This window comes from Trachurus trachurus, assembly GCF_905171665.1.
Source record: "Trachurus trachurus genome assembly, chromosome: 21".
In the NCBI taxonomy this organism is placed as follows: Eukaryota; Metazoa; Chordata; class Actinopteri; order Carangiformes; family Carangidae; genus Trachurus; species Trachurus trachurus.
The window spans coordinates 31615092-31759270 of record NC_139899.1 but is presented as its reverse complement, the minus strand read 5'-3'; the positions used below and the strand labels follow the sequence as shown (position 1 = coordinate 31759270).

At 44.2% G+C, this 144179-nt stretch overlaps 5 protein-coding genes across 5 annotated transcripts in view; all 5 read left to right on the top strand.

The window, feature by feature from the left end:
* Window positions 1–9145, top strand: part of LOC311004858 (NLR family CARD domain-containing protein 3-like) — a gene marked incomplete at its 3' end in the record, with an annotated part of 170770 nt that extends 161625 nt beyond the window's left edge. The window contains exons 4-9 of the mRNA XM_083997041.1: window positions 1–175; window positions 329–2147; window positions 2261–2434; window positions 2526–2699; window positions 7416–7462; window positions 8589–9145. The exon at window positions 1–175 is cut by the window's left edge and continues 54 nt beyond it. Of these exons, the coding sequence (XP_083853167.1) occupies window positions 1–175; window positions 329–2147; window positions 2261–2434; window positions 2526–2699; window positions 7416–7462; window positions 8589–9145 (2946 nt within the window). The remainder of the gene's footprint in view (window positions 176–328; window positions 2148–2260; window positions 2435–2525; window positions 2700–7415; window positions 7463–8588) is intronic.
* An 11833-nt stretch (window positions 9146–20978) lies between these two features.
* On the top strand, window positions 20979–23742 carry LOC311004118 (ras-related protein Rab-5B-like; the record flags this gene model as incomplete). Its single annotated transcript, XM_083996066.1, has 3 exons — window positions 20979–21144; window positions 22656–22807; window positions 23611–23742. 3 exons carry the CDS (start codon window positions 20979–20981, stop codon window positions 23740–23742), a joined length of 450 nt encoding a protein of 149 aa, XP_083852192.1.
* A 1365-nt stretch (window positions 23743–25107) lies between these two features.
* LOC311004117 (protein NLRC3-like) lies at window positions 25108–129844 on the top strand (the record flags this gene model as incomplete). Its single annotated transcript, XM_083996065.1, has 9 exons — window positions 25108–25184; window positions 37894–37972; window positions 39028–39256; window positions 39410–41234; window positions 41347–41520; window positions 41612–41785; window positions 103035–103208; window positions 103300–103473; window positions 129667–129844. 9 exons carry the CDS (start codon window positions 25108–25110, stop codon window positions 129842–129844), a joined length of 3084 nt encoding a protein of 1027 aa, XP_083852191.1.
* Window positions 43946–47860, top strand: LOC311004710 (neoverrucotoxin subunit alpha-like; the record flags this gene model as incomplete). Its single annotated transcript, XM_083996882.1, has 2 exons — window positions 43946–43961; window positions 47319–47860. The coding sequence occupies 2 exons, from the start codon at window positions 43946–43948 to the stop codon at window positions 47858–47860; spliced, it is 558 nt and encodes a 185-aa protein (XP_083853008.1).
* Window positions 129845–143451: 13607 nt separating the features above from the next.
* The window catches only part of LOC311004116 (60 kDa heat shock protein, mitochondrial-like), a gene marked incomplete at its 5' end in the record, with an annotated part of 7864 nt that continues 7136 nt past the window's right edge, over window positions 143452–144179 (top strand). Inside the window, one exon of the mRNA XM_083996064.1 lies at window positions 143452–143617. Coding sequence (XP_083852190.1) covers window positions 143452–143617 — 166 coding nt within the window. The remainder of the gene's footprint in view (window positions 143618–144179) is intronic.

Genomic DNA, 144179 nt, shown 5'->3' with positions numbered 1-144179 from the left:
AAGGCTCTGAGTCCAGATTACCCAGAATGCTCAGGGAGCCAGAGGGAGGATGAGGAGGTGTTGGACGGTGAGGATGAAGAGCAGAGGTGGAGCAGCAGAGAGGCATTAGTGAAGATCACAGTGAACTTCCTGAGGAGCATGAAGCAGGAGAAGCTGGCTGAGCATCTGCAGAGCAGTAAGAGGATTTCTTTAAAGATTCAACATGATGGACAAATGAGACGTTCACTGACATCAACGCATGGAGGGAAACATGTTCACATAGTCGTTATTTAGAGGAATTAAAATGTTATGTTTTCTTATTGATCTAATTTCTTGTGTTTTCATTCAGAATATTTTGCTCCTGGTGCAGTTTGTGGACGTAAACTCAAATCTGTCCTGAAGAAGAAGTTCCAGTGTGTGTTTGAGGGGATCTCTAAAGCAGGAAACCAAACCCTTCTGAACCAGATCTACACAGAGCTCTACATCACAGAGGGAGGGGCTGGAGGGGTCAATGAGGAACATGAGGTCAGACAGATTGAAACAGCGTCCAGGAAACCAGACAGACCAGAAACAACCATCAGACAAGAAGACATCTTTAAAGCCCCACCTGGAAGAGACCGACCAATCAGGAGAGTGATGACAAAGGGAGTGGCTGGCATTGGGAAAACAGTCTTAACACAGAAGTTCACTCTGGACTGGGCTGAAGACAAAGACAACCAGGACATACAGTTCACATTTCCATTCACCTTCAGAGAGCTGAATGTGCTGAAAGAGAAAAAGTTCAGCTTGGTGGAACTTGTTCATCACTTCTTCTCTGAAACCAAAGAAGCAGGAATCTGCAGCTTTGATCAGTTCCAGGTCGTCTTCATCTTTGACGGTCTGGACGAGTGTCGACTTCCTCTGGACTTCCACAACACTGAGATCCTGACTGATGTGACAGAGTCCACCTCAGTCAACGTGCTGCTGACCAACCTCATCAGGGGGAACCTGCTTCCCTCTGCTCGCCTCTGGATAACCACACGACCTGCAGCAGCCAATCAGATCCCTCCTCAGTGTGTTGACATGGTGACAGAGGTCAGAGGGTTCACTGACCCACAGAAGGAGGAGTACTTCAGGAAGAGGTTCAGAGATGAGCAGCAGGCCAGAGATATCATCTCCCACATCAAGACATCACGAAGCCTCCACATCATGTGCCACATCCCAGTCTTCTGCTGGATCACTGCTACAGTTCTGGATGAGCTGTTGAAGACCAGAGAGGGAGGAGAGCTGCCCAAGACCCTGACTGAGATGTACATCCACTTCCTGGTGGTTCATCTAAAACTGAAGAAGGTCAAGTATGATGGAGGAGCTGAGACAGATCAACACTGGAGTCCAGAGAGCAGAGAGATGATTAAGTCTCTGGGAAAACTGGCTTTTGAGCAGCTGCAGAAAGGAAACCTGATCTTCTATGAATCAGACCTGACAGAGTGTGGCATCGATATCAGAGCAGCCTCAGTGTACTCAGGAGTGTTCACACAGATCTTTAAAGAGGAGAGCGGCCTGTACCAGGACAAGGTGTTCTGCTTCGTCCATCTGAGTGTTCAGGAGTTTCTGGCTGCTCTTCATGTCCATCTGACCTTCATCAACTCTGGACTCAACCTGATGTCACAACAACAAACAACCTCCAAGAAGAGGAAGAGGAGGAAGACAACAGGAGTCAAATCTGCAGGGACAAACTTCTACCAGAGCGCTGTGGACGAGGCCTTACAGAGTCCAAATGGACACCTGGACTTGTTCCTCCGCTTCCTCCTGGGTCTTTCACTGGAGACCAATCAGAATCTCCTACGAGGTCTGATGACTCAGACAGGAAGTGACTCACGGTCCAATCAGGAAACAGTCCAGTACATCAAGAAGAAGATTGAAGAGACTCCCTCTGCAGAGAAAAGCATCAACCTGTTTCACTGTCTGAATGAACTGAATGATCGTTCTCTAGTGGAGGAGATCCAATGGTCCCTGAGCTCAGGAAGTCTCTCCACAGATAAACTGTCTCCTGCTCAATGGTCGGCTCTGGTCTTCATCCTACTGTCATCAGAAGAAGATCTGGACGAGTTTGACCTGAAGAAATACTCTGCTTCAGAGACGGCTCTTCTGAGGCTGCTGCCAGTGGTCAAAGCCTCCAACAAAACTCTGTAAGTGTAGAGATAGTTGGATTTATTCATCATTATATAAAAACCCTTCTGTCTTTCAACAGAACAGAAAATAAACTCCTTTCTTCTTTAATTCCTCATGATCATCTCTTCAGACTGAGCGGCTGTAACCTCTCAGAGAGAAGCTGTGAAGCTCTGTCCTCAGTCCTCAGCTCCCAGTCCTCTAGTCTGAGACACCTGGACCTGAGTAACAACGACCTGCAGGACTCAGGAGTGAAGCTGCTGTCTGGTGGACTGGAGAGTCCACACTGTAGACTGGAGACTCTCAGGTGAGGATCCATCCAGCTGTTTATCTGATGCCACTTGAACACGGCAGCAGGTGTTGACAGAGGGTTCCTGTGTGTTGTTGTGTGTGTTCAGTCTGTCAGGATGTCTGGTCACAGAGGAAGGCTGTGCTTCTCTGGCCTCAGCTCTGAGCTCCAACCCCTCCCATCTGAGAGAGCTGGACCTGAGCTACAACCATCCAGGAGCCTCAGGAGTGAAGCTGTTGTCTGCTGGACTGGAGGATCCAGACTGGAGACTGGACTCTCTCAGGTATGGAGAGGCTGCTGCAGACACACACACTGTCTGATAGAGGAGGAGGAGCTGGAACATTTTCTATGGTCCCGTTCACACCTGGTCACACCTGGTATTAACATCAGTCTCAGGTGGTCAATGCATTGATGACACCAGATCCCATCACTCAGACCATATCCAGAGGTGGTGTAGGCCACAGTGAAGCTCCGCCCACTCCACTGACGGCCTCTGTCTCAGTCTGACTCGTCCCAACACAGTTTATACTGAAGCCAAAGGCTACGTTCACACCGCAGGTCTTAATGCTCAATTCCGATTTATTGCTCAAATCTGATTTTTTGTTTGGCTGTTCACATTACTTCTTTAAATGTGGCCTGTCTACGGATTGCTGTGTGAACAGCTCAAGCTCCTGAAGTGACCCGCATGCGCAGTTGATCATTGATGACATCACGCCACAACGGTGTTTACGGAAGCAACCATGGCAACGGCAACCGGTATTGTAGGACTTTATGGCTTAATGCTAAAAAAATAATAATAATCACGTCGGACTCGAACCCGCCACCCCTCCCGCACTCCATCAGCCTCCCTATACCCACAGCATTACGCTTAAAAAAAAAAAAAAGAGTCTGAATTTAAACTCACCGACATTTGATGTGATATGCAGTCTGCCTGCCTGGCTCATCATCTGACAGCTCAGTGTGACGCTACGGCCGACCCGATGGCCTTTATTTCTAAATCCCTCAGTTTATTTTTACACATTAGCGACCAAGGTCATTGTTCATTAGTTCATCTTCCTCTTCCTCACGTAGGCCTACTGTCCTCGCTGCGCTGTCGGACCTACATGGGTCTCTGTCACCGTTGCGCTGTAGCGCTTCACCCCCCCCCCCCCACCCCCCCCTCTCTGCTCCGTGTCCGGAGCCCGTTCACCCTAACCCTCTCTGAAGCAGAGGATGAGGTCAGCTTTACTCCACTCAGTCTTCACATGCAGACAGTCCACAAAGTTGAAAGAGTTTCTGATCATATCGTTGTCAGTTTTTTCCAGGCGACAGTTTTTTTTTTTTTGGACCCGGCTTGTATTTAGGGCCGGCCTTTATTTGTTTGTGTAAACAAATGAATACCGGCTATTATTTGAGGAAATCCCGTATCAAATCGGTCATTGATAAGTGTGCGTCTCATCCCCTGACTCTCCCAACAAAAATCCCGCCCCCCCCTCTCAGAAATATGTGCCTGTGGCACATTTTTTGGTTTTTCAATCAACTTTATTTGTCATTAATTTACAAAACAGTGCAGCGCGGGTCAGAATGACGTCAAAGTCGCATTAAATGCGACCTGGCTGTTCAGATTGCGGTCGCATTCAAAAAAATCAGATACGTATCCGATTCAGTACCACATTTAAAAGTGGCCTGAATCTGATTTGAAAAAGTCAGATTCAATGCGACTTGTGCTGTTCACACGGTCAAAAGCAAATCAGATATGGGTCACATATGAGCGAAAAAATCAGATTCAGGTCACTTGTAACTGCGGTGTGAACGTAGCAGAAATCTCAGAGTGTTTCAAACATGAGCTGTGCAGCTTTCATCAGACACAGTGATGAACTACTGGGATCAGGAGTTTCTCCTCATGATGACTTCAGTGTCTCATCATGACTCACTGTGTCATATTCAGGAGAAGAGATGTCAGGGATGAAAGCAGCTGTTGGCAGCTGTGCTCTGAGTCTCTCCAGATGTTTGGATCAGACTTTATTTCAGAGTGTATCAGGAAACATTTCAGCTGCAGCTGGTTGAACTGCTCCTGAACCAACAGAGTGTTTGACCTGAACAGTCCCAGAGACTGTAGACACCTGTTGAGTGTGGACACACTAATAACAACACAGCAACAAGAATCAAAGCATGTCCACTGCTCAGAGACATTCGTCTCCCAGCGTCTCCAACCAAGGAGGAAATAAGAAACAGAAACCAGGCGGCACCATCAGGTCTCTGTCTGGTCAGATATTGATGATCAATAATCAGCTCAGTCTCTCTGAGATCCTGGTCTTGTCCTGATGAGATGTGTTGTTGTGTTGAGGAGACAGTAAATCACAGTGTGACATCCAGATGTCCTCACTGTCCAGAGGCCTGGAGCTGTCAATCAGAAGACAGTGAGTGTAGTGAACAGTGTAATAATCAGTGTTTGTGGCTGAATGTGTGTGTGATCAAACAGCTGTTTTCAGACTGTGTGTGTGCTGACTCCAGATCAGATGACCTTAAAGCCCCAGTATGTAGGATTTACCCCCATCTAGCGGTGTGGTTGCATATCGGAACGTATTCTTGATGTTGCGTTTACGTAAACTCGGGCAGAAGTCAGACAGACAACAGACGCTGCATTTAACAGGATAAACAAGTAGGGCTGTCCAGATTAATCGACCTAATCGATTACGTTGATGACGTAAATACGTCGACACGTTCAACATACCGTCGAGTTGTTTTTCCGATTACGTCGATGACGTAAATACGGCGACAGGTAGACAACACACCGCCGGGTTGTGAACCATAGACTGTAACACATGCAGCAGAAAAACACATGCTGTACCACAGCAGCACAGCGATGAACGAGCACCTGAAGCTGCAATATCGTTCCGTTCATTCATCTCTGCATAGCGCTCTTTGGCCGTTATTGACGCGCACTCTCTCTCTCTCCCTCTCTCTCTCCGTCTCTCTCACACACACAGAGAGAGAGCGAAGGCAGATGCATGACATCAGTGCGCGGTAAAAGCGAAACTCATACAGTCCGATCACGGACCCCCCGCGCCCCCCTCCCTTGTCGGACAATCGGACCACCCGCCACAGTCTCCTTGCTTTATGTATCCATAGATGTAAACACGTCCTCGTGTTGTCTTTTTTTTAAAAATACACTCACGTGTTGTCTTTTTTTTTTTTTTTTAAATCCACTCCGCTGCTGCTCTCTGTGCACCCGGATGCAGCACAGCATGCAGATCGTAAGTGAGGATCCTAGAGGAAACACTGGTCTACTCCACGACTATACTAAATAAATGTGCCTATTTAAAAAACACCGTGCTAATATTTCAGTGTGCACGCTGCTTTATCTGTCTATTTTCCAGGTTAAAGCAAACTGATGTGGCACAGTTTTTCCCCTCCAAAAGAAAAAGATTATTTAGAGCATTGGTTCCCAACCTTGGGTCCGGGCCCCCTCAGGGGGGCGTCAGAGATGTCAGGGGGTCCACAGAGCTTTGTTTGTTCTGAGGTTGTGAGGTTATCAAAATTAGATTTGTGCATATTGAAATTTTAAAATTCCAATAACACATCCAATTGGATAATCAAAATCATCAAAATCAATAGGAACAAAAACCTACATACAACCTACCTGCTTATAGGGACTTGATAACAATTGTGACACAACAAAGGACAATTGACATAAAGACAAAATAAAAAATAGAACGAAATATAATAAAACAAAATAAGGATGGCACAAAATAGAATAAAAAGGCTTGTCTTTGACAAAAGCAAGGGGGGTCTTTGAGGACAAAAGGTTGGGAACCACTGATTTAGAGGAATGCACACCAGAAAGAGTATCTTAAGAATTTAAATAAGAGAAGTGTTCAGAAGTGTTTTTTTGTAAATGACTAATCGTCAACCAAAAAATAATCGTTAGATTAGTCAAAAGATTAATCGTTTGACTAATCAACTAAACGAAAAAATAGTCGATAGATTAATCAGGAGAAAAGGTATGAGAAAGCTTTCGTTTGTATGCGGGTGTGATTCCACTTCAGTGAAATACGTATTTATGAAAGCAATATTAGATTTTTGCTAATAAAAAGCCAAATAAATCGCATACTGGGGCTTTAATGAAAGTCTCCAGCAGCTGGAGCTTCACTTCCTGTCTGAGTCCATGTGCTCTGATCTGAGCCTGCTTCTCTCTGCTCTACAGTTTCTCTGCTTCCTCTGGACTCTGACTTCAAGTCCAGTCAAAATGTGTGGACAGGTTTGATGGAGCTCAGGACTGGTCCTGAGGACGGCTGCTTTATTCCACATGATGTGACTGATCTCAGTGAGTCAGTGTGTTGCAGCTGATCTGTGTGAAGAGCAGAGAAGAACAGAGTCATTGATCATGAGATCCTGATCCGTCCTGTCACTGTGATCAGATGGTTTCTATTAGAGCTCCTTCATCCACTCACTGCTGCTGTGGCTCCTGTGGAAACCTGCTCACAGCCTCATTCTTCAGCTTCCTGGGGAGTTTTCTTCAAACAAACACAAGTTGTGTTCACACTCAGTGTTTCTCACTAAACTCACTGTTTCACTGAGCTCTAACAAACATGTTGAGTGTGTTTCCTTCCTCATCAAACACTGAAACCATCCACTGTTCACAGCTGCACTCTTCTTCTTTCCTGGTGCATTGTGGGATATCTGGGCTGGTCAGCTCCACCTGTTGTGTCTTCATCTTCTTTGCTGTGACGTGTGTTTGTGCAGCTTGAGAGTCAGAGAGTGAAAGTGTGTGTCTCACACTGCAGTGACATCACATGAAGAAAAGACATGATGAAGTGTTTCCTCCTGGTCTCCTCCTGCTCTGTATCATCACTAGATAAAGACTCCAGCTCCTTCTTCTCTGTGCTCAGTGTTCATCCATACATACCAGCCTCCATGTGAACACAGTGATAAAACAGTGTGTGTGTGAGAGCCATGTAATGTCCATGTGTGCATGCTGACAGAGAAGGTGCTGCTCTGACCCCCCTCCTCCTTTCAGGGTGGAGCCTGCTGGAGTCCCATGGTTGACACCAGGTCTGAGGAAGTGTAAGTCTGTTTTTACTTTGATTCATGGAAACGAGGGATGCACATGTTGAACCGTTTAACCGTTAACCATTAACAAGAACTTTGACCGATTAATACTATCAGTTATTTATTTTATTAGCTCCTTGTCGTCAACTCATGGGGGGGTGTCGACACGTGCAGATTTCCACGTGCCTTCAGTCATATTTCGCGGTAAAAAGTTCGACAGGAGGACTGACAGTATGTGCAGCAGCCCCCGTGAAGGAAGGTCAGACCATAAATGTAGCTACACAGACATAGATGTGCATCATCTGTAACAACGGCGCTGAAAAAAACTGTTCCTTCAGTCTGGTGTTTGGCTGCACTTTGTAACTAAAACAGTTCTACACTGGACGATCTAACCTCCATATGAGCGATCAGCTGAGACAGAGCAGAGTGGATGTGGCACTGATCAGCTGTCACAGCGCACGTGTGTATGTAAAGGGATAGTTCAACATTTTGGCAAATTGGCCCATTGCCATAATCCCTATAGTCATAGCAGTAGGTTCATTACCTTTAATTGTCGGTGCAAGCTGTTTTTAGAACGGCGGAGCAGAGCCGTGAGCTGCTCAGAGCTACGCTACGGAGGCTCATGGGATTTCTTGGTTTCCCTCATCAAACTCATCAAATACAAAATCCCAAAACTCCAAAACGCTCTGGTGGACAAGTTGTGACCTGCACGATCACTACGCTATGAGATAATAACACAACGTTACCAGACAGAGATGTTTTAGAACCCTGAGCAGCTCACGGCTCTGCTCCGCCGTTCTAAAAACAGCTTGCACCAACAATTAAAGGTAACGAACCTACTGCTATGACTATAGGGATTATGGCAATGGGCCAATTTGCCAAAATGTTGAACTGCCCCTTTAATGGCAAAAAAAAAAAAAATGGAGCGTCGTAATCTTATCGGTTAACGGTTAATAATCGGTTAACGAGCGTCGGTTACCGGTCAGAAAAAAAATTCAAAATGTGCATCCCTACTGGAAACAAAGCAGCACATTCAACCATCTTCACACTGTCACATCACTGACCTCATGAGTCTTCATCAAACTGTCAATAACTGATCACATGATCAATAACTGCAGCTGTGTCTTGTTCTCTCCATCAGATTCCTGTCCACTCACAATCGACACAAACACAGTGAACACAGAGATCAAACTGTCTGACAACAACAGGAAGGCGACACGTGTGAAGGAGCATCAGTCATATCCTGATCATCCAGACAGATTTGACCGGTGGCCTCAGCTGCTGTGTTCAACTGGTCTGACTGGTCGCTGCTACTGGGAGGTCGAGTGGAGAGGAAACGTTGATATATCAGTGAGTTACAGAGGAATCAGCAGGAAAGGAAACAGTAGAGACTGTTGGTTTGGATGGAACGATCAGTCCTGGAGTCTGAGCTGCTCTGATGATGGTTACTACGTCTGGCACAATAACAGACATACACGTATCACCTCCTCCTCCTCCTCCTCCTCCTCCTCCTCCTCCTCCTCCTCTGTCTCTAACAGAGTAGCAGTGTATGTGGACTGTCCTGCTGGCTCTCTGTCCTTCTACAGAGTCTCCTCTGACTCACTGATCCACCTCTACACCTTCAACACCATCTTCACTCAACCTCTCTATCCTGGGTTTAGACTCATCAGGTCTGATTCCTCAGTGAGTCTGTGTTGAGTGAAGCAGAGTCTCCTCCTGTCACAGAAACCTTCTCTCTGTTGAACAGACAGTTCAGTCTCTACACGTCTGTCACGTTGTCACAGGACAGAGATGAACACAGTTTAATAATGAACTCATCAGCGTCATGGCAACAGAAAAATCACTTATTATTGTTCTGCTGCTGCTGACTGTTATTGTTTCTCTGAATGATTTCGATGTTATGATAAAAGGTATCAGGCTACTTTCAGGACGAAGGTGGTTTCACTGCAGACTCTTATTTTGAAAAGTCGGCCTGAGCTACATGAAGAGCACCGTGTCGTTCTGACTGTTAAAATAAATAAATAAATAAAGGTTTCAACTGAAACAAAGTGGAAAAGTTCATTTATGTCAGTTAGTTTAGTTCAATTCAAACAGTGAAACACATCATGTATTATATAGATTCAAAACACACAGACTGAAATGTTTCATGTCTTTATTTCTTTTAATTGTAATGAAAACCTAAAATTCAGTAAATCAAGAAACTATAATAGAGTGGGGAGAGTTCACGACTGTAACCTAATGAACTCCAAACAGCTGCAGAAGTTTCCTGAGCCTTGTCTCTCAGTCTGGTTCATGACCTCCATCATATTCTACTTTATTGAGATGTATCTATGATCTTTGCAACTCTGAGGGTGTTTATTTGTTATTTGTTGATTATTTGTATATGTATGAACTATGAAAGATAAATAGAGGAAATTTCATGCAGGTTGGAATCAAACCCACGGCTGCTGCATCAAAGTCTGAGCCTGTAGCTACAGTGGCATCATCATCATCAACGATCTCCAGAAGACATAAAGTTAAACATGAAACACTCTTTTCCAATATTTTAATCAATATCAGTGTATTATTTTAGTTTTCTACGGTTTTAAAGTGAAAAAATATAAATGAACTTCAGTTAATCAGAATGAATAACTAAACTGTCAACAAAAAGTGAACATTATAGAAACTATACACTGTAAAACCATGGACTTATTCAGTCCTATAGGATAATAGGTCTGTTTGTCTTATTTTAATTTTTTTTCTTAAAGAAATTTTGAAAGACTTTACGTATCTTTAATTTCTCTATAGCCTATAGCTTTTATGGCACAATCAGAGATGCACTCAACCGCTGCTCGCGGACGTTCATGAACGGAGCCTTGCAGCACCCTATAATGTAATAATTTCCTGAAAATGTAATAACGCCTGAAAATGTAATGAAATTTGCACTTCACTCAATCGAAAATGTAATAAAACCCAATAATGTAATAACTCCACCAATAATGTAATAAAATGTCCTGACTGATATTGTAATAACATTTTTACTGATAATGTAAATACATTATTACATTATTGGGAATTTATTACATTTTCAGGAACCCTCCTGAAAATGTAATACATTCCCAGTGGGTTAAATTGCAGACCTTGAGTACCGTACAGCCATATGCACACGTGCAGATACTCAGGGACATGCAACTACATCCTGGTCTGTGGACTTACCTCCAACTTTCTCCAACTTCCCATTTCTATATTTTTGCATCCATTAGTCCAACCTCCCATTTCTCCGATTTAAGTAACCCTAGCCCTAACCATAACCATAACCGCCTCCCGCCGCCAGGAGGACGAAACTAATAATGTTTAAGATGCACAATATAAAGTCCTACCTTTAGATATACATTCAGTTTAACAGCAGCAACACTTTACAGAATGATTCATTCATGTATGATCATGAATAAAGCTGTGAAAATACAGTAAGGATCAGATTCTGCGTCACCTCTCTGTGTGTAATAAGTGACATTTTACCATTATATAATAAGATAAGATAGGATGTTACTTTATTCATCCCATGATGGGGACGTTTCCCAATATTGCAGCAGCAGACACCAATGAAAGGAAGAAAAAACACAAGAAAAATGCAATATTATAAATAAATTAAAAAAGTAATGAGGTCAGATGTAGTTAGATACTGATGATCAGATTGTTCACCTCTGTCCAATATATTGGCTATAATTTTGTGGACATTTTGCATCATTGTGTTGTAGCCTACTTTTTGTGTGTCTACATATAAAACAAAATATGAGAACTGCCCTGACCTTACAACACTCGAGATGTTTCTGGGTCCATAAACCTGCTCAGGAGTCACAGGAGGCTTCTGTTGTCCAAGTAAAACTCAACAGAATGATTTGAAGGGTTGTACAGATATTTTTCATTTACAAAGAAAAAACAAATTAGAAAATATACGTCGGACATTTGACTGGATGTTAAAGTTTCGAGTTGTTTTGGTCTTGTAAGTTAATTAATTTATATGGGTTGTTTTGTTTTTTGTTGAGATAATCAAGGGTGTAGGCGTTGGGCTCTCGAAAGCAAGACCCTTTTATATATATATATATAGACACTGCCAATTTGTTGTTGTATATAGGCTACTTTTGTACATCACATTTTATTTTATTGCTATTTTATTATGTATAGTTTGTTCTTTATATTTTAATATTTTATTATCTATCTATCTATCTATCTATCTATCTATCTATCTATCTATCTATCTATCTATCTATCTATCTATCTACATATATAAAAGAAGAATTATAAGGCTACGAAAACCAAACAGATTTTATTTTATAGCGATTATACACTTGTACAAATATATTACTGTTAGATTTTAACAATAAACCTTGACAATTATTACACACTGGGCCTTTAAGTTAGGGTCAGACATAAATAAGAGTTATATTCTTCTTCCTGCTCCTTTCCAATCATAAAATATATTTATTATTTATCATATTGTATTGTTCTCTACACTTTCATGAAAGGAACAATGAGTGAACTTCCAGGTGTAACCCTAAACACAGCTAGTATGCTCTTTTTTATTTTTTATTTTTTTTATCCCTCTGTGATAGGCTTTTTTTTTTTATTGAAGAATTATTAGTTGGGACGTACAATGTGAAATGAAGGATGAGGGGGTTACAAATAAAAAAGGAATAATGTCAACAGGTTCAGTTACATAGTATCATGAAAGGCAGGAGAAGACAAAGGATAAGTACATATGATGTTTGGCAAACAGAGGTCTATTCAAAAACGTGGAAACGGAGAGAATAGTGCTATGGTCTTTATGGCTTTCTTATTTTCAGATTGACTAATTAGGTTGATGTATTGTTTGATTTCGTTTCTGAAACGGTGAGTGCAAAGTAGGCTATTTGATTTGTAAATTTGCGGTTGTGAATATGAGCTTTGGCTAAAAATAATATCAAATTGATTATATAATATTGGTTTAATTAATTGAGAAGCCGTGACTGAAAAGAAACCAAACAATACATTTTGATAGTCCAAAGCAAAGTTTTGGTCGAAATGTTGACGGATAAAAGTAGCTAGTTACATTTTCCCAGAAGGACTGCAGATGAGGACATGACCAGAAAAGATGTTGAAAAGAGTTCATTAATGTCTTTTTTATATCTTTGCATAAATAAATTGGAGGGATAGATACGATGGATGAGTTTAAGGGATACTTCTTTGATTTTATTTGTGATAACATATTTGTGACAGCCTGTCTGCTCTCAGGTCGGTCCATCGGTCAGCAGCTCTGACGTCACTCTGCGGCTGTGACGCTGCGGCAGCTTCTGCGCATGCGGGGTCCGCGACAAGATGGCGGTCTGGTCAGACGCGTTCGTTTGAGCTCCTCACCACTTCGGAGTACCGAACTTTAAAATGGACTTTTGAGACTCGCCTATCCATTGTTTGAGAAGTGGGAAACGTTTCTTGTGTTTTATATTTTAACGGTAGGCTCACTCAAACTACCTACTTAATTTCAAAACTTTTCATGGAGCGTAACGTTGTGCCGCTAGCTAGCTTAACTAACGTTTGCAACGGACGCTAAAATGGCAAACAAACGAGACGCAAGAAACCAGAAAAAAGGAACATTAATGGACATTATTCCCGACCATGCTTACGATGGGTTATGCACTCCTTTACTAGCCTCTCCTCTCCACAGCCCCAACCCTAAAAAACTCTGCCCAGAGATGGAAGAAGAACCGGTCTCCAACTCGGACATACTAAAAGCCATCAACAGTCTGAATGACCGCTTCTCTAACTTCGAAAAAATGGTGTTAAAAAACACTGCGGAGATAGCGACGGTGAAAGAAAACATGAAAAGCCTGGAAATGCAGAACAAAGAAACAGGTGACTCTGTGCTGTCACTCAAAGAACAACTTTCCACCATGCAGGAGAAGCAAGACGATGCGGAGAGGTACAGCAGGAGGTGGAATCTCCGTCTTCTCAATCTACCTGAAAAACCAAACGAGGATGTAAGAAAAGAGGTGCTGGAGATCATCAACCAGATAATCCCGGAGGAAAGAAGCAAGATTGGATTCATGGTGGATACAGTGCACAGGATCGGACGACCACGTGAGAATCAAAGCATGCGTCCTGTCATCATACAGTTCACTATGCGCACCTTCAGATACAAGGTTTGGAGAGCATCCCTCGCGGCAAATGTGATGAAAGAAAAAAAGCTTCGGATGGCGGAGGATCTCACCTATCAAGAAAAGCAAAGCAGAAACAAGCTTTGGCCTCTCGTCCAAAAAGCACGCACCGAGGGAAAAAAGACTAAATGGCAGGGTCCTGTTGCCATTATTGATGGTGTGAGATTCACTGCGTAAGTCAGGACAATGTTGATTTATATGTTCCACTGACTATTAAGATGTAGCCCATGTTTTAAATGTTCCTTTTTACATGTTTATACCAACAGGGCTTCATACTCACTTCTGTTGCATATACTATATGATACGATATTTTTTCAAGGTACTCAACACTCAGCGGTTAATACTCGTTCAGTAGGCTACTTTTACATAAAAGTATAATTCTCTGACAGTCTCAGCTCAGAGCTTTGTTATTTCATAGTTTTATTCACAGACATCCAATTCATTTCTTTGTTTTCCTTTTTTCTTTCCATGGCAGACTATTTTGATTCTTTGAAAATAATATCTCTTAATGTTAATGGCATTCGTGATATGACCAAAAGGAAATCTATTTTTATTTTTTGTAAACGAAAAAATGCTGATTTAATATTCTTACAAGAGACTCATTCAGTTGACAGTGATGTTAAATTCTGGAAATCTCAGTGGGGTGATCAAAGCTACTTTTGCCACTTTTCCCAACAGTCTGCAGGTGTTGCCATCCTCCTTAACAAATTCAATGGTGACATAATTGAATCTTTTAAGTCAGATGAGGGCAGATGGTTAATCTTGATACTCAAACTAAATAACTCCTACTTCCTAGTATGTAATTTATATAGCCACAACTATCCAGCTCAAGCAAAAATTATGTTTACACAACTTTGTGATAAACTGATTGACCTTAAAAACAAATACAAGGAAGCACACATTATAATCGGTGGTGATTTTAATGATGCACCAAATGATCTCATAGATAGAATACCTGCAAGAACAACTCAAAACTCAAGATTTAAATGTACAACCTTTATTTCTGAAAGACTCTCTGTAGTTGATATCTGGCGTTTCTTAAATCCTGACAAAAGAGAATTTACCTGGAGCAATGTTAGCAGATCTTTGCAATCAAGAATTGATTTATGGTTTATATCTCCTTCTACTACCCATTTTGTCTCAGAAACCTCTCATGAATACGCCCCCCTGTCAGATCACAATTTAATTACTATCCATCTAAATGGAACTAAACAAAAAAACAATAATTTACGGGGTTACTGGAAATTCAATACTAATCTGCTCAAAGATGATTTATTCTGCAATTTAGTGAACTTAACTGCAAAACAGATCTTTGGTAACAATGATTCTAATCCCTCTCAAAAGTGGGAATATTTTAAATTTAAAGTTAGGGAGTTAGCAATAAGTCGTGCCAAAGATATCAAGAAAAATAATCTGGCTAAAGAAATTAGTATTATGAATGAACTACAATACTTACTACAAAAAACTTCCTTATCAGAGGAAGAACAAATTAAAATGAAAAGATTAAGAGAAGACATAGACAACTTATATATTGATATGGCTAAGGGCGCATTTATAAGATCTAGAGCAAAATGGCTGGAGCAGGGAGAGAAAAATTCTAGTTATTTTTTTGCTTTAGAGAAACGTAACCGCAAAAGAAATAATATAGTATCCCTTAAGATCAATGATAACATAACTAACAATCCTTCAGACATCTCAAAATATGTCTGCTCCTTTTATAGTAATATTTACAAATCTAATTTTCAAATCGATGATTGTGAGAAATTCTGTAGCTTAATTCAACCGTTCACTCCTTCTATCTCAGAGCAATTTCAAAAAGACTGTGAGGAACCCATTACAAAACTCGAAATTTTAGAGGCTATTAAATCAATGAGTAAAGGGAAGTCGCCTGGCATAGATGGGATTCCTATTGAATTTTATCTTCATTTTTGGAACTTAATTGAAAACCCTTTAATAGAATTATTTTGTGAATGTCTAGATAAGAAAGAAATGTCAACAACTATGAAACAGGGCTTAATAACTCTGATCCCAAAACCAGAGAAAGATCACTTATTAATCGAAAACTGGAGACCCATCACGCTTTTGAACTGTGATTATAAGATTTTCTCTCTAATTTTTGCCAAACGCTTAAAAAGAGGTCTCAATGAAATTATAGGTGAAACTCAGACTGGTTTTATGGCCAACCGTCATATAAGCTCTAACATTAGACTTGTTCTTGACCTTCTGGATTATTCTAACTATATTGAATCTGAAGCCCTTGTAGTTTTTCTCGATTTCTATAAGGCATTCGATACTGTAGAACACAACTTCTTGTATAAAGCGCTCCAACTTTTTGGTTTTGGACCAAATTTTGTTTCAACAGTCGAAATGTTATATAAGAACATTGACAGCGGTGTTTTGTTATACCCATATACAACACAGAGATTTCCTGTTATGAGATCTGTTCGCCAAGGTTGTCCCATTTCTCCTTTTTTATTTTTAATTGTTGTGGAATTACTGTCATTACACATTCTCCATGATCCTGCTCTTAAAGGTCTATCTATTTTTGGAAAAGAGATAAAAATAACTCAATTGGCGGATGACACAGCTTTATTTTTAAGGGATAAACAACAGATTGAACATGCTATTTCTCTTGTTGACTTGTTCTCTGCTGCATCGGGCCTAAAACTAAACAAATCTAAATGTGAAATTCTGTGCCTTTCTCAGACTAAGGACAAAAGCCTGCATAACATCCCTGTTAAAAACTGTGTTAAATATCTTGGAATTCATGTTTGTAAGGACCCGATGGAAAGACAGCTTCTCAACTTTTCTTCCAAAATACAGAAATCTAAATCTATCTTAAACATGTGGCTACAAAGAGACCTTTCCATCATAGGAAGGATTTTATTAACCAAAGCGGAAGGAGTTTCACGTTTTGTCTATCCTGCTCTCTCCCTCACTGTCCTGGACTCAACCTGCAAAGACATAAACAACATTTTCATTAACTTTGTATGGAAGAATAAACATCATCGCCTGAGGAAGGAAATCTTGTCTGGATCCAAAGAAGAGGGTGGCTTTGAACTTTTGGACTTCAAAGACTTAAATTATACATTTAAACTGAAATGGGTGAAAGAGTGTTTGAGAGCTCCTGACTCAATATGGCATTTTATCCCTCACAACATATTTAAAGAAGTAGGAGGTCTTCATTTTCTGTTAACATGTAATTATAATGTATCCAAACTTCCCCTCAATCTATCAAAATTCTATCAGCAGGCTTTATTAGCATGGAAACTATGTTACTCACATAATTTCTCTCCACACAAAACAATAATTTGGAATAATGAATATATAACTAAAGGAAATAAGTCACTCTATTGTCAAAACTGGATTGAAAAAAATGTGATACTTTTGAAAGATCTTTTTACAAACGAGGGTCACATAATGTCATACGAAATGTTTCTCCAACAAAAAGGTGTTCCCATCAAACCTAAGGAATATAGATTTGTAGTTAGTTCTATTTCCAATGGTTTAAAAGAACTAATGAAAGGATGTAATAATCCACATGAGGTTGTTAACTCTCAACAGACACTTTACTTAGATGGAATCCAATTCATCAGTCACAAATGTACCAATAAACATATGAGAAGATGCTTTTATAGCAAAAAAAAAATAAATCCACATGGAAGGTCTTATTGGAATTCTCTTTTCACTGATATTAACTGGAATAGAGCGTGGCTTGTTCCATTTAAATTTTTAATTTCTAATAAAGTTAGAGAATTACATCTCAAAATTTTACATAATATTTATCCTACTAATGTATACGTATCCAGGTTTTCCGACATTGATGACTGTTGTACCTTTTGCGGAGGGGATAGAGAGAGTATTGTTCATTTGTTTTACAAGTGCCCACTTTGTATTACTTTTTGGGAAGATGTAAAAAATTTTCTTTTGGTTAAAACTTCTGTTACTTATCACCTTAATGAAAAAAACGTTATTTTTGGTTACTCTTCTCCCAATAATAAATTTAACATTATTAATCTCTTCATATTATTAGGTAAATTCCATATTCACAAAGCAAAATGGTCCAAATCTACCCCATCATTTCCTTTTTTTTCAATTGAATTAAAAAAATATTTTGAATCTTTGCTACATGTCGATTATAACAAAAAATGTATATCAGCTACTGAATTTTTTTTAAATCATATGAAATAACTTGTCTGCCTTAATTTATTTCTTCTCTCATGTATTTAATTTGATTTTGTTAATTTAATTTAATCTACCTCATCTGCTGTTTTTTATTTATTTAAATGATTAGCCTACTTGTCTTTAATTTCCAATACTATGTCTTGGAATGTCTGTCGCTTTGTTTTGTTGTTGTTGTAGTTCGTTTTTGTCCATTGTTCAATTGTTGTAATGATTTGAAGAATAAATTGAAGAAAAAAGAAAAAAAAAAAAAAAAAAAAAAAAAAAGCTTCTGCGCATGCGCCTCAGGAACAGGAAGTGTGTTAACGTTTTTCCTCCACAGCTGATGGTCGTCAGATTGTCAACACTCACACAGTTTCAGAGGCTGCTGCGACCCCCGGAGCCGCCGACCGACACACACACACACACGGTAAATACTAGGGTGTGTGTTTCCTCCCGGTAACGGCACGAGACCGACCGGGCAGGAGGGGCGTTTAGGTGTTGGACCGGAGCGTCGAAATTTAGAGCTTTAGCAAAAAAAAAAAGAGAGAGAGAGAAAGATCCAGTGTCGTCGATCGGTGTGTGTGTGTGTGTGTGTGTGTGTGTGTGTGTGTGTCAGTGTGTTAACGACGACGAGGGCTGCTGATCTGATAACGGTGCGTTAACGGGAGAGAGAGATCAGCTGATCCGAGTCCGAGTCCGCACCTTGCTGCACGGTGTGTGTGTGTGTGTGTGTGTGTGTGTGTGCGTGTGTGTGTGTGTGGTGTTTTGGTGCAGTGATGATCCTCAGACAGACACACACACATCAGTCCGAGCCGCAGCATCACACACTGCTCACCATGCAGACTGCACACACACACACACACACACACACACACACACACACACACACACACACACACACACACACACACACACACACACACACACACACATGTATGTATGCATGTAGCCTATTAATTAATTCAACCATTGTTAGGAGGGGTCCGTGAACTCACCACCAAACCACCACCATCATCATCATCATCATTCTGCTGTTATAGATCCACTGACACTGGATCTATGTGTGTGTGTGTGTGTGAGTGAGAGAGCTGATGAGACATTCAGGGACAAACCGTCATTGTCAGTGTTGTTGTCCAATATGGAGGCTTGACATAGTTTCAGATTGAGACGTAGCCTATAAATACTAAACACAAATGTTGTATTATAATGAGCCGCTCCTCCTCCTTATAGTTGTTATGGTTATATGGACGTTGTGTTGTTTTTCTGGCTGTAACTAAACTAACAAGTCTAACCAGTAGGCCTCATTAATCAGTTAATTTCTTAGTAGTAATTAGTTTTAGAGATGTAGAGAAGCAGCTCTGTCGGTGAGTTTATCAAAATACTAAACACAAATCTTGTTTTGTAATGATCCGCTCCTCAATGTATCTATCTATCGCTTTTATAGTTAAATGTTAAAAGTTGTGTTGTTTTTCAGGCTGTAACTAACAAGTCTAATCACTATTGATTCATTTTGATTGATTATTTCACTGATTAATGAATCAATTTCTTATGTCTGTGAGATATTCTGCTTTATTTAGATGTTTTATTCTACCCACCGCCAGGCCCTAGAGTCAAACGTGTTGAGTTCACTGACACAAACTGTGCGTTTTCTGTTTATTTTTCTGTGATTCACTCCATCAGTTCATTGTTGTTGTAGTTGTTGCCATAGATTTCCACTGTGTGACGTCAGATGAGTGTTTTGATTTGATCTCTGTTAGCCCCGGTCCACAGGTCACTACTGTTGTATCCAGATAAAAACCTGCAGGACTGATCTTCAGACTGGAGGAGAAGGAGAGGGGGGGTTGTTGTCTGCTGTGAATGATGTCATCTCTCACTTCCTCCTTGTGCAGATAAAACCACGGCGAGAAGAAGAAGACGAAGGTAAAGAAGGTGAAGACGTGGTCAGCGAGGCCCGACTGCGTTGGAGGTAGGGAATCGGGATGTCACCATTACTTGGTATTTACTCGGTATTAAACGCCACAGTTAATGAATCGTAAAGATTCCTAAATACCGCCGCTTTCCAATGAACTGGTCCAACTATCTGGTGTGGAGACCAGTCTCAGCCTGGTCAGATGCGAAAATGAACTGATGAAGCCTCTTGGATGAGAAGTGAAACGTCTTCCTAGACAAATAACCAAGTCCAGCTGCTTTCGATTTAGAATTCCTTTGAGATACTATGACGTGGACAAATGAGAATATGCACCGGCTTATGTTGTGAAATTAATTAAAGCAGAAGTAAGCAGAATATTTATGTTAATATAAGTCTGAAATAGTTATATCTTCCGATGACAATCACTTCTATAGAGTGTTTGGTCTGAAACACGGGTCTGTCAGTCACTCTGCTCTGCTCTGAGCCGAAGAGAAAACTTTCCTTGTATCCTACAAGTTTTATCCAATGAGGAGAGAGAACGGCATGAAGGGGCAGTCCTCTCTGTGTGTGCAGCCAAGGGATGCGCGTGAATGTGGTGACGTAGGGACGAGGACCAATAGATCCATGACGAGGGCGGGGGCTGCTAACTCCATTGACTGACAAGACGTTATGGTGCGTTCAAGGCAACCCGTAACTCGTGTTTTTCCGACCTGTGAAGTCGTACCAGTTCGATCTGGTACGAGTTCACGGGTCAGAAGTTACGAGTGGCCGTTATAGTGAGGTAAAACAGGTCGGAAAAACACGAGTGGGTTGCCTGGAACGCTACAAAGTCGTAAGTCGTGACATGAAGCTGTAATTTACGGTTTCAAAAGCCGGCCTGGAACGCAGCATTAGCCAAAACGACCGGATCGCTTACTTCTGCTTTAAAATATTTGTGTAAAAATTAGTAATGTAATTATATTTTGACTGTATTTGATTTTACACATTCATATGTTGTGAAATTAATTAATGCATAATAATCGTGATAATCGTAATACCGTGATTATTTCTCTTACAATAATCGTACCAAGAAAATCTATTAACGTGACGTCGCTGTGAATGATGTCGTCTCTCACTTCCTCCCTGTGCAGATAAAACCACGGAGAAGGTGAAGACGTGGTCAGCGAGGCCCGACTGCGTTGGACGACTCTGTGACTGACTGACTGACTTCCCCCCCCCGCCCCCCGGAGGAGGAGGAGGAGGAGGCCCAGCCCCCCCCCAGCCCCCTCACCCCCCCACAGCCGCCGGTATGAGCTCCAGAGGGAGCGGCGGCCGCACCAACGGCACGCTGCCCCAGACCAAGATCTGCCAGTTCAAACTGGTTCTGCTGGGCGACATGGCCGTGGGCAAGTCCAGCCTGGTGCTGCGCTTCGTCAAGGGACAGTTCGACGAGTTCCAGGAGACGACTATCGGAGGTGAGAGGAGAGATGAGGGAGGATGGATGGTTGGTTGCTATAGGAAACCATAAGCCAACATTTTTTTTTTTCGTGTCTTGCCTCACTCCCGAGTCCATGACCAGCAGATAGACACCATCCTTTCGACTGTGCGTGCAGTAACCATGGAGATAGAGCCGTATCGCCGTAATTAGCTTAGCTCAAACACTGGAAGTGTATGGGTAGTGTTAGCCTGCCTCCTACCTGAGCTGAAACCAGCAGTCAGAAGCTGATTTCATTTTAGCTCTAAACTCTGTAAATATTTCACTTCATCCACATTTCAAACATGTTTAGGTGAGAAAGTAGCCGTTTAGATCAGCAGTGTGTCGTTAATTTGTCTAAATACCAGCTGTTTACAGTTTTGTTGGGACGAATTCGGCGCTACTCAAGCTAACCGTTGTGACCAACGCACTTCCGGTTACTTTCACAAAATAAAACGGCCGTTGCCCTTTACATACAGAAAACCATGACGATAGAATTTGTGCTTTTACTTTGAAATAGGAAGCTAACCTACCCTCGATGTAGCTAGCTTGAACCAAAATAAACCGTCTTTGCTTGAACCCTCTGTTTTGACCGATCTCGTCCCGTTAGCGGCATTTGACCGCTCAAGATGCCTTACCGGAGAGTTTTGTCAGCTCTGAGACGAAGATCGGCCCGCCGGTTTCCCTTTAGAGTTGCTGAAGAGTTTCTCTGATGACTTTAGGTGGAGGCAGGCTAACACTACCCATACACTTCCAGTGTTTGAGCTAAGCTAATTAGCGACTTTAGGTGGAGGCAGGCTAACACTACCCATACACTTCCAGTGTTTGAGCTAAGCTAATTAGTGACTTTAGGTGGAGGCAGGCTAACACTACCCATACACTTCCAGTGTTTGAGCTAAGCTAATTACGGGCGATACGGTTCTATCTCCCTTGTTACTGCACGCACAGTCGAAAGGATGGTGTCTATCTGCTGGTCATGGACTCGGGAGTGAGGCAAGACATGTAAAAAAAAATAAATGTTGGCGTATCCCTTTAAAAGCCAGACTGGATGTGTATTGCAGGTATCTGTAATTCAGTTTTGCCTTGTCAAAAAGAAAATTTCTGATATCTGCAACTACGTTCTTCCTATTGGACAAATGACGTCACTTTTGCAATTCATGTGTTTGGGGTTTGTCATCACAGATATCTACAGTTCAGTTGCAGATATCCGCTATGTGAATAATTACGATGGTTTCAGCTGCTTAGTCAGGATAGTTTTGTCCCACAGACAGTGAAGTGAACGTTGTTTATTATTATGAACTAATTGATTAATAGAGGAGGGAGCTGACAGATTCATCAATACTGAGTGATAATTAGTTGAAGATTAATGAGTTAATGTTGCAGCTGGTGAAGGAGCCAATTCATCTGAATCTATAAAACATGATTATTATAAATGTATTACCGGCATAGTCGATTGTGTTCAGTGTTGATAACGCTGTGTGTGTGTGTGTGTGTGTGTGTGTGTGTGTGCAGCTGCCTTCCTGGCCCAGTCCGTGTGTCTGGACGACACCACGGTGAAGTTTGAGATCTGGGACACGGCGGGTCAGGAGCGCTACCACAGTCTGGCGCCCATGTACTACAGAGGAGCTCAGGCCGCCATCGTGGTCTTCGACATCACCAAGCCGGTACGAGACCAAACACACAATGTTTCTTCAACATTTTGTCAAATTGGCCCATTGCCATAATCCCTATAGTCATAGCAGTAGGTTTGTTACCTTTAATTGTCGGTGCAAGCTGTTTTTTAGAACGGCGGAGCAGAGCCGTGAGCTGCTCAGAGCTACACTACGGAGGCTCATGGGATTTCTTGGTTTCCCTCATCAAACTCATGAAATACACAATCCAACAACTCCACAACGCTCTGGTGGACAAGTTGTGACCTGCACATTCACCACGCTATGAGATAATAACACAACGTTACCACACAGAGTTGTTTTAGAGGGAAATACAGAGACTGTTGATGAAAAACTGTCCCTGAAGGCAACGCGCATCAGTGGTTTTGCATGAATTTCCCTCTAAAACAACTCTGTGTGGTAACGTTGTGTTATTATCTCATAGCGTGGTGAATGTGCAGGTCACAACTTGTCCACCAGAGTGTGATACTTTGGCAGCTGACTATAATTAAAGTAACTTATACTGTGTATGTGTGTGTGTGTGTGTGTGTATATATATATATATATATATATATATATATATAAATAATACCTAAATAAAACATAAATAAAAGATTAGTGATCATTTCACACAACTAATAATCTGACATTAATATGAATATCAGCTTGTGCGGCTGCTGTGTATTGTTCATTCACAGCAGCCGTGACCTCTGTCGCCTCCGCCTGGTGTTAACGTGTGTATGTGTGTGTGTGTGTGTGTGTGTGTGTGTGTGTGTGTGTTAATGTGTGTGTGTTTGTGCGTGTGTGTGTGTGTGCAGGAGACCTTCGAGCGGGCCAAGGCCTGGGTGAAGGAGCTGCAGCGACAGGCCAGTCCCAACATCGTCATCGCTCTGGCGGGGAACAAGGCCGACCTGGCCGAGAAGAGACTAGTGGAGTATGAGGTAACGTGATGACGTCATCATTAACTCACCTCTGCAGGGAGGCAACAGAGCATCTTTTAAAGAGATGATGCAGTTAGAGCTAAGTTATTAACCTGTTAGATCCTTAAAATCCGACTGTCTGTATCTTAGTTAAAGCAGAAGTAAGTGGTCCGGTCGTTTTCGCTAATGCTGCGGTCCAGGCAGGCTTTTGAAATCGTAAATTACAGCTTCAAGTCACAACTTACGACTTTGTAGTGTTCCAGGCAACCCACTCGTGTTTTTCCGACCTGTTTTACCGGTGAAAGTCACTATAACGGCCACTCGTAACTTCTGACCGGTGAACTCGTACCAGATCGAACTGGTAGTTTCCTTGAACGCACCATAACAGTCCTCGTCCCTACGTCGCCACATTCACGGCGTCCCTTGGCAGCACACACAGCCCTGCATGCCGTTCTCTCTCCTCATTGGATAAAAACTGTAGGATACGATAAATGTTTTCTCCTGGGCTCAGAGCAGAGCAGAGTGACTGACAGACCCGTGTTTCAGACCAAACACTCTATGTAAGTGATTGCTGTTGGAAGATATAACTATTTAAGACTTATATTAACACAAATATATCACTTACTTCTGCTTTAATCCATGAATGTAAATAATCTGATGTGAAATAAACAAAAACGTGATTTAATAAAGAATCAGTAAATAAATGAATTAATAAACAAACATATACATGTCGACACACACATCAGTATTGTGGGTGTTATGCTGACACAGGTTTTTATCAGAGAATCTAATGTGTGTGTTTATGATTATTGCTGATAATCGATCACCTTCAGATCAACAGAGCTGAAACTTTGACTGTGTGTGTTAGCATGTGTTAGCACAGCTGAGCTAACCCTAACCCTAATTGATTTTCTAATTAGCTGAGGAGCTGATCCAGGCTCCTCCCCCTCTCATCACTGCTGGTGTAACAGAGTTAAAGGCATAGTTCACCCAAAATTCAAACTTCGCTCATTATCTACTCACCCTCGTGTCGACTCAGGGCTGGAAGAATTTTCAGAGTCCTCCGTGGCTTCTCTGAGTTACGGGGGGCACCGCGCAGCAGTATTTGTCCATATAATGGTTGTGAATGGATACCACTTTTCTTCGTCCAAAAAGACACACCAAAAAACATCCAAATACCTCCACACTGCTCGTCTGTAATGTCCCTCTTGTATTGAAGCCCCGACATGAGAAATTGTTCCGAAAAAAATTAAATAAGTCTATATTTTAAGCTTGTTTGTAGCGGAAGCTCCCAGTGTCTCAGTTCACTGCTCTTCCTCATGCGAGATTTGCACTTGACACAGGAACAATTTCTCATGTCGGGCGGCTACCCAAAGCACCAGAAAAGAGACCAAGATGGATCACTGCAATCCGGAGAAACAGCTGGGCTCCTGGCAACGACACCTGGATTTGCAGTTCACATTTCGTGTCAGGTAACTTTAAATGATGTTGTATTTTTGGGCAAAATCATTTCATTACATGTATTGGCCAACGTTTCCCCAATAAAACTCTGAACGCTAGCGTCTTTCATTTAACTACATCATAAAAAAATGTTGCGGAAAACCGCAACATTGTAGCCTATATCAGGGGTTCCCAAACTTTAACATGCCAAGGCCCCCCAACCAGCATTAGCTTCTGGCCGGGGACCCCCCAGCCCCCCAGTGTGTGTGTGTGTGTGTGTGTGCGCGCGCCTGGGAGTGACAGACAGGCTATATAAATGCTACACATGAGGAAAACTACAGTGTTTTCTCTTGTTACTTTTTAGTCAGGGATCCACGCACTGTAGCAATCACACAAGCCTAAATAGAGAATGCAATATTCCACATCATAAGCTGACAAACCCAAGCTCAGAGCAAATGAGAGAACAGCAACAACTTTACCTCACTTGTCACCAAGTCCGATCCAGCGCAACAATAGCGGATTGCTACTATAATTAATTAGGCTACAAACGTGAATTATCCTCCTGCTGTTTTAAATCAATAACATATTGTTCCGTATATAGACACAGTAAGCACAGACCAGCACCACAAACGCAGCATGATGATGGATATGCTGTCACTCACCAATAGCCTACTGTGGACTGCTGGATCTGTCGAACCGGACCTGGACGGACTGCCTGGACTAACCAACTCACTCAGTATTCTGTGTGGAGGAATACTGGCTGAGCTGGTTAGTTCCATAAACGGGAGGTTAGGGTTATGGTTATAGGGTGTTAGGGCGAGTTGAAGTAATAAGACGTATTTGAGCATTTTATTTTTTCAAAAAGTAACGCAATAATTAGGCTACCTCTCCTGGTAATTAGTTATAGTAGTTAGTAGTTATAAGTTTACTTACCTAACTGGCGGTCAACTTGGCTGTGGCATCATTCCCAGGTCAGCTCGAGGTAAACTGAACTCTTCAATCGCTCTGTTCGTAGCTAGCAGAGAGGTGAGTCATTGTTGCTAAGCTAACTGCTAAGCTAAAGAAGTTATACTCAACCTAACTGAGTAAAAATTAAAAACAACCAGGAACCGGAAATGAGACGATACGGACCCAAAAACTCTGGTACCGATCCAGGAGTCTCTGAGGACAACGTCTACAAGTCTGAACCGAGAAAAGACGATCGTTCTGATGGAGGATTTACTTTGCTAGCTAGCTATGCTATCTACCGTTCCTTCGTAAAGCGGGAGTCCCGTCCTGTCGCCTAGCAACCATTTCAACCGTCACTGTTCAAAAAAAAAAAAAACTACTCCAGTAGGTTTTTTCAGTCTGTTGTGGTTTGAACTGTACAGTTGTTAAAATGAAATGAGCTCAAACATTAGACATTTCAAAGTATCTTCGGGAACTGCCCATTGGTTCGACCTCTCGTTACTCCAACAAAATCAACCACAAGTCAGACCAATAGGAGGTTGAACCAATGGGTGGTCCCGTTAGTTCAAACTGTCATCGCTACTTTCTGACAAGCTCTTCCATTGATAGGAGCATGTAGCTTTCTCTCTCTCTCTCTCTCTCTCTCTCTCTCTCTGTGTGTGTGAGAGAGAGCAAAATAACGAGAATTACTGAAAGAGAGAGAGCTCTCAGAAACACACAGAAACGCACATCACACAACGCCAGATCATGTCAGATCGCGCACAACCATCATAAATGCTGATCAAGATGTGTAAACTGATAATCAAAGCCCCCCCTCCCAGAGTACAGAGTAAAAGAAATACACTTTTTTTTCTCTCCCCCCCTCCGCTCGATCGTGGCTGAACCAGGCTTGAGCTCACTTCACGGGCGCGAGGCTGCTGCAGCCGCCGCTCCTGCTGACAGCAGACTGAGAGAAAAAAAAAAAAGTAAATTTGGCTTTGGTTGGGTTCAGGCAATGAAGAAAGGAGTTGGTTAAGTTTAGTAAAAACACCAGGTAGAGGCTAGACAGGCTGGAAGCATAATGAGCCTTATATGTTATTAATATGAAGTGCTTGTTTTGCACATGATCCGTTTGATCCCAGAAAGGAAAAAAGGATCAATGCGCAGCCTCCGTTTCCTTTCTGATTGCGTCCGTCTGTCTGTTCGGAGTGGGAGAGAGAGAGAGAACCCAATCCACTGTCTGTATACCTGTCTGTAATGTAAGTTTGATTTGATATGAGTGTCAAGGTTTAATTATGGACACTAATGAGCGCGCAGCAGTGCTAATGAGGACCTCCCATTAGTTCGAACTCTCATTACTCCGACTGTCGGACCAATGGGAGTTCGAACCAATGGGAGGTCGAACTAATGGGAGGTCTGACCAGTGCCATGGACCCGTTTATATACCTACATTATTAGTATTATTTACATGTTTAATATGATTTACATTCAGTAAAGCTCATGTTTAGAGTGTGGTAATAATTGTCTGTGTGTTTATGGTGAGAAAAGAGTGGTTTATTGTTTGAAAAATGTAATGTTATCTAGCAGTATGCAGTGTCTAACTCCAACCAGCAGAGGGCGCGTTCGCTACACGGTGTGTTCAGGAACAAGGAAGTCGTGCGTGAATACGTTCAGTGACTGAGAACACACACTTGAGTCTGAAGTTTCCGTGTGTGTGTGTGATGATAAAATACATAGTTTTGCTCTTTGCAGGTAAGAATGGAGAGTTAGAATTGTGTAACGAGTGGGTGAATGTGTTATGTGCTGGTTTATTATCCCGTTCGGACGTGATGTGCTATTGTTTATGGACGTTACTCAGCCAATGTACCGTACGGAAAACGGCTAGCCTGTAGTTAGCACTGGTTGCGTAGTTACCGCGAGCAACAGGAAAACTATGAGCCGGTCTAAAGAGCCCGGACTGCTCGCGGAGTTCATAGATAAATAAAAATTAAAGTTAAAATAGATATACATGATTGAGTTGATTAATTTGACAATGTTTAGACATGATTGATACTGTGTGTTTGCTAAATAAGTTGATATATTGAATGTACATGATAAGACTGGTCTGGAATAGTGATACAACAGTCACATGATCTATTGTTTTGATGTTGCTACAGATGTTCATGATTTTTCTGTGTTAGAATATCGAATATGTTCAGTGAATGAGAACACACACTTGATTCTGAAGTTTCCGTATGTGTGTGTGGCGAACTGTGATGATAAAATACATATTTTTGCTCTTTGCAGAACAAAATAAAAGACATTCAAATGAAATGTGTAGTGGAGGGCAGCTTCACTCTGCACCACGCTACATCTCTGACCTTTGTGTAGAGTCCGTGTGAACGCTGCCTGAATCCCTGTAGATCAGCTGTGACACATGGGAAGATGAGCTGGCTGATGAATCCAGGTGGACAGCATGTGATGTAGCAGCAGCAGCTGTGATGAGCCTCTGTCATGAGCCTTCATGGAGCTCACAGGTCGTCAGCATCGATGAAGGAGAAGCTGTTACTGAAGAAAACTCCAGTCAGACCATGGTGAAGCACACTGATGTTTCCACAAGATGACCTCCTGCTTTTAACAGCAATTTAATTGACTTTTCTTTAAACACTGTAAAAGCTACAGGACAGATAAGTTCATGCCCTGACCCCTTGGGGTTGTTAGGTGGCACTGTGTTGCATTGATGATAATATGAACAGGTGAGTGTTAAATGTTCACTGTTTCAGGTATGAGTCTCATCAGATAATCCATCATTTATTATAATTTAAAAACACAAGCGGGTGATTTATTTTAAAACTACAAGAAAATATGACACCATTGATGTCACAATCAAGAAATTAATAAACTATTAAAAATTGTGCCTTTTTGGTTTTTGGAAATTCCTGTTATTGTTATTTTATTTTGAAATCAGAAACCAAATTCATGTAGATGTATCTGGTTTTTAATTCTAAACCAAAGACTAGAGACAAAATTATGTGATCAATGTGTTTTTTGTTCTAAAAGAGTTTGAAGTTTTGCTGATTAAACCTCTTGTTTTTGATTTGGCAGAGACAGGAAGAACTCCAGCAGAACCACGGCTCCACAGCAAAGTGGTTTTCAACAATGAAGCAAAACGTTATCTATTAAACACTGATCTGCTAAATCCCAATAAGCACAGAATGACTGATGAGTTTATCAATACAATGAGCCTAATACCACTGGACCCAGCAGAATCACAGCCCATTGTGCCGCCTTAAAGGTATAGTTCACCCAAAATTCAAATTTCACTCATTATCTATTCACCCTCATGTGGACTAAGGGCTGGAAGAAGTTTCAGAGTCCTCCGTGGCTTCTCTGAGTTACAGCGGGGCTCCGTGCAGCACTGCATGTCCATATGACGGTTGCGAACAGAGCTCACTTTTCTTCCTCCAAAAAGACACACCAAAAAAACATCCAAATACCTCCATACTGCTCGTCTGTAATGTCCCTCTTGTATTGAAGCCCCGACATGAGAAATTGTTCCGAAAAAAGTTAAATAAGTCTATGTTGCAAATCACGCGAGATTTGGACGGACAAAGGAAGAGCAGTGCTGGGAGCTTCCGCTACAAACAAGCTTAAAACATTGACTTATTTAATTTTTTTTCAGAACAATTTCTCATGTCGGAGCTTCAATACAAGAGGGACATTACAGACGAGCAGCATGGAGGTATTTGGATGTTTTTTTGGTGTGTCTTTTTGGAGGAAGAAAAGTGAGCTCTGTTCGCAACCGTCATATGGACATGCAGTGCTGCACGGAGCCCCGCTGTAACTCAGAGAAGCCACGGAGGACTCTGAAACTTCTCCCAGCCCTTAGTCCACATGAGGGTGAGTAGATAATGAGTGAAATTTGAATTTTGGGTGACCTATCCCTTTAACGGACCACATATTCACCAATGAGACAGAAAACAAGCCAGTGAGTGGACTATGAATCTCTGAGCTCAGTGAGCACCTACCAGTTATTACAGTTGATGGCAGCGTAGCGGTTCAGTGCTTTCTCATGCGTCGTCGTGTAGTTTCACAGAGGACAAGGACCGTCACTGTCAGACTCCCATCAGACTTTATTTACATCTGGTAATGAAAAGAGGAGAAATAATCTCTGCATCAGGCTTCACAGTCACAGCTCAGGATAACACACACACACAAAATAAACTTCACCACACACTCTGCCTGTTCAACAGTCACGCTGCTAGGATTAGCCACAAGCTAACATGAAGCTATCAAAGTGAGTGAAAAGCTTTTCCGTATCAATGAACTTGTCATGTATCTCACTCAGCATCATCACAGAACATCAGCAGTTGTTGTCTGGAGCAGATCTCCACATGTATGATCAATAAAGTCACCTTTAACCCTCAAATAGAAAGTTATATTAACGGAGCTCAGTACAAGTCAACCTACCACGACACTCCGACAGCAGACTGTTGCCTAGAAACGGGTCAACCCGCGAATTCTGCAGGGGCTCGTTAGTGTGACGTTTCAAAATAAGAGCTTCTAGCTCATAGATCATAATTAACATAATTAATAAATAGATAAAAAATAAAGGAGTGAATGACTTCATATTGTAACAGGCAGATAAATAATAATAATAAACTAAGTGTAGTGCAGCTTCCATAATAACAGAATTACAGTTAGTGGAATTACTAACTCCTTAACTCTGTTACAGCAGCAAGTAGCCTACAAGACAGCAGCCAGATAAATAAATAAATAAAACACATTACAGCAGAGTGAGGACAGAGAAAAGCATCAATGTGTTTAAGAATGACTTGTAAACAGTTTATAATGAAAACGATATTGACAATGTATATGGAACATTTTAAGAATATTCACATCATTATTAAACAACAAGTGTCCAGTGAAACAACAAAGCAGCAAACTAAAGTAGCCTATATAGATGGACCATGGATCATGAAGGGATTAGGAAACGCCTGTCAAAAGACAAATACACTCTACAGAGAATTTATTAAACAAAGAACTAAAGAGGCAGAAAATAAATGTAAGTATCAGAATAAGTGAACCAATACTATAAAGCTCTGTAGAAAAGAAAACTATAGGACAATATTTAATAACACCAAAAACAACACTAAAGAAATATGGGATATATAAAATGTTATTATCAAAAATGTCTCAACACAATGAAGTTCCCCTCAGTATTTCATTCAGAGTGTCACAGGATATGAAGCTATATGGACCAGGAAAGACTGGGCTCGTAATAGGAGGGTTAGGTGAGTGATAAACACAATGAGGAAATGAAGTCACAAGCTACTATGGAGTTAACATATGCTTTATGAAAAATAAAGATAAAATGAAAATTCAGCACAATAACTGACTTCATGTTCCACAGTTTCTTTCTTTTTGTTCTTCACAAATGACAAATCAAATTGTTCTCTATCACATATGGGAAATGTCCACATGAGAAAAATAATAATAACAAGAATGAGTTTTAATTAATGTTGTTTTAAAGTCTTTGTGGAACAGAAACAGGACTGTTACTACATAGTCATAACACTATTCTCTTTATGGCCATACTCACATCACATAATCACACAATTAAACACACTAGTGCTGTAATACAATAGTGACTAAAGGAAAACATTTTATTAACTGTACAGGTTTTAGTTCTATAGCCTATCAAATGGAATATTTATTTTTACACATCTTAAAACAACCATAAATTATTTTAGCTTCTTTTTTGCCATGAAATGTGAGGATTTTAGCTGTTGTGCATAAATTACAATACTTTTTGTTTGACTTTTAACCATGAAATATGATTCATTTTGTTTAATCTCTTTTCAACCATTAAACAAATCCTTTAAGTTATCAACTGTGAAACAGTAAAAACACAAATCAAACACTTTGCTTTTGCTCGTAATGAACATATTTAGCAGGTTCTGCGTCTATAATGCACATTATCAGTGCAAGCAATACACACACACCAACAAAATACAGTTCAGCATCCACACAATATATCATAGCTCATAACAGGTTATCAATGCCTTAAATCTTCCTTTAATGCACAAACAATAGTAACTGTAGGTCATGTTCATGTTTCTGTGGGGACGATAAGAGCTTTCTACTGCCTAAAATAAATGAATGTTGAGGTAAACAAACAATATTATTATATCATATATTCATATAATTAGAGCCAATCATCTACTGGGTTACAGTAACATTAAAAAGGACAACATGGATGATGTGGTTCACAGCTTTAATCAATGTTTTGTAAGAAAACGTGGCAGAAAAACTCCCTGATCCATTTCCATGTGAGGACTGCAATGATGTGACCATTACCCAGAATCCTGTGCCTTTCCTCCTTTGCTCTGTGATGCAGGTGCAGGTTTATGACAGTAGGGGGCGCTGACGTCACATGAGGCAGAATCTCACCTGAACCTGTTGAACTACACCACACAAAGCTCTGACGTCAGGACGTCGCTCTGCAGCAGGTCAGAAACGGTCAAAATGGCCGCCAGCTGTTTGTCACTGTGAACTGTTGATTATCACAGTTACACAACAAACACATGAGTGTCACATTAAGATTATATTAAACCACTGTGTGTGTGTTTGTCAGATACTTCAGGTGAGGTCAGCAACACCTTCTCACTCACCTGTGACCTCACCTGGTCATTCATAGTGAGTGTTAGCGTCATTAAAATAGGAGCAAGGCAAGGCAAGGCATCTTTATTTATATAGCGCATTTCATACCAAGGCAACTCAATGTGCTTTACATAAAGACAAAACATTTAGAAAAAAAAGAGAAGCATGAACACAGAATAAAAACAAACAAACACTAAAAACAGAGTTAAAAGCAACAGTAAAACTGTGAAAGAAAAGAAAATAGATAAAGTTTTAAGTTCTCAGCTATAAGCATGTGAAAAGAGGAATGTTTTTAACCTGCTTCTGCTGGTAGTTTGTTCCAGTTGTGAGCAGCATAACAGCTAAATGCTGCTTCACCATGTCTGGTCTGAACTCTGAGCTCCACTATCTGACCTGAGTCAGTAGATCTCAGAGCTCTACTGGGTTTATACTCTACTAACATGTCATTCATGAGCAGTCAAACCTCAAACGGTGGAAAACGAGAAAATAGTGATGGAAGTATGACAGACAGGTAGCAAGATGGCGTCAGTGACTCACTGCAAAAACTCAACATCTCAGCAAGAAGATGTATCTTGTTTCTAGTCAAAACTAATCTCATCATACTTAAAATAAGACTCATCATATTAAAAAGTAGCTTGTTTTTAAACACTGTTTACATCTTTCAAGCAGATTTTCACTTGAAATAAGTAGAACAATCTGAAAGTGGCACAAAAAACTTGCTTTCACTGGCAGATTTTTCTACTTATTTCAAGTGACAAATTGTTTGAAACAAATGAAAATGATCTAAAAACAAGTTAATTTTTTAGATGATGAGTCTTATTTAAAGTGGAAAGAGATTAGTTTTGACTAGAAATGAGACATTTTGACAAGAAATAAGACAAATATTCTTGGAAAGATTTTGAGTTTTTGCACTGACAACTGAGCTCTCCCCCTGTGACTTGAAAAACAAACAAAATACAAACGCTTTTTTACTCTGTTTTATAGTTGCTTACCTCCTCTAGTTGTTTTTAACCGCTCATAGGATTTCTAGTCACTGAATCCTGTTTTTAAGCTGCACTTTGTCCCACACATTGATCCAACTGCGTCTGACAGCGTGGGAAAATCCCTGACAGCTGACAACCAGCTAGCTTACCGGACATGGGACCTCAATTCGGAAAAAATCTCCATGTAGGCGAACGGGAGTCAAAATTTTATTTCATGATTGTGTCATGAAAAAAAATATATGACCTTTTTATGACCATTTTATTTTACAATAGTTTTACAACAAACTGCTGATTTCTCTGCATGAAACAATGATGTTTTAAACAGGTTGAGGTCGTATTTCTTTCTCATGGCACAATTCAATCAGATTAGTAATAACATTTTGACTCCCGTTCACTTACATGGAGGTTTTTTCCGAATTGAGTTCCCTTGGCAACGTTGCTTCCTGCTTCCGCTGAGGCTCTCTATTTCACTCCAGTGGTTTCCTCCTGATGGATCTACTTGTATTAAACCCCCTGCTGGACAATAAGTGACATCACAGCACTATTCTAGCTGTTAGACTACCAATAACTGTTTATAATAATAATTATCACCTGATACATTCAAAGTTCTCCACTGAGTGTTTCATGTCAGTGACAGATAATTGTCATAGTATCTGGTTCAGTTCACCTTTATGTTAATGTTGTGTGTGTGATAAATGTTCTTTGTTCACTTTGGATTTCATTTCTTGGAGCAAAGTCCAGCGAAGCAGGTTAATTATTCCAGGAAAGATAACAGCGTCACGTCCAACAGGTGAGTCACAGTTCAAAGTGTTAAAGTTGACCTTTGACCCAGCGGTTGTGTCGCAGTTTATTTCGTCGTGTGAAGGTAAGGTGAACAGTCTGAATGTTTTCCTCGTTAACACCTGTCGTTACCTGAGTTCTCTGCCCTTCAACTTGTCGTTGTGTTGTTGTTGTGTTGTTATAATGTGACTGTAGCTGAGTCAGAGCTGTAACTGTAAAGTCTGGACCGACAGAACCGTGTCCTCCATGTTGTGTGGATGTTGTGGGTAGAACCGTGTCCTCCATGTTGTGTGGATGTTGTGGGTAGAAGCGCTGGAATAAGAGCAGAAGCTGTTACTGCCTATCACTGATCAATACTGACAGTTTTCTTTATTGATGATTGGTTTTCCAGAGTTGATCAATGTTCAGCATCAGGTTCTTCACAGTAACTGAGTACATTTAGTGCAGTACAGTTTGTGAGGTACTTGTACTCTCCTTGAGTATTTCCTTGTTGTGCTACTTCCTGCTTGTACTGCAGCTCGTGTACCTGACAGGTGAAGCTACTGGTCACTTTGCAGCTGCAGGTTGTAGATTAAAAACACCTGATGAGCTCAGAAACACAGGATTAAAGATGAAACCACAGCATGTTTGTCCTGTGACTCTGTAGGTTACATCAGCTCACTGACTCATTTAAATCTATTAGAAGAGGAGCAGCTGGACACTGTCTCTGTGTCCTCACCATTCATGTCTGTGGTTACACACAGCAAACACTCTGGGTTATGGATTATTGGACACAAACCATTAATATTGTTGTGGAGAATGTTTTAGAGCTGCAACAGTTGTTCAATCAACATTTTTCAAGCAGAAACTTTCCATTTTCAGCCTCAAAAACTGAAGATTTCCTTGTTTTCTCTGTTTGATTTGACTGTAAACTGAATATTTTTGTCTCTTTGATTGTTGCTGTGACAAAATGAGACGTTTGAAGACGTGGCCTCAGACTGAGAGGAACTTGAACGCATCATTTGTCTGTATTTTGTGACATTTGATGGAGCAGACGATGAATGGATGGACAGAGACAATAAGTGGCAGTGGCAGCTGGAGAGTGTTTTTATCTCTTTGAATTTCCAGTGTGAGTGAAATGACTGAATGTTGTGATAGTGGAGCTGTGAGGTGAAATAAGTGGAGGCCCAGTTGTTGTGTGTGTAGCTTGTTTGATCCAGTGGTTTTCTACAGGGACGCTGTCCACACAGAGACTGTGTCACATCAACTCAGTGGATCTCAGTCCTTGTGTGTGTCAGTGGATGGAAACATTGGTCCATGGATCATGTTGCTGGGCTGCTCTTCACTTCACTGCAGCTTCATGACGCCATCTAGTGGACTGATAGTAGAAGTAGAGCAGCTGATGGCAGCTTCCTCTTCCTCACTGCTGTGTGACTGCATTCAGCTGACACTGATATGAAGCAGAGGAGAAGAGCCAATCAGTGGAGGAGCAGCTGGAGACATGATGGACATGTGAGCTGCTGTGCAGATGAATGATGTGTGTTTCCTCTGCAGGTGAAGCTACAAAGTGTGTGTGAGCTGATGTGGATGTGAGCTCAGCAGCATGGATCAGTGTGAGGACAGAGAGGAGGGAGCCCCTCCCCCTAAAACCAAAAGCCAGACCACAGGTCAAAGGTCAGAGTTTAAAACAGTCAGAAAGACTTTTATCTCTAAAAGTCAGTTGTTGTATTTATTAAAAGATTTAAGATATTTCACATCGGTTTTTCTCCAACATGCACATTTATCAGTTGTGTTGTTGTTTCAGGATCCAGCAGCAGAGACCAGACTCTCCTGAACCCAGCTGTCTGTCTTTAAAGAGCAACGACTCAAAGGACTGGCTCACTAACTTTAAAGGAGGACGTGGATCAGCTGATCAGATGTAAGACAAAACGACACGTCAAAGGTTTTGAGTTTCTTTTTTTAGTTTTTTGGGGGCGGCTTTTTTGCCTTTATTCCATACACAGTAGAGGTTGACAGGAAAGGGGCAGGCAGAGAGAGGGGGAGTGACATGGAAGAAAGGTCTGCCCGACACAGGATTCGAACCGGGGACGCCTGCGTTGAGGACTGTAGTGTCTACATTGATCGGTCTTTATTTGAAAGGTCAAAATTTAAAACAGTCAGAAAGACTTTTCTCTCTAAAAGTCAGTTGTTGTGTTTATTAGAAGATTGAAGATATTTCTCATCAGTTTTTCTCCAACATGCACATTCATCAGTTGTGTTGTTTCAGGATCCAGCAGCAGAGACCAGACTCTCCTGGACCCAGCTGTCTGTCTTTAAAGAGCAACAAATCAAAGGACTGGCTCGTTAACTTTAAAGGAGGACGTGGATCAGCTGATCAGATGTAAGAGACAAAACTACATTTCAAAGGTTTTGAGTTTCTGTTGAACGTTCTTCCTGTGGAGTCACATTTCAATGATTCTCATTAAAAGCTGAGTTATAACTCAGACACACGTTCAGTGAATGACTGACAGCATCCCATGCATCTTTGTTTCTGTTATTGCATCCACTGCTGATGCTGCTAAATATAACAGCTGCTTTTTGTTCACTTCCTGCAGCAGTCGCTCCACTTCAACACTAAAGTTCTTTTTATGTTTGAAGTCCGACGCTCCCTGTAGATTTTTATTTGGGCATTTTAACTTTCCTTCTCAACTCACCTTCTCTGGCATTCTGGATTTAACAACACGTTCATGAATCTGACGTAGAGTTTGCATGTTCTCCCCGTGCATGTGTGGGTTCTCTCCAGCTTCCTCCCACAGACCAAAGACATGCAGGTGAACTGGTGACTCTAAATCACCCATAGGTGTGAATGTGTGTGTGTATATGTTGGCCCTGTGATAGACTGGTGACCTGTCCAGGGTGAACCCCGCCTCCTGCCCAAAGTCAGCTGAGAAAGGCTCCAGCTCACCCTCCAGCCTAGTGAGGATGAGCTGTAGAGAAGATGAATGAACTTAAAGAGAAATTGGTGAATGAGGCCCATTGTTACAAAATGTAGGAAAAGGAACTCATTCACATTTGTAACCCTTAAAATAACTTTGCAGAGAATTATTTTGAAAACCTAAAACTGTTAAACATGAGTTGTGTTGTTGTTTCAGGATCCAGCAGCAGAGACCAGACTCTTCTGAACCCAGCTGTCTGTCTTTAAAGAGTGACCGGTCAAAGGGCATTATCGTTAACTTTAAAGGAGGACGAGGATCAGCTGATCAGATGTAAGCTGTAACTGACAGTCAGACTCAGGTTATTGTAGAAAAGAACCAGTTTGTACGACGTGTTGTTGGACCAGGTCTGAAACCAAAGTGTCTCTGTCTGTTGTGAACGTCCTCAGGGGACATATAAAGTCCATCTTGTATTATCTCTCTGTCCTGATGTTGACTTGACACTGATTCCTCCACAGAGTGGACCAGGAGAGCTCAGAGGTTCCCAGTGGTCAGTCTGCCCAGCAGCATCAAACACACCTGGACTCCATATTTATGGTGAGGACATGTCCAGCAGCTGCTGTTACATCTGTTGTGTTAACCATCATCTCCATGCTGCACTTTGACACCAGTGGATTGTAGGGTTGCACGGTATACCGGTACTAGATTGGTACCGGGGTACTAACGCATTTAAAACGGTACCATACTGCGCTTAGATGGGACCGGTACTTTCATTCTGCGCCGCCGGCAGCGGTGACGTCGCCGCGTGAAGTCGCCGCATTGTAATTCGAGCCGCGAGGAGCGAGAGAGCGAGTCACAAACGAAGCAAGGTGCTTTTTATCATTACCGTTACAGCGCCACCTGTCCATGTGCCTGTGTTTGTGTGTGTCTGTGTGTGTGCGCCGCGAGAGAGAGAGACGGCCGCCACAGCCTCGTTAATAAGTTTTGTTTTTACCGCGGATCACCACTGGCTGCATGCTCTCTCTGTCTCTGTCTCTCTCTTTCTGTCTCTCTCTCTCTCTGTCACTCTCTCTGTGAGTGAGTGAGCACGGCGAAGCAGCGCTACGCAGAGATGAATTAACGGAACGATATTGCGTTGATGGGGGTGGGGGGAACAGAATCAATTTGGTCTACATATGGGAAACAATAGGTGTGTGTGTTTGAGTAACATGAACATTTGTGTTTCATTCTATAAACTACTGATAACAATTTCTCCCAAAAATTACAACTGGTCAAAATAACAAAAAAAGATGCAGTGTTTTCAGACCTCAAATAATGCAAAGAAAACAAGTTGATGTTCATTTTTAAACAGACATTTTTTAATTTAGGAAGAGTTCAGATTAATATAGATGGAATGTTAATCCTGCAGCAGCAGTAACTGTTTACTGATTTCCTGTTTTATGGTCCAAAATTTTTCTATTAAAATAAAGCCAATAATGACATTTTTTGTGTTCTCTTTTTATGTGGAAAAGTACCGAAAAGTATCGAAAAGTATCGAAAAACATGTTGGTACCGATACCGGTACCAAAATGTTGGTATCGTGACAACACTAGTGGATTGTCAGTCTGTCAGGTTTTAGTTTGATGCTGTCACTCATAGAGTTTCTGTTCCAGCTGCTGGAGGAGAACATGGTCACTTTTGTCAAGAACGAGCTGAAGAAGATCCACAGGGCTCTGAGTCCAGATTACCCAGAATGCTCAGGGAGTAAGAGGGAGGATGAGGAGGTGTTGGACAGTGAGGATGAAGAGCAGAGGATGAGCAGCAGAGAGGCATTAGTGAAGATGACAGTGAACTTCCTGAGGAGGATGAAGCAGGAGGAGCTGGCTGAGCGTCTGCAGAGCAGTAAGAGGATTTCTTTAAAGATTCAACATGATGGACAAATGAGACGTTCACTGACATCAACACATGGAGGGAAACATGTTCATATAGTCGTTATTTAGAGGAATTTAAATGTTATATTTTCTTATTGATCTAATTTCTTGTATTTTCATTCAGGACATTTAGCTGCAGTTTGTGGACGTAAACTCAAATCTGCCCTGAGGGAGAAGTTCCAGTGTGTGTTTGAGGGGATCTCTAAAGCAGGAAACCCAACCCTTCTGAACCAGATCTACACAGAGCTCTACATCACAGAGGGAGGGGCTGAAGGGGTCAATGATGAACATGAGGTCAGACAGATTGAAACAGCATCCAGGAAACCAGACAGACCAGAAACAACCATCAGACAAGAAGACATCTTTAAAGCCCCACCTGGAAGAGACCGACCAATCAGAAGAGTGATGACAAAGGGAGTGGCTGGCATTGGGAAAACAGTCTTAACACAGAAGTTCACTCTGGACTGGGCTGAAGACAAAACCAACCAGGACATACACTTCACATTTCCCTTCACCTTCAGAGAGCTGAATGGGCTGAAAGAGAGAAAGTTCAGCTTGGTGGAACTTGTTCATCACTTCTTCTCTGAAACCAAAGAAGCAGGAATCTGCAGCTTTGATCAGTTCCAGGTCGTCTTCATCTTTGACGGTCTGGACGAGTGTCGACTTCCTCTGGACTTCCACAACACTGAGATCCTGACTGATGTGACAGAGTCCACCTCAGTCAACGTGCTGCTGACCAACCTCATCAAGGGGAACCTGCTTCCCTCTGCTCGCCTCTGGATAACCACACGACCTGCAGCAGCCAATCAGATCCCTCCTCAGTGTGTTGACATTGTGACAGAGGTCAGAGGGTTCACTGACCCAATGAAGGAGGAGTACTTCAGGAAGAGGTTCAGAGATGAGGAGCAGTCCAGAGAGATCATCTCCCACATCAAGAGATCACGAAGCCTCCACATCATGTGCCACATCCCAGTCTTCTGCTGGATCACTGCTACAGTTCTGGAGGAGCTGTTGAAGACCAGAAGGAGAGGAGGGCTGGCCATTAAGGAGGTGTTTAAGACCAGAAGTAGAGGAGAGCTGCCCAAGACCCTGACTGAGATGTACATCCACTTCCTGGTGGTTCATCTAAAACTGAACAAGGTCAAGTATGATGGAGGAGCTGAGACAGATCAACACTGGAGTCCAGAGAGCAGGAAGATGATTGAGTCTCTGGGAAAACTGGCTTTTGAGCAGCTGCAGAAAGGAAACCTGATCTTCTATGAATCAGACCTGACAGAGTGTGGCATCGATATCAGAGCAGCCTCAGTGTACTCAGGAGTGTTCACACAGATCTTTAAAGAGGAGAGCGGCCTGTACCAGAACAAGGTGTTCTGCTTCGTCCATCTGAGTGTTCAGGAGTTTCTGGCTGCTCTTCATGTCCATCTGACCTTCATCAACTCTGGACTCAACCTGATGATGAAGACTGAAACAACAGAAGTCAAATCTGCAGAGACAAACCTCTACCAGAGCGCTGTGGACGAGGCCTTACAGAGTCCAAATGGACACCTGGACTTGTTCCTCCGCTTCCTCCTGGGTCTTTCACTGGAGACCAATCAGAATCTCCTACGAGGTCTGATGACACAGACAGGAAGTGACTCACGGTCCAATCAGGAAACAGTTCAGTACATCAAGAATAAGATTGAAGAGACTCCCTCTGCAGAGAAAAGCATCAACCTGTTCCACTGTCTGAATGAACTGAATGATGGTTCTCTAGTGGAGGAGATCCAATGGTACCTGAGCTCAGGACGTCTCTCCACAGATCAACTGTCTCCTGCTCAGTGGTCGGCTCTGGTCTTCATCTTACTGTCATCAGAAGAAGATCTGGACAAGTTTGACCTGAAGAAATACTCTGCTTCAGATGAGGCTCTTCTGAGGCTGCTGCCAGTGGTCAAAGCCTCCAACAAAGCTCTGTAAGTAGAGATAGTTGGATTTATTCATCATTACATGAAAACCCTTCTATCTATTCAACAGGACAGATAATAAATTCATTTCTTCTTTAATTCCTCATGATCATCTCTTCAGACTGAGCAGCTGTAACCTCTCAGAGAGAAGCTGTGAAGCTCTGTCCTCAGTCCTCAACTCCCAATCCTCTAGTCTGAGACACCTGGACCTGAGTAACAACAACCTGCAGGACTCAGGAGTGAAGCTGCTGTCTGGTGGACTGGAGAGTCCACACTGTAGACTGGAGACTCTCAGGTGAGGATCCATCCAGCTGTTTATCTGATGCCACTTGAACACAGCAGCAGGTGTTGACAGAGGGTTCCTGCGTGTTGTTGTGTGTGTTCAGTCTGTCAGGATGTCTGGTCACAGAGGAAGGCTGTGCTTCCCTGGCCTCAGCTCTGAGCTCCAACCCCTCCCATCTGAGAGAGCTGGACCTGAGCTACAATCATCCAGGAGCCTCAGGAGTGGAGCTGCTGTCTGCTGGACTGGAGGATCCAGACTGGAGACTGGACTCTCTCAGGTATGGAGAGGCTGCTGCAGCCACACACACTGTCTGATAGAGGAGGAGGAGCTGGAACATTTTCTATGGCCCCGTTCATACCTGGTTACACCTGGTATTAACATCTGTCTCAGGTGATCCATGCATTGATGACATCAGATCCCATCACTCAGACCATATCCAGAGGTGGTGTAGGCCACAGTGAAGCTCCGCCCACTCCACTGACGTCCTCTGTCACAGTTTGACTCGTCCCAACACAGTTTATACTGAAGCCAAAATCTCAGAGTGTTTCAAACATGAGCTGTGCAGCTTTCATCAGTCACAGTGATGAACTACTGGGATCAGGAGTTTCTCCTCATGATGACTTCAGTGTCTCATCATGACTCACTGTGTCATATTCAGGAGAAGAGATGTCAGTGATGAAAGCAGCTGTTGGCAGCTGTGCTCTGAGTCTCTCCAGATGTTTGGATCAGACTTTATTTCAGAGTGTATCAGGAAACATTTCAGCTGCAGCTGGTTGAACTGCTCCTGAACCAACATAGTGTTTGACCTGAACAGTCCCAGAGACTGTAGACACCTGTTGAGTGTGGACACACTAATAACAACACAGCAACAAGAATCAAAGCATGTCCACTGCTCAGAGACATTCGTCTCCCAGCGTCTCCAACCAAGGAGGAAATAAGAGACAGAAACCAGGCGGCACCATCAGGTCTCTGTCTGGTCAGATATTGATGATCAATAATCAGCTCAGTCTCTCTGAGATCCTGGTCTTGTCCTGATGAGATGTGTTGTTGTGTTGAGGAGACAGTAAATCACAGTGTGACATCCAGATGTCCTCACTGTCCAGAGGCCTGGAGCTGTCAATCAGAAGAAAGTGAGTGTAGTGAACAGTAGGGCTGTCACGATTCTCCAAATCCTCGATTCGATTTGATTTTCGATTTTAGGGTCATGATTCGATTCGATTCTCGATTTTTTTTTCTTTTTCTTACAGCACAGAGGCCTATGTCATTTTCAGACTAGTATACTCTACGATCATTGGTTTTATTCATCACATTTTGTACAGTAAACCTTATTTCAAAGTATGGGCTACATATAAGTGATGCAATTTCCATAATGTATCACATTAGGCACTAATGGTCAAATTTAAATAATTTATTTACAATATAAAGGTAACAACAAAATAAATGAGAAGTCACAGAGGGTGCATGTCATCCTTTTGGTTACAGCTGTGTGCACTAGGCTACTTTTAAAATGACAATGTGCAACAAAACAAAATAAATAAATAAAAAATATGTCCAAAGTAGTGGAACAATTAGAGCCTTACAGCGTCGGAAATTAGCGGCCCCCATTTTTACCAAGAATGCCCCCAGAAATAATGATCAGGGGCCAATATTGCCTACAAGGTTTCGAAACAAATATATTTATATCTGTACATTCTCATATTTTTTTTTCATTAATTCACTGTCGCGTCATTATTCTCCTGATGTCGGCTTAATGTAATGTAAACGAGATTGCGCTGATACATGAGAGTGACAGACTGTCACAGACAGCGGGGCAGAGCTGCAGCTGCTGTGCTGCATGGACCTGATCAGACTGACGGTGGTCCACAGTCAATCAGTCCCGGATCCTCCACCGTCACCAGATCCCCCGAAAGCCCCCGCAAATAATAAAAATTATCTACAAATCTACAAGAAGTTAAGTGGCAAGTTGCACCTTCTAATCGGCTTATTATTTGCTGCGTTTTTTTTTAAATCCTATAACGTCACTGCAACATGCGGCTCTCAGCGCTTATCAGTGTTGTGTAGTTAGAGCTGTGTCTCCCTCCTGTTTCCCAGGTAGGAGGGACAGTAGCCCACCAGGGCTGGGCGATAAAACGCTATAAATTGTGAAATAACTTTTCTTCGATAGAAATATGAGACGTGGTCGATAGGTTTCATTCATCCATGTTTTGGCAGACAATACAAATAGCCAATGATATTGAGAGTTGCGCCGTGCCGAACCAATCATGTGGCTGGAATAGAGCCAGTCAACATTTGTTTGGGTTGCTGCAGACGTGCACATGAGCTGAGACGGCCGGTTAAATAAAAAATAAGAGAGAGAGAGAGAGAGAGAGAGAGAATGAGTGTTGTCTCAAAAGAAAAAGTGAACTTGGAGAGTGACTGAAAAGACGCGTGGTGCGCAATGGGGACAACAGGCGGTCGGGGGTGGGGGGTCGGGGGGATCGTCAATCCTCTATTTGACTTCGATGATCGAGACCATGACGTAATTTCGATCGATTTGGATAAAAAATCGAAATCGTGACACCCCTAGTGAATAGTGTAATAATCAGTGTTTGTGGCTGAATGTGTGTGTGATCAAACAGCTGTTTTCAGACTGTGTGTGTGCTGACTCCAGATCAGATGAAGCCACAAAGTGGCTCCTTAATGAAAGTCTCCAGCAGCTGGAGCTTCACTTCCTGTCTGAGTCCATGTGCTCTGAGCTGAGCCTGCTTCTCTCTGCTCTACAGTTTCTCTGCTTCCTCTGGACTCTGACTTCAAGTCCAGTCAAAATGTGTGGACAGGTTTGATGGAGCTCAGGACTGGTCCTGAGGACGGCTGCTTTATTCCACATGATGTGACTGATCTCAGTGAGTCAGTGTGTTGCAGCTGATCTGTGTGAAGAGCAGAGAAGAACAGAGTCATTGATCATGAGATCCTGATCCGTCCTGTCACTGTGATCAGATGGTTTCTATTAGAGCTCCTTCATCCACTCACTGCTGCTGTGGCTCCTGTGGAAACCTGCTCACAGCCTCATTCTTCAGCTTCCTGGGGAGTTTTCTTCAGACAAACACAAGTTGTGTTCACACTCAGTGTTTCTCACTAAACTCTCTGTGTGTTTCACTGAGCTCTAACAAACGTGTTGAGTGTGTTTCCTTCCTCATCAAACACTGAAACCACACTGCAAAAATTCAAAATCTTACCAAGAATATTTGTCTTATTTCTAGTCAAAATGTCATTTCTAGTCAAAATAGATCTAATTATACTTAAAATAAGACTCGTCACACTTAAAAAGTAGCTTGTTTTTAGACACTTTTTTAATTTTTTCAAGCAAATTTTCCACTTGAAATAAGTAGAAAAATCTGACAGTGGAGCAAGTTTTTCTTTCTTATTACAAGCACAAAAAACTTGCTTTCACTGGCAGATTTTTCTACTTATTTCAAGTGAAAATGTGTTTGAAACAAGTGAAAATGATCTAAAAACAAGTTGATTTTAGGTGATGAGTCTTATTTAAAGTGGAAAGAGATTAGTTTTGACTACAAATTAGACATTTTGACAAGAAATAAGACAAATATTCTTGGAAAGATTTTGAGTTTTTGCAGTGCATCCACTGTTCACAGCTGCACACTTCTTCTTTCCTGGTGCATTGTGGGATATCTGGGCTGGTCAGCTCCACCTGTTGTGTCTTCATCTTCTTTGCTGTGACGTGTGTTTGTGCAGCTTGAGAGTCAGAGAGTGAAAGTGTGTGTCTCACACTGCAGTGACATCACATGAAGAAAAGACATGATGAAGTGTTTCCTCCTGGTCTCCTCCTGCTCTGTATCATCACTAGATAAAGACTCCAGCTCCTTCTTCTCTGTGCTCAGTGTTCATCCATACATACCAGCCTCCATGTGAACACAGTGATAAAACAGTGTGTGTGTGAGAGCCATGTAATGTCCATGTGTGCATGCTGACAGAGAAGGTGCTGCTCTGACCCCCCTCCTCCTTTCAGGGTGGAGCCTGCTGGAGTCCCATGGTTGACACCAGGTCTGAGGAAGTGTAAGTCTGTTTTTACTTTGATTCATGGAAACGAGGGATGCACATGTTGAACCGTTTAACTGTTAGTCAAGTCAAGTCAAGTCACAATTTATTTATAAAGCACATTTAAAACAACCTCAGTTGACCAAAGTGCTGTACAATTGCAAAAGCACAACACAGTTAATCACAAACACTACAACAAACAATTAAAACAACACAAGGGATAGTAGTCAATATAAAACAAATCTAGATTAAAAAGAGAGAGGGAAAAAAAGAGAGAGAGCCAAGATTGCTTTCTTAGCTGGGAGTGAAAGCCAAGGAGAAAAGATACGTTTTTAGCAGTGTTTTAAATTGTTCAATAGACTGTGCAGCTCTAACATGGAGAGGTAGGCTGTTCCACAGCTTAGGAGCCGCGACTGAGAAGAACCGATAACAAGAACTTTGACCGATTAATACTATCAGTTATTTATTTATTAGCTCCTTGTCATCAACTCATGGGGGCGTGTCGACACGTGCAGATTTCCACGTGCCTTCAGTCATATTTCGCGGTAAAAAGTTTCACAGGAGGACTGACAGTATGTGCAGCAGCCCCCATGAAGGAAGATCAGACAATAAATGTAGCTACACAGACATAGATGTGAATCACCTGTAACAACGGCGCTGAAAAAAAATGAAACAAATAAATAAAAGAGGAGGCTGATGCAGCTCTCCTGCAGCTCCACAGAGGAGCTCTGCTGCTCCTTCAGTCTGGTGTTTGGCTGCACTTTGTAACTAAAACAGTTCTACACTGGACGATCTAACCTCCATATGAGCGATCAGCTGAGACAGAGCAGAGTGGATGTGGCACTGATCAGCTGTCACAGCGCACGTGTGTATTTAAAGGGATAGTTCAACATTTCGTCAAATTGGCCCATCACCATAATCCCTATAGTCATAGCAGTAGGTTCATTACCTTTAATTGTCGGTGCAAGCTATTTTTAGAACGGTGGAGCAGAGCCGTGAGCTGCTCAGAGCTACGCTACAGAGGCTCATTATGGGATTTCTTGGTTTCCCTCATCAAACTCATCAAATACACAATCCAACAACTCCACAACGCTCTGGTGGACAAGTTGTGACCTGCACATTCACCACGCTATGAGATAATAACACAACGTTACCACACAGAGTTGTTTTAGAGGTAAATTCATGCAAAACCACTGATGCGCGTTGCCTTCAGGGACAGTTTTTCATCAACAGTCTCTGTATTTACCTCTAAAACAACTCTGTCTGGTAACGTTGTGTTATTATCTCATAGCGTGGTGAATGTGCAGGTCACAACTTGTCCACCAGAGCGTTGTGGAGTTGTTGGATTGTGTATCATGAGTTTGATGAGGGACACCAAGACATTCCCTTAGCCTCCATAGCAGAGCCCTGAGCAGCTCACGGCTCTGCTCTGCCGTTCTAAAAATGTCTTGCACTGACAATTAAAGGTAATGAACCTACTGCTATGACTATAGGGATTATATAGGCCAATTTGCTAAAATGTTGAACTATCCCTTTAACGGCAAAAAAAAAAAAATGAATTGGAGCGTCGTCATCTTATCGGTAAACGGTTAATAATTGGTTAACGAGCGTCGGTTATCGGTCAGAAAAAAAATTCAAAATGTGCATCCCTACTGGAAACAAAGCAGCACATTCAACCATCTTCACACTGTCACATCACTGACCTCATGAGTCTTCATCAAACTGTCAATAACTGATCACATGATCAAGCAGCTGTGTCTTGTTCTCTCCATCAGATTCCTGTCGACTCACAATCGACACAAACACAGTGTACACATGGATCAAACTGTCTGACAACAACAGGAAGGCGACACGTGTGGAGGAGGATCAGTCATATCCTGATCATCCAGACAGATTTGACCTTCATCCTCAGCTGCTGTGTTCAACTGGTCTGACTGGTCGCTGCTACTGGGAGGTCGAGTGGAGAGGAAACGTTGAGATATCAGTGAGTTACAGAGGAATCAGCAGGAAAGGAGACAGTGGAGACTGTTGGTTTGGAAGGAACGATCAGTCCTGGAGTCTGTACTGCTATGATTATGGTTACAGTGTCTATCACAATAGCAGAGAGACACATATCACCACCTCCTCCTCCTCCTCCTCCTCCTCTGTCTCTAACAGAGTAGCAGTGTATGTGGACTGTCCTGCTGGCTCTCTGTCCTTCTACAGAGTCTCCTCTGACTCACTGATCCACCTCTACACCTTCAACACCACCTTCACTCAACCTCTCTATCCTGGGTTTTTACTCTGCTGGTCTGGTTCGTCAGTGAGTCTGTGTTGAGTGAAGCAGAGTCTCCTCCTGTCACAGAAACCTTCTCTCTGTTGAACAGACAGTTCAGTCTCTACACGTCTGTCTCTGTCTCTCACTCACGTCGTCTTCACAGGACAGAGATGAACACAGTTTAATAATGAACTCATCAGCGTCATGGTAACAGAAAAATCACTTATTGTTCTGCTGCTGCTGCTGACTGTTATTGTTTCTCTGAATGATTTCGATGTTATGATAAAAGGTATCAGGCTACTTTCAGGACGAAGGTGGTTTCACTGCAGACTCTTATTTTGAAAAGTCGGCCTGAGCTACATGAAGAGCACCGTGTCGTTCTGACTGTCAAAATAAATAAATAAATAAAGGTTTCAACTGAAACAAAGTTCACGTCTGTGTCATTATTTACATGTTGTCACGGCAACATGAACCAGACAACAAACTTTAACTAATGATTTCTGCTTTTATTCAGACAGTGAAGAGAGAGAATAAACTTGGTTTCTGTTTTGTCGTTTTTCCTCTTCACTTTTATTACATTTTTGTTTTTCCTTTTCTTCTTTAGTAAACTCTCATGTCATGTTCAGGGGCATAAATCAATAAATCAGAATATCGTGGAAAAGTTAATGTATGTCAGTTAGTTTAGTTCAATTCAAACAGTGAAACACATCATGTATTATACAGATTCAAAACACACAGACTGAAATATGTCATGTCTTTATTTCTTTTAGTTGTGATGAAAACCTAAAATTCAGTAAATCAAGAAACTATAATACAGTGGGAAAGTTCACAACTGTAACCTAATGAACTCCAAACACCGGCTGATGTTTCCTGAGCCTTGTCTCTCAGTCTGGTTCATGACCTCCATCATATTGAGATGTATCTTTGATCTTTGCAACTCTGAGGGTGTTTATTTGTTATTTGTTGATTATTTGTATATGTATGAACTATTAAAGATAAATAGAGGAAATTTCATACAGGTTGGATTCAAACCCACGGCTGCTGCAGCAAAGTCTGAGCCTGTAGCTACAGTGGCATCATCATCATCAACGATCTCCAGAAGACATAAAGTTAAACATGAAACACTCTTTTTCAATATTTTAATCAATATCAGTGTATTATTTTAGTTTTCTACAGTTTTAAAGTGAAAAAATATAAATGAACTTCAGTTCATCAGAATTAATAATTAAACTGTCAACAAAAAGTGAACATTATAGAAACATGGACTTATTCAGTCCTATAGGTCTGTTTATCTTATTCAATATCTAAAAGGGGCTGCGGACTGTCTGATGGACAGAGCGCATTACTGACACACAGCGTCGTCAGACAAAATATCAGGTGGATAATAAAAGTAGAGACTGGAGTTTAAGATGCACATATGGGGCATATGTGCATCTTTATGCCGCTGCATGCTCTTGCTCTGAGCGCAGCGCATTTATGCTGCGGCTGCCTCGGAGGAGAACATTTTTTTTTTTTTTTTTTTTAATCATTAGCGGTGCTTATTTATTAGTCCACACTACAGTTTGGTGCCTACGCTCCTCTCTGCCTCGCATTGTCTCAGGAAATAACTGGGAAGGTTTCAGAATATCTGTAAACTGAAAACATATTTTCTAACAGACTTGATGACACCTGTCGTCTTCCTCCCGACGGTTTACGCCGAGGGAACCACCACAGATTATTGTAAAAGGTTTGAAAGTCCGAGGCTCGATCCAAAAACGCTTTTACCCAGCAAAATATCACGTTGCTTGATCCGCAACTGTTTAACACTACAAAAAGCCGAACCATGGCATGATAATGTAGTTTGATCCGACGCTAAACTGCGCTCTAACATGCCATTTTTTTAATCCTAAATTAACCGGGTAATAATTCATAACCGAGTAGCAGATTGCCTACTCAGGTACTCCAGTACTCGGGTAACCGTGCACATCCCTAGTCTGTAGGTTACAGTTATTATGGTTCTTCAACAGTGGACTGACTGTGTTCCCAGTCACGTTGCTCAGACTAGAGCCAGAAACCACTGAACTCTGAAACACAGTGGAGTGAGCCCGCAGTCCAGCCTGCTCATGTGACCTTCTACCTGAACACACCACTTTCATATGAGTGTTCACTCATGTTCATGCCCTGACCCCTTGTGGTTGTTAGGTAGTACTACGTTACATTGATAATAATATGAACAGGTGAGTGTTAAATGTTCACTGTTTCAGGTCTGAATCTCATCACATAATCCATCATTTATTATCATTTAAAAACACAAGCGGGTGATTTATTTTAAAACTACAAGAAAATATGACACCATTGATGTCACAATCAAGAAATTAATAAACTATTAAAAATGGTGCCGTTTTGGTTTTTGAAAATTCCTGTTATTGTTATTTTATTTTGAAACCAGAAACCAAATTCATGTAGATGTATCTGGTTTTTAATTCTAAACCAAAGACTAGAGACAAAATTATGTGATCAATGTGTTTTTTGTTCTAAAAGAGTTTGAAGTTTTGCTGATTAAACCTCTCGTTTCTGATTTGGCAGAGACAGGAAGAACTCCAGCAGAACCACGGCTCCACAGCACAGTGGCTTTCAACAATGAAGCAAAACGTTATCTATTAAACACTGATCTGCTAAATCCCAATAAGCACAGAATTACTGATGAGTTTATCAATACAACGTTCAGCATGAGCCTATATCCAAAAACCACTGGACCCAGCAGAATCACAGCCCATTGTGCCGCCTTAATGGGATAGTTCACCCAAAATTCAAATTTCATTCATTATCTCCTCCCCCTCATGTGGACTAAGAGCTGGGAGAAGTTTCAGAGTCCTCCGTGCCTTCTCTGAGTTGCAGCGGGGCTCCGTGCAGCACTGTATGTCCATATGACGGTTGCGAACAGAGCTCACTTTTCTTCGTCCAAAAAGACACACCAAAAAACATCCAAATACCTCCATACTGCTCGTCTGTAATGTCCCTCTTGTATTGAAGCCCCGACATGAGAAATTGTTCCGAAAAAAATTAAATAAGTCTATGTTTTAAGCTTGTTTGTAGCGGAAGCTCCCAGTGTTGCTCTGCCAGAATCTTGCGCGATTTGCGGAGCCGTGAACTGGGTGTCTGCAAATCACGCGAGATTTGGACGGACCAGGAAGAGCAGTGCTGGGAGCTTCCGCTACAAACAAGCTTAAAATATAGACTTATTTAATTTTTTTTCGGAACAATTTCTCATGTCGGGGCTTCAAACAAGAGGGACATTACAGACGAGCAGTGTGGAGGTATTTGGATGTTTTTTGGTGTGTCTTTTTGGAGAAGAAAAGTGGTGTCCATTCATAACCATTATATGGACAAATACTGCTGCACGGAGCCCCGTTGTAACTCAGAGAAGGCACGGAGGACTCTGAAACTTCTCCCAGCCCTTAGTCCACATGAGGGTGAGTACAGTGGGTACTAGTTTCATTTGGACGTTTCCCTCACGGAAAGCGTGATTCACGCGTTGCGTGAAATTGTAGGTCACATTGTAGCCACTAGGTGGAAGCATCGTACTGAGATGCAGCTCAAAAGATTTTGGGGTAATTCCACGTTTGACCACAACGTAGCTGCAATGGAGAGTGGCGCTGTTCATAGGCCATAGGTACTTCATTTGCAGCTGTGGTCGAGAGAGCTAGAGAGTGAGTGGAGAGAGGGACCGCTACGCCGGTCAATCAGATCAATGTTGTTGTTTTATTGTTTCACAGTGGTTACGTTCAACAGGATCAATGGTTCTCAGCCTTTTGGGGGTCCCCTGCATATTTTTGATCTCTCCTGTAGCCTGGTCGGGCTCCAAGTTTGAGTAGTTTGAGTTCTGGTGAATGTAACAATCCACTCACAGCCCACGATCGCTATGTCCGTGCCAGCAGCCTGGACCCGATGCTGCTGGACTCATGAGCAGAGCAATAATGCACATCTGTCAGCAGCTGCTCTTGAAGGGACAGATTAGATGCTGATTTTGTTAACAGTGACTTTGTTGCATCCAAACATTTAGCATATCTGTCGGGTGCTGTCTCTTATCCGGTACAAAGTGGGAGATGACAGAACTACTTTAATCGAGGGAAAGCTACATTGTTGCGAGTCGATCTCCGGCCGGCGTGTGCACATGCACTAAGCCTGTGAATATTCTCGTTTGTCCCGGACTCCCGGTCATAGTTATCTCAAGGAAATATAAATCGAATGCAACTGGACTTGGTTATTTGTCTAGGAAGACGTTTCACCTCTCATCCAAGTTACAGTTGCATTCGATTTAAATTTCCTTGAGATAAGTGCACACTGTTTCTGCTGTCAATTCGGTTATAGTTCATTTGTAACGTGTTTTCTTCATTCTTCATGTTAACACTAGAACCACCCAGATGGTCTCACACAGGCGTTTGTGTTTTTCTTACGTAAATTACTTTGTTTACATTAAAACTACAGGTCTCTCAGTCCGTGACTTTTCCATGTGTGATGGTTTCTGAAGCTTACAACTTACACAAATGAAACATTCGATTTCTGGGCATTTATACCTCGGGCCGACAATAGCTTATTTTTTTCTTCAATTATTGTTTTTATCTACAGTATATTTATCATAATATGCCCAATTCGGGAGGGAGAGAGGGGGGAGAGAGTGCTGCGTTCACGTTACATAATGTAACAGTTTCCAGAGAAATACAAAACAGGATATTTATTCATGTTACCCTCTGTTTAGGTAGATAAAGGTCTCAGTCACATTTGAATAAAAATAATGCAATTAGGCTAAATATCAGAGGATCTTTTTTATTTTATTTTATTTTTAGTTCCATAATTCAGAGATGATTTTCATTTAACGAAATGAAACGAAACAATGAAGCGAAGCCTACAGTTTTGTCCCCCGGCTTATGAAAAGTGTGAGGAGAGGTAGCTATCTGTAAGAACCGGTTTTTCTAAGCTGACTGAACAGCTGTGTGAAGTTCTGTGGGGGGCAGGGCTGTAGCCTACTTGAGTGAAGTATCCACAAGCACACCTATAAATGAAGGTGCTAATGTCTCGCTGATGTGTCTGGTCCTACAGACCGCTGCATATAAACCACACTAGCGATATTCACCCAGCCTCGCTTTCAATAAAACACACACTCGCATTCTATAGCCTAATTGCAATCAGTGAAATATATGAAATCAATATAAAACACAATTTAATATGAGAGTTGCTGTTGCTCTAGTTTAATAGCGCTGCAGCTGCCGTGCGCCCCTGTCTGTGTGTGAACCTGTGTCTGTCTATGTGCGGGCAGAGATCAGAGATGGTGTTTTTTTAATAATCATGTTAGCGTTTCACCAGCTCTCCTCTCCACCAGTCAGCCTCTCAACCTGCCGCCTCTCTCGCGTGCGGGCGCACCGCACGTAAACACACGTGAGACGTGGACACATTTATTTATTTTTTTTTTTTCTGTGGGAAACACTGATCAAGCTGTATACGCACAACTCTCCGCAATATTCCATTGATAAATAACACCGGACCCAAGAATGGTGCGGACATGAACACACCTCATATTCCACCCCCAGAATGCATCAGCACAACCATATATGGTCAGCACGTGCATAATTAAGTAGCCATGTGCTCTCTGTGGAGCGGCAACAACAAAGACAACACCCGGAATGATGCTTCGGCGGACCTGCCCTCGCTTTTGAGGCCGGTTGTGAGAAAAATGCCTGCTGTGCAGACAACTGTGTTTTTTTAAAGCACCCCTGCATTACACAAACACACACATACGGTATATATAGCCGCACATTTAGGCTATATCAGTGATCATAATAATGATGATAAGAGAAAATACATTATTCACTAAAACTGCACGTTGGCATCCCAGACTGAAATAAAATATTTGCTTACAGTGAGAGCTGCTCTAAGTGAACTATACCTTTCTTGCGTTACTAATGTTATTGTGTCTCGAGTGTTTCAGAGTCGGCCGGCTGTAAACCAGCTGACCCCGACTGACTTTTGTTTTTTTGCGGTCACATCAGCACGGCTGCATCTTCGGTCGCGGCTGCTGTGGCCATTCATCCAAAACATGGATGAATGAAACCTATATCCACACATCTTGTAGCCTATTTCTATCGAGGGAAAGTTATTTCAGGATATCCTGTTTTATCGCCCAGCCCGAAAGTGACATAGGCTATTGCCCGTTCATTCATGAGAAATCATCCAGCTACACTCTCAGTCAAACAAGGTGGGGAATGAACACTACTGTACAGTAGTTGGCTCATTTTAAAAACACACTGGCAGCATCGCCCACTGAGTTAATTAACTGCTGTGTGGAAAACCACGCTGTGGTCCGTAATCGCGGTGCAGATGGGTGTGTTTGGAGCTGACAAGAGGATCGATAAAAGAGAGTGAGACGTATAGCTGCCGTCGTTACATTTTTCTCATTGAAAAACTATACTGTATTATTATTATATTGCATTCCCCATTCGTGTTCACTGCTCCGTGCTGCTGTCTTATGGAGGCGATCTGCTGCTCACAGATGCCACCTGGCGGTTGTTTGGGCACATTGCAGCTTCTGGTGAAAACACAATTACTCCTCCACAAAAAATCCGCGTGAGCCTCCCCTGACTCACGCGTGAATCTCGCGTGAAACCCTCCAAATGAAACTAGTACCCACTGTAGATAATGAGTGAAATTTGAATTTTGGGTGAACTGTCCCTTTAACGGACCACATATTGACCAATGAGACAGAAAACAAGCCAGTGAGTGGTGTAGGGACTTCACCCACATGTTCTCAAACAAAGGGACATAAAACCAGCAGGGGACAAGGAATGCGCGACAGCAGACAACGGCCGTTAAATCACATCTAGGTGTGATTCCACCCAGACGTTCAAACTCTGGCCTCCCATTGGTCAGTACCTGGCGGAAACCCCAGAAACCCCCGTGACGTCACCGAAGGTTTAAATGCTGCGGTGACCCGCCGCTCTAGGCTTTTTCCCGTGTAACGAAGTACCGCAAGGAGCTCCAGCTTCGCGCAACTAGTTACTATTAAGGGGGCACATCAAACGTTTGAACTAAAGACCTAGGCCGCCGTTAGCTTGCTGGACGAGCATACTGCCCCAAGTTTCTTCTGAACCGCCTGGATCCTGGGGGAAGACCTCCGAGCAATCGCCGCTCCCTCTTCCCCACATCTGCCGCAGTCGTGAGAGCCGCCTTTCTTCACGAGACGACGTCGGACTCCGCCGCCACCAGAGTTAACTCCACCGGTCCTCCTCTCTGCCACCCTTCCAGAGGACGACTCGTTTGTTCCGCTGTAGGACGCTACAGCCGCCCCGCACGCCATCAGATCGACGGATCTATCGCGTCGGCAAGCACGCTTCTATTCAAAGTAAGAGAGCTTTTGTCTGGGCAGAGACTAGAACTAGCGTGAATTTGTGTTGCATATCTTTGAGGACCGCCGCGTCCGGTTATGTTGATTATGTTGATCTTGCTGTATGTTTATTAGTTGTTATAACTAGGCTGTTAGTCACGTATGAACACAACTCTCCATATCCGCGCCCGAGAATCAGTGAGGACACCTGGGCGTCAGTTCTGTTGCCTTCACTGTGGTGCTGGATGTGAGACTGAGTTCATCTTAGACTAACGTGACCAATCGGTCCCCTTTTGCCGTCGTTATCCCTCCTCTCTCTCTCTCCTTTTTCTCTCTCTACTAACTTACACACACGCGCACATACACACACACACACACACACACCTATACCTACCAACATAACACAGCGGGCCTCCTTTAAGGACCCCGTCATAAACACGAGCGTTCAGACACGAGGGTTCGTAATAGAGTGATTTGTGTGGGCGACGTGGCTGTAGCCATTGTGTGTATACCTGAGGAACACGTGGAAACAGACACACCGTGTCCATTGTCTCACTTGAACGAGCGCGCCACTCGCGACGCCATCCGACGTCACTCGACGCCTCCCCCTCTTCCTCTTAGGCCACACACACACATACACACACGCCCACATACGCACACACCTAGACCACACCCACACACACAGCTTGCCTACACACACGCATAGCCTGTAGCCTACACACACACACACATACACCTACCGTTGCATCCTAAACCATTGAGAGTGTATGTCTGCTGGATTGTTTATTCCTCTGATTTCCTGCAGCTTGAGTGTGTCCCTCTTAGGCTACACACATACCTACACACACACACCTACACACACGCATAGCCTACACATACGCATAGTCTACACACACACATACACACACACGCCCATAGCCTACACATACGCATAGTCTACACACACACCTACACACACACACACACACACACCATATGCTCATATTAAGCCATTGAGAGTGTATGTCTGCTGGATTGTTTATTCCTCTGAATTCCTATAACTTGAGTGTGTACTATCTATGATTTTCTTTTAATAAATATCCTTGAACTAAAGTAGTTGTTCTGTGGTTGTTTGTGTGCATTCTATTGTGACGCTGAAGCTGGTTATCAGGGCCTGTGCTCGACTTTACGCTTTCGTATTTAACTGATTATTCTACTCCATAAGAGATTTCTATAATCGAGACTAATTGTTTGGTAATTGATCCCTGATTTCAGGGTGGTGCCCCGCAGTTATTATTAATTAATTCACTTTAATTAATAACATAACTATTCTTTCTTCTAGTAATTATTATTCAATATCATTTATCCTAATGTTATTACTTCTCTATTAAACTTGATAATTAATACTTAGTTAACCTACTTATTGATTATTAATACTTAATAATTATCGTCAATTACCAAACCCCTATGTAAATCCCCTACATAAATGACGCCCCGTGTGAGGCCCTGATAAACCAGCAAAGCTTCTTTTGTCACAAATTTTGTACACAAATAACACTGAACTGTACAGTTGAACCTGCTTTAACAGCATTTTCCAGAGCCCACCTATTAGAGTGGAGGTGTTATAGTACTGCCAAGTAAAGCTAGAGGTAATTGGTAAACAGTTACAGTGTGTGATAAGGAGTAGCATGTTGTCTTTGTGACTACCGCTTGCTAACAGTAGAAGTTATCCAAGTGTGAGGGAAACTAACACGGTAACACGAATAGTGCTCGCTGAGGTGCTAAACCCACCTCACTAACATTTAAGGGTTGTAATTGTGAGCGACTAGTAGAAACCCATAGGTTTGTAAGCCACAGGTTACTCTCACCTGTGCATCAGCAACAGCCCACAACATAACTCGCCAACACAGTTGACCCACAGGTGTAAATTCTCAGCGCGCAATGAGTGACCAGGGTCCCAGTGCACAAGGAGCAGAAGCTCCCCACAGTCCATGCGACGCAGCCCTGCAGGATGCGGTCGCCGGACTCATCCGTCTCTCCATAAATGACAGAGAGACACTGAGTGCCTACCGCCTCGACACGTGCGAGGCAAAGCTCGAGGAGCTGGTCAACTATGTTAATGACCCCACTGGGAAGCCACAGCGCTCCATCCCAGACATTCTGGGGCAAATTGCCCTGCTCTATCAGCGCAAGGCTGAAATTCAGGCACGAAGAGCCCAAGAGGAACTCACTCGGTTGCGAAGTGAGAAAGCCCGCCAGGCACAAGAAGCCCAAGAAGAAGTCACTTACTGGCGAAGTGAAAAATCCCGCCTGGAACAGGCGCTCCAGGATAAGGAGGATGAGATTATACAGGTAAGTCGTACGCCAGAACCAGCCCCTGGACCTCCAATGAGCTCACAAGCTTACGTCCCCGAGAGATCTGCTGCGGGGTTGGCAGAGTACTCACTTGGGTACGACTCAGATGCTCCGGCTTATGGTCAAAGATCCAATTGGACCCGCACTCAGGAATATGACCTTGAACCATATAAGCCAGCCCGATCAGGTAAGCAAACCGTGCCGGACACACGGCGGTGGGAGGATCTTCAGCCATATAGGCCAGCCCGATCAGGTAAGCAAACCGCGCTAGACACACGACGGTGGGAGGATTCCCAGCAATGGGAACCATTCACTCCAAACTACACCACTGCCGCAGATCGGAGGAAATTTGGGCCCACTGCGTTGCCTGAGCCGTACCCTGGGGACTACCAATACAGTAGCATCCAGGGATACGCAGCTCCGGTCAACGCAGGAGCTGTGGTGAGCAGCTACCAACAGCCACCAACACTATTCTATGAGGACTCAGGAGTCCCCCAATACAGCGGTGCCCCCCCCTCTGCACGCATTCGTACTTTTCAGCGCTTTGACGACCCAGTCTCGTCATCACAACGGAGAGAATATTATACTCAGACCCATCGAAATACTGGTGCTGTTGATCCCCGCGATTCCAGCCGCCCTCAACACGTTTCTTTCCGACAATATAGAGATGACCGAGACGTCACCTCAGAAGACTCAGACGACGGTGTCTCAAAACAACGAGGCCTGAGGACTCGTCAACTCGAATCCTTTGCTAGAGATGTGGAGCGCTTTGACCCGGCAAACCCAGAGGCTAGTGTCGATGACTACCTCCGGGAGGTCGAACGCTGCCTGCTAGATCTCCCTCGCCCCTCCACGCGGGAGAAGCTTAAGCTCATCTGGAAAACCTCATCCAGGAGCGTCCATGTGTTCATGGAATCTCTTCCCCCTGACACCAGGGACACTTACTCGGCTCTTTGCCGAGCTCTGAGGGAAGAGTACTCCCCCTACAATGATCCTACCGCCGCCGCCATGGGCGCCTACGCAGTCACCCAGAAGAAGACAGAACCACCGAGGGAATACTACCGGCGCCTGCAGGTAGCCTTCTTCCAGGGCCGCCACGCACCTGGGTTAGAGGAAGACCTAGCTTTTAAATCCTTATTTGTCCGTAATCTTCACGAACTGGTAAGGTACGACGTCTCACTGATGTACCGGACCCACAATCCCCCCATGAAAGAGATCCGCAAACATGCGCAAATGGTGTGGGAACTGCGCCAGGATACAGGTAAGAAACCCGGGGGTGAAGCCAGAGTCCTGGGAATCCAGGCGTCAGAGGATACAGACCTAACCCTTGAGGGCAGTGAAATCCCTCTGAATAGAGCCACCAACCAAGCAGCATCAGATGGCCGCCAGCCCCCGAACCAAGGGGGCGGCCGGCAAAACTATAGAAACGATAGGTCAGGTAAGTCAAACCCACGTAACTTCCCCCAGCAAAGGGGGGGGTTCAACAGAAACAATAAACGAGGAGGTAAGTATAACGGTAGGCACCAAGGTCACCAAGGTTACCAAGGTTACCAAGGTCACCAAGGTCACCAAGGTTACCAAGGTTACCAACGTAATGAGCACCCAGGGTCGGAGATAGCCGAACTCATACAAGCCGTCACTGAAGTAGTGAAGAAGTTCCCCGGCCAAGTGGTAGCTGACTCTCCGCAGGGACCAGCCACGGAACCCTCATCAACATGACTAAGCCGGGAATGCCCCCCAGTCGCTCAAGAAGTCTACTTCGTGAGCTGGGGGAGGGGACCGGGGGAATTAAAGGAATTCCCCAAGATGACCACCTCCCAACACACTACCACACCGTCCTTGACCTTCTTGGGTGACCTAGTGCGCAAGGGCAATGCCCGGCGCATCTACACCTCGGTTACAGTGGGAGGGTGCGTTGAGTCCCTGGCCCTGCTTGACTCCGGGTCAGAGATCAGTCTGATGAACACCAACATGTTTTCAGAGGTCACTGGAGCTATGCTTTCCCTTGGAAAGCCGCTCCAAATAGAGGCCTGCAACATCAGCATCACGAGCTACACACAGGACCGATCACCTATCACCCAACGTGCCTGGGTTAACATCACCTTTCAGGGGATGTCCCTCATACACCCTGTCTATGTCACCACCATAGATACAGAACCACTGCTTCTTGGTCAGGACCTGCTGGATAGGCTGGCCCCGCTCATCGACTGTCATCGCGGGCACATCTGGGCCCAGATAAAAAGTCCAAAGGCGCATAGCCAAGGAGATTGGCAGCCCACTCCTGGCCCCACGGTCTCTACCATTGAGTCCAAGGTTCCCTTGCCAGCTTTCGCGTCTCTCCCTGAACCCGAGTTAGGCCCCGACGGTCCCACGCTCCCAGGTGACCCACAGCTGCCAACAACTGGGGATACGAACTTGTTTGAGGGACATGAGTCATTCCTTTGCTCGCTGAAAAACGCGAACCCATCACTATACAGTCCACACGTCGTCGGAGACGTGTACCTCAATGAGACTCTAGTCCCACAGGCGTTGGTGGCCCTCTGGTCAGAAAAGACCGCAATCCACCAGGATTTGTTTAGAACCTTGTGCCAACAAGACCCGGCCCCAACTTTCATACAACGCAGCCATCGCTTGCTATCTGCAGAGTCCCCGCAGGCCTTGATCAAAGCTACCGGTGTATGTGCTCTTTCAATACAGATTGGGAAGAAAAAGATGGTACACTACTTGAGCGTGGTCCCCGAACTCCAAGTCCCCTGCATCATAGGGGCGGATCTTCTTGTCAGGCTGGGCGTCCAGCTGGACACCATCAACCAGGTCCTGTGGTCCAGGGCAAGTGTTGAGAGTCAACCTCTCATACCAGATGCGCAACACATGGCATCTGGCCAAACCATTCCCCAAGCATGTCAAGTTGCCAGCGAAGTGAGCGTGACCGTGCCAGAACGAACAACGGGTTTCCCCGTCCGGCTGGCACTCCTTAAAGGCCAAAAGATGTCGGCCCAACAAGCTTTCTTCCAACCCTTGTCTCACTTCCAGGAACTCAACTTGACAGTCTGCGGTAACCCCCTCCTTGAGCTACAGAATCGGTCGGCATATCTTCTGGTCCAAAACTTGACCCATGTCCCCATCTCAATCAAAGCAGGGCAGCGCCTGGGTATCCTGATAGATAGCTCGTTTCACGACTTTGAGCTGACAGTGCCTGTCATAGGTAACCTTCCCCCATCTTTGATCAGGGACGGCGGACTGGACGACGTCCTGTTCTCCTTCCCACACAAAATGATTGCTACCGCTTGTCACGACATCCTTGGACAGAAATCCATTTGTGGTGCTACTCTGAACAACGAGGGGGACATGCTAGTACATGCTCTCACTGCCCAACCAGTCAACACAGACACGGTGGTTGACACGGCTGTACCCACACCAGGGGAACCCTATCCCGGCTTTGAAGCCGAGATTGATAAGCAGCTTGCAAAAGCAGATGCTCTCACAACCCAAGAGCAGCAAGACGCCCTTAGGGAACTCTTCCGCGAATTCCAATCAATCTTCTCAAGGGACTCACTTGATTGTGGGGCTACCAACCTCCATACGGTACGCATTCCCACTGACCCAAAGGCACCACCTACCTTTGTGCGTCAGTATCGAATCCCACTGGCTGCCTACGAGTCCATCCAGGAAATCCTGGACCAACTGCTTGAGAAGAAAATTATCAGGGAGTGCAACTCAACCTACAACTCACCTATCTGGCCGGTCTTGAAACCAACAGGTAAGTGGCGTCTCACCATCGATTACCGACCGTTAAACAAGCAGGTCCCACTTTCACGCTGGCCCATGATCCACTTGGATCAGGAACTGGCTAAAGTGAAAGAAGCTCACTTCTTCTCCACAGTGGATGTGTCCAATGGGTTCTGGACCATGAAAGTAGATCCGGCCGACCAGTACAAGCTAGCCTTCTCCTTTTGTAACCGCCAATACACCTGGAACCGGTGCCCATTCGGTTACTCGAACTCACCGGCAGAGTTCAATATCTTCCTCCACAAGGCCATGAGCGACGCTTCAGCTCGTGGAAACCTTATCTACGTGGACGACATCCTCATGAAGAGTCGCACCTTCAAAGAACACTTGGCCGAAGTTCGGCATGTGCTCCAGCAACTGTTGGCCGCAGGAGCCAAGCTGGCGCTCGCAAAAGGCCAGTGGTGTCGTACCAAAGTTGAGTACGTCGGACTCACGGTCGGCACCAATGGCATTGAGCCTCAAGCAGCACGTGTCCGTGCTATTCAAGACATCACCGCACCGACTAACGTGTCGGAGCTTAGAAGCTTCCTAGGGGTCTGCAACTACTCACGACAGTTCATTGAAGACTATGCTGAGATGGCAAGACCCCTCACAGAGCTGCTCCGCAAGGAGGAGCCCTTTCGATGGGATTCCTGCCAAGAGCAATCCTTTCGCCTTATGAAAGAGAAGCTTTGCACCGCACCTTGTCTGGCCTACCCAGACAAAGACAAAGAATTCTACCTTGAGGCAAGCTTCTCCCCCCAGTCTCTCAGCGCCGCCCTTGCACAGAAATATGACGCAAACAGGCGAGTTGTCGCCTACGCCAGTCGTCCCCTAAGCAGCGTCGAGATAAAGTTCTCTGAATGTGAAAAAGCTCTCCTTGCCACAGTGTGGGCAGTGGAGCATTTCCGCAGCTACATTGGTGGCCAGAAGGTAATAATCGAAACCTGTCACCAACCAGTCACCTTCCTTAACAGTCAGCGACTTAGAGAAGGACGCGTGTCAAACAGTCGCATTGCCTCCTGGATGATGGCCCTGCAGGGGTACGACGTAGAGGTAAAGTATGCGCAGAGTTTCAAGATGCCCCTGGGACGGGGTATCGCTGAATGTCAGCATTGTGACTGTGAAAGCCAGCCAAGTTTCCAGTCCCTCCTGACCACCACACAGACGCTCCCTTCCAACCATCACTACTACGATGAGAATGTCTGCCAGGGCATGGTAAAAGTTTTCATTGACGGTTGCTCCTTCCACCACGAAAGCCAGCTCAGAGCTGGGGTGGGCGTTGTCTGGCCTGAATCAACAGTTGATTCACCAAATCATCTCCAGCTCGGCGCCAAAACAAGTCAGTATGCCGAGGTGGCAGCAGTACTCATTGTGCTCCAGCAAGCTGCCGGAGGCTCGATACTGCAACTCGTGATCTGCTCCGACTCGAATTACGCCCGTCACAGTTTTGTCTCCCACTTCCCTTTGTGGAAAGCGAAGGGGATGAAAAACGCTCGTAACAAAGACGTCAAACACTCAGAGTTGTTTTTGGCGACCGATCAACTGGTGACGAATAAGGGAATGGTGGTGTACTGGAGAAAGGTCAAAGGTCACTCTCAGATAGGGGGCCACGACAAAGAAGGTAACGATGAAGCAGACCGCCTAGCGAAGCTAGGAGCAGAACAAGGTACACCTTGGGAGTTCCAGGACGACTGGCTACCCCCTTTAAAGCCTTATGTGGTGAACGCTATCACCCGTCAACAAGCAAAAACACAGCAGAAGGAACCTTGTAAGGAGAACCAGACTGTGTTCCTGAGCCAAAAGCTAGAGGACTCAGACCTGGTCACCATGCAAGAACAGGATTCTACCTTGAAAGTCATCAGAAAACTGGTGGCTAGCCCTCCCCCAGATGGAGCGCCGAAAGTCCCACGGGGGGAGTCAAAGGAACTACAAGGTTTTTACAGAGAACTGCCAAACTTGAGGCTTGAAAAGGGGTTGTTGGTCTACACCAGTAAAGGTCAGGGACCTGTCCGTTGGGTCGTCCCGACGGACCACAGGGGGGTCATGCTGGCCCATGCCCATGACTGCCCTGTGGGCGGTCATCGTGGCTCCAAGGCCACCCTCCAAACCCTCAGAGAGGTGGTATATTGGCCTGCAATGGCCCAAGATACCACACTTTATGTCCAGAGCTGCCTGACCTGCTGCCAGTTCCAACCTTCTCGACCCATGAACCGAGCCCCCCTCCAAAAGAAAGGGGTCACTTTCCCATGGTCCCACCTTCAAGTGGATTGGATTGGGCCTGTCCCGAAGTCCTCGCGGGGTAATAAATACCTTCTCACTGTCACTTGTTCATTCACCAAATGGGTTGAGTGCCTGCCCGCTCCCAACGACACCGCAGTCACAACTGCAGTTCTTCTTTTGAACCATGTGTTCAGCCGCTGGGGCCTCCCTCTTTCAGTCGATTCAGACAGAGGTACCCATTTCACGTCCAGTGTCATGACTGCCCTGTATGATATGCTGGGAGTTGAGGTTAAATTCCATGTGGCCTACCACCCCCAATCATCAGGACAGGTGGAAAGGGCCAACCGCACCATCACTCACATGCTCAGGAAGTATGTTGGTAGTGGTGGCAAGGACTGGGACATAAAATTCCCTCTAGTGCTCATGGCCATTAGGTCCACCCCTCATCGTTCCACGGGGGTCACCCCCTTTGAGATGATGACTGGGCGAGAGATGACCTTGCCACTTCACCTCCTATACCATCCTGAGGATGTCAGTGTCGCTACCGCCTACACAGCTCACCAGTATGTGACTGACTTGAAGGAACACCTTCAAACTACTTTCTCCTGGGCCCAAAAGAATTTGGAATCCAGTGCAAAGGGGAACAAAGCCTATTACGATCGAACCGCGTCCCACCGAGAGTACGAGGTCGGCAACAAGGTATTCTACTTCAAGTTTGCTCAGCCGACCGGAGTCTCCAAAAAGTTTCTACCACACTGGTCGGGCCCGTACGAGATTGTGCGCAAGCTATCCCCGGTGGCCTATCAGATCAAGGTCCCGAAGCCTAGGCAGCCCCCCACTTACAAGTGGGTCCACGCGAATCAGATCAAGCCATCTCGGCCAGCCACTGACCTAAAACAAAAGACTCCTCCTGAACCTGACGAGGGGGAGGAGCCCTAGCCTCGGAAACAGGATTCCCCGCTAGGATAGAATAACTGCATGCAGCTTACCCCACGCATGCACTAACCCTACCATTACGCCCCTCCCACATAGTAACCATAACTCTAATCTGTTTGCAGGATGAACCTCCTTTGGGTCTTGAGTGGACTCGTCAGCATACAAGTTCTGCTGGCAACGGAGATGGTTGACCCTGGACCCCCAACCGGCATCGTACTGCAGGGGTCACCAGGACTCCTCCTCACCCACTGTAGTCTCACCACCCATCGTATCTATGTGCGCTTAGATCCTTGGGACGCGTATCGTAACCACATACGCCTCCCCCTGAAGATAACAGAGGGTAGACTAAGCAGGACTCAGATCCACAACACTATAGAACATGCAGAACAAGCAACGGCCCATATTCTAGAACAGTTGGACAAGTTCTTGGTAACGGAAAAAGATCTGAGTGAAACGAAGCGACCAAAACGATTTCTTGGGGCTCTGCTCTCAGCAGCGGCAGGAATCGGCTCTCTGTTTTCCATTGGCCTCTCGGCCGCCAACTCAGTCAGTCTGGGAACACTCCGAAGACATGTGAATGAACTCGAAGAAGAAATGCCTGAGATTCAAGAGAAGCTCGGCCGCCAGCAGGGACAGCTGCAAGCTATGGGGAAAACCCTTCAGGGAACTATAGTTAAAGTCAACCTGCACTCAGCTCTACTTAACAGCACTTGGCATGCGTTAGATGCGCTAACAACTATCGTCCAAGATGATATAACCCATGTACGCATAGTCAGAGATTTTATGCAAGATCTCCTCAGAGAGATTAGCTCCTCCGTCAATAGCCTTAGTGCAGGTAGAATCCCGCCCTACTTGGTCCCGCTGACCACGGTAGAGCAGATTCTTAGGGCTGCCAGTACCACAACTGTCCAGCCCTCCCAAGTACATCTAGCGTATAACCTTGGCAGTGCTATCCCAATTTCAGTCAACCCACAGAGCTTAGAGTTGGGGTTCATTTTAAACTTACCAGTCATTGAACAGCATAACATCTACAGATTGAAATCAGTTTTGAATGTTGGGTTCTGGGAACGAGATACACATGTACACCTTAACACACCACCGACCATTGCTTATCACGATGACAATCCATCACTGTACCTTGTCCCCAATCTAAACATGTGCACAAAAATGAAGGACATCCACTGGGTTTGCCCCAGCAACCCTTTTATCAGAGATGTCACCAACTACCTGTGTGGGCTCAGACCCGATGCCCCAGAACAAAAGTGTCAAGGCAGCATGTCTACCAGAGACAATGGTGCCGAGACTAGGGTAGAGAGAGCCGGTAATAAATGGCTCATCAGTACACCTGCCTCCCAGGTAGTGGTCTCTTATGACCGTCACGATACGGCCACTAAGTTAACGCTGCCAAACCAAACAGTATTCCTAACTGTCCCAGAGGGAGCCACAGTACACATTGATGATATAATTCTCCATCATCTCAGTCCGGACAGGTACGACACAGAAATTGAAATCATGGATGCATTTGTCGGACAAAATTTGACCATCGGTGACAACCTCCAACATGAGCTACTGACCGAAGGCACCAAACTGATAAAATTTAACTTAAAACCTGAAGGGCTCACGGCCATGTTGCCTAAGCATTTGTCTGGGCGATCTTACCAAGATCACCCAATCAGTATGGTGGCTTTGGTGCTTCTGCTTAGTGGGTGGATTATCACCGCGGTGATCGCATACATCATGTACAAATACATCCAGAAGCTACAGACCAGATTAGATTCTATTTTAGTGGTGTCACCTCGCTTTGCCAACCACACCTTAAACACACCACGGGCCAATCCACCCCCAAGGGGTGAAGGAGAAGCCTACTAACCCCTTTCATTAACAAACATTCTCTATTCTCCTCTTTTCAATTCTTAGATGTGTTTGTGTTCTTTCATTTTTTTTTTACTGTTATTACATGATAGAAGTGATGATGTGTTGTAGCATGTGATAACATAGTGTTATTAGTTAAGACGTCCTGCCCAGACGAACCTCTGCATAAATGCCCAGACACTAGCCTCTTGACCGGTGCTACATGAACTGTTTGAACTGTTGGACTGTTGAGGACTTTCTCCACGCAGGAAACATGCGGATTATTCAGCCCTTCTGTTGTTCCAAAGACTGGACTCTAACCCACTCTTCGGACCAAAGGGGGGATGTAGGGACTTCACCCACATGTTCTCAAACAAAGGGACATAAAACCAGCAGGGGACAAGGAATGCGCGACAGCAGACAACGGCCGTTAAATCACATCTAGGTGTGATTCCACCCAGACGTTCAAACTCTGGCCTCCCATTGGTCAGTACCTGGCGGAAACCCCAGAAACCCCCGTGACGTCACCGAAGGTTTAAATGCTGCGGTGACCCGCCGCTCTAGGCTTTTTCCCGTGTAACGAAGTACCGCAAGGAGCTCCAGCTTCGCGCAACTAGTTACTATTAAGGGGGCACATCAAACGTTTGAACTAAAGACCTAGGCCGCCGTTAGCTTGCTGGACGAGCATACTGCCCCAAGTTTCTTCTGAACCGCCTGGATCCTGGGGGAAGACCTCCGAGCAATCGCCGCTCCCTCTTCCCCACATCTGCCGCAGTCGTGAGAGCCGCCTTTCTTCACGAGACGACGTCGGACTCCGCCGCCACCAGAGTTAACTCCACCGGTCCTCCTCTCTGCCACCCTTCCAGAGGACGACTCGTTTGTTCCGCTGTAGGACGCTACAGCCGCCCCGCACGCCATCAGATCGACGGATCTATCGCGTCGGCAAGCACGCTTCTATTCAAAGTAAGAGAGCTTTTGTCTGGGCAGAGACTAGAACTAGCGTGAATTTGTGTTGCATATCTTTGAGGACCGCCGCGTCCGGTTATGTTGATTATGTTGATCTTGCTGTATGTTTATTAGTTGTTATAACTAGGCTGTTAGTCACGTATGAACACAACTCTCCATATCCGCGCCCGAGAATCAGTGAGGACACCTGGGCGTCAGTTCTGTTGCCTTCACTGTGGTGCTGGATGTGAGACTGAGTTCATCTTAGACTAACGTGACCAATCGGTCCCCTTTTGCCGTCGTTATCCCTCCTCTCTCTCTCTCCTTTTTCTCTCTCTACTAACTTACACACACGCGCACATACACACACACACACACACACACACACACACACACACACACACACACACACACACACACACCTATACCTACCAACATAACACAGCGGGCCTCCTTTAAGGACCCCGTCATAAACACGAGCGTTCAGACACGAGGGTTCGTAATAGAGTGATTTGTGTGGGCGACGTGGCTGTAGCCATTGTGTGTATACCTGAGGAACACGTGGAAACAGACACACCGTGTCCATTGTCTCACTTGAACGAGCGCGCCACTCGCGACGCCATCCGACGTCACTCGACGCCTCCCCCTCTTCCTCTTAGGCCACACACACACATACACACACGCCCACATACGCACACACCTAGACCACACCCACACACACAGCTTGCCTACACACACGCATAGCCTGTAGCCTACACACACACACACATACACCTACCGTTGCATCCTAAACCATTGAGAGTGTATGTCTGCTGGATTGTTTATTCCTCTGATTTCCTGCAGCTTGAGTGTGTCCCTCTTAGGCTACACACATACCTACACACACACACCTACACACACGCATAGCCTACACATACGCATAGTCTACACACACACATACACACACACGCCCATAGCCTACACATACGCATAGTCTACACACACACCTACACACACACACACACACACACACCATATGCTCATATTAAGCCATTGAGAGTGTATGTCTGCTGGATTGTTTATTCCTCTGAATTCCTATAACTTGAGTGTGTACTATCTATGATTTTCTTTTAATAAATATCCTTGAACTAAAGTAGTTGTTCTGTGGTTGTTTGTGTGCATTCTATTGTGACGCTGAAGCTGGTTATCAGGGCCTGTGCTCGACTTTACGCTTTCGTATTTAACTGATTATTCTACTCCATAAGAGATTTCTATAATCGAGACTAATTGTTTGGTAATTGATCCCTGATTTCAGGGTGGTGCCCCGCAGTTATTATTAATTAATTCACTTTAATTAATAACATAACTATTCTTTCTTCTAGTAATTATTATTCAATATCATTTATCCTAATGTTATTACTTCTCTATTAAACTTGATAATTAATACTTAGTTAACCTACTTATTGATTATTAATACTTAATAATTATCGTCAATTACCAAACCCCTATGTAAATCCCCTACATAAATGACGCCCCGTGTGAGGCCCTGATAAACCAGCAAAGCTTCTTTTGTCACAAATTTTGTACACAAATAACACTGAACTGTACAGTTGAACCTGCTTTAACAGCATTTTCCAGAGCCCACCTATTAGAGTGGAGGTGTTATAGTACTGCCAAGTAAAGCTAGAGGTAATTGGTAAACAGTTACAGTGTGTGATAAGGAGTAGCATGTTGTCTTTGTGACTACCGCTTGCTAACAGTAGAAGTTATCCAAGTGTGAGGGAAACTAACACGGTAACACGAATAGTGCTCGCTGAGGTGCTAAACCCACCTCACTAACATTTAAGGGTTGTAATTGTGAGCGACTAGTAGAAACCCATAGGTTTGTAAGCCACAGGTTACTCTCACCTGTGCATCAGCAACAGCCCACAACATAACTCGCCAACACAGTTGACCCACAGGTGTAAATTCTCAGCGCGCAATGAGTGACCAGGGTCCCAGTGCACAAGGAGCAGAAGCTCCCCACAGTCCATGCGACGCAGCCCTGCAGGATGCGGTCGCCGGACTCATCCGTCTCTCCATAAATGACAGAGAGACACTGAGTGCCTACCGCCTCGACACGTGCGAGGCAAAGCTCGAGGAGCTGGTCAACTATGTTAATGACCCCACTGGGAAGCCACAGCGCTCCATCCCAGACATTCTGGGGCAAATTGCCCTGCTCTATCAGCGCAAGGCTGAAATTCAGGCACGAAGAGCCCAAGAGGAACTCACTCGGTTGCGAAGTGAGAAAGCCCGCCAGGCACAAGAAGCCCAAGATGAACTCACTCGGTTGCAAAGTGAGAAAGCCCGCCAGGCACAAGAAGCCCAAGAAGAAGTCACTTACTGGCGAAGTGAAAAATCCCGCCTGGAACAGGCGCTCCAGGATAAGGAGGATGAGATTATACAGGTAAGTCGTACGCCAGAACCAGCCCCTGGACCTCCAATGAGCTCACAAGCTTACGTCCCCGAGAGATCTGCTGCGGGGTTGGCAGAGTACTCACTTGGGTACGACTCAGATGCTCCGGCTTATGGTCAAAGATCCAATTGGACCCGCACTCAGGAATATGACCTTGAACCATATAAGCCAGCCCGATCAGGTAAGCAAACCGTGCCGGACACACGGCGGTGGGAGGATCTTCAGCCATATAGGCCAGCCCGATCAGGTAAGCAAACCGCGCTAGACACACGACGGTGGGAGGATTCCCAGCAATGGGAACCATTCACTCCAAACTACACCACTGCCGCAGATCGGAGGAAATTTGGGCCCACTGCGTTGCCTGAGCCGTACCCTGGGGACTACCAATACAGTAGCATCCAGGGATACGCAGCTCCGGTCAACGCAGGAGCTGTGGTGAGCAGCTACCAACAGCCACCAACACTATTCTATGAGGACTCAGGAGTCCCCCAATACAGCGGTGCCCCCCCCTCTGCACGCATTCGTACTTTTCAGCGCTTTGACGACCCAGTCTCGTCATCACAACGGAGAGAATATTATACTCAGACCCATCGAAATACTGGTGCTGTTGATCCCCGCGATTCCAGCCGCCCTCAACACGTTTCTTTCCGACAATATAGAGATGACCGAGACGTCACCTCAGAAGACTCAGACGACGGTGTCTCAAAACAACGAGGCCTGAGGACTCGTCAACTCGAATCCTTTGCTAGAGATGTGGAGCGCTTTGACCCGGCAAACCCAGAGGCTAGTGTCGATGACTACCTCCGGGAGGTCGAACGCTGCCTGCTAGATCTCCCTCGCCCCTCCACGCGGGAGAAGCTTAAGCTCATCTGGAAAACCTCATCCAGGAGCGTCCATGTGTTCATGGAATCTCTTCCCCCTGACACCAGGGACACTTACTCGGCTCTTTGCCGAGCTCTGAGGGAAGAGTACTCCCCCTACAATGATCCTACCGCCGCCGCCATGGGCGCCTACGCAGTCACCCAGAAGAAGACAGAACCACCGAGGGAATACTACCGGCGCCTGCAGGTAGCCTTCTTCCAGGGCCGCCACGCACCTGGGTTAGAGGAAGACCTAGCTTTTAAATCCTTATTTGTCCGTAATCTTCACGAACTGGTAAGGTACGACGTCTCACTGATGTACCGGACCCACAATCCCCCCATGAAAGAGATCCGCAAACATGCGCAAATGGTGTGGGAACTGCGCCAGGATACAGGTAAGAAACCCGGGGGTGAAGCCAGAGTCCTGGGAATCCAGGCGTCAGAGGATACAGACCTAACCCTTGAGGGCAGTGAAATCCCTCTGAATAGAGCCACCAACCAAGCAGCATCAGATGGCCGCCAGCCCCCGAACCAAGGGGGCGGCCGGCAAAACTATAGAAACGATAGGTCAGGTAAGTCAAACCCACGCAACTTCCCCCAGCAAAGGGGGGGGTTCAACAGAAACAATAAACGAGGAGGTAAGTATAACGGTAGGCACCAAGGTCACCAAGGTTACCAAGGTTACCAAGGTCACCAAGGTCACCAAGGTTACCAAGGTTACCAACGTAATGAGCACCCAGGGTCGGAGATAGCCGAACTCATACAAGCCGTCACTGAAGTAGTGAAGAAGTTCCCCGGCCAAGTGGTAGCTGACTCTCCGCAGGGACCAGCCACGGAACCCTCATCAACATGACTAAGCCGGGAATGCCCCCCAGTCGCTCAAGAAGTCTACTTCGTGAGCTGGGGGAGGGGACCGGGGGAATTAAAGGAATTCCCCAAGATGACCACCTCCCAACACACTACCACACCGTCCTTGACCTTCTTGGGTGACCTAGTGCGCAAGGGCAATGCCCGGCGCATCTACACCTCGGTTACAGTGGGAGGGTGCGTTGAGTCCCTGGCCCTGCTTGACTCCGGGTCAGAGATCAGTCTGATGAACACCAACATGTTTTCAGAGGTCACTGGAGCTATGCTTTCCCTTGGAAAGCCGCTCCAAATAGAGGCCTGCAACATCAGCATCACGAGCTACACACAGGACCGATCACCTATCACCCAACGTGCCTGGGTTAACATCACCTTTCAGGGGATGTCCCTCATACACCCTGTCTATGTCACCACCATAGATACAGAACCACTGCTTCTTGGTCAGGACCTGCTGGATAGGCTGGCCCCGCTCATCGACTGTCATCGCGGGCACATCTGGGCCCAGATAAAAAGTCCAAAGGCGCATAGCCAAGGAGATTGGCAGCCCACTCCTGGCCCCACGGTCTCTACCATTGAGTCCAAGGTTCCCTTGCCAGCTTTCGCGTCTCTCCCTGAACCCGAGTTAGGCCCCGACGGTCCCACGCTCCCAGGTGACCCACAGCTGCCAACAACTGGGGATACGAACTTGTTTGAGGGACATGAGTCATTCCTTTGCTCGCTGAAAAACGCGAACCCATCACTATACAGTCCACACGTCGTCGGAGACGTGTACCTCAATGAGACTCTAGTCCCACAGGCGTTGGTGGCCCTCTGGTCAGAAAAGACCGCAATCCACCAGGATTTGTTTAGAACCTTGTGCCAACAAGACCCGGCCCCAACTTTCATACAACGCAGCCATCGCTTGCTATCTGCAGAGTCCCCGCAGGCCTTGATCAAAGCTACCGGTGTATGTGCTCTTTCAATACAGATTGGGAAGAAAAAGATGGTACACTACTTGAGCGTGGTCCCCGAACTCCAAGTCCCCTGCATCATAGGGGCGGATCTTCTTGTCAGGCTGGGCGTCCAGCTGGACACCATCAACCAGGTCCTGTGGTCCAGGGCAAGTGTTGAGAGTCAACCTCTCATACCAGATGCGCAACACATGGCATCTGGCCAAACCATTCCCCAAGCATGTCAAGTTGCCAGCGAAGTGAGCGTGACCGTGCCAGAACGAACAACGGGTTTCCCCGTCCGGCTGGCACTCCTTAAAGGCCAAAAGATGTCGGCCCAACAAGCTTTCTTCCAACCCTTGTCTCACTTCCAGGAACTCAACTTGACAGTCTGCGGTAACCCCCTCCTTGAGCTACAGAATCGGTCGGCATATCTTCTGGTCCAAAACTTGACCCATGTCCCCATCTCAATCAAAGCAGGGCAGCGCCTGGGTATCCTGATAGATAGCTCGTTTCACGACTTTGAGCTGACAGTGCCTGTCATAGGTAACCTTCCCCCATCTTTGATCAGGGACGGCGGACTGGACGACGTCCTGTTCTCCTTCCCACACAAAATGATTGCTACCGCTTGTCACGACATCCTTGGACAGAAATCCATTTGTGGTGCTACTCTGAACAACGAGGGGGACATGCTAGTACATGCTCTCACTGCCCAACCAGTCAACACAGACACGGTGGTTGACACGGCTGTACCCACACCAGGGGAACCCTATCCCGGCTTTGAAGCCGAGATTGATAAGCAGCTTGCAAAAGCAGATGCTCTCACAACCCAAGAGCAGCAAGACGCCCTTAGGGAACTCTTCCGCGAATTCCAATCAATCTTCTCAAGGGACTCACTTGATTGTGGGGCTACCAACCTCCATACGGTACGCATTCCCACTGACCCAAAGGCACCACCTACCTTTGTGCGTCAGTATCGAATCCCACTGGCTGCCTACGAGTCCATCCAGGAAATCCTGGACCAACTGCTTGAGAAGAAAATTATCAGGGAGTGCAACTCAACCTACAACTCACCTATCTGGCCGGTCTTGAAACCAACAGGTAAGTGGCGTCTCACCATCGATTACCGACCGTTAAACAAGCAGGTCCCACTTTCACGCTGGCCCATGATCCACTTGGATCAGGAACTGGCTAAAGTGAAAGAAGCTCACTTCTTCTCCACAGTGGATGTGTCCAATGGGTTCTGGACCATGAAAGTAGATCCGGCCGACCAGTACAAGCTAGCCTTCTCCTTTTGTAACCGCCAATACACCTGGAACCGGTGCCCATTCGGTTACTCGAACTCACCGGCAGAGTTCAATATCTTCCTCCACAAGGCCATGAGCGACGCTTCAGCTCGTGGAAACCTTATCTACGTGGACGACATCCTCATGAAGAGTCGCACCTTCAAAGAACACTTGGCCGAAGTTCGGCATGTGCTCCAGCAACTGTTGGCCGCAGGAGCCAAGCTGGCGCTCGCAAAAGGCCAGTGGTGTCGTACCAAAGTTGAGTACGTCGGACTCACGGTCGGCACCAATGGCATTGAGCCTCAAGCAGCCCGTGTCCGTGCTATTCAAGACATCACCGCACCGACTAACGTGTCGGAGCTTAGAAGCTTCCTAGGGGTCTGCAACTACTCACGACAGTTCATTGAAGACTATGCTGAGATGGCAAGACCCCTCACAGAGCTGCTCCGCAAGGAGGAGCCCTTTCGATGGGATTCCTGCCAAGAGCAATCCTTTCGCCTTATGAAAGAGAAGCTTTGCACCGCACCTTGTCTGGCCTACCCAGACAAAGACAAAGAATTCTACCTTGAGGCAAGCTTCTCCCCCCAGTCTCTCAGCGCCGCCCTTGCACAGAAATATGACGCAAACAGGCGAGTTGTCGCCTACGCCAGTCGTCCCCTAAGCAGCGTCGAGATAAAGTTCTCTGAATGTGAAAAAGCTCTCCTTGCCACAGTGTGGGCAGTGGAGCATTTCCGCAGCTACATTGGTGGCCAGAAGGTAATAATCGAAACCTGTCACCAACCAGTCACCTTCCTTAACAGTCAGCGACTTAGAGAAGGACGCGTGTCAAACAGTCGCATTGCCTCCTGGATGATGGCCCTGCAGGGGTACGACGTAGAGGTAAAGTATGCGCAGAGTTTCAAGATGCCCCTGGGACGGGGTATCGCTGAATGTCAGCATTGTGACTGTGAAAGCCAGCCAAGTTTCCAGTCCCTCCTGACCACCACACAGACGCTCCCTTCCAACCATCACTACTACGATGAGAATGTCTGCCAGGGCATGGTAAAAGTTTTCATTGACGGTTGCTCCTTCCACCACGAAAGCCAGCTCAGAGCTGGGGTGGGCGTTGTCTGGCCTGAATCAACAGTTGATTCACCAAATCATCTCCAGCTCGGCGCCAAAACAAGTCAGTATGCCGAGGTGGCAGCAGTACTCATTGTGCTCCAGCAAGCTGCCGGAGGCTCGATACTGCAACTCGTGATCTGCTCCGACTCGAATTACGCCCGTCACAGTTTTGTCTCCCACTTCCCTTTGTGGAAAGCGAAGGGGATGAAAAACGCTCGTAACAAAGACGTCAAACACTCAGAGTTGTTTTTGGCGACCGATCAACTGGTGACGAATAAGGGAATGGTGGTGTACTGGAGAAAGGTCAAAGGTCACTCTCAGATAGGGGGCCACGACAAAGAAGGTAACGATGAAGCAGACCGCCTAGCGAAGCTAGGAGCAGAACAAGGTACACCTTGGGAGTTCCAGGACGACTGGCTACCCCCTTTAAAGCCTTATGTGGTGAACGCTATCACCCGTCAACAAGCAAAAACACAGCAGAAGGAACCTTGTAAGGAGAACCAGACTGTGTTCCTGAGCCAAAAGCTAGAGGACTCAGACCTGGTCACCATGCAAGAACAGGATTCTACCTTGAAAGTCATCAGAAAACTGGTGGCTAGCCCTCCCCCAGATGGAGCGCCGAAAGTCCCACGGGGGGAGTCAAAGGAACTACAAGGTTTTTACAGAGAACTGCCAAACTTGAGGCTTGAAAAGGGGTTGTTGGTCTACACCAGTAAAGGTCAGGGACCTGTCCGTTGGGTCGTCCCGACGGACCACAGGGGGGTCATGCTGGCCCATGCCCATGACTGCCCTGTGGGCGGTCATCGTGGCTCCAAGGCCACCCTCCAAACCCTCAGAGAGGTGGTATATTGGCCTGCAATGGCCCAAGATACCACACTTTATGTCCAGAGCTGCCTGACCTGCTGCCAGTTCCAACCTTCTCGACCCATGAACCGAGCCCCCCTCCAAAAGAAAGGGGTCACTTTCCCATGGTCCCACCTTCAAGTGGATTGGATTGGGCCTGTCCCGAAGTCCTCGCGGGGTAATAAATACCTTCTCACTGTCACTTGTTCATTCACCAAATGGGTTGAGTGCCTGCCCGCTCCCAACGACACCGCAGTCACAACTGCAGTTCTTCTTTTGAACCATGTGTTCAGCCGCTGGGGCCTCCCTCTTTCAGTCGATTCAGACAGAGGTACCCATTTCACGTCCAGTGTCATGACTGCCCTGTATGATATGCTGGGAGTTGAGGTTAAATTCCATGTGGCCTACCACCCCCAATCATCAGGACAGGTGGAAAGGGCCAACCGCACCATCACTCACATGCTCAGGAAGTATGTTGGTAGTGGTGGCAAGGACTGGGACATAAAATTCCCTCTAGTGCTCATGGCCATTAGGTCCACCCCTCATCGTTCCACGGGGGTCACCCCCTTTGAGATGATGACTGGGCGAGAGATGACCTTGCCACTTCACCTCCTATACCATCCTGAGGATGTCAGTGTCGCTACCGCCTACACAGCTCACCAGTATGTGACTGACTTGAAGGAACACCTTCAAACTACTTTCTCCTGGGCCCAAAAGAATTTGGAATCCAGTGCAAAGGGGAACAAAGCCTATTACGATCGAACCGCGTCCCACCGAGAGTACGAGGTCGGCAACAAGGTATTCTACTTCAAGTTTGCTCAGCCGACCGGAGTCTCCAAAAAGTTTCTACCACACTGGTCGGGCCCGTACGAGATTGTGCGCAAGCTATCCCCGGTGGCCTATCAGATCAAGGTCCCGAAGCCTAGGCAGCCCCCCACTTACAAGTGGGTCCACGCGAATCAGATCAAGCCATCTCGGCCAGCCACTGACCTAAAACAAAAGACTCCTCCTGAACCTGACGAGGGGGAGGAGCCCTAGCCTCGGAAACAGGATTCCCCGCTAGGATAGAATAACTGCATGCAGCTTACCCCACGCATGCACTAACCCTACCATTACGCCCCTCCCACATAGTAACCATAACTCTAATCTGTTTGCAGGATGAACCTCCTTTGGGTCTTGAGTGGACTCGTCAGCATACAAGTTCTGCTGGCAACGGAGATGGTTGACCCTGGACCCCCAACCGGCATCGTACTGCAGGGGTCACCAGGACTCCTCCTCACCCACTGTAGTCTCACCACCCATCGTATCTATGTGCGCTTAGATCCTTGGGACGCGTATCGTAACCACATACGCCTCCCCCTGAAGATAACAGAGGGTAGACTAAGCAGGACTCAGATCCACAACACTATAGAACATGCAGAACAAGCAACGGCCCATATTCTAGAACAGTTGGACAAGTTCTTGGTAACGGAAAAAGATCTGAGTGAAACGAAGCGACCAAAACGATTTCTTGGGGCTCTGCTCTCAGCAGCGGCAGGAATCGGCTCTCTGTTTTCCATTGGCCTCTCGGCCGCCAACTCAGTCAGTCTGGGAACACTCCGAAGACATGTGAATGAACTCGAAGAAGAAATGCCTGAGATTCAAGAGAAGCTCGGCCGCCAGCAGGGACAGCTGCAAGCTATGGGGAAAACCCTTCAGGGAACTATAGTTAAAGTCAACCTGCACTCAGCTCTACTTAACAGCACTTGGCATGCGTTAGATGCGCTAACAACTATCGTCCAAGATGATATAACCCATGTACGCATAGTCAGAGATTTTATGCAAGATCTCCTCAGAGAGATTAGCTCCTCCGTCAATAGCCTTAGTGCAGGTAGAATCCCGCCCTACTTGGTCCCGCTGACCACGGTAGAGCAGATTCTTAGGGCTGCCAGTACCACAACTGTCCAGCCCTCCCAAGTACATCTAGCGTATAACCTTGGCAGTGCTATCCCAATTTCAGTCAACCCACAGAGCTTAGAGTTGGGGTTCATTTTAAACTTACCAGTCATTGAACAGCATAACATCTACAGATTGAAATCAGTTTTGAATGTTGGGTTCTGGGAACGAGATACACATGTACACCTTAACACACCACCGACCATTGCTTATCACGATGACAATCCATCACTGTACCTTGTCCCCAATCTAAACATGTGCACAAAAATGAAGGACATCCACTGGGTTTGCCCCAGCAACCCTTTTATCAGAGATGTCACCAACTACCTGTGTGGGCTCAGACCCGATGCCCCAGAACAAAAGTGTCAAGGCAGCATGTCTACCAGAGACAATGGTGCCGAGACTAGGGTAGAGAGAGCCGGTAATAAATGGCTCATCAGTACACCTGCCTCCCAGGTAGTGGTCTCTTATGACCGTCACGATACGGCCACTAAGTTAACGCTGCCAAACCAAACAGTATTCCTAACTGTCCCAGAGGGAGCCACAGTACACATTGATGATATAATTCTCCATCATCTCAGTCCGGACAGGTACGACACAGAAATTGAAATCATGGATGCATTTGTCGGACAAAATTTGACCATCGGTGACAACCTCCAACATGAGCTACTGACCGAAGGCACCAAACTGATAAAATTTAACTTAAAACCTGAAGGGCTCACGGCCATGTTGCCTAAGCATTTGTCTGGGCGATCTTACCAAGATCACCCAATCAGTATGGTGGCTTTGGTGCTTCTGCTTAGTGGGTGGATTATCACCGCGGTGATCGCATACATCATGTACAAATACATCCAGAAGCTACAGACCAGATTAGATTCTATTTTAGTGGTGTCACCTCGCTTTGCCAACCACACCTTAAACACACCACGGGCCAATCCACCCCCAAGGGGTGAAGGAGAAGCCTACTAACCCCTTTCATTAACAAACATTCTCTATTCTCCTCTTTTCAATTCTTAGATGTGTTTGTGTTCTTTCATTTTTTTTTTACTGTTATTACATGATAGAAGTGATGATGTGTTGTAGCATGTGATAACATAGTGTTATTAGTTAAGACGTCCTGCCCAGACGAACCTCTGCATAAATGCCCAGACACTAGCCTCTTGACCGGTGCTACATGAACTGTTTGAACTGTTGGACTGTTGAGGACTTTCTCCACGCAGGAAACATGCGGATTATTCAGCCCTTCTGTTGTTCCAAAGACTGGACTCTAACCCACTCTTCGGACCAAAGGGGGGATGTAGGGACTTCACCCACATGTTCTCAAACAAAGGGACATAAAACCAGCAGGGGACAAGGAATGCGCGACAGCAGACAACGGCCGTTAAATCACATCTAGGTGTGATTCCACCCAGACGTTCAAACTCTGGCCTCCCATTGGTCAGTACCTGGCGGAAACCCCAGAAACCCCCGTGACGTCACCGAAGGTTTAAATGCTGCGGTGACCCGCCGCTCTAGGCTTTTTCCCGTGTAACGAAGTACCGCAAGGAGCTCCAGCTTCGCGCAACTAGTTACTATTAAGGGGGCACATCAAACGTTTGAACTAAAGACCTAGGCCGCCGTTAGCTTGCTGGACGAGCATACTGCCCCAAGTTTCTTCTGAACCGCCTGGATCCTGGGGGAAGACCTCCGAGCAATCGCCGCTCCCTCTTCCCCACATCTGCCGCAGTCGTGAGAGCCGCCTTTCTTCACGAGACGACGTCGGACTCCGCCGCCACCAGAGTTAACTCCACCGGTCCTCCTCTCTGCCACCCTTCCAGAGGACGACTCGTTTGTTCCGCTGTAGGACGCTACAGCCGCCCCGCACGCCATCAGATCGACGGATCTATCGCGTCGGCAAGCACGCTTCTATTCAAAGTAAGAGAGCTTTTGTCTGGGCAGAGACTAGAACTAGCGTGAATTTGTGTTGCATATCTTTGAGGACCGCCGCGTCCGGTTATGTTGATTATGTTGATCTTGCTGTATGTTTATTAGTTGTTATAACTAGGCTGTTAGTCACGTATGAACACAACTCTCCATATCCGCGCCCGAGAATCAGTGAGGACACCTGGGCGTCAGTTCTGTTGCCTTCACTGTGGTGCTGGATGTGAGACTGAGTTCATCTTAGACTAACGTGACCAATCGGTCCCCTTTTGCCGTCGTTATCCCTCCTCTCTCTCTCTCCTTTTTCTCTCTCTACTAACTTACACACACGCGCACATACACACACACACACACACACACACACACACACACACACACACACACACACACACACACACCTATACCTACCAACATAACACAGCGGGCCTCCTTTAAGGACCCCGTCATAAACACGAGCGTTCAGACACGAGGGTTCGTAATAGAGTGATTTGTGTGGGCGACGTGGCTGTAGCCATTGTGTGTATACCTGAGGAACACGTGGAAACAGACACACCGTGTCCATTGTCTCACTTGAACGAGCGCGCCACTCGCGACGCCATCCGACGTCACTCGACGCCTCCCCCTCTTCCTCTTAGGCCACACACACACATACACACACGCCCACATACGCACACACCTAGACCACACCCACACACACAGCTTGCCTACACACACGCATAGCCTGTAGCCTACACACACACACACATACACCTACCGTTGCATCCTAAACCATTGAGAGTGTATGTCTGCTGGATTGTTTATTCCTCTGATTTCCTGCAGCTTGAGTGTGTCCCTCTTAGGCTACACACATACCTACACACACACACCTACACACACGCATAGCCTACACATACGCATAGTCTACACACACACATACACACACACGCCCATAGCCTACACATACGCATAGTCTACACACACACCTACACACACACACACACACACACACCATATGCTCATATTAAGCCATTGAGAGTGTATGTCTGCTGGATTGTTTATTCCTCTGAATTCCTATAACTTGAGTGTGTACTATCTATGATTTTCTTTTAATAAATATCCTTGAACTAAAGTAGTTGTTCTGTGGTTGTTTGTGTGCATTCTATTGTGACGCTGAAGCTGGTTATCAGGGCCTGTGCTCGACTTTACGCTTTCGTATTTAACTGATTATTCTACTCCATAAGAGATTTCTATAATCGAGACTAATTGTTTGGTAATTGATCCCTGATTTCAGGGTGGTGCCCCGCAGTTATTATTAATTAATTCACTTTAATTAATAACATAACTATTCTTTCTTCTAGTAATTATTATTCAATATCATTTATCCTAATGTTATTACTTCTCTATTAAACTTGATAATTAATACTTAGTTAACCTACTTATTGATTATTAATACTTAATAATTATCGTCAATTACCAAACCCCTATGTAAATCCCCTACATAAATGACGCCCCGTGTGAGGCCCTGATAAACCAGCAAAGCTTCTTTTGTCACAAATTTTGTACACAAATAACACTGAACTGTACAGTTGAACCTGCTTTAACAGCATTTTCCAGAGCCCACCTATTAGAGTGGAGGTGTTATAGTACTGCCAAGTAAAGCTAGAGGTAATTGGTAAACAGTTACAGTGTGTGATAAGGAGTAGCATGTTGTCTTTGTGACTACCGCTTGCTAACAGTAGAAGTTATCCAAGTGTGAGGGAAACTAACACGGTAACACGAATAGTGCTCGCTGAGGTGCTAAACCCACCTCACTAACATTTAAGGGTTGTAATTGTGAGCGACTAGTAGAAACCCATAGGTTTGTAAGCCACAGGTTACTCTCACCTGTGCATCAGCAACAGCCCACAACATAACTCGCCAACACAGTTGACCCACAGGTGTAAATTCTCAGCGCGCAATGAGTGACCAGGGTCCCAGTGCACAAGGAGCAGAAGCTCCCCACAGTCCATGCGACGCAGCCCTGCAGGATGCGGTCGCCGGACTCATCCGTCTCTCCATAAATGACAGAGAGACACTGAGTGCCTACCGCCTCGACACGTGCGAGGCAAAGCTCGAGGAGCTGGTCAACTATGTTAATGACCCCACTGGGAAGCCACAGCGCTCCATCCCAGACATTCTGGGGCAAATTGCCCTGCTCTATCAGCGCAAGGCTGAAATTCAGGCACGAAGAGCCCAAGAGGAACTCACTCGGTTGCGAAGTGAGAAAGCCCGCCAGGCACAAGAAGCCCAAGATGAACTCACTCGGTTGCAAAGTGAGAAAGCCCGCCAGGCACAAGAAGCCCAAGAAGAAGTCACTTACTGGCGAAGTGAAAAATCCCGCCTGGAACAGGCGCTCCAGGATAAGGAGGATGAGATTATACAGGTAAGTCGTACGCCAGAACCAGCCCCTGGACCTCCAATGAGCTCACAAGCTTACGTCCCCGAGAGATCTGCTGCGGGGTTGGCAGAGTACTCACTTGGGTACGACTCAGATGCTCCGGCTTATGGTCAAAGATCCAATTGGACCCGCACTCAGGAATATGACCTTGAACCATATAAGCCAGCCCGATCAGGTAAGCAAACCGTGCCGGACACACGGCGGTGGGAGGATCTTCAGCCATATAGGCCAGCCCGATCAGGTAAGCAAACCGCGCTAGACACACGACGGTGGGAGGATTCCCAGCAATGGGAACCATTCACTCCAAACTACACCACTGCCGCAGATCGGAGGAAATTTGGGCCCACTGCGTTGCCTGAGCCGTACCCTGGGGACTACCAATACAGTAGCATCCAGGGATACGCAGCTCCGGTCAACGCAGGAGCTGTGGTGAGCAGCTACCAACAGCCACCAACACTATTCTATGAGGACTCAGGAGTCCCCCAATACAGCGGTGCCCCCCCCTCTGCACGCATTCGTACTTTTCAGCGCTTTGACGACCCAGTCTCGTCATCACAACGGAGAGAATATTATACTCAGACCCATCGAAATACTGGTGCTGTTGATCCCCGCGATTCCAGCCGCCCTCAACACGTTTCTTTCCGACAATATAGAGATGACCGAGACGTCACCTCAGAAGACTCAGACGACGGTGTCTCAAAACAACGAGGCCTGAGGACTCGTCAACTCGAATCCTTTGCTAGAGATGTGGAGCGCTTTGACCCGGCAAACCCAGAGGCTAGTGTCGATGACTACCTCCGGGAGGTCGAACGCTGCCTGCTAGATCTCCCTCGCCCCTCCACGCGGGAGAAGCTTAAGCTCATCTGGAAAACCTCATCCAGGAGCGTCCATGTGTTCATGGAATCTCTTCCCCCTGACACCAGGGACACTTACTCGGCTCTTTGCCGAGCTCTGAGGGAAGAGTACTCCCCCTACAATGATCCTACCGCCGCCGCCATGGGCGCCTACGCAGTCACCCAGAAGAAGACAGAACCACCGAGGGAATACTACCGGCGCCTGCAGGTAGCCTTCTTCCAGGGCCGCCACGCACCTGGGTTAGAGGAAGACCTAGCTTTTAAATCCTTATTTGTCCGTAATCTTCACGAACTGGTAAGGTACGACGTCTCACTGATGTACCGGACCCACAATCCCCCCATGAAAGAGATCCGCAAACATGCGCAAATGGTGTGGGAACTGCGCCAGGATACAGGTAAGAAACCCGGGGGTGAAGCCAGAGTCCTGGGAATCCAGGCGTCAGAGGATACAGACCTAACCCTTGAGGGCAGTGAAATCCCTCTGAATAGAGCCACCAACCAAGCAGCATCAGATGGCCGCCAGCCCCCGAACCAAGGGGGCGGCCGGCAAAACTATAGAAACGATAGGTCAGGTAAGTCAAACCCACGCAACTTCCCCCAGCAAAGGGGGGGGTTCAACAGAAACAATAAACGAGGAGGTAAGTATAACGGTAGGCACCAAGGTCACCAAGGTTACCAAGGTTACCAAGGTCACCAAGGTCACCAAGGTTACCAAGGTTACCAACGTAATGAGCACCCAGGGTCGGAGATAGCCGAACTCATACAAGCCGTCACTGAAGTAGTGAAGAAGTTCCCCGGCCAAGTGGTAGCTGACTCTCCGCAGGGACCAGCCACGGAACCCTCATCAACATGACTAAGCCGGGAATGCCCCCCAGTCGCTCAAGAAGTCTACTTCGTGAGCTGGGGGAGGGGACCGGGGGAATTAAAGGAATTCCCCAAGATGACCACCTCCCAACACACTACCACACCGTCCTTGACCTTCTTGGGTGACCTAGTGCGCAAGGGCAATGCCCGGCGCATCTACACCTCGGTTACAGTGGGAGGGTGCGTTGAGTCCCTGGCCCTGCTTGACTCCGGGTCAGAGATCAGTCTGATGAACACCAACATGTTTTCAGAGGTCACTGGAGCTATGCTTTCCCTTGGAAAGCCGCTCCAAATAGAGGCCTGCAACATCAGCATCACGAGCTACACACAGGACCGATCACCTATCACCCAACGTGCCTGGGTTAACATCACCTTTCAGGGGATGTCCCTCATACACCCTGTCTATGTCACCACCATAGATACAGAACCACTGCTTCTTGGTCAGGACCTGCTGGATAGGCTGGCCCCGCTCATCGACTGTCATCGCGGGCACATCTGGGCCCAGATAAAAAGTCCAAAGGCGCATAGCCAAGGAGATTGGCAGCCCACTCCTGGCCCCACGGTCTCTACCATTGAGTCCAAGGTTCCCTTGCCAGCTTTCGCGTCTCTCCCTGAACCCGAGTTAGGCCCCGACGGTCCCACGCTCCCAGGTGACCCACAGCTGCCAACAACTGGGGATACGAACTTGTTTGAGGGACATGAGTCATTCCTTTGCTCGCTGAAAAACGCGAACCCATCACTATACAGTCCACACGTCGTCGGAGACGTGTACCTCAATGAGACTCTAGTCCCACAGGCGTTGGTGGCCCTCTGGTCAGAAAAGACCGCAATCCACCAGGATTTGTTTAGAACCTTGTGCCAACAAGACCCGGCCCCAACTTTCATACAACGCAGCCATCGCTTGCTATCTGCAGAGTCCCCGCAGGCCTTGATCAAAGCTACCGGTGTATGTGCTCTTTCAATACAGATTGGGAAGAAAAAGATGGTACACTACTTGAGCGTGGTCCCCGAACTCCAAGTCCCCTGCATCATAGGGGCGGATCTTCTTGTCAGGCTGGGCGTCCAGCTGGACACCATCAACCAGGTCCTGTGGTCCAGGGCAAGTGTTGAGAGTCAACCTCTCATACCAGATGCGCAACACATGGCATCTGGCCAAACCATTCCCCAAGCATGTCAAGTTGCCAGCGAAGTGAGCGTGACCGTGCCAGAACGAACAACGGGTTTCCCCGTCCGGCTGGCACTCCTTAAAGGCCAAAAGATGTCGGCCCAACAAGCTTTCTTCCAACCCTTGTCTCACTTCCAGGAACTCAACTTGACAGTCTGCGGTAACCCCCTCCTTGAGCTACAGAATCGGTCGGCATATCTTCTGGTCCAAAACTTGACCCATGTCCCCATCTCAATCAAAGCAGGGCAGCGCCTGGGTATCCTGATAGATAGCTCGTTTCACGACTTTGAGCTGACAGTGCCTGTCATAGGTAACCTTCCCCCATCTTTGATCAGGGACGGCGGACTGGACGACGTCCTGTTCTCCTTCCCACACAAAATGATTGCTACCGCTTGTCACGACATCCTTGGACAGAAATCCATTTGTGGTGCTACTCTGAACAACGAGGGGGACATGCTAGTACATGCTCTCACTGCCCAACCAGTCAACACAGACACGGTGGTTGACACGGCTGTACCCACACCAGGGGAACCCTATCCCGGCTTTGAAGCCGAGATTGATAAGCAGCTTGCAAAAGCAGATGCTCTCACAACCCAAGAGCAGCAAGACGCCCTTAGGGAACTCTTCCGCGAATTCCAATCAATCTTCTCAAGGGACTCACTTGATTGTGGGGCTACCAACCTCCATACGGTACGCATTCCCACTGACCCAAAGGCACCACCTACCTTTGTGCGTCAGTATCGAATCCCACTGGCTGCCTACGAGTCCATCCAGGAAATCCTGGACCAACTGCTTGAGAAGAAAATTATCAGGGAGTGCAACTCAACCTACAACTCACCTATCTGGCCGGTCTTGAAACCAACAGGTAAGTGGCGTCTCACCATCGATTACCGACCGTTAAACAAGCAGGTCCCACTTTCACGCTGGCCCATGATCCACTTGGATCAGGAACTGGCTAAAGTGAAAGAAGCTCACTTCTTCTCCACAGTGGATGTGTCCAATGGGTTCTGGACCATGAAAGTAGATCCGGCCGACCAGTACAAGCTAGCCTTCTCCTTTTGTAACCGCCAATACACCTGGAACCGGTGCCCATTCGGTTACTCGAACTCACCGGCAGAGTTCAATATCTTCCTCCACAAGGCCATGAGCGACGCTTCAGCTCGTGGAAACCTTATCTACGTGGACGACATCCTCATGAAGAGTCGCACCTTCAAAGAACACTTGGCCGAAGTTCGGCATGTGCTCCAGCAACTGTTGGCCGCAGGAGCCAAGCTGGCGCTCGCAAAAGGCCAGTGGTGTCGTACCAAAGTTGAGTACGTCGGACTCACGGTCGGCACCAATGGCATTGAGCCTCAAGCAGCCCGTGTCCGTGCTATTCAAGACATCACCGCACCGACTAACGTGTCGGAGCTTAGAAGCTTCCTAGGGGTCTGCAACTACTCACGACAGTTCATTGAAGACTATGCTGAGATGGCAAGACCCCTCACAGAGCTGCTCCGCAAGGAGGAGCCCTTTCGATGGGATTCCTGCCAAGAGCAATCCTTTCGCCTTATGAAAGAGAAGCTTTGCACCGCACCTTGTCTGGCCTACCCAGACAAAGACAAAGAATTCTACCTTGAGGCAAGCTTCTCCCCCCAGTCTCTCAGCGCCGCCCTTGCACAGAAATATGACGCAAACAGGCGAGTTGTCGCCTACGCCAGTCGTCCCCTAAGCAGCGTCGAGATAAAGTTCTCTGAATGTGAAAAAGCTCTCCTTGCCACAGTGTGGGCAGTGGAGCATTTCCGCAGCTACATTGGTGGCCAGAAGGTAATAATCGAAACCTGTCACCAACCAGTCACCTTCCTTAACAGTCAGCGACTTAGAGAAGGACGCGTGTCAAACAGTCGCATTGCCTCCTGGATGATGGCCCTGCAGGGGTACGACGTAGAGGTAAAGTATGCGCAGAGTTTCAAGATGCCCCTGGGACGGGGTATCGCTGAATGTCAGCATTGTGACTGTGAAAGCCAGCCAAGTTTCCAGTCCCTCCTGACCACCACACAGACGCTCCCTTCCAACCATCACTACTACGATGAGAATGTCTGCCAGGGCATGGTAAAAGTTTTCATTGACGGTTGCTCCTTCCACCACGAAAGCCAGCTCAGAGCTGGGGTGGGCGTTGTCTGGCCTGAATCAACAGTTGATTCACCAAATCATCTCCAGCTCGGCGCCAAAACAAGTCAGTATGCCGAGGTGGCAGCAGTACTCATTGTGCTCCAGCAAGCTGCCGGAGGCTCGATACTGCAACTCGTGATCTGCTCCGACTCGAATTACGCCCGTCACAGTTTTGTCTCCCACTTCCCTTTGTGGAAAGCGAAGGGGATGAAAAACGCTCGTAACAAAGACGTCAAACACTCAGAGTTGTTTTTGGCGACCGATCAACTGGTGACGAATAAGGGAATGGTGGTGTACTGGAGAAAGGTCAAAGGTCACTCTCAGATAGGGGGCCCCGACAAAGAAGGTAACGATGAAGCAGACCGCCTAGCGAAGCTAGGAGCAGAACAAGGTACACCTTGGGAGTTCCAGGACGACTGGCTACCCCTTTAAAGCCTTATGTGGTGAACGCTATCACCCGTCAACAAGCAAAAACACAGCAGAAGGAACCTTGTAAGGAGAACCAGACTGTGTTCCTGAGCCAAAAGCTAGAGGACTCAGACCTGGTCACCATGCAAGAACAGGATTCTACCTTGAAAGTCATCAGAAAACTGGTGGCTAGCCCTCCCCCAGATGGAGCGCCGAAAGTCCCACGGGGGGAGTCAAAGGAACTACAAGGTTTTTACAGAGAACTGCCAAACTTGAGGCTTGAAAAGGGGTTGTTGGTCTACACCAGTAAAGGTCAGGGACCTGTCCGTTGGGTCGTCCCGACGGACCACAGGGGGGTCATGCTGGCCCATGCCCATGACTGCCCTGTGGGCGGTCATCGTGGCTCCAAGGCCACCCTCCAAACCCTCAGAGAGGTGGTATATTGGCCTGCAATGGCCCAAGATACCACACTTTATGTCCAGAGCTGCCTGACCTGCTGCCAGTTCCAACCTTCTCGACCCATGAACCGAGCCCCCCTCCAAAAGAAAGGGGTCACTTTCCCATGGTCCCACCTTCAAGTGGATTGGATTGGGCCTGTCCCGAAGTCCTCGCGGGGTAATAAATACCTTCTCACTGTCACTTGTTCATTCACCAAATGGGTTGAGTGCCTGCCCGCTCCCAACGACACCGCAGTCACAACTGCAGTTCTTCTGTTGAACCATGTGTTCAGCCGCTGGGGCCTCCCTCTTTCAGTCGATTCAGACAGAGGTACCCATTTCACGTCCAGTGTCATGACTGCCCTGTATGATATGCTGGGAGTTGAGGTTAAATTCCATGTGGCCTACCACCCCCAATCATCAGGACAGGTGGAAAGGGCCAACCGCACCATCACTCACATGCTCAGGAAGTATGTTGGTAGTGGTGGCAAGGACTGGGACATAAAACTCCCTCTAGTGCTCATGGCCATTAGGTCCACCCCTCATCGTTCCATGGGGGTCACCCCCTTTGAGATGATGACTGGGCGAGAGATGACCTTGCCACTTCACCTCCTATACCATCCTGAGGATGTCAGTGTCGCTACCGCCTACACAGCTCACCAGTATGTGACTGACTTGAAGGAACACCTTCAAACTACTTTCTCCTGGGCCCAAAAGAATTTGGAATCCAGTGCAAAGGGGAACAAAGCCTATTACGATCGAACCGCGTCCCACCGAGAGTACGAGGTCGGCAACAAGGTATTCTACTTCAAGTTTGCTCAGCCGACCGGAGTCTCCAAAAAGTTTCTACCACACTGGTCGGGCCCGTACGAGATTGTGCGCAAGCTATCCCCGGTGGCCTATCAGATCAAGGTCCCGAAGCCTAGGCAGCCCCCCACTTACAAGTGGGTCCACGCGAATCAGATCAAGCCATCTCGGCCAGCCACTGACCTAAAACAAAAGACTCCTCCTGAACCTGACGAGGGGGAGGAGCCCTAGCCTCGGAAACAGGATTCCCCGCTAGGATAGAATAACTGCATGCAGCTTACCCCACGCATGCACTAACCCTACCATTACGCCCCTCCCACATAGTAACCATAACTCTAATCTGTTTGCAGGATGAACCTCCTTTGGGTCTTGAGTGGACTCGTCAGCATACAAGTTCTGCTGGCAACGGAGATGGTTGACCCTGGACCCCCAACCGGCATCGTACTGCAGGGGTCACCAGGACTCCTCCTCACCCACTGTAGTCTCACCACCCATCGTATCTATGTGCGCTTAGATCCTTGGGACGCGTATCGTAACCACATACGCCTCCCCCTGAAGATAACAGAGGGTAGACTAAGCAGGACTCAGATCCACAACACTATAGAACATGCAGAACAAGCAACGGCCCATATTCTAGAACAGTTGGACAAGTTCTTGGTAACGGAAAAAGATCTGAGTGAAACGAAGCGACCAAAACGATTTCTTGGGGCTCTGCTCTCAGCAGCGGCAGGAATCGGCTCTCTGTTTTCCATTGGCCTCTCGGCCGCCAACTCAGTCAGTCTGGGAACACTCCGAAGACATGTGAATGAACTCGAAGAAGAAATGCCTGAGATTCAAGAGAAGCTCGGCCGCCAGCAGGGACAGCTGCAAGCTATGGGGAAAACCCTTCAGGGAACTATAGTTAAAGTCAACCTGCACTCAGCTCTACTTAACAGCACTTGGCATGCGTTAGATGCGCTAACAACTATCGTCCAAGATGATATAACCCATGTATGCATAGTCAGAGATTTTATGCAAGATCTCCTCAGAGAGATTAGCTCCTCCGTCAATAGCCTTAGTGCAGGTAGAATCCCGCCCTACTTGGTCCCGCTGACCACGGTAGAGCAGATTCTTAGGGCTGCCAGTACCACAACTGTCCAGCCCTCCCAAGTACATCTAGCGTATAACCTTGGCAGTGCTATCCCAATTTCAGTCAACCCACAGAGCTTAGAGTTGGGGTTCATTTTAAACTTACCAGTCATTGAACAGCATAACATCTACAGATTGAAATCAGTTTTGAATGTTGGGTTCTGGGAACGAGATACACATGTACACCTTAACACACCACCGACCATTGCTTATCACGATGACAATCCATCACTGTACCTTGTCCCCAATCTAAACATGTGCACAAAAATGAAGGACATCCACTGGGTTTGCCCCAGCAACCCTTTTATCAGAGATGTCACCAACTACCTGTGTGGGCTCAGACCCGATGCCCCAGAACAAAAGTGTCAAGGCAGCATGTCTACCAGAGACAATGGTGCCGAGACTAGGGTAGAGAGAGCCGGTAATAAATGGCTCATCAGTACACCTGCCTCCCAGGTAGTGGTCTCTTATGACCGTCACGATACGGCCACTAAGTTAACGCTGCCAAACCAAACAGTATTCCTAACTGTCCCAGAGGGAGCCACAGTACACATTGATGATATAATTCTCCATCATCTCAGTCCGGACAGGTACGACACAGAAATTGAAATCATGGATGCATTTGTCGGACAAAATTTGACCATCGGTGACAACCTCCAACATGAGCTACTGACCGAAGGCACCAAACTGATAAAATTTAACTTAAAACCTGAAGGGCTCACGGCCATGTTGCCTAAGCATTTGTCTGGGCGATCTTACCAAGATCACCCAATCAGTATGGTGGCTTTGGTGCTTCTGCTTAGTGGGTGGATTATCACCGCGGTGATCGCATACATCATGTACAAATACATCCAGAAGCTACAGACCAGATTAGATTCTATTTTAGTGGTGTCACCTCGCTTTGCCAACCACACCTTAAACACACCACGGGCCAATCCACCCCCAAGGGGTGAAGGAGAAGCCTACTAACCCCTTTCATTAACAAACATTCTCTATTCTCCTCTTTTCAATTCTTAGATGTGTTTGTGTTCTTTCATTTTTTTTTTACTGTTATTACATGATAGAAGTGATGATGTGTTGTAGCATGTGATAACATAGTGTTATTAGTTAAGACGTCCTGCCCAGACGAACCTCTGCATAAATGCCCAGACACTAGCCTCTTGACCGGTGCTACATGAACTGTTTGAACTGTTGGACTGTTGAGGACTTTCTCCACGCAGGAAACATGCGGATTATTCAGCCCTTCTGTTGTTCCAAAGACTGGACTCTAACCCACTCTTCGGACCAAAGGGGGGATGTAGGGACTTCACCCACATGTTCTCAAACAAAGGGACATAAAACCAGCAGGGGACAAGGAATGCGCGACAGCAGACAACGGCCGTTAAATCACATCTAGGTGTGATTCCACCCAGACGTTCAAACTCTGGCCTCCCATTGGTCAGTACCTGGCGGAAACCCCAGAAACCCCCGTGACGTCACCGAAGGTTTAAATGCTGCGGTGACCCGCCGCTCTAGGCTTTTTCCCGTGTAACGAAGTACCGCAAGGAGCTCCAGCTTCGCGCAACTAGTTACTATTAAGGGGGCACATCAAACGTTTGAACTAAAGACCTAGGCCGCCGTTAGCTTGCTGGACGAGCATACTGCCCCAAGTTTCTTCTGAACCGCCTGGATCCTGGGGGAAGACCTCCGAGCAATCGCCGCTCCCTCTTCCCCACATCTGCCGCAGTCGTGAGAGCCGCCTTTCTTCACGAGACGACGTCGGACTCCGCCGCCACCAGAGTTAACTCCACCGGTCCTCCTCTCTGCCACCCTTCCAGAGGACGACTCGTTTGTTCCGCTGTAGGACGCTACAGCCGCCCCGCACGCCATCAGATCGACGGATCTATCGCGTCGGCAAGCACGCTTCTATTCAAAGTAAGAGAGCTTTTGTCTGGGCAGAGACTAGAACTAGCGTGAATTTGTGTTGCATATCTTTGAGGACCGCCGCGTCCGGTTATGTTGATTATGTTGATCTTGCTGTATGTTTATTAGTTGTTATAACTAGGCTGTTAGTCACGTATGAACACAACTCTCCATATCCGCGCCCGAGAATCAGTGAGGACACCTGGGCGTCAGTTCTGTTGCCTTCACTGTGGTGCTGGATGTGAGACTGAGTTCATCTTAGACTAACGTGACCAATCGGTCCCCTTTTGCCGTCGTTATCCCTCCTCTCTCTCTCTCCTTTTTCTCTCTCTACTAACTTACACACACGCGCACATACACACACACACACACACACACACACACACACACACACACACCTATACCTACCAACATAACACAGCGGGCCTCCTTTAAGGACCCCGTCATAAACACGAGCGTTCAGACACGAGGGTTCGTAATAGAGTGATTTGTGTGGGCGACGTGGCTGTAGCCATTGTGTGTATACCTGAGGAACACGTGGAAACAGACACACCGTGTCCATTGTCTCACTTGAACGAGCGCGCCACTCGCGACGCCATCCGACGTCACTCGACGCCTCCCCCTCTTCCTCTTAGGCCACACACACACATACACACACGCCCACATACGCACACACCTAGACCACACCCACACACACAGCTTGCCTACACACACGCATAGCCTGTAGCCTACACACACACACACATACACCTACCGTTGCATCCTAAACCATTGAGAGTGTATGTCTGCTGGATTGTTTATTCCTCTGATTTCCTGCAGCTTGAGTGTGTCCCTCTTAGGCTACACACATACCTACACACACACACCTACACACACGCATAGCCTACACATACGCATAGTCTACACACACACATACACACACACGCCCATAGCCTACACATACGCATAGTCTACACACACACCTACACACACACACACACACACACACCATATGCTCATATTAAGCCATTGAGAGTGTATGTCTGCTGGATTGTTTATTCCTCTGAATTCCTATAACTTGAGTGTGTACTATCTATGATTTTCTTTTAATAAATATCCTTGAACTAAAGTAGTTGTTCTGTGGTTGTTTGTGTGCATTCTATTGTGACGCTGAAGCTGGTTATCAGGGCCTGTGCTCGACTTTACGCCTTCGTATTTAACTGATTATTCTACTCCATAAGAGATTTCTATAATCGAGACTAATTGTTTGGTAATTGATCCCTGATTTCAGGGTGGTGCCCCGCAGTTATTATTAATTAATTCACTTTAATTAATAACATAACTATTCTTTCTTCTAGTAATTATTATTCAATATCATTTATCCTAATGTTATTACTTCTCTATTAAACTTGATAATTAATACTTAGTTAACCTACTTATTGATTATTAATACTTAATAATTATCGTCAATTACCAAACCCCTATGTAAATCCCCTACAGTGGACTATGAATCTCTGAGCTCAGTGAGCACCTACCAGTTGTTACAGTTGATGGCAGCGTAGCGGTTCAGTGCTTTCTCATGCGTCGTCGTGTAGTTTCACAGAGGACAAGGACCGTCACTGTCAGACTCCCATCAGACTTTATTTACATCTGCTAATGAAAAGAGGAGAATAATCTCTGCATCAGGCTTCACAGTCACAGCTCAGGATGACACACACACACACACACACCCCCACACTGGAACAAAATAACCTTCACAACACTCTCTGCCTGTTAAACAGTCACGCTGCTAGGATTAGCCACAAGCTAACATGAAGCTATCAAAGTTAGTGAAAAGCTTTTCCGTATCAATGAACTTGTCATGTATCTCACTCAGCATCATCACAGAACATCAGCAGTTGTTGTCTGGAGCAGATCTTCACATGTATGATCAATAAAGTCACCTTTAACCCTCAAATAGAAAGTTATATTAACGGAGCTCAGTACAAGTCAACCTACCACGACACTCCGACAGCAGACTGTTGCCTAGAAACGGGTCAACCCGCCAAGTCTGCAGGGGCTCGTTAGTGCGGCCTTTCAAAATAAGAGCTTCTAACTCATAGATCATAATAAATAAATAGATTTTAAAAAAATAAATAAAGGAGTGAACGACTTCATATTGTAACAGGCAGATAAATAATAATAATAAACTAAGTGTAGTGCAGCTTCCATAATAACAGAATTACAGTTAGTGGAATTACTAACTCCTTAACTCTGTAACAGCAGCAGGTACAAGACAAAGCAGCCAGATAAATAAATAAAACACATTACAGCAGAGTGAGGACAGAGGAAAGCATCAATGTGTTTAGGAATGACTTGTAAACAGTTTATAATGAAAACGATATTGACAATGTACATGGAACATTTTAAGAATATTCACATCATTATTAAACAAAAAGTGTCCAGTGAAACAACAAAGCAGCAAACTAAAGTAGCCTCTATAGATGGACCATGGATCATGAAGGGATTAGGAAACGCCTGTGAAAAGACAAATACACTCTACAGAGAATTTATTAAACAAAGAACTAAAGAGGCAGAAAATAAATGTAAGTATCAGAATAAGTGAACCAATACTATAAAGCTCTGTAGAAAAGAAAACTATAGGACAATATTTAATAACACCAAAAACAACACTAAAGGAATATGGGATATATAAAATGTTATTATCAAAAATGGCTCAACACAATGAAGTTCCCCTCAGTATTTCATTCAGAGTGTCACAGGATATGAAGCTATATGGACCAGGAAAGACTGGGCTCGTAATAGGAGGGTTAGGTGAGTGATAAACACAATGAGGAAACAAAGTCACAAGCTACTAGTTAGTTAACATATGCTTTATGAAAAATAAAGATAAAATGAAAATTCAGCACAATAACTGACTTCATGTTCCACAGTTTCTTTCTTTTTGTTCTTCACAAATGACAAATCAAATTGTTCTCTATCACATATGGGAAATGTCCACATGAGAGAAAAAAATAATAACAAAAATGAGTTTTAATTAATGTTGTTTGAAAGTCTTTGTGGAACAGAGACAAGACTGTTACAACATAGTCATAACGCTCTTCTCTTTATGGCCATACTCACATCACATAAACACACAATTAAACACACTAGTACTGTAATACAATAGTGACTAAAGGAAAACATTTGGTTTTAGTTCTATAGCCTATCAAATGAAATATTTATTTTTACACATTTTAAAACCATAAATTATTTTAGCTTTTTTTTCTGCCATGAAATGTGATGATTTTAGCTGTTTTCCATGAATTACAATACTTTTTGTTTTACTTTTAACCATGAAATATGATTCATTTTGTTTAATCTCTTTTTAACCATTAAACAAATCCTTTAAGTTATCAACTGTGAAACAGTAAAAACCAGTGGTGGACAGTAACGGAGTAAATTTACTTGAGTACTGTACTTATACATATCTAGAGGATTTGTACTTTACTTGAGTATTAGATTTCTTTGGTACTTATTACTCTTACTTGAATAAATTCCCAAGGCAAATATTTTTACTTTTACTTGAGTTAATTTCTAGGAAGGCTGAAAAGTAAGAGTAAGAGTTAGTTGGACGGTGCAGGTTCATTCGGTTACAGTTTTCACGCAGGAGTTAAATGATTGTTAATAAACATCTGCATTACTTAATTAAAGAATTGTTATTTTTATCAACGTTTGCCTGTAATCTCCTGTGGTACCACATAAATACAGCATTGAATTGTGGACAAAGTCATGTCCCCTCAGTGAGGGGAGATAGAAAATGCCTTGCCTGATGTGTGTGGGGGGGCTGGGGGGTGTAAAACATGAAAATGACAATTGCTGTCCTCTTATGATCCCATTCATTTAATTAGTTTTTATAGGTGTTTCTGCAGCTTTATATAACATTGTGGTTCTAAAAGCAGAACATCAGTGCAGGTGGTTTCAAAGAGTTCATTCTCAGAAACAAGAGTTAAAAGGTCCTTAAATTAATTTAGAAAAAATGATAGTATTTCATTGATGTGAAAAATAAGAAATTTACTCTTACTCTTACTCTTACTTAAAGTACATTTAAAAGCATGTACTTTTGGATAGAAAGCAGAAGTAAGCGATCCGGTCGTTTTGGCTAATGCTGCGTTCCACGCAACACACTCGTGTTTTTCTGACCTGTTTTACCTGTGAAAGTCACTATAACGGCCACTCGTAACTTCTGACCTGTGAACTCGTACCAGATCGAACTGGTACGACTTCACAGGTCGGAAAAACACGAGTTACGAGACGCTCTGTTGAACGCACCATAACGTCTTATCAGCCGATGGAGTTAGCAGTCCCCGCCCTCGTCATGGATCTATTGGTCCTCGTCCCTACGTCACCACATTCACGCGCATCCCTTGGCTGCACACACAGCCCTAACTTGTAGGATACGAGAAAAGTTTTCTCCTCGGCTCAGAGCAGAGCAGAGTGACTGACAGACCCGTGTTTCAGACCAAACACTCTATGTAAGTGATTGCTGTCGGAAGATAGAACTATTTAAGACTTATATTAACACAAAAATATCGCTTACTTCTGCTTTAAGTACCTTTAAAAGCAAGTAGTTTTTTACTCTTACTGGAGTAACATGTGGACTGAGCTACTTTTACTTGTAACGGAGTAAATTTTGACCAGTAGTATTTGTACTCTTACTCCAGTACTGGGGTGGAGTACTCTGTCCATCTCTGGTCTCCATCTGTTACAGATATGAGCACTAGTAGCCGACTGCATCACTGGCTTCTCATAACAAGCAATGGAGCAAAAAGAGCAGCACATCTTTATATAAACAGTGTTGGAGCTATTTTTTTATTGTTAGTATTTAGTGCTGTTTAGTTTAGTATTTTGTTTAGTGAGTATTTTGTTTTGGTTATTCTCAATCAATGTATTTTATTTCATTATGATTCAATTTCTATTAGTATTCTAGTTTATTATTTGTTTAGTTTAGGTGTTTCTTGTGTATTATTTGTGTTTTGTTTCATTTGGACACGGTAGGAGGGCACCTGAAGTTATATAGGTAGGCTGTCGGTAAGGGACCAGCATGCACCTGGGTGGGCAGATGTTTTTTTAACGGAGCGGGAGAGGCACAGGAATTTTCTTTGTTCTTTGTTTGCTCGCCTTTTGGTTAAATAAACCACGATTTTTGTTGAAATTGGACATTTGTTTGGACATTATGTTTTTTCTCATCCGAGTACACCACAACCCATGGTGCAACAGTGGCCCTTTGATTTGTATAATTTGAAGTTTGATTTGACACTTTTATTTGTTTGACAATCGGCTACTACATACAGTGTATAATATATAGCCTGTTATTGGTTGTTTTAACTGTGTGAGCAGGCTCCTTCCAAATAATTTATACACCTCATTTGAACGTTGTTATCATCAATTTATTGAAGCACCAGACCAGACTGTACAATGTTCTTAGATTTAATACATTTACACCTGTCAACTTCCACTGCTCACCATTAAGGCAAAGTGCACAGCTGTTAATGTGTGAAAGGAACTTGAGTTGTGATGATGACACATTATAGTTTTGGATTACTTTCACATTCAGTCAGTCCACAGTTGTCCACCACGCTCTCTCTCTCTCTCTGACAGCAGAGGTGTTTTATTTATTATGATTATTATTATTATTATTATTATTATTATTATTAATAATAATAAAGAGGTGTGTCACCTTAGGTCAGCATTAAGATCTGCTGTGTGTTAGAGTAGACCATGGGTTAAACTTACACCGGAATATCCCTTTAAATAAATAATGTGTTACATTAACATTTTTAACACACACAGGGGAAACACACACATGTTCTTCTGACAAGCGGCGGACTGAAGATCAATATTATCATTAGTATTTTAACTGTTTATGGTTCAGTATTAGAAATAAACAGCAGTAAAAACACCAGTCTCTCTACTCAGATTACAGAAGTCACCTCCCCTCCCCCACTTCCTGTTTAAAGTTTACTTCCACTTTCACCCAGCGGTTGTGTCGCAGTTTATTTCGTCGTGTGAAGGTAAGGTGAACAGTCTGAATGTTTTCCTTGTTAACACCTGTCGTTACCTGAGTTCTCTGACCTTCAACTTGTCGTTGTGTTGTTGTTGTGTTATTATAATGTTACTGTAGCTGAGTCAGAGCTGTAACTGTCAAGTCTGGACCGACAGAACCGTGTCCTCCATGTTGTGTGGATGTTTTGGGTAGAAGCGCTGGAATAAGAGCAGAAGCAGAGTTAGAGGATGGTCAGTAGTTGAACACAGAGTGGTTCTTTGTGTGCAGCTCCACTTCCTGATGACTGGAGGCAGCTTTACCGCCTGAATCAGCCTGTGGAGGAGGCGGAGAGGAGCCGCTGCTCTCCCGCTGTCTGAGCCACTAAACGCGGCCTGAGCTGGAACAGCTGGGACTTTATCTGTGGTGAGTTGTCTGTCATTAGATTTACACTACAGGACTGATATGGACTTCTTTTTTGTTTTGTTTTTTATCAAACGGCCTGAAATTAACGGAGGTTGTTTAATACTATGGTATTAACAGTTAAAATAAATTTGAAGCAATTTGGTTGAATTATGGGTGTTTTATTGAATTTAGTAACACTCTTTGTCCCCAGAGGACAACGAGTGTTGATTTCACACCTCATTTATATGAAATAGCCTAATACCTATTTTCTGAGTTTCACAAAACAGAAAATGACCCCAACTGGTTTGACTGCTAAAAAGCACAAAACATAACATTATCACACATATTTGTGTTATAAAACAAATCAACATTAATTTCCAAAACATTTAACATTTAACAGCTAACAGCTAAAAGCTAACGTTTCAGAATCAGTCTTCATTCAGAAACAGTCTGCATGTGTCCTCAGATGCAGGTAGTAATAGTGTGTTGTGTGCACGTGTGCATTGCATTTTTGGCCCATTTTGCCTGTTTTGACATCAGTCTGGCGAGGGCAGAATGCGCACTAACCCTTTATTTTATTATTTTTTCTTAACCTTTATTCCAATCCCTCAATCTTAACCTTCAATCTTAAAAATGTGCGCTCCCGCTAGTGCAAGTGCTGTCCCGATTCTCAGAAAAATTAAGTTGAGGGGCAAGTTTAAGGGTTGTATCGCCCTCAATATTGAGATTTTCCGACACCACCCTTGGGAGCAAGGGCTACCCAGAATGCATTGCGTATTTTCACCAAACCGATCGCTGCAAAGAAATAGAGCAGGTGGGCCAAGTCCCTGAGCAGCGGCTTGCACAATTCGTAAGCAAGACACAAGAATTATCTTTCTTGCAGCTGTTAGTTTATTAACTTTGTTTATGAACTTTAATAAAACAATTTCGGACCACCGTGTAGACAATTGCTTATCAACTTGCCATTTTTACTGTCAGAAGTATGAATTAAGCAATACCGTATACGCTCAAAACTCCCTTACTGTGATAATGAGCCCATATTCCGGACTGATGTGCTTTTACAAAACGGTTACTAATACTGTAGTATTATTCTAACATGTAGTTTTTTGAATCAGAAATCCATATTATCTAATAAATTAGTCCCACTGTAAAAAAAAAAAAAATATATATATATATATATATATATATATATATATATATAGTATAATCTGGTGACTGGGTTGTAGGTCTGCATGTTACGGAGCCCGGGATATGACATGCAAGAAAAAAAAACCCGACCCGCGCATCACTATTGGCTACACTTGGACATTGTATGTTAAAACGAATGACCAAAGGGGTTATTCCCCGGCAAATCGCACCCTGGGCTACAATTTATTTCAGAATTGTGTGAGTGCAGCCGAGAGTGGGGATTTCAGAACCACGGATAGCGCACGTAAAAAGATTTGACAACCTTTTAAATGTGTTTGCTGCAAGCAAAATTATACATAATAAATGAAGACAGTGACATATTTCTAATAAAAAACAATGAGTTGAATGTTCATTTCAGCGAATTTCAGAAATGTGCGAGTGTGGCCGGAGAGCGGGCAGAAGTGTTGATATACAGTGGGTACTAGTTTCAAATGGACGTTTCCCTCACGGAAAGCGTGATTCACGCGTTGCATGAAATTGTAGGTCACACTGTAGCCCCTAGGTGGAAGCATCGTACTGAGATGCAGCTCAAAAGATTTTGGGATAATTCCACGCAGGGCCGGCTCTACGCAGGGGCAAGAGGGGGCGGCGCCCCCTCAAATAAATGTCTTGCCCCCTCAAATCCAAATTTTAGAAGTTGAGAAAGCGATATTCCAAACACAGCACACCACACACATTAAGGGTCAACCCTCCGGTCAGAAAACTCAGAAAGAGATCCGCGGCATCAGCAGCGAATAGGGGTGTCGTTGTAGCTACTCTTTCGGGTCTTTTTCCAGAATGGACAATGAGAGCGACGTAATTTTTTTTTTAATGAAAGCGGGACACTTCAGCCTTTACAACGATCCCATCGGTGTGTGTCTGTGTGTCTGTGGCTCCGGACGCCGAGCAGTCAAGCTGCTGTCCAATAGGGACCCGTGTGCTGTCACATGACGGGCTGTGAGCGGCGGTCACATGATCGTTTAAACATGGCTGCTCTATTGCTGGCTGTGGCCGGCTATGAGCGCTACCGTCTTTGCTATCGACTATCAGGAAATCTCCCTTGCGCGTGAATGTCTGTGTGAACCTCATGTAATGCCAGGGCTGCACCGTGGCTCTCTGTGCTGTGCCGAGAAGTGGCTTGCCGCGAGCAGCATGCAGAGCTCAGCAAGCAGGCACTCCTCCGCACAACACCGGCTTTCCACACACAAGATGACTTTTGATTGAAACGGCCACGGTTGTCAGCCCCAATAATCGTAAATATTGAACATGCGCAGAACGTTTTCCGAGCCGATGGTCGGGGGAATTTTGACTCTTAACACACTACAAGAGAATCTTAATAATCTTAAGAGCTTAAGATAATCTAATATATAATATAATTATCTTTATGTGTGTGGCAGGCTTTAGTGAAACAGTGTCACTGATCTGATTCTGTCAGACAACAGAGATGGCGACACCTGTGAAGGAGGAGCTGCTGCAGATTTTGATGAAGTTGGGGAGAACTGAGCTGCACCGCTTCCAGTGGTACCTGCAGAATGCTGACTTACTGGATGGTTTCCCTGCCATCCCAAAGTGTGAGCTGGAGGATGCAAGAAGAGAGAAAACGGTGGACTTGATGGTTGGCATGTACACTACTGAGAATGTTCTGCAGGTGGCAAGGTTCATTCTGAAGAAGATTGGAATTAATGAAGGTCAGTCATGGAAAGTGCAGCCAGTGTTTTACCTTTGTTAAATCTCTTGGCTTTGTAACTATTTCCACACAGAGGACAAAGTCAACTGGGTTGGTCCTGCTACTCCTCATGATTAATGATTCCCTTTCCTCCAACAGGACAAGACCCGTCAGCAGCAGCAGCAGCAGGTAAAGTTCAGCACCTTTTGTGAGGGAATGTCACAATTCACGGTTCTAGTCATCACCATGACTACATGACTCTAGATTCAAATATTTCTGTGTGTTTACATTCATTTACTATGACCTGTTGTTACGAGGACCTTTACCTTACTGTCCTATTACCTGTTGTTTATTCATTCAGAAGCTCTTTACAAATGCCAGCCTAAACTCAAAAACAAGCTGAAGGAGAAGTTCCAGTGTGTGTTTGAGGGCATCGCTAAAGCAGGACACCAAACCCTTCTGAACCAGATCTACACAGAGCTCTACATCACAGAGGGAGGGGCTGGAGGAGTCAATGACGAACATGAGGTCAGACAGATTGAAACAGTGTCCAGGAAACCAGACAGACCAGAAACAACCATCAGACAAGGAGACATCTTTAAAGCCCCACCTGGAAGAGACCGACCTATCAGAAGAGTAATGACAAAGGGAGTGGCTGGCATTGGGAAAACAGTCTTAACACAGAAGTTCACTCTGGACTGGGCTGAAGACAAAACCAACCAGGACATACACTTCACATTTCCCTTCACCTTCAGAGAGCTGAATGGGCTGAAAGAGAGAAAGTTCAGCTTGGTGGAACTTGTTCATCACTTCTTCTCTGAAACCAAAGAAGCAGGAATCTGCAGGTTTGATCAGTTCCAGGTCGTCTTCATCTTTGACGGTCTGGACGAGTGTCGACTTCCTCTGGACTTCCACAATACTGAGATCCTGACTGATGTGACAGAGTCCACCTCAGTCAACGTGCTGCTGACCAACCTCATCAGTGGGACACTGCTTCCCTCTGCTCGCCTCTGGATAACCACACGACCTGCAGCAGCCAATCAGATCCCTCCTTACTGTGTTGACATGGTGACAGAGGTCAGAGGGTTCACTGACCCACAGAAGGAGGAGTACTTCAGGAAGAGGTTCAGAGATGAGGAGCGGGCCAGAGGGATCATCTCCCACATCAAGACATCACGAAGCCTCCACATCATGTGCCACATCCCAATCTTCTGCTGGATCACTGCTACAGTTCTGGAGGAGCTGTTGAAGACCAGAGAGGGAGGAGAGCTGCCCAAGACCCTGACTGAGATGTACATCCACTTCCTGGTGGTTCATCTAAAACTGAAGAAGGCCAAGTACGATGGAGGAGCTGAGACAGATCCACACTGGAGTCCAGAGAGCAGGAGGATGATTGAGACTCTGGGAAAACTGGCTTTTGAGCAGCTGCAGAAAGGAAACCTGATCTTCTATGAATCAGACCTGACAGAGTGTGGCATCGATATCAGAGCAGCCTCAGTGTACTCAGGAGTGTTCACACAGATCTTTAAAGAGGAGAGAGGCCTGTACCAGGACAAGATGTTCTGCTTCGTCCATCTGAGTGTTCAGGAGTTTCTGGCTGCTCTTCATGTCCATCTGACCTTCATCAACTCTGGACTCAACCTGATGTCACAGCAACAAACAACCTCCAAGAAGACTGAAACAACAGGAGTCAAATCTGCAGAGAGAAACTTCTACCAGAGCGCTGTGGACGAGGCCTTACAGAGTCCAAATGGACACCTGGACTTGTTCCTCCGCTTCCTCCTGGGTCTTTCACTGAAGACCAATCAGAATCTCCTACGAGGTCTGATGACTCAGACAGGAAGTGACTCACGGTCCAATCAGGAAACAGTCCAGTACATCACGAAGAAGATTGAAGAGACTCGCTCTGCAGAGAAAAGCATCAACCTGTTCCACTGTCTGAATGAACTGAATGATCGTTCTCTAGTGGAGAGGATCCAACGGTTCCTGAGCTCAGGAGATCTCTCCACATATAAACTGTCTCCTGGTCAATGGTCGGCTCTGGTTTTCATCTTACTGTCATCAGAAGAAGATCTGAACATGTTTGACCTGAGGAAATACTTTGCTTCAGAGGAGGCTCTTCTGAGGCTGCTGCCAGTGGTCAAAGCCTCTAACAAAGCTTTGTAAGTAGAGATAGTTGGATTCATTCATCATTACATAAAAACCCTTCTGTCTTTTCAACAGGACAGAAAATAAACTCCTTTATTCTTTAATTCCTCATGATCATTTCTTCAGACTGAGCAGCTGTAACCTCTCAGAAAGAAGCTGTGAAGCTCTGTCCTCAGTCCTCAGCTCCCCGTCTTTTAATCTGAGACACCTGGACCTGAGTAACAACGACCTGCAGGACTCAGGAGTGAAGCTGCTGTCTGGTGGACTGGAGAGTCCACACTGTAGACTGGAGACTCTCAGGTGAGGATCCATCCAGCTGTTTATCTGATGCCACTTGAACACAGCAGCAGGTGTTGACAGAGGGTCCCTGTGTGTTGTTGTGTGTGTTCAGTCTGTCAGGATGTCTGGTCACAGAGGAAGGCTGTGCTTCTCTGGCCTCAGCTCTGAGCTCCAACCCCTCCCATCTGAGAGAGCTGGACCTGAGCTACAATCATCCAGGAGCCTCAGGAGTGGAGCTGCTGTCTGCTGGACTGGAGGATCCAGACTGGAGACTGGACTCTCTCAGGTATGGAGAGGCTGCTGCAGCCACACACACTGTCTGATAGAGGAGGAGGAGCTGGAACATTTCCTATGGCCCCATTCACACACACCTGGTATTAACATCTGTCTCAGGTGATCCAGGCATTGATGACATCAGATCCCATCACTCAGACCATATCCACAGGTGGTGTAGGCCACAGTGAAGCTCCGCCCACTCCACTGACGTCCTCTGTCTCAGTCTGACTCGTCCCAACACAGTTTATACTGAAGCCAAAATCTCAGAGTGTTTCAAACATGAGCTGTGCAGCTTTCATCAGTCACAGTGATGAACTACTGGGATCCGGAGTTTCTCCTCATGACGACTTCAGTGTCTCATCATGACTCACTGTGTCATATTCAGGAGAAGAGATGTCAGTGATGAAAGCAGCTGTTGGCAGCTGTGCTCTGAATCTCTCCAGATGTTTGGATCAGACTTTATTTCAGAGTGTATCAGGAAACATTTCAGCTGCAGCTGGTTGAACTGCTCCTGAACCAACAGAGTGTTTGACCTGAACAGTCCCAGAGACTGTAGACACCTGTTGAGTGTGGACACACTAATAACAACACAGCAACAAGATGAAGTATTTCCTCCTCGTCTCCTCCTGTTCTGTATCATCACTAGGTAAAGACTCCAGCTCCTTCTTAGTGTTCATCCATACATACAAGCCTCCATGTGAACACAGTGATAAAACAGTGTGTGTGTGAGAGCCATGTAATGTCCATGTGTGCATGCTGCCAGAGAAGGTGCTGCTCTGACCCCCCTCCTCCTTTCAGGGTGGAGCCTGCTGGAGTCCCATGGTTGACACCAGGTCTGAGGAAGTGTAAGTCTGTTTTTACTTTGATTCATGGAAACGAGGGATGCACATGTTTAACCTTTTAACCATTAACAAGAGCTTTGACCGATTAATACTATCAGTTATTTATTTATTTAATTATCATCTCCTTATGTTGACAACTCATGGGGGCGTGTCGACACGTGCAGATTTCCACGTGCCTTCAATCATATTTCGCAGTAAAAAGTTTCACAGGAGGGCTGACAGTATGTGCAGCAGCTGCCATGAAGGAAAATCAGATCATAAATGTAGCTACACAGCAGGCCCGTGCAGAGACCTTTGGAGGGGCAGGTGCTCAAAAAAAAGGCATAAAAACTATATATATATATATATATATATATATACATATACACGTATATGTATATATATATATATATGATCATAATGATGATGAGAAAAGAAAACACATTAACTAAATGTACCGTCTTTGCTGAGATTCAAACCCCTACTAGAGAATGGTTCTGCTTACTAAGGTAGATGCTTTACCAGGTGAGCTATCAGTCATAATGTTACAAAGTGACTACCGTCATTAAGAGGTTGCCGGCGATAAAACAGCATGCCCCAACCGACTTTTATCTTGATCACATCAGCAGGACTGCATCTTCACGCAGCGGTCGCAGTCACCTCGGTCCGACCGTTGTGGCATTTGCCCACATCCCCCTATGGCCAGTCCGTCACCACTCCCGTTTCATAGCGTAAATGCAATATTGTTGCTGTAACATGTAATCTGTCGGATTTTGGCGCCGAGCCCGTCTCTAGCTGCAGCGGGGGCACGTCGGGGCACGTCTTGGTGCATGATGTGACCAAATTGAGCCTTTCATTTCATTTAGAAATAAATAAAAAATTATTACTATTTGTAAAATGTTATTCTTGAAGGGCTACTGACAGGCCTTCACACAAACACACATACACACGCAAAAAAAAAATAGCCCCGACAAAAGGGCACTTTGGGCATCAAGGAGCCAAGGGGCAGGTGCTTCAGCACCCTCCACCCCCCCTCTGCACGTGCCGGCTACACAGACATAGATGTGCATCACCTGTAACAACGGCGCTGAAAAACAATGAAAAAAATTAATAAAAGAGGATGCCGATGCAGCTCTCCTGCAGCTCCACAGAGGAGCTCTGCTGTTCCTTCAGTGTGGTGTTTGGCTGCACTTTGTATAAAACAGTTCAACAATGGACGATCTAACCTCCATATGAGCGATCAGCTGAGACAGAGCACGTGTGCATTTAAAGGGATAGTTCAACATTTTGTCAAATTGGCCCATTGCCATAATCCCTATCGTCATAGCAGTAGGTTCGTTACCTTTAATTGTCGGTGCAAGATATTTTTAGAACAGCGGAGCAGAGCCGTGAGCTGCTCAGAGCTACGCTACGGAGGCTGGGATTTCTTGGTTTCCCTCATCAAACTCATCATATACACAATCCAACAACTCCACAACGCTCTGGTGGACAAGTTGTGACCTGCACATTCACCACACTATGAGATAATAACACAACGTTACCACACAGAGTTGTTTTAGAGGGAAATTCATGCAAAACCGCTGATGCGCGTTGCATTCAGGGACAGTTTTTCATCAAGGAGTCTCTGTATTTCCCTCTAAAACAACTCTGTCTGGTAACGTTCTGTTATTATCTCATAGCGTGGTGAATGTGCAGGTCACAACTTGTCCACCAGAGCGTTGTGGAGTTGTTGGATTGTGTATTTGATGAGTTTCATGAGGGAAACCAAGAAATCCCATGAGCCTCCGTAGCGTAGCTCTGAGCAGCTCACGGCTCTGCTCCGCCATTCTAAAAATAGCTTGCACCGACAATTAAAGGTAATGAACCTACTGCTATGACTATAGGGGTTATGGCAATGGGCCAATTTGTCAAAATGTTTAACTATCCCTTTAATGGCAAAAAAAAAATAATAATTGGAGCGTCATAATCTTATTGGTTAACGGTTATTATTACACGGCTCTATTGAATGCTGCTCTCTGATTGGTCCAGCGCTGCGTTCTGCGGTCTGTTATTTCTGAATAATGACCGTCGTCAAGTATAACAGACCGTTGCTAGGGACGCCGCTCTGATCAGCGCAGCACAGAAAAGAGAAACTATGCGGGATATTTACCTTATATTTCATTTTTACCGTCATTAAACAGCTTCGGACTAATAGTGATGTTAGATAAATGACGTGTAACTTGTTACAGAGAGAGTGGAGGCTCCTTCACATCGCTGCTGGAAACCAAACCTGCTGATCAGAGCCTCTGACCCGGTGTCACAGCTCTCCTCTCGTCTCTGTGGCACCGCGGCTCCGCGACACATACGCACCCCGTAAACAGTAAAGTTATCTCTTGTTTATGACAGATACGACTACACACAATACACACAATACACACATCGTAACACGTGTATGGTCATCTATCGATCCACTGATTGATTATCAAAGGCTTCAAATGCACGAACGGGAGGAGGCTCGGCAAAACAGCGGAAGTGACCGGTCTTGCAGATTCGCTAAATTATGCAATTTTAAATCAATGAAAGTCGTATTTTGATCAGAATTATGTTTCAAATTAATTATTTCACTCGTAAACCGTGTAATAAGCGGGATAATGTACAGTTGGTCGGTTGTTATGGAGAAATAAACCCCTTCATGTTGAATGAAACCCCTCCGCTTCGCGTCGGGGTTCCATACAACCTGTCGGGGTTTATTTCTCCATAACAACCTCCGAACTATACATTATCCCTTACATAATCGGTTAACGAGCGTCGGTTATCAGTCAGAAAAAAATTTCAAAATGTGCATCAGTAATGGAAACAAAGCAGCACATTCAACCATCTTCACACTGTCACATCACTGACCTCATGAGTCTTCATCAAACTGTCAATAACTGATCAATGATCAATAACTGCAGCTGTGTCTTGTTCTCTCCATCAGATTCCTGTCCACTCACAATCGACACAAACACAGTGAACACAAAGATCAAACTGTCTGACAACAACAGGAAGGCAACATGGGTGGTGGAGCATCAGTCATATCCTGATCATCCAGACAGATTTGACGAGTGTCCTCAGCTGCTGTGTTCAACTGGTCTGACTGGTCGCTGCTACTGGGAGGTCGAGTGGAGAGGAATGGTTGATATATCAGTGAGTTACAGAGGAATCAGAAGGAAAGGAAACAGTAGAGACTGTTGGTTTGGAATGAACGATCAGTCCTGGAGTCTGGACTGCTCTGATGTTGTTGGTTACCACGTCAGGCACAATAGAAGAGAGACACATACCTCCTCCTCCTCCTGTGTCTCTAACAGAGTAGCAGTGTATGTGGACTGTCCTGCTGGCTCTCTGTCCTTCTACAGAGTCTCCTCTGACTCACTGATCCACATCTACACCTTCAACACCACCTTCACTCAACCTCTGTATCCTGGCTTTGGATTCTGGTCCAGTTCTGGTTCCTCAGTGAGTCTGTGTTGAGTGAACCAGAGTCTCCTCCTGTCAAAGAAACCTTCTCACTGTTGAACAGACAGTTCAGTCTCTACACGTCTGTCTCTGTCTCTCACTCACGTCGTCTTCACAGGACAGAGATGAACACAGTTTAATAATGAACTCATCAGCGTCATGACAACAGAAAAATCACTGGGACCTGAAAAACAAGAAGAAGTTTATGAGAATCACTGAGAAGAGTTTAAAAAATCAACTGATTTAATCCATGAATGTAAATAATCTGATGTGAAATAAACAACAACGTGATTTAAAAAAGAATCAGTAAATAAATAAATAAACAAACATATAGACCACTCTTAGCAAGAGTTGCGAACGCTTACTGGTGGCAGAAAAATAGCGGAAGTAAGCAGCAAATACACACGGAGGTACAGTCGGAAAGAATAGAGAAAATAGAGAGAAAAAAGAGGGGAAATGTCCTGTTGTGTCGTTGGATGTCAAAACCGAAATGCAAAGAAAGATAACCAGCTTGATTTTTACCGTATTCCGTCGTCGAAGACGCCATTTGAGGCAAATCGAAGACGTCTATGGTTGCAAGCAATAAAACGGACAGACTGGACCGATGAAATCATCAGAAATTCTCGGCTCTGCAGTGCTCATTTCATATCAGGTAAGGTTTTGTCCACTGTTTATCACACACAAACATGTAGTCAGTGAGGATAAGTAGGTTACGGCAGCAATGGGCATCCCCGCTATTTCGTGCCGTGTTGACCCAAGTTAGCAGTCAACGATTAGCAACAGCTAACTGCTAACTCGGAAGCTATCATGTAAACAAACCAGATTGCCCCCACGCTGGTCATATTTGCGACATCTCTGCACCGTGACTGACCACATGTTTAATAAACAGTCTTACAGGAGAGTCAAGCATGGATGCAGAAAATCCAGACTTTGTCCCCCCATTGTTCTGTTACAGTAGGCAAAGTCAGTGTGTGGATGCGGCCAAGAAATTGGACAGTTAACGTTACCCTTCTCACTTTTTTGCCATCATTTTTCCTTACCAAGAGTGTTAGGATATCTTAACAAATATTTCTATGTGTTTTGGTTTTAGGTTAAATAGGAGAAGAAAGAGGGCTGAAACAAGCTGCATGTCCTCTCCCCACCTACATACCTGTCTGGCTGACACAACAAGCTCTCTCACAGCAGCTCAACAGTCCTCCACCACGGAACCAACAACAGACTCGGAGCATCAAGAGCCGTACACGTAAGAGTTTCACACATGCTTGTTAGGCCAGGGACCCTATTTTTGTGACCATGCAGTATTAAAGATAGCTCCGTAAACCACCTATGCAGGACAGTCTGAGTAGTTCAAGATTGCTTTTTTGTCCAGTAATCTTGTTTAACCTTTTTGCCAAGGCATGATTTTTTTTCTCATCATGCATTGTATCATCTCTCTCTCAGTTAAAAAAGATGCCATGATCCCTCAAGCCACCTACAATGAACTCAAAGTCCAGCATGATCGGCTTCAGGCAGAATGTGTCAACTTGCGCAAAACATGCAACGCACTCAAAGAGGAGAACGAGCAGCTGAAGGAGGCACAGCAGGAGATTCTCTTTCAACTCAATCAGAGTCAAAGCTCAACTGCTCCTTTTCTATACTGGACTGACCACTATCATTTTTGAGTGGTTGCTCTCAAAACTGAAAGATAGTGTAGTGATGATGTATGGAACTTTAAACATGGAAGATCACTTGTTAGTAGTTTTGATGAAGCTGCGCTTGGGCCTAAGAAACAGGGACATTGCCTTTAGATTTAGTGTAAGAGAAACTGTCATCTCCAGTATTTTAAGAAAATGGCTCCCCATAATGGCACAGACATTAAAACCAATAATCAAATGGCCATCCAGGGAGTGTGTACTTAGGAAAATGCCAAAATGTTTTAAGAGAAAATATAGGCAATGCCACTGTATTATTGACTGCACAGAGATTTTTATTGAGAGACCTAAGAATCTCACTGCTCGAGCACAGACACGGTCGAACTATAAACACCACAACACAGTTAAATATTTAATTGGTATAACACCAGCAGGAGCAATTTCTTTTTTGTCGTCAGGTTGGGGAGGTCGTGTTTCTGACAAAGAAATAACAGCAAAGAAACAAGAAACAGCTCTCTGCTTATGAAGTTGACACATCAAGAAGACTGTCAAATGTGAGAATACATGTGGAACGAGTCATAGGTCGATGGAAAACCTTCAAAATATTATCCTACTGGACGATATGGTGATGGTTTGCCGAGCATTAACAAATCTTAGTGTAGTGCCCAAAAGATAGATGCAGCTTATCATTCACAATGTGAAAAAGAAAGTGCCTGGTTTTATTACCACATTATTATTTTAGTTGAATCTACTGCCCAGTGTTTTAATTGTTGAATTGTTTTACTAAAGTTGACACAAGTCCTCTGTGTATGTTATGGTGTGACAAATGAACTTTGACTTCAACAGTAAGAGAAAAGGTTTAAATAAAAGTCCACAACACTCTTTAACAATGAATTGAATGACATCTGATGCATGAATAAATGATGATTTAAATTGTACAGAAACTACTTTTTTACAAACAATTCCTTTCAAATTAACACAATATTTAGGGTGGAAGAATAGAACAGAATAAAATGTGTATTGGATATATACAGATAGATAGACAGAAATAGATTTGCATGTGTTATAGTAGAGTGTGTGTGTACTAGTAAGTTGTTAACATGTCAGTTTGCAAGTTTAACTGTGAGATGCTTTTAACCATTTACATCATGTCCATGTGGGCCTCTTCAGCCTTTTAGATCCTGCACTGCTCGCAAAGCCACTTACACGACCTTCTTTTAATCTGGACACACTTGTAGTGGAAGCGACTTTTGCACTTTGCACAGTGAATTATCTTTCCGTAGTCTGGCCTGTTGCAGTGCAGACAGTACAATGTGTGTTCATCTTGGAGGCTGGGATCCATGCTCCGGGTCAATAGCTCTGGCAGAAGATGGTCAAGGAAGAGTTGTTCAGCCTTGGGCACGGCTCTCAGTAGCAAGTCATCATCTCTCATAATTCGATTGATGACCATGTTCTGTTTAGTCCAGACTACAAAGTCACTGTAGGAGACATCACACACGAAAATCTGCAGCTGGACCTGAGAATAGTACGGATGGTTCCTCTTCAGCTTTCCATTTGTGTCCAGGCAGAACTGTGAGTCTTCGCTGCATCCAGTTAGTCCCTCTCTGTATTTATATGGGCACTTAATCTCCAGGGTTCCCCTCCCACAACATACACAGTTCACAACTCCATCAGGCAATGCACCTAGATATAAGTGGTCTGGGCGAACAACAAGACCAGAGAGTCTGGCAAAGAAATTTGTGTGATGTTTCTTCATTTTGTCTGTGTAATATTTCCTTGCTCTGTCCTCCATGTCCCTCCCCCAGAGTATGGCTGGTGCTTGTAAATCCTGTTGATTGTACTTCATAATATTTTGAGTGTAACTATCTGTAGGCTCTCCAGCTGTGCACAAACGGTGGAAGGATGTGCCTGTTATTCTGCCTTCTCTGTGTTTGTGCCAGGCTCTGCATTTTGATTGCTCCCTGGTGGTCATCTCCAGGGTAAAGGTAAAGGTCAGTGTTGGGTATAGTTACTTTTGAAAGTAGTTAATTAAGTTACAACGTTACCATCAATTAAAAGTAATCAGTTACGTTACTGCGTTACCTATGAATAAAACGCGTTAGAGTACTCATGCGTTACCAAAAATTAAAAGCCTTTTGCAGCGCCTCGCACATGCTTGCAACTTAACAGACAGACACACAGCCTCTTTTAAATGCACTGAGTCCTGACGAATAACATCAGTCATCCAACCAAATTAACTCTACAGGATAACATTAACAGGAAAGACAGTCAGAAATATGCCACATAGCGGGTTTTTTTTTTTGTTTTTTTTGATCGCAGAACTGATCAAAATTCAGGAGTTGCCGTGAATCCCTCTCAGCGGCTTCACTGCTCGATCTGTCTGTCGGTTTGAACGGAGGACTCGCGTGTGGAGAGGAGGGAGGCTGGCGAGACGTGAACGCCCTGCCTTGTTGTGTGTAATAAAAGTTTTTAAAAAATGCAGTTGAATGTACTGGTACAGTATGACACTGCTGCTACGGCAGCTATGGAGTAGAGATCGGGGCTGGACCGGGGGAGAACTGAGCTGCCGCTCGCCGAGAGGGAGCTGCTGAAAGCGGGCAAGCACTGAGAGACGGGCTGCACTGTTGCTGCTGGAGAAGCAGGTCCGTACGTGGAGCTGATCCATGTAAATGGGCCCTTAAATTGGATGTGGATTTTTTTTGCGGTCGATAGAAGCTTATCACCAACGCAGAGTGTGCATTTTACCGTTATGTTCTTGTCCTTTTCGCCGGCGAATTGAAACGCACGCGCACACACACACACACATAGGTAACGTAGGTCAGCGGTGTGTCGGCTGACACATCCGCAGGTTGCACAGTAGTCTACTGTCTGACAAAAAGCAGGCTGCAGTCGGGATTTTTCTTTCCTTATCCGGCGAAAAGTAACAGATTACTTTTTTTTAAAAATAACTAAGTTACTGATTGCTCAACTCACGAAACTAACGCGTTACGTTACACGTTACACGAAAAAAGTAATTAAAGTACTCTAACGCGTTACCCACAACACTGGTAAAGGTAAAGGTACTTTATTTGTCACATATACAGCTAGTACAGTGAAATTCTTTCTCTGCATTTAACCCATCCCTGAGGAGCAGTGGGCAGCCACGGTGCAGCGCCCGGGGACCAACTCCAGATTATGAGCATTTTAGCACCTTTTTACTCTTTCTTTGTGTATTGAATGACATGTTATTTATTTAATGCGTGTTATTGTGTGATTTTATGTGGTTTTATGTGGTGAAGCCAAAGACACATTTCCACACTGTGGACAATAAAGGAAAGATTAAGATAAAAAAGTTTATAATACTTACCTCTAATCCAGACAGTAGCATATAACTGTGGAGAACAGTGAAAAACAGACTGAAGTCTACACAATGATTCAGGAAATATATACGTAACTATAGAACTGTTAGCAGACGAACTGTGTGAATATACATGTCAACATAAAGAGGTCAGAAAGTAGTAGTCCGTTACATACAATATTCACCTGTTAGTAAAAATGGAAACAGTTTCAACTAAACACTGATTCCTTATTATGATTAAAACAAATGAAGCACAACATCAGTGACTGTAAGTTTAACACATCTGACTTTACTGAACATTATCTTTGTTGTTTGACAGTGTTGTCACTGATGAAAATTCATGGTTCAAAGCCCCATGTGGTTCCTGTAAAAGTCTCATTACTCATCCATTTAATCCACTAGCATAGCATTCATGAACACGCAGCATCAAATCCAGAACGCCGTTGGCTCAGCCCAGAGGCATGATGGGAGTTCCACTACTGCCATATTCAGTGGGCCACATAACACGGAGGTCACCCCGAAAGTCAGCAGCTTTTTCAGTGAATGTGACGGACGAGCAGCTCTGATAGTTGTAATAAAAACTCTTCTAATCTCTGACATGCACGCTGCTCTGCAACAGACTCTACTGTGCATCATTAATAGTAGTGAATAGTGAACTCACCTCTCTCTGCTGCTCTATTGGCTCCTTACATCCTTTCCTCGGCAGATCAAACGTCCTGTCGTCACAGCAATATATGATACTAGTCGTAGTGTTTGATTGAAGATGATTGGCTGGCTCCTACCTTAACCCATAAGCTTCTCCTGTAACTACTATACTCATGTAGTCTGTAGGTTACAGTTATTATGGTTATTCAACAGTGGACTGACTGTGTTCCCAGTCATGTTGCTCAGACTAGAGCCAGAAACCACTGAACTCTGAAACACAGTGAAGTGAGCCTGCAGTCCAGCCTGGTCATGTGACCTTCTACCTGAACACACCACTTTCATGAGTGTTCATTCATGTTCATGCCCTGACCCCTTGTGGTTGTTAGTTAGTACCACGTTACATTGATAATAATATGAACAGGTGAGTGTTAAATGTTCACTGTTTCAGGTCTGAATCTCATCACATAATACATCATTTATTATCATTTAAAAACATCATTATAAACCAAAGACTAGAAATGAAGTCATGTGTCAATTTGTTTTTTGTTTCTTGACTAAATGAAAAATGTATCTCTAATAAACATAAGTCTGTGATTTACTTTCAAACCAAAAGAGAATAAGATATTTTTGATGCCACAATCAAGCGATGAAATTCAATTGCAAATGCGGCCTCTTTGTTTTGTTTTTCTTTTAAAATCTTTTTATAAGTATTTATTATGAAACCAGAAACGATATTCATATGGGTGTATCTGATTTTTAATTCTAAACCAAAGACTAGAAACAAAATCATTTGGTCAATTTGGTTTTTGTTTCTTAACAGAAATAAAGAAAATCCAAAAAAAGAAGAAGAAGAAAAAAAAAAAGAATCTTTATAATTATTCCTTTCATTTCATTTCATTTTTTATTGAACCTTTATTTATTCAGGTACTCTCATTAAGATATGGTGTCTCATTTGCATTCTCATTTGACTGAGACAGTAGCTCAGTGCACACACAGGTAGAGGACATCAAGAGTGGAAAATCGAAATAAAAGAAACTGTCAAACACCAAAGATGGACCATTTTAGTTTTTTCTATTCTGATGCCAAAAGGTTTTTTCCATTTTCAATTTGAAACAGCAGATTTACAGGTTTTTTCCTTTATAAAAATAACAAATATGAATTATCTGATGATACCCAGACCATTTCAGTCTTAGAAACCCATCAGCTGTGTAGCCGACCATCTTGGTAAATTAATAAACTTAATACTAATAGATCAATACTCAGAGTTGTGTATCAGTGTTGGTGGATGTGACTGTCTCTGTGGCATACAGAGCCATCAGTGGGTTAATATACCTACATTATTAGTATTATTTACATGTTTAATATGATTTACATTCAGTACAGCTCATGTTTAGAGTGTGGTAATAATTGTCTGTGTGTTTATGGTGAGAAAAGAGTGGTTTATTGTTTGAAAAATGTAATGTTATCTAGCAGTATGCAGTGTCTAACTCCGACCAGCAGAGGGCGCGTCCGCTACACGGTGTGTTCAGGAACAAGGAAGTCGCGCGTGAATACGTTCAGTGACTGAGAACACACACTTGAGTCTGAAGTTTCCGTATGTGTGTGTGGCGAACTGTGATGATAAAATACATATTTTTGCTCTTTGCAGGTAAGAATGGAGAGTTAGAATTGTGTAACGAGTGGGTGAATGTGTTATGTGCTGGTTTATTATCCCGTTCGGACGTTATGTGCTATTGTTTATGGACGTTACTCAGCCAAAGTACCGTACGGAAAACGGCTAGCCTGTAGTTAGCACTGGTTGCGTAGTTACCGCGAGCAACAGGAAAACTATGAGCCGGTCTAAAGAGTGCTGCTGTGTGACTGCTCGCGGAGTTCATAGATAAATAAATAAATAGGTTAAAATAGATATACATGATTGAGTTGATTAATTTGACAATGTTTAGACATGATTGATACGGTGTGTTTGCTAAATAAGTTGATATATTGAATATACATGATGAAACTGGTCTGGAATAGTGATACAACAGTCACATGATCTATTGTTTTGATGTTGCTACAGATGTTCATGATTTTTCTGTGTTAGAATATCGAATATGTTCAGTGAATGAGAACACACACTTGAGTCTGAAGTTTCCGTATGTGTGTGTGGCGAACTGTGATGATAAAATACATATTTTTGCTCTTTGCAGAACAAAATAAAAGACATTCAAATTAAATGTGTAGTGGAGGGCAGCTTCACTCTGCACCACGCTACATCTCTGACCTTTGTGTAGAGTCTGTGTGAACGCTGCCTGAATCCCTGTAGATCAGCTGTGACACATGGGAAGATGTGCTGGCTGATGAATCCAGGTGGACAGCATGTGATGTAGCAGCAGCAGCTGTGATGAGCCTCTGTCATGAGCCTTCATGGAGCTCACAGGTCGTCAGCATCGATGAAGGAGAAGCTGTTAGTGAAGAAAACTCCAGTCAGACCATGGTGAAGCACACTGATGTTTCCACAAGCTGACCTCCTGCTTTTAACAGCTATTTACTTGACTTTTCTTTAAACACTGTAAAAGCTACAGGACAGATACGTTCATGCCCTGACCCCTTGGGGTTGTTAGGTGGCACTGCGTTACATTGATAATAATATGAACAGGTGAGTGTTAAATGTTCACTGTTTCAGGTCTCATCAGATAATCCATCATTTATTATAATTTAAAAACACAAGCGGGTGATTTATTTTAAAACTACAAGAAAATATGACACCATTGATGTCACAATCAAGAAATTAATAAACAATTAAAAATGGTGCCTTTTTGGTTTTTGGAAATTCCTGTTATTGTTATTTTATTTTGAAATCAGAAACCAAATTCATATAGATGTATCTGGTTTTTAATTCTAAACCAAAGACTAGAGACAAAACTATGTGATCAATGTCTTTTTTGTTCTAAAAGAGTTTGAAGTTTTGCTGATTAAACCTCTCGTTTTTGATTTGGCAGAGACAGGAAGAACTCCAGCAGAACCACGGCTCCACAGCAAAGTGGTTTTCAACAATGAAGCTAAACGTTATCTATTAAACACTGATCTGCTAAATCCCAATAAGCACAGAATGACTGATGAGTTTATCAATACAATGTTCAGCATGAGCCTATATCCAAAAACCACTGGACCCAGCAGAATCACAGCCCATTGTGCCGCCTTAATGGGATAGTTCACCCAAAATTCAAATTTCACTCATTATCTACTCACCCTCATGTGGACTAGGGGCTGGGAGAAGTTTCAGAGTCCTCCGTGGCTTCTCTGAGTTACAGGGGGGCTCCGTGCAGCACTGCATGTCCATATGACGGTTGAGAACGGAGCTCACTTTTCTTTGTCCAAAAAGACACACCAAAAAACATCCAAATACCTCCACATAGCTCGTCTGTAATGTCCCTCTTGTACTGAAGCCCCAACATGAGAAATTGTTCCGAAAAAAATTAAATAAGTCTATATTTTAAGCTTGTTTGTAGTGGAAGCTCCCAGTGTTGCTCTGCCGGAATCTCCCGCGATTTGCGGAGCCGTGAACTGGGTGTCAATGCAAATCACGCGAGATTTGGACGGACCAGGAAGAGCAGTGCTGGGAGCTTCCACTACAAACAAGCTTAAAACATATACTTATTTAATTTTTTTTCGGAACAACAACATGTCATAACTAAATCCTTAAAGTATACCTGCAGCTGTCCCAGCCAAAGCTCTCTCTGATCCTATCACATCACTTACCTCACTAACACCGTCTGTTACTGTGGTTGTTTTGTTACTGTCTCATTTATGGTTGTCTAGTATCACTGTTTTTACTTTTAGTGTCTCTGTCCTTACATAACTTGTTGTATGTCACTGTACGTCAAACTAACTGTCATATTGTGGTATTTCATTGCATTATGTTGGCTTATTGTCTCTATTCTTTCTTCTTTTGTGTCACTGTTGTTGTATGTGCTTTTATTGTCTATATTTTAATGTTATTCTCCCCCTCTCCCTTGCCCCTTAGGAGGTCTTTCACCTCCTACCAGGCCATTGCCTTAATAAGAATGTATTCTTAGCACTTCTTGCCTGGTAAAATAAAGGTTTACTACTACTACTTACTACAATTTCTCATGTCGGGGCTTCAATACAAGAGGGACATTACAGACGAGCAGTATGGAGGTATTTGGATGTTTTTTGGTGTGTCTCTTTGGACGAAGAAAAGTGGTGTCCATTCATAACCATTATATGGACAAATACTGCTGCACGGAGCCCCGCTGTAACTCAGAGAAGCCACGGAGGACTCTGAAACTTCTCCCAGCCCTTAGTCCACATGAGGGTGAGTAGATAAGGAGTGAAATTTGAATTTTGGGTGAACTATCCCTTTAACGGACCACATATTGACCAATGAGACAGAAAACAAGCCAGTGAGTGGACTATGAATCTCTGAGCTCAGTGAGCACCTACCAGTTGTTACAGTTGATGGCAGCGTAGCGGTTCAGTGCTTTCTCATGCGTCGTCGTGTAGTTTCACAGAGGACAAGGACCGTCACTGTCAGACTCCCATCAGACTTTATTTACATCTGCTAATGAAAAGAGGAGAAATAATCTCTGCATCAGGCTTCACAGCCACAGCTCAGGATAACACACACACACACACACACACACACACACACACACACACACACACACACACACATACAAAATAAACTTCACAACACTCTCTGCCTGTTCAACAGTCAGGCTGCTAGGATTAGCCACAAGCTAACATGAAGCTATCAAAGTTAGTGAAAAGCTTTTCCGTATCAATGAACTTGTCATGTATCTCACTCAGCATCATCACAGAACATCAGCAGTTGTTGTCTGGAGCAGATCTTCACATGTATGATCAATAAAGTCACCTTTAACCCTCAAATAGAAAGTTATATTAACGGAGCTCAGTACAAGTCAACCTACCACGACACTCCAACAGCAGACTGTTGCCTAGAAACGGGTCAACCCGCGAAGTCTGCAGGGGCTCGTTAGTGCGCCGTTTCAAAATAAGAGCTTCTAACTCATAGATCATAATAATATAATGAATAAATAGTGAACGACTTCATATTGTAACAGGCAGATAAATAATAATAATAAACTAAGTGTAGTGCAGCTTCCATAATAACAGAATTACAGTTAGTGGAATTACTAACTCCTTAACTCTGTTACAGCAGCAAGTACAAGACAAAGCAGCCAGATGAATAAATAAAACACATTACAGCAGAGTGAGGACAGAGGAAAGCATCAATGTGTTTAGGAAATGACTTGTAAACAGTTTATAATGAAAACGATATTGACAATGTATATGGAACATTTTAAGAATATTCACATCATTATTAAACAAAAACTGTCCAGTGAAACAACAAAGCAGCAAACTAAAGTAGCCTATATAGATGGACCATGGATCATGAAGGGATTAGGAAACGACTGTCAAAAGACAAATACACTCTACAGAGAATTTATTAAACAAAGAACTAAAGAGGCAGAAAATAAATGTAAGTCTCAGAATAAGTGAACCAATAGAAAAGAAAACTATAAGACAATATTTAATAACACCAAAAACAACACTAAAGGAATATGGGATATATAAAATGTTATTATCAAAAATGGCTCAACACAATGAAGTTCCCCTCAGTATTCCATTCAGAGTGTCACAGGATATGAAGCTATATGGACCAGGAAAGACTGGGCTCGTAATAGGAGGGTTAGGTGAGTGATAAACACAATGAGGAAATGAAGTCACAAGCTACTTTGGAGTTAACAGTATATGCTTTATGAAAAATAAAGATAAAATGAAAATTCAGCACAATAACTGACTTCATGTTCCACAGTTTCTTTCTTTTTGTTCTTCACAAATGACAAATCAAATTGTTCTCTATCACATATGGGAAATGTCCACATGAGAGAAAATAATAATAACAAAAATGAGTTTTAATTAATGTTGTTTGAAAGTCTTTGGGGAACAGAGACAGGACTGTTACAACATAGTCATAACGCTCTTCTCTTTATGGCCATACTCAAATCACATAATCACACAATTAAACACACTAGTACTGTAATACAATAGTGACTAAAGGAAAACATTTGGTTTTAGTTCTACAGCCTATCAAATGGAATATTTATTTTTACACATTTTAAAACCATAAATTATTTGAGCTTTTTTTTTCTGCCATGAAATGTGATGATTTTAGCTGTTTTCCATGAATTACAATACTTTTTGTTTTACTTTTAACCATGAAATATGATTCATTTTGTTTAATCTCTTTTTAACCATTAAACAAATCCTTTAAGTTATCAACTGTGAAACAGTAAAAACCAGTGGTGGACAGTAACAGAGTAAATTTACTTGAGTACTGTACTTAAGTACATATCTAGAGGATTTGTACTTTACTTGAGTATTAGATTTCTTTGGTACTTATTACTCTTACTTGAATACATTCCCAAGGCAAATATTTTTACTTTTACTCGAGTTAATTTCTAGGAAGGCTGAAAAGTAAGAGTAAGAGTTAGTTGGACGGTGCAGGTTCATTCGGTTACAGTTTTCACGCAAGAGTTAAATGATTGTTAATAAACATCTGCATTACTTCATTAAAGAATTGTTATTTTTATCAACGTTTGCCTGTAAAATCTCCTGTGGTACCACATAAATACAGCATTGAAATACAGCATTGAATTGTGGACAAAGTCATGTCCCCTCAGTGAGGGGGAGATAGAAAATGCCTTGCCTGATGTGTGTGTGGGGGGGGGCTGGGGGGTGTAAAACATGAAAATGACAATTGCTGTCCTCTTATGATCCCATTCATTTAATTTGTTTTTATAGGTGTTTCTGCAGCTTTATATAACATTGTGGTTCTAAAAGCAGCACATCAGTGCAGGTGGTTTCAAAGAGTTCATTCTCACAAACAAGAGTTAAAAGCTCCTTAAATTAATTTAGAAAAAATTATAGGAATTCATTGATGTGAAAAATAAAAAAAATACTCTTACTCTTACTTCTTAAAGTACCTTTAAAAGCAAGTAGTTTTTTACTCTTACTCGAGTAACATGTGGACTGAGCTACTTTTACTTGTAACGGAGTAAATTTTGACCAGTAGTATTTGTACTCTTACTCCAGTACTGGGGTGCAGTACTCTGTCCATCTCTGGTCTCCATCTGTTACAGATATGAGCACTAGTAGCCGACTACATCACTGGCTTCTCATAACAAGCAATGGAGCAAAAAGAGCAGCACATCTTTATATAAACAGTGTTGGAACAATTTTTTTATTGTTAGTATTTAGTGCTGTTTAGTTTAGTATTTTGTTTAGTGAGTATTTTGTTTTGGTTATTCTCAATCAATTTATTTGATTTCATTATGATTAAATTTCTGTTAGTATTCTAGTTTATTATTTGTTTAGTTTAGGTGTTTCTTGTGTATTATTTGTGTTTTGTTTCATTTGGACACGGTAGGAGGGCACCTGAAATTATATAGGTAGGCTGTCGGTAAGGGACCAGCATGCACCTGGGTGGGCAGATGGTTTTTTACCGGAGCGGGAGAGGCACAGGAATTTTCTTTGTTCTTTGTTTGCTCGTCTTTTGGTTAAATAAACCACGATTTTTGTTGAAATTGGACATTTGTTTGGACATTATGTTTTTTCTCATCCGAGTACAGTGGCCCTTTGATTTGTATAATTTGAAGTTTGATTTGACACTTTTATTTGTTTGACAATCGGCTACTACATACAGTATATAATATATAGCCTGTTATTGGTTGTTTTAAATGTGTGAGCAGGCTCCTTCCAAATAATTTATACACCTCATTTGAACGTTGTCATCATCAATTTATTGAAGCACCAGACCAGACTGTACAATGTTCTTAGATTTAATACATTTACACCTGTCAACTTCCACTGCTCACCATTAAGGCAAAGTGCACAGCTGTTAATGTGTGAAAGGAACTTGAGTTGTGATGATGACACATTATAGTTTTGGATTACTTTCACATTCAGTCAGTCCACAGTTGTCCACCACGCTCTCTCTCTCTGACAGCAGAGGTGTTTTATTTATTATTATTACTATTATTATTATTATTATTAATAAAGAGGGGTGTCACCTTACGTCAGCATTAAGATCTGCTGTGTGTTAGAGTAGACCATGGGTTAAACTTACGCCGGAATATCCCTTTAAATAATGTGTTACATTAACATTTTTAACACACACAGGGGAAACACACACATGTTCTTCTGACAAGCGGCGGACTGAAGATCAATATTATCATTAGTATTTTAACTGTTTATGGTTCAGTATTAGAAATAAACAGCAGTAGTGAAAACACCAGTCTCTCTACTCAGATTACAGAAGTGACATCCCCTCCCCCACTTCCTGTTTAAAGTTGACTTTCACTTTTCACCACGCGGTTGTGTAGCAGTTTATTTCGTCGTGTGAAGGTAAGGTGAACAGTCTGAATGTTTTCCTCGTTAACACCTGTGGTTACCTGAGTTCTCTGCCCTTCAACGTGTCGTTGTGTTGTTGTTGTGTTGTTGTTGTGTTGTTATAATGTGACTGTAGCTGAGTCAGAGCTGTAACTGTAAAGTCTGGACCGACAGAACCGTGTCCTCCATGTTGTGTGGATGTTTTTTTTATTTTTTTTATTTAAGTCTCTTCAAAATACAAACATTAAAGGCACATTGGTAATAGATAAATGCACAGTGCTGAATCAGCTTGTTGTGTGGATGTTGTGGGTAGAAGCGCTGGAATAAGAGCAGAAGCAGAGTTAGTGGATGGTCAGTAGTTGAACACAGAGTGGTTCTTTGTGTGCAGCTCCACTTCCTGATGACTGGAGGCAGCTTTACCGCCTGAATCAGCCTGTGGAGGAGGTGGAGAGGAGACGCTGCTCTCCCGCTGTCTGAGCCACTAAACGCAGCCTGAGCTCGTCCGGACAGCCGCTGGAGAACAGCTGGGACTTTGTCTGTGGTGAGTAGAGTGGTCTGTCATTAGAGTTACACTACAGGACTGATGTGGACTCAGTGACTGTCATTAGAGTTACACTACAGGACTGATGTGGACTCAGTGTCTGTCATTAGAGTTACACTACAGGACTGATGTGGACTCAGTGTCTGTCATTAGAGTTACACTACAGGACTGATGTGGACTCAGTGTCTGTCATTAGAGTTACACTACAGGACTGATGTGGACTCAGTGTCTGTCATTAGAGTTACACTACAGGACTGATGTGGACTCAGTGTCTGTCATTCGCCCTCATGTTGTCTTGGGCTCATTTTGACCCCAAACCAAAATTCTTTCCTTCATAATTTTCTTGTTTTTTTTTGTGTGTGTTTTTTTTATCAAACGGCCTGAAATTAACAGAGGTTGTTTAATACTATGGTATTAACAGTTACAATAAATTTGAAGCAATTTGGTTGAATTTTGGGTGTTTTATTGAATTTAATAACAAAACATAACATTATCACAGAAGTTGTGTTTCATCTTTTTATTCAACTTCAGACCAACCTAATACTAATTTCACACCTCATTTATATGAAATAATACCTATTTTCTGAGTTTCACAAAACAGAAAATGACCCAGACTGATTTGACTGCTAAAAAGCACAAAACATAACGCAGGTGGGCACAATTCGTAAACAAGACACAATAATTATCTTTCTTGCAGCTGTTAGTTTATTAACTTTGTTTATGAAGTTTATTAAAACAATTTCGGACCACCGTGTAGACAATTGCTTATTAACTTGCCATTTTTACTGTCGGGAGTATAAATTAAGCAATACCGTATACGCTCAAAACTCCCTTGCTGTGATAATGAGCCCATATCCCGGACTGATGTGCTTTTACAAAACGGTTACTAATACTGACAATATCAAAGAGAGATACACAATAAATTTCATGTAGTTTTTTGAATCAGAAATCTATATTATCTAATAAAATAGTCCCACTGTAAAAAGAAAAAAAAAAATATATATATATATATATATATTTATATACATATATATATTCTGATGACTGGGTTGTAGGTCTGCATGTCATCTTCTCCTCTGCCTTTTTTCCAGGAGAAACTGAGCAGCACTGCTCAATCCACTCCATTGTTAACCCTCCACGAAGTCAAAGTTAACCTTGGACATGTTATGTTAAAACGAATGACCAGAGGGGTCATTCCCTGGCAAATCGCACTCTGGGCTACAGTTTATTTCAGAATTGTGTGAGTGCAGCCGAGAGTGGGGATTTCAGAACCACGGATAGCGCACATAAAAAGATTTGACAACCTTTTAAATGTGTTTGCTGCAAGCAAAATTATAAATGAAGACAGTGATATATTTCTAATAAAAAATGAGTTGAATGTTCATTTCAGCTAATTTCAGAAATGTGTGAGTGCGGCTGGAGAGCGGGCAGAAGTGTTGATGTAGGTAGAAATATGGACTTGAACATCAATTTTGCGTTTGGGGTGGGCGTTTGGGGTGGGCGGGAGTAGCAGCGTTGACAGACAACCCCATTCAGCCAATCAGCAAGTTGGTGTAGTGACGGGGCTTTGCACCAGTCGGTCCCTGATTGGCCAACGTGCTGTGTCAATCACAGCGGCGACGCTGATTGGCTCGGCCTTCTGAGGGTTTCAGGCCAAACGCTTACAACGGGGATGAGGCCAGACTCTCCCTCAGAAATGAAATGAAATGCATTTCCGGGAGCGGCTGGTTTACGAGGCTAATCGTATATCTTATGTACAAGTTTATACACCTCAATCATGTCACCCCTATACCTCCTATAGACAAGAGTTGGCAGTCTTAAGTGCCTTAATCTTTCTCCATATCTTCATATCATATCCCTCCCTGGGATTAATTTGGTTACTCGTCTCTGAACTGCTTCAATTTTTTCAATATATTTTACTTTATAGGGACACCAGACAGAGCTTGCAAATTCGAGATGAGATCTCACCAGAGCTTTATACAATGGTAAAACAATTTCCTTACTTAAGTTTGTGAAGGTCCGTTTTATCATGGCCACCCTTGAATTAGTTATTTTTATTTAATCATGTGTTTTTGAAATTCTAATGCGCCATTAACCACCACACCTATATCCTTTTCCTCTTCTACTTTATGGACAAGCATATCTCCAACCAGATAGCTAACACAGTTGTTATGCCCTCTTCCAAGTTGCAGATATTTACATTTTTCTGGATTTAATTTCAATAAACAGGTATCACACCAATTACTCATCTAAACTGTAGGATCTTCTTCACAAGTAATCTTTTATGTGGGACTTAATCAAAAGCTTTTTGAAAGTCCATATATACAGTCAATTCATACAATTTTTATATCATAGTTTTATTTTGGATGCTTGATTTAATTTATGCACACCAAAACAGAATTATTTCACACATAAAAAACTACCTGGGTCAAAATGATGAGACTGTGTCTGAGTGAACACTGAAATACCTTCTGTCTGTTGTTGGCCATCACTGCTGTGAGTCACACTGATGTTTGTCCTGTGTAAAGATGGAGGACATTTCAGATTTATCCTACCAGTGTTAAATACTAAGTTTAAGTACTTAACAGACATATTACAAATATTACAAGTATTAATTAGCAAACCAGGGATGTGATGGCACTAAATAGAGTCACATCCCTTACCATGATAAATGGTGGTATCTATAGCGAACCACAGCCAGACAATGGTGAAGCTTACTGATGTTTTCAAGAAGCCTTTATTTATGCTCAGCCGTCATCCTTATTTGAACATAAATCTCCTTTTCCTTTTATTCATATCCGTTCTTCTTTCAACACCGTAAGAGCTAAGGGACAGATAAATGAAATAAAATGAGCTCTTATGAAATAAATAAAATAACCCTTGTAAATGATTTTCACCAAAATATGCCTTATGACAATTTATACAACAGTTAGTTCCGACCGGTCCCAACCGAGCAATTTGATTGGACAACGAGACATTTAATAGTGCTGATATACAGTATAACAGCACTGGGACTTTTCACAGACATAATCACTCCGCTGTTCAGCTGGACAGGAGCTAAGTCAGAGCCACGCTCCCCATACAGGAGCTGCCCCATCTCTCTGCTGCTGCTGCTGCTGCTGCTGCTGCTACAGTTATAAACGGACCTGAACATTAAAACCTGGACCTGACCTGGTCCGTCTAATTGGAGATAAATCTCTACTAAACCCGGCTGGGGAAAAAATCGCCGCGGGGGCAACTACGTTTTGACGGTGATGTGTTTTGATATTAGCGTTAGCTGTTGTTAGCCACGTAGCTCAGCTACTTAGCTTCAACTGTGTTTATATTGATTACATAGATGATAAACAAATGTAATACAGTATCGATAACGTCTCTGTATGTCTTCATGCTGGTCCTGTTGCTGCGGTGCTAATCAGACACGGGCTCCGAACCAGAACCAGCACTGGAAGCAGCTCGGTGGAAAACCTTGTAGCTAGTAGCAAGCTAGTATGAAATGTTTATGCGTTGCCTGGCAACAGCCTTGTCTCCCTTCCAGTTGCAGAACTATTTCTGTTGGCGGAGCCAAATAAATGATTAAATAAACAAACAAATCATAATCTCTTGTAGTTTATTACTGTTCTAAAAATGCGCTCGTAGCACTGTTGTATAAAAGCAATATCACACTCGAGGTCGTGCTGTTGTACTGTATATCAGCACGGTGTGATTATCTGCGGCACTCGGCCTGCGGCCTCGTGCCTACGACCGAATCACAGCCGTGCTGATATACAGTACAACAGCACTCCCTCTCATGTGATATTGCTTAAATATATGAGCCTTAAAGCAGAAGTAAGTGATATATTTGTGTTAATATAAGTCTTAAATAGTTATATCTTCCGACAGCAATCACTTATATAGAGTGTTTGGTCTGAAACACGGGTCTGTCAGTCACTCTGCTCTGCTCTGAGCTGAGGAGAAAACTTTTATCGTATCCTACAGTTTTTATCCAATGAGGAGAGAGAACGGCATGCAGGGCTGTGTGTGCAGCCAAGGGACGCCGTGAATGTGGTGACGTAGGGACGAGGACTGTTATGGTGCGTTCAAGGAAACTCGTATTTTTCCGACCGTGAAGTCGTACCAGTTCGATCTGGTACGAGTTCACCGGTCGGAAGTTACGAGTGGCCGTTATAGTGACTTTCACCGGTAAAACAGGTCGGAAAAACACGAGTGGGTTGCCTGGAACGCTACAAAGTCGTAAGTTGTGACTTGAAGCTGTAATTTACGATTTCAAAAGCCTGCCTGGAACGCAGCATTAGCGAAAACGACCGGACCACTTACTTCTGCTTTAATCAACATTTCACATGAGATAATGACAATAAACCGTTTGCCATAAACACATAAAACAGATTCAAAGACTATTGTTAGCTCAACATCACCACCATGAGGCCAAACATATATGCACACTACACAGAGGCTAACATTAGCATCGCTATTAGCGTATGACAATTAGCATTTTTTCCCACATTAAATCGAACAAATTACACATGGCTAAACATATTGACATGTTGTTTACACAATACCTTGTTCCCAATTCCAGCTGGGTGCTTAACCATATGATGTAGAACCCTTTAGGAGCAGAATTATCATGCCTGACTGCACCGTTTGCCGTCTGCTTCGAGAAACGTAAAGAAAACAACAATACGGGAGCTTGTTACTTCCGGCGCCTGATCGCCAAAATAAAAGCACAGGAAGTGAATCTCTTTTTACCAGAAAGTCGTTTTTAGAGTTACTTACAGTATCAGTCTTAGTGAAACAGTGTCACTGATCTGCTTCTGTCAGGCAACAAAGATGGCGACGCCTGTGAAGGGGGAGCTGCTGCGGATTTTGAAGAATTTGGGGAGTGCAGAGCTGGAAAGCTTCCAGTGGTACCTGCAGAATGCTGACTTACTGGATGGTTTCCCTGCCATCCCAAAGTGTGAGCTGGAGGATGCAAGAAGAGAGAAAACGGTGGACTTGATGGTTGGCATGTACACTACTGAGAAAGTTCTGCAGGTGGCAAGGTTCATTCTGGAGGAGATGGGAATTAATGAAGGTCAGTCATGGGAAGTGCAGCCAGTGTTTTACCTTTGTTAAATCTCTTGGCTTTGTAACTATTTCCACACAGAGGACAAAGTCAACTGGGTCGGTCCTGCTACTCCTCATGATTAATGATTCCCTTTCCTCCAACAGGACAAGACCCGTCAACAGCAGCAGCAGCAGGTAAAGTTCAGCACCTTTTGTGAGGGGATGTAACATTTCACGGTTGTAGTCATCACCATGACTACATGAATTTAGATTCAAATATTTCTGTGTGTTAACATTCATTTACTATGACCTGTTGTTACGAGGACCTTTACCTTACTGTCCTATTACCTGTTGTTTATTCATTCAGAAGCTCTTTACAAATGCCAGCCTAAACTCAAAAACAAGCTGAAGAAGAAGTTCCAGTGTGTGTTTGAGGGCATCGCTAAAGCAGGACACCCAACCCTTCTGAACCAGATCTACACAGAGCTCTACATCACAGAGGGAGGGGCTGGAGGAGTCAATGACGAACATGAGGTCAGACAGATTGAAACAGCGTCCAGGAAACCAGCCAGACCAGAAACAACCATCAGACAAGAAGACATCTTTAAGGCCCCACCTGGAAGAGACCGACCAATCAGAAGAGTGATGACAAAGGGAGTGGCTGGCATTGGGAAAACAGTCTTAACACAGAAGTTCACTCTGGACTGGGCTGAAGACAAAACCAACCAAGACATACAGTTCACATTTCCCTTCACCTTCAGAGAGCTGAATGGGCTGAAAGAGAAAAAGTTCAGCTTGGTGGAACTTGTTCATCACTTCTTCTCTGAAACCAAAGAAGCAGGAATCTGCAGCTTTGATCAGTTCCAGGTCGTCTTCATCTTTGACGGTCTGGACGAGTGTCGACTTCCTCTGGACTTCCACAACACTGAGATCCTGACTGATGTGACAGAGTCCACCTCAGTCAATGTGCTGCTCATCAACCTCATCAGTGGGTACCTGCTTCCCTCTGCTCGCCTCTGGATAACCACACGACCTGCAGCAGCCAATCAGATCCCTCCTCACTGTGTTGACATGGTGACAGAGGTCAGAGGGTTCACTGACCCACAGAAGGAGGAGTACTTCCAGAAGAGGTTCAGAGATAAGAAGCAGGGCAGAGAGATCATCTCCCACATCAAGACATCACGAAGCCTCCACATCATGTGCCACATCCCAGTCTTCTGCTGGATCTCTGCTACAGTTCTGGAGGAGCTGTTGAAGACCAGAGAGGGAGGAAAGCTGCCCAAGACCCTGACTGAGATGTACATCCACTTCCTGGTGGTTCATCTAAAACTGAAGAAGGTCAAGTATGATGGAGGAGCTGAGACAGATCCACACTGGAGTCCAGAGAGCAGAGAGATGATTAAGTCTCTGGGAAAACTGGCTTTTGAGCAGCTGCAGAAAGGAAACCTGATCTTCTATGAATCAGACCTGACAGAGTGTGGCATCGATATCAGAGCAGCCTCAGTGTACTCAGGAGTGTTCACACAGATCTTTAAAGAGGAGAGCGGCCTGTACCAGGACAAGGTGTTCTGCTTCGTCCATCTGAGTGTTCAGGAGTTTCTGGCTGCTCTTCATGTCCATCTGACCTTCATCAACTCTGGACTCAACCTGATGTCACAACAACAAACAACCTCCAAGAAGAAGAAGAGGAGGAAGACTGAAACAACAGGAGTCAAATCTGCAGAGACAAACTTCTACCAGAGCGCTGTGGTCGAGGCCTTACAGAGTCCAAATGGACACCTGGACTTGTTCCTCCGCTTCCTCCTGGGTCTTTCACTGGAGACCAATCAGAATCTCCTACGAGGTCTGATGACTCAGACAGGAAGTGACTCACGGTCCAATCAGGAAACAGTCCAGTACATCAAGAAGAAGATTGAAGAGACTCCCTCTGCAGAGAAAAGCATCAACCTGTTTCACTGTCTGAATGAACTGAATGATCGTTCTCTAGTGGAGGAGATCCAATGGTCCCTGAGCTCAGGAAGTCTCTCCACAGATAAACTGTCTCCTGCTCAATGGTCGGCTCTGGTCTTCATCCTACTGTCATCAGAAGAAGATCTGGACGAGTTTGACCTGAAGAAATACTCTGCTTCAGAGACGGCTCTTCTGAGGCTGCTGCCAGTGGTCAAAGCCTCCAACAAAACTCTGTAAGTGTAGAGATAGTTGGATTTATTCATCATTATATAAAAACCCTTCTGTCTTTCAACAGAACAGAAAATAAACTCCTTTCTTCTTTAATTCCTCATGATCATCTCTTCAGACTGAGCGGCTGTAACCTCTCAGAGAGAAGCTGTGAAGCTCTGTCCTCAGTCCTCAGCTCCCAGTCCTCTAGTCTGAGACACCTGGACCTGAGTAACAACGACCTGCAGGACTCAGGAGTGAAGCTGCTGTCTGGTGGACTGGAGAGTCCACACTGTAGACTGGAGACTCTCAGGTGAGGATCCATCCAGCTGTTTATCTGATGCCACTTGAACACGGCAGCAGGTGTTGACAGAGGGTTCCTGTGTGTTGTTGTGTGTGTTCAGTCTGTCAGGATGTCTGGTCACAGAGGAAGGCTGTGCTTCTCTGGCCTCAGCTCTGAGCTCCAACCCCTCCCATCTGAGAGAGCTGGACCTGAGCTACAACCATCCAGGAGCCTCAGGAGTGAAGCTGTTGTCTGCTGGACTGGAGGATCCAGACTGGAGACTGGACTCTCTCAGGTATGGAGAGGCTGCTGCAGACACACACACTGTCTGATAGAGGAGGAGGAGCTGGAACATTTTCTATGGTCCCGTTCACACCTGGTCACACCTGGTATTAACATCAGTCTCAGGTGGTCAATGCATTGATGACACCAGATCCCATCACTCAGACCATATCCAGAGGTGGTGTAGGCCACAGTGAAGCTCCGCCCACTCCACTGACGGCCTCTGTCTCAGTCTGACTCGTCCCAACACAGTTTATACTGAAGCCAAAGGCTACGTTCACACCGCAGGTCTTAATGCTCAATTCCGATTTATTGCTCAAATCTGATTTTTTGTTTGGCTGTTCACATTACTTCTTTAAATGTGGCCTGTCTACGGATTGCTGTGTGAACAGCTCAAGCTCCTGAAGTGACCCGCATGCGCAGTTGATCATTGATGACATCACGCCACAACGGTGTTTACGGAAGCAACCATGGCAACGGCAACCGGTATTGTAGGACTTTATGGCTTAATGCTAAAAAAATAATAATAATCACGTCGGACTCGAACCCGCCACCCCTCCCGCACTCCATCAGCCTCCCTATACCCACAGCATTACGCTTAAAAAAAAAAAAAAGAGTCTGAATTTAAACTCACCGACATTTGATGTGATATGCAGTCTGCCTGCCTGGCTCATCATCTGACAGCTCAGTGTGACGCTACGGCCGACCCGATGGCCTTTATTTCTAAATCCCTCAGTTTATTTTTACACATTAGCGACCAAGGTCATTGTTCATTAGTTCATCTTCCTCTTCCTCACGTAGGCCTACTGTCCTCGCTGCGCTGTCGGACCTACATGGGTCTCTGTCACCGTTGCGCTGTAGCGCTTCACCCCCCCCCCCCCCACCCCCCCCTCTCTGCTCCGTGTCCGGAGCCCGTTCACCCTAACCCTCTCTGAAGCAGAGGATGAGGTCAGCTTTACTCCACTCAGTCTTCACATGCAGACAGTCCACAAAGTTGAAAGAGTTTCTGATCATATCGTTGTCAGTTTTTTCCAGGCGACAGTTTTTTTTTTTTTGGACCCGGCTTGTATTTAGGGCCGGCCTTTATTTGTTTGTGTAAACAAATGAATACCGGCTATTATTTGAGGAAATCCCGTATCAAATCGGTCATTGATAAGTGTGCGTCTCATCCCCTGACTCTCCCAACAAAAATCCCGCCCCCCCCTCTCAGAAATATGTGCCTGTGGCACATTTTTTGGTTTTTCAATCAACTTTATTTGTCATTAATTTACAAAACAGTGCAGCGCGGGTCAGAATGACGTCAAAGTCGCATTAAATGCGACCTGGCTGTTCAGATTGCGGTCGCATTCAAAAAAATCAGATACGTATCCGATTCAGTACCACATTTAAAAGTGGCCTGAATCTGATTTGAAAAAGTCAGATTCAATGCGACTTGTGCTGTTCACACGGTCAAAAGCAAATCAGATATGGGTCACATATGAGCGAAAAAATCAGATTCAGGTCACTTGTAACTGCGGTGTGAACGTAGCAGAAATCTCAGAGTGTTTCAAACATGAGCTGTGCAGCTTTCATCAGACACAGTGATGAACTACTGGGATCAGGAGTTTCTCCTCATGATGACTTCAGTGTCTCATCATGACTCACTGTGTCATATTCAGGAGAAGAGATGTCAGGGATGAAAGCAGCTGTTGGCAGCTGTGCTCTGAGTCTCTCCAGATGTTTGGATCAGACTTTATTTCAGAGTGTATCAGGAAACATTTCAGCTGCAGCTGGTTGAACTGCTCCTGAACCAACAGAGTGTTTGACCTGAACAGTCCCAGAGACTGTAGACACCTGTTGAGTGTGGACACACTAATAACAACACAGCAACAAGAATCAAAGCATGTCCACTGCTCAGAGACATTCGTCTCCCAGCGTCTCCAACCAAGGAGGAAATAAGAAACAGAAACCAGGCGGCACCATCAGGTCTCTGTCTGGTCAGATATTGATGATCAATAATCAGCTCAGTCTCTCTGAGATCCTGGTCTTGTCCTGATGAGATGTGTTGTTGTGTTGAGGAGACAGTAAATCACAGTGTGACATCCAGATGTCCTCACTGTCCAGAGGCCTGGAGCTGTCAATCAGAAGACAGTGAGTGTAGTGAACAGTGTAATAATCAGTGTTTGTGGCTGAATGTGTGTGTGATCAAACAGCTGTTTTCAGACTGTGTGTGTGCTGACTCCAGATCAGATGACCTTAAAGCCCCAGTATGTAGGATTTACCCCCATCTAGCGGTGTGGTTGCATATCGGAACGTATTCTTGATGTTGCGTTTACGTAAACTCGGGCAGAAGTCAGACAGACAACAGACGCTGCATTTAACAGGATAAACAAGTAGGGCTGTCCAGATTAATCGACCTAATCGATTACGTTGATGACGTAAATACGTCGACACGTTCAACATACCGTCGAGTTGTTTTTCCGATTACGTCGATGACGTAAATACGGCGACAGGTAGACAACACACCGCCGGGTTGTGAACCATAGACTGTAACACATGCAGCAGAAAAACACATGCTGTACCACAGCAGCACAGCGATGAACGAGCACCTGAAGCTGCAATATCGTTCCGTTCATTCATCTCTGCATAGCGCTCTTTGGCCGTTATTGACGCGCACTCTCTCTCTCTCCCTCTCTCTCTCCGTCTCTCTCACACACACAGAGAGAGAGCGAAGGCAGATGCATGACATCAGTGCGCGGTAAAAGCGAAACTCATACAGTCCGATCACGGACCCCCCGCGCCCCCCTCCCTTGTCGGACAATCGGACCACCCGCCACAGTCTCCTTGCTTTATGTATCCATAGATGTAAACACGTCCTCGTGTTGTCTTTTTTTTAAAAATACACTCACGTGTTGTCTTTTTTTTTTTTTTTTAAATCCACTCCGCTGCTGCTCTCTGTGCACCCGGATGCAGCACAGCATGCAGATCGTAAGTGAGGATCCTAGAGGAAACACTGGTCTACTCCACGACTATACTAAATAAATGTGCCTATTTAAAAAACACCGTGCTAATATTTCAGTGTGCACGCTGCTTTATCTGTCTATTTTCCAGGTTAAAGCAAACTGATGTGGCACAGTTTTTCCCCTCCAAAAGAAAAAGATTATTTAGAGCATTGGTTCCCAACCTTGGGTCCGGGCCCCCTCAGGGGGGCGTCAGAGATGTCAGGGGGTCCACAGAGCTTTGTTTGTTCTGAGGTTGTGAGGTTATCAAAATTAGATTTGTGCATATTGAAATTTTAAAATTCCAATAACACATCCAATTGGATAATCAAAATCATCAAAATCAATAGGAACAAAAACCTACATACAACCTACCTGCTTATAGGGACTTGATAACAATTGTGACACAACAAAGGACAATTGACATAAAGACAAAATAAAAAATAGAACGAAATATAATAAAACAAAATAAGGATGGCACAAAATAGAATAAAAAGGCTTGTCTTTGACAAAAGCAAGGGGGGTCTTTGAGGACAAAAGGTTGGGAACCACTGATTTAGAGGAATGCACACCAGAAAGAGTATCTTAAGAATTTAAATAAGAGAAGTGTTCAGAAGTGTTTTTTTGTAAATGACTAATCGTCAACCAAAAAATAATCGTTAGATTAGTCAAAAGATTAATCGTTTGACTAATCAACTAAACGAAAAAATAGTCGATAGATTAATCAGGAGAAAAGGTATGAGAAAGCTTTCGTTTGTATGCGGGTGTGATTCCACTTCAGTGAAATACGTATTTATGAAAGCAATATTAGATTTTTGCTAATAAAAAGCCAAATAAATCGCATACTGGGGCTTTAATGAAAGTCTCCAGCAGCTGGAGCTTCACTTCCTGTCTGAGTCCATGTGCTCTGATCTGAGCCTGCTTCTCTCTGCTCTACAGTTTCTCTGCTTCCTCTGGACTCTGACTTCAAGTCCAGTCAAAATGTGTGGACAGGTTTGATGGAGCTCAGGACTGGTCCTGAGGACGGCTGCTTTATTCCACATGATGTGACTGATCTCAGTGAGTCAGTGTGTTGCAGCTGATCTGTGTGAAGAGCAGAGAAGAACAGAGTCATTGATCATGAGATCCTGATCCGTCCTGTCACTGTGATCAGATGGTTTCTATTAGAGCTCCTTCATCCACTCACTGCTGCTGTGGCTCCTGTGGAAACCTGCTCACAGCCTCATTCTTCAGCTTCCTGGGGAGTTTTCTTCAAACAAACACAAGTTGTGTTCACACTCAGTGTTTCTCACTAAACTCACTGTTTCACTGAGCTCTAACAAACATGTTGAGTGTGTTTCCTTCCTCATCAAACACTGAAACCATCCACTGTTCACAGCTGCACTCTTCTTCTTTCCTGGTGCATTGTGGGATATCTGGGCTGGTCAGCTCCACCTGTTGTGTCTCCATCTTCTTTGCTGTGACGTGTGTTTGTGCAGCTTGAGAGTCAGAGAGTGAAAGTGTGTGTCTCACACTGCAGTGACATCACATGAAGAAAAGACATGATGAAGTGTTTCCTCCTGGTCTCCTCCTGCTCTGTATCATCACTAGATAAAGACTCCAGCTCCTTCTTCTCTGTGCTCAGTGTTCATCCATACATACCAGCCTCCATGTGAACACAGTGATAAAACAGTGTGTGTGTGAGAGCCATGTAATGTCCATGTGTGCATGCTGACAGAGAAGGTGCTGCTCTGACCCCCCTCCTCCTTTCAGGGTGGAGCCTGCTGGAGTCCCATGGTTGACACCAGGTCTGAGGAAGTGTAAGTCTGTTTTTACTTTGATTCATGGAAACGAGGGATGCACATGTTGAACCGTTTAACCGTTAACCATTAACAAGAACTTTGACCGATTAATACTATCAGTTATTTATTTTATTAGCTCCTTGTCGTCAACTCATGGGGGGGTGTCGACACGTGCAGATTTCCACGTGCCTTCAGTCATATTTCGCGGTAAAAAGTTCGACAGGAGGACTGACAGTATGTGCAGCAGCCCCCATGAAGGAAGGTCAGACCATAAATGTAGCTACACAGACATAGATGTGCATCATCTGTAACAACGGCGCTGAAAAAAACTGTTCCTTCAGTCTGGTGTTTGGCTGCACTTTGTAACTAAAACAGTTCTACACTGGACGATCTAACCTCCATATGAGCGATCAGCTGAGACAGAGCAGAGTGGATGTGGCACTGATCAGCTGTCACAGCGCACGTGTGTATGTAAAGGGATAGTTCAACATTTTGGCAAATTGGCCCATTGCCATAATCCCTATAGTCATAGCAGTAGGTTCATTACCTTTAATTGTCGGTGCAAGCTGTTTTTAGAACGGCGGAGCAGAGCCGTGAGCTGCTCAGAGCTACGCTACGGAGGCTCATGGGATTTCTTGGTTTCCCTCATCAAACTCATCAAATACAAAATCCCAAAACTCCAAAACGCTCTGGTGGACAAGTTGTGACCTGCACGATCACTACGCTATGAGATAATAACACAACGTTACCAGACAGAGATGTTTTAGAACCCTGAGCAGCTCACGGCTCTGCTCCGCCGTTCTAAAAACAGCTTGCACCAACAATTAAAGGTAACGAACCTACTGCTATGACTATAGGGATTATGGCAATGGGCCAATTTGCCAAAATGTTGAACTGCCCCTTTAATGGCAAAAAAAAAAAAAATGGAGCGTCGTAATCTTATCGGTTAACGGTTAATAATCGGTTAACGAGCGTCGGTTACCGGTCAGAAAAAAAATTCAAAATGTGCATCCCTACTGGAAACAAAGCAGCACATTCAACCATCTTCACACTGTCACATCACTGACCTCATGAGTCTTCATCAAACTGTCAATAACTGATCACATGATCAATAACTGCAGCTGTGTCTTGTTCTCTCCATCAGATTCCTGTCCACTCACAATCGACACAAACACAGTGAACACAGAGATCAAACTGTCTGACAACAACAGGAAGGCGACATGGGTGAGGGAACATCAGTCATATCCTGATCATCCAGACAGATTTGACCGGTGGCCTCAGCTGCTGTGTTCAACTGGTCTGACTGGTCGCTGCTACTGGGAGGTCGAGTGGAGAGGAAACGTTGATATATCAGTGAGTTACAGAGGAATCAGCAGGAAAGGAAACAGTAGAGACTGTTGGTTTGGATGGAACGATCAGTCCTGGAGTCTGAGCTGCTCTGATGATGGTTACTACGTCTGGCACAATAACAGACATACACGTATCACCTCCTCCTCCTCCTCCTCCTCCTCCTCCTCCTCCTCCTCCTCCTCTGTCTCTAACAGAGTAGCAGTGTATGTGGACTGTCCTGCTGGCTCTCTGTCCTTCTACAGAGTCTCCTCTGACTCACTGATCCACCTCTACACCTTCAACACCATCTTCACTCAACCTCTCTATCCTGGGTTTAGACTCATCAGGTCTGATTCCTCAGTGAGTCTGTGTTGAGTGAAGCAGAGTCTCCTCCTGTCACAGAAACCTTCTCTCTGTTGAACAGACAGTTCAGTCTCTACACGTCTGTCACGTTGTCACAGGACAGAGATGAACACAGTTTAATAATGAACTCATCAGCGTCATGGCAACAGAAAAATCACTTATTATTATTATTCTGCTGCTGCTGACTGTTATTGTTTCTCTGAATGATTTCGATGTTATGATAAAAGGTATCAGGCTACTTTCAGGACGAAGGTGGTTTCACTGCAGACTCTTATTTTGAAAAGTCGGCCTGAGCTACATGAAGAGCACCGTGTCGTTCTGACTGTTAAAATAAATAAATAAATAAAGGTTTCAACTGAAACAAAGTGGAAAAGTTCATTTATGTCAGTTAGTTTAGTTCAATTCAAACAGTGAAACACATCATGTATTATATAGATTCAAAACACACAGACTGAAATGTTTCATGTCTTTATTTCTTTTAATTGTAATGAAAACCTAAAATTCAGTAAATCAAGAAACTATAATAGAGTGGGGAGAGTTCACGACTGTAACCTAATGAACTCCAAACAGCTGCAGAAGTTTCCTGAGCCTCGTCTCTCAGTCTGGTTCATGACCTCCATCATATTCTACTTTATTGAGATGTATCTATGATCTTTGCAACTCTGAGGGTGTTTATTTGTTATTTGTTGATTATTTGTATATGTATGAACTATGAAAGATAAATAGAGGAAATTTCATGCAGGTTGGAATCAAACCCACGGCTGCTGCATCAAAGTCTGAGCCTGTAGCTACAGTGGCATCATCATCATCAACGATCTCCAGAAGACATAAAGTTAAACATGAAACACTCTTTTCCAATATTTTAATCAATATCAGTGTATTATTTTAGTTTTCTACGGTTTTAAAGTGAAAAAATATAAATGAACTTCAGTTAATCAGAATGAATAACTAAACTGTCAACAAAAAGTGAACATTATAGAAACTATACACTGTAAAACCATGGACTTATTCAGTCCTATAGGATAATAGGTCTGTTTGTCTTATTTTAATTTTTTTTCTTAAAGAAATTTTGAAAGACTTTACGTATCTTTAATTTCTCTATAGCCTATAGCTTTTATGGCACAATCAGAGATGCACTCAACCGCTGCTCGCGGACGTTCATGAACGGAGCCTTGCAGCACCCTATAATGTAATAATTTCCTGAAAATGTAATAACGCCTGAAAATGTAATGAAATTTGCACTTCACTCAATCGAAAATGTAATAAAACCCAATAATGTAATAACTCCACCAATAATGTAATAAAATGTCCTGACTGATATTGTAATAACATTTTTACTGATAATGTAAATACATTATTACATTATTGGGAATTTATTACATTTTCAGGAACCCTTGAGTACCGTACAGCCATATGCACACGTGCAGATACTCAGGGACATGCAACTACATCCTGGTCTGTGGACTTACCTCCAACTTTCTCCAACTTCCCATTTCTATATTTTTGCATCCATTAGTCCAACCTCCCATTTCTCCGATTTAAGTAACCCTAACCCTAACCATAACCATAACCGCCTCCCGCCGCCAGGAGGACGAAACTAATAATGTTTAAGATGCACAATATAAAGTCCTACCTTTAGATATACATTCAGTTTAACAGCAGCAACACTTTACAGAATGATTCATTCATGTATGATCATGAATAAAGCTGTGAAAATACAGTAAGGATCAGATTCTGCGTCACCTCTCTGTGTGTAATAAGTGACATTTTACCATTACATAATAAGATAAGATAGGATGTTACTTTATTCATCCCACGATGGGGACGTTTCCCAATATTGCAGCAGCAGACACCAATGAAAGGAAGAAAAAACACAAGAAAAATGCAATATTATAAATAAATTAAAAAAGTAATGAGGTCAGATGTATTTAGATACTGATGATCAGATTGTTCACCTCTGTCCAATATATTGGCTATAATTTTGTGGACATTTTGCATCATTGTATTGTACTTTTTGTGTGTCTACATCAGTGTCTATTCAAAGTAGATAAACAAAATATGAAAACTGCCCTGACCTTACAACACTCGAGATGTTTATGGGTCCATAAACCTGCTCAGGAGTCACAGGAGGCTTCTGTTGTCCAAGTAAAACTCAACAGAACGATTTGAAGGGTTGTACAGATATTTTTCATTTACAAAGAAAAAACAAATTAGAAAATATACATTGGACATTTGACTGGATGTTAAAGTTTCGAGTTGTTTTGGTCTTGTAAGTTTATTAATTTATATGGGTTGTTTTGTTTTTTGTTGAGGTAATCAAGGGTGTAGGCGTTGGGCTGTCGAAAGCAAGACCCTTTTATACATCACATGTTATTTTATTGCTATTTTATTATGTATAGTTTGTTCTTTATATTTTAATATTTTATTATGTATAGTTTGTTCTTTATATTCTTACTCTTTATATTCTTATACTATATGTTGTCATCGTCACTGTGTGTCTGTGTAAAGCTGCTGCTGCACTGTCATTTCCCAGCTTGGGATCAATAAAGTCTGTCTGTCTATCTATCTATCTATCTATCTATCTATCTATCTATCTATCTATCTATCTATCTATCTATCTATCTATCTATCTATCTATCTATCTATCTATCTATCTATCTACATATATAAAAGAAGAATTATAAGGCTACGAAAACCAAACAGATTTTATTTTATAGCGATTATACACTTGTACAAATATATTAATGGGTAGGATATTCAGATTTTAACAATAAACCTTGACAATTATTACACACTGGACCTTTAAGTTAGGGTCAGACATATAAATAAGAGTTATATTCTTCTTCCTGCTCCTTTCCAATCATAAAATATATTTATTATTTATCATATTGTATAATTGTTCTCTACACTTTCATGAAAGGAACAATGAGTGAACTTCCAGGTGTAACCCTAAACACAGCTAGTATGCTCTTTTTTATTTTTATTTTTTTTATCCCTCTGTGATAGGCTTTTTTTTTTTATTGAAGAATTATTAGTTGGGACGTACAATGTGAAATGAAGGATGAGGGGGTTACAAATAAAAAAGGAATAATGTCAACAGGTTCAGTTACATAGTATCATGAAAGGCAGGAGAAGACAAAGGATAAGTACATTTTATGTTAGGCAAACAGAGGTCTATTCAAAAACATGGAAACAGAGAGAATAGTACTATGGTCTTTATGGCTTTCTTATTTTCAGATTGACTAATTAGGTTGATGTATTGTTTGATTTCGTTTCTGAAACGGTGAGTGCAAAGTATTTGATTTGTAAATTTGCGGTTGTGAATATGAGCTTTGGCTAAAAATAATATCAAATTAATTATATAATATTGGTTTAATTAATTGAGAAGCCGTGACTGAAAAGAAACCAAACAATAGCCTACATTTTGATTGTCCAAAGCAAAGTTTTGGTCGAAATGTTGACGGATAAAAGTAGTTACATTTTTCCAAAAGGACTGCAGATGAGGACATGACCAGAAAAGATGTTGAAAAGAGTTCATTAATGTCTTTTTTTATATCTTTGCATAAATAAATTGGAGGGATAGATACGATGGATGAGTTTAAGGGATACTTCTTTGATTTTATTTGTGATAAAATATTTGTGACAGCCTGTCTGCTCTCAGGTCGGTCCATCGGTCAGCAGCTCTGACGTCACTCTGCGGCTGTGACGCTGCGGAAGCTTCTGCGCATGCGCCTCAGGAACAGGAAGTGTGTTAACGTTTTTCCTCCACAGCTGATGGTCGTCAGATTGTCAACACTCACACAGTTTCAGAGGCTGCTGCGACCCCCGGAGCCGCCGACCGACACACACACACACACGGTAAATACTAGGGTGTGTGTTTCCTCCCGGTAACGGCACGAGACCGACCGGGCAGGAGGGGCGTTTAGGTGTTGGACCGGAGCGTCGAAATTTAGAGCTTTAGCAAAAAAAAAAAAAGAGAGAGAGAGAAAGATCCAGTGTCGTCGATCGGTGTGTGTGTGTGTGTGTGTGTGTGTGTGTGTGTGTGTGTGTGTGTGTGTGTGTTAACGACGACGAGGGCTGCTGATCTGATAACGGTGCGTTAACGGGAGAGAGAGATCAGCTGATCCGAGTCCGAGTCCGCACCTTGCTGCACGGCGTGTGTGTGTGTGTGTGTGTGTGTGTGTGTGTGTGTGTGTTGGTGTTTTGGTGCAGTGATGATCCTCAGACAGACACACACACATCAGTCCGAGCCGCAGCATCACACACTGCTCACCATGCAGACTGCACACACACACACACACACACACACGCACGCACGCACGCGCGCACACACACACACACACACACACACACACACACACACACACACACACACACACACACACACACACATGCATGTAGCCTATTAATTAATTCAACCATTGTTAGGAGGGGTCCGTGAACTCACCACCAAACCACCATCATCATCATCATCATCATCATCCTGCTGTTATGGATCCACTGACACTGGATCTATGTATGTGTGTGTGTGTGTGAGATGATGAGGCATTCAGGGACAAACCGTCATTGTCAGTGTTGTTGTCCAATATGGAGGCTTGACATAGTTTCAGATTGAGACGTAGCCTATAAATACTAAACACAAATGTTGTATTATAATGAGCCACTCCTCCTCCTTATAGTTGTTATGGTTATATGGACGTTGTGTTGTTTTTCTGGCTGTAACTAAACTAACAAGTCTAACCAGTAGGCCTCATTAATCAGTTAATTTCTTAGTAGTAATTAGTTTTAGAGATGTAGAGAAGCAGCTCTGTCGGCGAGTTTATCAAAATACTAAACACAGATGTTGTATTATAATGAGCCGCCACTCCTCCTTATAGTTAGTTAGTTATGTTTATATGGACGTTGTGTTGTTTTTCTGGCTGTAACTAAACTAACAAGTCTAACCAGTCGGCCTATTGATACATTTTGATTGATTATTTCTCTGATTAATCAGTTAATTTCTTAGTAGTAGCCTAATTAGTTTTAGAGATGTAGAGAAGCAGCTCTGTCGGCGAGTTTATCAAAATACTAAACACAAATCTTGTTTTGTAATGACCCGCTCCTCAATGTATCTATCTATCGCTTTTATAGTTAAATGTTAAAAGTTGTGTTGTTTTTCAGGCTGTAACTAACAAGTCTAATCACTATTGATACATTTTGATTGATTATTTCACTGTTTAATCAATCAATTTCTTATGTCTGTTATTTAGATGTTTTATTCTACCCACCGCCAGGCCCTAGAGTCAAACGTGTTGAGTTCACTGACACAAACTGTGCGTTTTCTGTTTATTTTTCTGTGATTCACTCCATCAGTTCATTGTTGTTGTAGTTGTTGCCATAGATTTCCACTGTGTGACGTCAGATGAGTGTTTTGATTTGATCTCTGTTAGCCCCGGTCCACAGGTCACTCACTACTGTTGTGTCCAGATAAAAACCTGCAGGACTGATCTTCAGACTGGATCCACTGGGAGGAGGAGGAGGAGGAGGAGGAGGAGGAGGAGGAGGAGGAGGGGGGGTTGTTGTCTGCTGTGAATGATGTCATCTCTCACTTCCTCCTTGTGCAGATAAAACCACGGCGAGAAGAAGAAGACGAAGGTGAAGACGTGGTCAGCGAGGCCCGACTGCGTTGGAGGTAGGGAATCGGGATGTCACCATTACTTGGTACTTACTCGGTATTAAACGCCACAGTTAATGAATCGTAAAGATTCCTAAATACCGCCGCTTTCCAATGAACTGGTCCAACTATCTGGTGTGGAGACCAGTCTCAGCCTGGTCAGATGCGAAAATGAACTGATGAAGCCTCTTGGATGGGAAGTGAAACGTCTTCCTAGACAAATAACCAAGTCCAGCTGCTTTCGATTTAGAATTCCTTTGAGACACTATGACGTGGACAAATGAGAATATGCACAGGCTTATGTTGTGAAATTAATTAAAGCAGAAGTAAGCAGAATATTTATGTTAATATAAGTCTGAAATAGTTCTATCTTCCGATGACAATCACTTCTATAGAGTGTTTCGTCTGAAACACGGGTCTGTCAGTCACTCTGCTCTGCTCTGAGCCGAGGAGAAAACTTTCCTTGTATCCTACAAGTTTTATCCAATGAGGAGAGAGAACGGCATAAAGGGGCAGTCCTCTCTGTGTGTGCAGCCAAGGGATGCGCCTGAATGTGGTGACGTAGGGACGAGGACCAATAGATCCATGACGAGGGTGGGGGCTGCTAACTCCATCTGCTGACAAGACGTTATGGTGCGTTCAAGGAAACCCGTAACTCGTGTTTTTCCGACCTGTGAAGTGGTACCAGTTCGATCTGGTACGAGTTCACGGGTCGGAAGTTACGAGTGGCCGTTATAGTGACTTTCACAGGTAAAACAGGTCGGAAAAACACGAGTGGGTTGCCTGGAACGCTACAAAGTCGTAAGTCGTGACTTGAAGCTGTAATTTACGATTTCAAAAGCCTGCCTGGAACGCAGCATTAGCCAAAACGACCAGATCGCTTACTTCTGCTTTAAAATATTTGTGTAAAAATTAGTAATGTAATTATATTTTGACTGTATTTGATTTTACACATTCATATGTTGTGAAATTAATTAATGCATAATAATCGCGATAATCGTGATACCGTGATTATTTCTCTGACAATAATCGTACCAAGAAAATCTATTAACGTGACGTCACTAGCTGTGAATGATGTCGTCTCTCACTTCCTCCCTGTGCAGATAAAACCACGGAGAAGGTGAAGACGTGGTCAGCGAGGCCCGACTGCGTTGGACGACTCTGTGACTGACTGACTGACTTCCCCCCCCGCCCCCCGGAGGAGGAGGAGGAGGCCCAGCCCCCCCCAGCCCCCTCACCCCCCACAGCCGCCGGTATGAGCTCCAGAGGGAGCGGCGGCCGCACCAACGGCACGCTGCCCCAGACCAAGATCTGCCAGTTCAAACTGGTTCTGCTGGGCGACATGGCCGTGGGCAAGTCCAGCCTGGTGCTGCGCTTCGTCAAGGGACAGTTCGACGAGTTCCAGGAGACGACTATCGGAGGTGAGAGGAGAGATGAGGAGGATGGATGGTTGGTTGCTATAGGAAACCATAAGAATAAGAAAATGAGCATGTGAGCAAATATTTAGGCTTCGTTTAATTTCATGGAGGCTGTGAAGGTCAAAGGTCAGAACCTCACAGGTAAACTATGGCAAGCCATTTTAACATTTAAAGTGATACGCCAACATTTTTTTTTTCGTGTCTTGCCTCACTCCCGAGTCCATGACCAGCAGATAGACACCATCCTTTCGACTGTGTGTGTAGTAACAAGGGAGATACGGGCAGAGCTGCCGCACCGCTAATTAGCTTAGCTCAAACACTGGAAGTGTATGGGTAGTGTTAGCCTGCCTCCTACCCGAGCCCAAATCAGCAGTCGGAAGCTGATTTCATTTTAGCTCTAAACTCTGTAAATATATCACTTTATCCACATTTCAAACATGTTTAGGTGAGAAAGTAGCCGTTTAGATCAGCAGTGTGTCGTTAATTTGTCTAAATACCAGCTGTTTACAATTTTGTTTGGACGAATTCGGCGCTACTCAAGCTAGCCGTTGTGACCAACGCACTT